This window comes from Erythranthe guttata, chromosome 2, assembly GCF_056151865.1.
Source record: "Erythranthe guttata isolate IM_541 chromosome 2, IM_541, whole genome shotgun sequence".
Taxonomy (NCBI): Eukaryota; Viridiplantae; Streptophyta; class Magnoliopsida; order Lamiales; family Phrymaceae; genus Erythranthe; species Erythranthe guttata.
The window spans coordinates 4,372,882-4,500,305 of NC_142534.1; the positions used below are offsets into that span (position 1 = coordinate 4,372,882).

Genomic DNA, 127,424 nt, shown 5'->3' on the forward strand with positions numbered 1-127,424 from the left:
TTATAGTTACAGTTGTCATTAATCACCGCGCTATATCTCTTTGAATTCCTTAAATCAGGAAGAAATACCGTGTCTGTAAATTTGAGCTTATCTTAGTTGACCTGTTGGAAAAACTGTCAATTAACTAAAGCAATTTATTATATTTTCCTTGTCATATAGGTTTACAGAAGCTGACAAAATTACCCTTCTTACTTTGCCCTGACATGCAAATTGTTTGCTTTTTCACATGCATACATCTGTAGTGTTTTCATCAATATTAAGAATAGTGATTGTTTAATTCTTTGACTGAAAATTACGTATGCCTTGCATAGATATAGTCTTTTGACTGGTAATCGAGTGGACCCACTTTTGTGCCCATATTTTCTATACTTATAAAAAAAATGTGACTTCATAATTTGACGATAAGTTTTATCATAACATGACTTTTACTTTTGACAGAATCTGAAAGAAAGAAATTCCGGGATAAATGCTTCAATGCTGAGCAAGAACTGTCTGCTGCTAAAGGACGTGAACAAAATTTGCAAGAGCAGCTTAGGAAGGAGATTGATTTTTCTCAAGAACATCTTAGAAAACAAATACAATCCTTTAGCGAGCTTGAGGTGTGGTGATTTGTCTTGGTTTAAGTTTCATTTAACACTAATAAAACTTATGGGTTTTTGTCATGTTTTGATGCACTGTGCTTAGTATTACATGCATTCTTTAAATGGATAGCTTTGACAAACATGAAACTTTTGGATCTTCATCTGAGACGAACAGGTTTGGATTCGCTTGTCCAAAATGGTTTTTGAAGAGTTTTTGAGTCAAACTGATTGGTTGTAACACAATTTGATCTGTTTTTAACCCCAATCTATCTTGAACCCCAAAGTTCTAGTTGACCATGTCTAGAAGTAGAACATTTAAGAACGAAGATACTCATAACTTCATAACTCAAGTTTCTGACATCTTAGACAGGAAAACATCCTCGTAGATTTCCCTTTTGTGCCCTAGTCACTGCTCTGTCGAGTAATTTTTTTGTTGGCAAATTCTCTCCCTCAATCACTTTTAGATTGATCTCTTTTTCACCTTTTTCCTCCGGTGAGATTTTTTTGTGGTGATGCTTCCTCCATTCTTTATTGGTTTTCTCATCTTTCTGTCCTTGTTGCTCTAAGGATGACCTCCATAGGTTTGATTCGAGTTCTCGGTGGACAATCACTATAAGAAAACTCTGTCTTTACACCCATCTTTCATCTTCAGGAGGGCCGGTCATTGGTGGGCCAATGTTAGAAAGGCCGGTTTCAAATTGGAGGAACATAATCTATATTAAAGTTTAAATTAGGTCATGGCTCTGTTTCATCATTTGTGCGTATATTAGTACTTAAAGCTCGAAACACCCAGTTCAGGATGTGGTTTCAGTATGTTTAGTTAAGTTCTGGAGACTCATACCTGACATTTCAAGTACCTAACCTTATAACCGTCCCTACCAAAATCTTTCTGCGTGGATGAGTACAAACCTTACCGATATGAGGTTCTGTTAAGCTCGAAAGCATAAAGATGGACTTAGCATCACCTTCTGTTCACACTTCAGTTTTATGTAATTAAAATTAGATTGAGGATTTTTTTTTGGTGATGTACTGTTTTTCCCTTGGGAGCTTTATTTAACTTTTTGGAGTTAAATGCATAACTTCTGCCGTTTTACATCTCTGGAACAATGCGTATGGTCACTGCCGTTTACATGCACTGGTTCAATGATTTTAGTACTTATAACCACGACCATTATTAAGTTCACCTTAACAATTAAAGATTCTAATACCAACTCTTGTATGATCTAAATTTGGTTATTGTCTTCCGTAATTGTTCTTGACAAATTATGTGTTGTATGTCTTCCAGTTAAGAATTCTCCATCTCCAGTTAGTTGGTGACTTCTGTATGGTTCCTTTTTTTGTTTCAGTTATATTCTTCTTCTACAGTTGGTAAAAAAAAAACATTTCATCCTTGTTTCTCCGTTGTGCGTTTTTTCATTTATCTGTCATGTGCACCAAAATATTTTGTCAGGTGAAATTCCAGAAGGAGATGGATCTTCGCAAAAAGGCAGAGTTAACAGCAGCCAAAGCTGAAGACAAAGCAAGCGTTTTAGAGGAAAAGCTAAGTACTGTATCAGAAAGCATTGTTAGGGAAAAGAGTTGTCTTCAAAATGAGCTCGTTCAAATGAGAAGTGAATCAAAGCTGTCACTTTCTAGAATAAGTGCTGATGTCAGTACTTCAAAGTTTATCTGTTGGTAAAGCACTATTAATGGTGATTTTAGTTATCTTAATTTTCCATCATCCTTTTTTTTTCAGCTTGAGAAAATGGAATTTAGGGCTAAAAATGCAGAAAAAGAGTCGGCATTACTGAAAGAGCAGTTGGAAGAAAATAAAAGAAGAATGGATGAGGTAACTTTTTCCTTGTTCAACTTATATAAAGTTTGCAAGCCTTTTGATTTCCTCTAGTTGATTGGCAAAATTGTACTTTATGATAGTTCCATGTCCAATGACCGAGCGTCATTCACTGGTTAGGTCGGTTCAGTTACCTTCTACTATGACCTAGCTGCTCCGATATGCTCATGGTAATAAACAATTCGGTTCTTTTGGACAATTGTGCTCAAGGACATGATTTTTCTCATCGGCACTGTCCATGTTCTAGAACTATTTATAAATGCTATACATAGCAACTTTGGGAAATGACATAAAAGATCAGCATACCCTCATTTCCTAAGTTTATGAATTTATTGGACTAATCGGACAGTTTTTTTTTAAAAAGTGAAAGATATATTGTCATTTAAGCTTCAATAAAACATTACTTCTTTGTACGCATATGTGTAGGTTTCAAATGGTGGGCATGTTTCTCTTTTATCATCTGTGGAAGAAGTACATAAAGTTGGGCTATGAGTTCCTGCTTTAAGAACATTGCATTTATCAATATACAAAATATTTTTAATTTCTTTTGCTACACTTGTACCTCATATAAATTCATGGTTATTATTTGACAATCTATTTTGTAATGCTGTATTCTTTGTTCACTAGTTCATGAAGGAGAAATATGAGATGGATAAAAATGTATCTGTCAAATCTCCGGAAGCTTCTTCAAAGGACGCTAATCTGCTGGTGAAGCATTTGCAAGAAGAACTGAGGAACTATGTAAGCATTTTATTATTCACCTTTAGATTAGATATTGCCTAATACATGTGGCTTAGATTATGTAGAAGCTAGAAAGCAACTTCGTTTTAAAAAAAATCATAGAACAATTATAAAATTGGAAGGAGAACAAAAATTTAGATAGGAGTGAGTAACAACATCCTTGGATCACCCCTAAGCCTTGTATTTTAATTTTTAAAGCTATTATAAATCCACTACGACCCTGTTCGTTGAAGATAGTTTGTTATTAGCCTGCATTTTAGCCGTAATCTGGGTTTCCCCTTGATGAAGTGTCATGTTTTATTAGGTGGTGGCATATTTTATTGTTGGCGTATATACGTTAATTAATATGCTATAAGGAACAACCCAACTCTGTGTTCTCTTGTATTCATATGGTTCATTACTGAGATCTTCATTTTAATATACGTATTTACTGTATGATATGAAAATGTGCATAATGGACATATCTCAACTCTCCATATATCACCAGGAGTCTGAAGTGCGTGAAGCAAGAAAGATAAAAGCTTATCATGAAGACATCGAGTTATTGAAAGAAAAACTATATGAAGAAAAGCGTCGCAGGGAGAGGGCAGAATTGGATCTAGTTAAATTATCTGACCTCCAGTTAAACGTAAATACGTTGAACGATGAGTTGTCTATCTGGAAATCGGTTGTTAAGGAAATTCCTGGTGTTTTATCTGCAGATGACATACCTTCCAAATTTGCAGCTTTACAAAGGTATATATCTCAGTCATATATTGTTTAGGGTTTTATTATCTAGAGTTCCATAATTAAGAAACTGCTACTTTGATCCTGTATAGCTGACATTTACATATTTCATTTGTTATATTGCTGCGAAGTTCTCTTGTGATGATACTATTCAAATGATTGCCAACAAAAGCAGAGTTGCTTCAATTAGTACCTGTATGAGATGAAGTAAAAAATTTCCCATTAAAATGTTTTGAGCTCTCAAATCTAACTGAGTAAAAATCTTAATTGTTATTGTTATTAGTATATATATACATATTCCCTCCCCCCGACCCCCTTTGTAAAGAACCTGATATTACTGTTAAGTTGTATCTTTTCTGGTAGCTCGTTTTGGAATTTGTCAAGTTGTTCCTCTGTCTCTTCCCTGGTGGGGCTCCTGACCTCTTTTCATTGAGCTTGCAGAGAGGTGGCTGATAGCATGAGGAGAGCTGGCGAGGCCCAGGCATGCATGAAAGAAATTCAAGTGGCTCTTGATACAGCAATGCTTGATAAACAAACTGCAGAAACTGAGGCTGCATTAGCAAAAGAGAAAGCAGAGTCATCTGAAGCAGAAATAAAAAGACTGGAATTGATGGTTAGTACTTAAATGGATTTTTGGTTGTCTGATGCTAGGAGTCTAGGACAGTGTATCACCATTTGCTCCTTTGTGTGCTACTTCTACTATGACCCTTTTTACTGTCTAGAAGTTGTGGGTGATGTTGGTGTAAGTATCTTATGCTTTGTTTGATCTGGTTCCTTTCTGTTGTAGTTCGGTTTGATTACAGAGGAAAGAGACCGCTTACAAAATCTTGTTAAGGAATTAAAAGAGCGCAAGAATGTTGAAGGTGGAACTGAATTAGCCGGTGGAACTATTGTTCAGGTTGAGTACCGTTCTTACGTACGTTGTCCTGTAATGTTTTCACATATTTCTGCTTATTTATCTCTCATATTCAGGAACTTGAGTCATCTCTTGCCAAGAAGGAAAACTATGTCAGGGAACTAGAGAACAGTTTATCAGAGCAAAAGGAAATCAATAGCCGTCAACACAACGAGATAAAGTTGCTAAATGAAAGGTTGACAAATGAAGCAAGACGATTGAAGATGTTAGAGCGAGACGGTGATCGCCTCCGTTCTGAGATATCTTTGTTGGAGTCTAAGGTTTGTGAAGCAAATATACTTGTGTCTTATGCTCCTCAGTAGCTATTCCATCATTTTTTATTCTTGTGCTTGTCAAGTTCAATACGGTGAAATAATTCAAAACCTTTTTTAATGCCATTAGGATTTAAATATTGATGAGATGGGATAATAAAGAATTGGATTTTCTTAACCAAAAAGTCCAGAAAACTTTGTTGATGGAGAGGATAGGATCTCATTCATATCCTTGCATATTGAAACTTCAGCCGGAGTCTCATGTGAAAATGTTTTTAGTAAGAAGTTGCAATCTTGTTGTTTCGGTGAAGCCTCTAACTACCCTGAAATTTGATTCCTTCAATTCAACCGAAAGTACTAATAAATAGCAGAAAGCGCCTACATTTTTTCATATGTAAATGCTTCGGTGAAGGAATCACATTTCTAATACAATCAAGCAGTCTAGGACTGCTCATACTTGACCTAAAATTAATTGGCAGTTCTTTTCAATTTCAATTAGTTTTCACCACTTACGAATATGGATGTGTCACATTATAGATAATCATGGAATTAATTTTCCCTTAGTTACGAGAAAGTAAAAGGTTGTCGCTATGGCATCCTTAGACTGCTGATCCTTAATGGTTTTGCTCATAGTGCCTGTCCTGGTAATTTTTCCCATTATGATGGACATGTACTAATTGCTGAAATCATCGGGGTCGTTATTCTGTTATGGGGAAACATAAAGAAACAAGATTTTAACTAGTCAATTACCTAGGCCGGTGGTGAATATGCAATTGTTTCCTACACAAAGTGATTTCGTTACACAGTCACTCTCTTCTAGTATCAATCTTCTCTTCCTTTTCAATGATGGATCATGTTTCTTTTGCAGCTTGGACACGGTGATTTTTCTTCTGCCAATACAAAAGTTCTTCGGATGGTTAACACCCTAGCAGTCGATAATGAGGCAAAACAAACCATAGAAGCTTTGCAAAACGAGTTGCAGAAGACAAAGGAGCAGTTGCAGGCTGTTGATGAACTTAAGAAACAGTCATGTCAGTAAGATAGATTATAGTCAAATTTGTATAATGTGGTTTCTTATTTACACTTCTCGTGTCCTCACCAATAACAGTATACAGTTAGTTCAATTGATGCACTCAAAGCATTTAGCTTATTTTGAACTGCTAAATTCAACTCAGTAGTAACCGAGTTGCGACAAACTGCTATACAATGGCATATAAGATAGTAAAATGCCAGTGCCATTTGTCACCACCTCCTCCTTGCTCCTCTCTTTCATGAAAACTTGGGAAAATAAGATGAAGTAGAAGAAAGATTTCATGAACTTGCCGTTTGTAACTGGCCTAAGTTTTGCACATAGTGATTTGAACATCTATATAAGAAGATTCACTAACAATCTTCCTTTCCCAAATATTGTTTATACGCAATTCGAAGCAATAATGTATTTGATCAGCTGGAATATTGGCCTACAGTCTGTTAAAAGTCATCGTGTATATGATTAATAAATAATCTACACTTAGAGAACTGATTCCTTTTTCCTTGATGATTATTGATTTTCTATTGTTGGTAACATTGTGCCATGTAGCTGATGCTGGTGCACATGTTGATTCTTACATTGCTGGGAAAATTAAGCAGTTGAAAGAACAAATAGCGAAACTTGAAAAGCGTGAGGAGAGGTTAGTAGGGAATACTTCTTCTCTTCATTTCCCGTTGTTTTAGCTTGACACTGAGGTTTCAGAAATATGTGATAAAACAGATACAAGACAGTTTTTGCAGAAAGAATCTCTGTTTTTAGAAGGGCGTGCTGTGAACTATTTGGTTACAAGGTATCACACACCAGTTTTTACTTTTTAGTTCTAAAGCAATAATTGGTTACATTGTTATGTATTGGGTACTTACTTCAGTGCACCTCCTAATGAAATCATAGAAATCATAGAATGGCTCGCAGTTAGAAGTGTCTCCTAGTTAGGGTGTCAAAAGTATTTTGCCGCCTATTTATGGTTTTCGTAAATGTGAAAGTACATTCTTAGTGTTTGTGGAAAGTGCATTATAATTTTGCCGCCAATCTATCCTACTTGTACTATCCCTCAGAGAAGAGCAAGCTTTTCAATTATCTCTCTTTTTTATGCTACAATTCAATAGAATTATTTTCTGGCACGTGACTTCAGCTATTTGGGCATTGTAGAACAATATTTTATTGGCCTCGATTGATGACCATTTATTAAATTGATCAAGAAATTGCAGTGTATGTTACAGATGGCACACAAAAACTTGTAGTTGCAAGAAAATTCATGATTAGTCTCGGTGCAGTATAATAATGTTACTCTCTCCAAAACCACGAGAACTCTGATAATATGGTTAAGAAAATTGTTCAGAGAAAATCAGTCAGACCTTGTAGCTTCCTTGCTTTTTCACATATTCATGAGTTAGAATTCCGTATTACAGTATTAAACCTATAGCTTTCATCCCCAAAAGTTTTTAGGTGGTGTACTTATGAATACAAGTGCTGAAGGTGCCATTTGGACAATGTATTGCTGATCCCATTAGATGGTTAAGTTCAGCAATTATGTTTTTGCAGAAACGAGTTCACTGACATTTTTTGTTATCTTTTCAATATGCTTCAGATTGTAATGGATGACCATCAGCGCTCAGATGGAATCCCGGTCACGCGATTTACTCTCAACTCGATTTATGCCCTCAGCGATGATGAGAAGCTTCAATTTGATTATGAATCTGGGAACACGAATATTGTGGTAAGCTGAGATGCTTAGTTCTCTCTTTTTTTTTTTTTTTTTTTTTTTTTTTAAATCTGGTATTTGTCATGAACTATTTTTTCCCCCACCCAATGTCAGGTGAACGAGTACACTTCACAGCGGGAGATATCTCGACAGGTATGAATTAAACATCTTTCTGAAATTGTTCTTTGTTTCTGTTTTTCTAATCTTTGCGCGTCATTTGCTCCAAGTTATTGCACTGAGTTCTTTGTCAAGTTCGTTAGAAAATGTATAACTTAAGCAATTAACTTATGTTGGATAGTGGTGCTGTTTCAAGAAGAAAAATCTTTTGGTTGATATTCTATTTTCTTCTCTCTTAGGATTATTGAAATAAGGGAAATTTGTGTTATATGTATTATTTGATTAGACTTGAACTTTTTGTTCTCAAAGACTTAGTAGAAAAGCAGAACAATAGGTAGGTGTTGGACTTAGCAAAATAGCATTTAGCCTTTGAGTCATAATTACTGATGTCAAGTTTTTAGAATTTGGTGATTATTCTCCACTCAGTAAAATATGTTTTCATTTCTTTATATCACTATCTATAGTTCATCAAATTGATGAAATATGGATTTTGATTATACTTTGAAAACGACATTCATATGAAAGGGAACGGTGAATATCCCATTTGTCCCCAAGTTTGAAAAGATACAAAGCATGTAAGTGGGAGATGAGTCATTGTTAAAGGCATTTCCCGAAAAAACGAATCAGAGTTCTTGGGAATAAATTTAGACGTCTGAAAGTGTTTCAGTAATTCGAAGTCGCACTCACATTTTAAAATTCCTGGATTCCAAAATAGTCGAAATCGAAGAACATAATTTTCTGAAATCTAAACCACGTCGTCTCTCTAAAAAAATGTTATTACTTGTGTAAACTTTTGAAGTTTCGATTTTTATCTGACTAGGAAGTGTTGTTTGATAATGTAACCACCTTACATGATACTCGTTATTGAACAAATAATATCATTATATTTTTTTAGTGATGCATGCTTCTTTTATTTAAGGCTCCGTCTCGAGACAGAAACAATTATTAAATAACTTCATTGCATGTACGCATTCATTCCCGATTTTTCGATTTTTCTTAAGCTACAAATATTGCAGGTTGATATATTTATCCGGAAGATGAATTCAATACCAGCCTTCACCGCGAATCTGACGGTGGAATCCTTCAATAAGCGTACTCTCTCATGAACTGTATGGCAGTCTTATTTACCCGTAACTACTACGCTCTCAATCTACTTCCATGTATCATATTAACTACACTTCATTTCTGGTAATTGTTTTCCTATACAATATATAAATCCTTATATAAGATATTGATGTTTTAATTCATAAACATAACGATTTGGCTACCCCAAAACCCGAAAACCCTAAACCCGAAACTTGGACAATTTCGCAGAATATTTACTAGTCCGTCTCGTAATTTTATCGATGGTTTGGCACAAGCGTGCATATATGACTAGTGGAATAATTACTGGATGATGACAACAGGCATTTATTTGGTTAGAATAATATAGATACACAGTAGAGAGCATATATGTATGTATATGTTTTGACACGAGTATTATGATTTATGACAATGACCCTAATGCCATAAATTTCGGCATTACTCTCACTCACCTCAAAGTCAGCCTCAATTGATTCTTATTAGGATGGAATATTTTTGACCTTAGGGTTCAATTATATGAACAGAGAGCTCAAAAAGCATTTGACAGTGGGAAAATAAAGCCATTAGAGAAGGCTCCTATGTCGGGGCTTAACAATAGTATCGGTTAGGGTTGGGCATGGATCGATTTTATCGGTCAACCGATCCACTTTCGACCCGCTTTTCTTGACCGATAGCCGATAGTTAAGCGACCCATATAGCTGGACCCGTAATTTTAACTGACTCGTAGATAAATGGATTGGTCGGTGGTTTTCAGTATATTCAAAAGTTGGTTGGTGGGGAAATATTGGCCAACCAACATTTTTTTAATAAAAAATTATTGTAACTTTTATCTTTTTAATGCTAAAATAATATATAAAAGAAGTCAAAACTCGAAAACTCAAATTTAGAAACCACAACTTACTATTTCATATTCTTCATTATATATTTTCAATATAGATGGCCGGTAATACCAGCCAACTGACCTATACTGGTTGGGGTGGTAATGATTTTCAATATTCAAGAAAATTGGGTGGTTGGATCGGTAGATAATTGACCGATGATTGTCCAACCCGACTCATGCCCAACCCTAGTATCAGTACACAAAACATGATAAAAAACATAAGTTGTATATTTGGTTTTGCTTGTAAGTTCATAGAGTCTTCTAGCCCCTTCGATTTTTTTGTTAACTTTAGTGATAGAAATGGAGATACCGATAGTAAAACTCGAATAATTTTTTCAATTTATATTGCATTTAAAGTTTAAAAAGAAGCATATGTTAGTAGTATGGAGGAATTTTTGTTGATTTAGATAGATAGGTAGATAGATACAGTGGACTAAATCTTCAAACTATGCTGACTTCTCCAATATATACATATGCATTGCATTTGGCTGTTGCTGGCGAAAAAAATGTTCATTTTTTCGTTCACACAAATAGTGCTTTCAGCAAAAAAAGAAAAATAAAAACTATTGCAGATTTAAATGGGATTCTGGTGTAAATTCTAAAATTACTTTCCTATCCACCCTTTCTATTTCATAATCATTTTAAATGAATTTTTGGACATTGGTATAAATGTAAATTCTAGAATGGGGAGATAATAGTAATAGTATTAAGGGTAAATTACAAACACCCCCCTGAGGTATGGTCAAATTACAAAAACCCCCCTCTTGTTTGGATAATTACATCTACCCCTCAATTATGATTTTTTCTTACACATCCACCCTTATGGTGCCAAATTCAACATAATCATCTAGATTCCGTGAAATTTGCTCTAGTTTGTACTCGTTTTGTGTAAAAATACAGTTTCCGATGCACCAAAAACTGATATATACAAGCTAAAAATCACATATTATGATCATCTTGCTTCATAATGTAGAGTTTGAATGAGATAAAACAGGTACAAAAGTGATAATATTCCATATAATCTTGAAGATTTCACTAAATTTGAGGAGTTGAGGGGGTGGTTGTAATTATCCAAACAAGAGGGGTGTTTTTGTAATTTGACCATACCTCAGGGGGTGTTTGTAATTTACCCTAGTATTAATTATCATTATCAGAAAATTCTGTTTCACCTAGAGAGCCTATAGAGGCTGCCATTATTATGTGAAGGAAAGTTGATCATTAAAAGAAAGAAAGAAAGAAAGAAACAAGTGAGGTTAAGAGAACACGTCATTTTTTTGGTAACGAAGAAACTCAAGTGCATTGAGTAAACCTACACTCTCGTATAATAGTTTGCAAATTATTCGAGAGATGTAAACTTATAGCGGCTGCCATTATTGTGTGAAGGAAAGTTGATCATTACAAGATGTAAAGAAAGAAAGAAAGAAAGAATTCTTATATGTGAGTTCACATTTACAACACTTATTATCCAGCTTGTTTATTTGGTTATGATGACTCGAATAATTTTTCATTTTTCATTTTTCGTTTTTTTTCGTTTTTGATATGTAATTGAAGCTTCTTTACAATTTATTTTTTTGAATTATTAAGTAGGATAAGTTACGGCCTCCCACGAGATAAGGTTAAATTACGAAAAAAAATCTTCTTATTTGGATAAAATTCTAACCATCCCTCAACTATGAATCTTCTTACACGACCACTCTTATGGTGTCGAATTTAACATAATCATCTAGATTCTGTGGAATGTTCTCTAATTTGCACTCGTTTTGTGCAAAAATGCAGTTTCTAATGCACCCACAATCTGATATTTACAATCAAAGAGATACATCTTATTATCATCTTGCTTCAAAACGTGGAGCTCGAATAGAATAAAACGATTACGAACTGGAGAAAATTCCACATAATCTAGAAGATTCCACTAAATTTGACACCACAAAAATGGACATGTAAGAAAATTCATAGTTGAGGAGAATAGTTGTAAATTTCCAAACATATTTTCTTTTTTTTCGTAATTTAACTTCACCTCAGCTGGGTGACCTTATTAAGTATATGTAGTATGTTCATCTTCTACCCTATGAAAACTACGTGCAATATCCACAAGTGCCTTAATTCATGTCACTACAGTATTACGTAATTTTAGAATATTAGGTTGCTGTTTTCTTGCTACATGGATTTTTTTTTTAATATTTTTATTTGAGTAAAAAGCAGTTTGCCCCCTAAACTATGGGCCGATTTGCACTTTACCCCCCAAACAAAAAAAATTTGCACGTTTTTACCTGAACTTGTTATTTCGTTGCACGGTGCCCCCTAAACTCAATTTTCCGGCAATTTTGACCGGAATATTAAAACATGTGCTTTGCACGTGAGATTTACGGGGGTAAATTCGTCAATCCACTTAACTGTTATATATTAAATATAAATAAATCATTAAAAAAAAAAGATAAAACAAAAAAAAGGAGAAAAGGGAAATTATCATCGTCTTCTTAGAGTCAGTAGGCATTCTCAACTGGAGAAGAAATGCTTCCTTAGTTGAAACCCACTTTCCACCTTCAACGTCCAAATATAAGTTTTCAAGATTTATCAATTGGATGAAATTGGGGTGAATTTGCAGCAGGGATTTCACCGGCGTGAGAAGTATTAGTGGAGGAATTCACCGGCGGTGAGGGTATTGATGCCGGCGTGAGGAGCCCATTGGGAAATGAAGGGGCCGCGTTTTAAAGGTAACAATCGGCTTCCTTTTGGGTGAAGATTCCGGTGACATTATGGAAGCACCGGCAATCGCCAATGCGGCGGCTGAGGCTTGGGAAAGATGATAGCTGTTGAGCGGTGGGTTGTTGTGCTTAGCGGCAGAAATTGATTTCAAATTTTGGGAGAAACCTTCAATTCGAGAGAGGAAGAGAGAGAAAGAAAGAAAGAAGGGGCCAAATTCCATATTCAATTTTTTTGATTTGGGATTTAGTATGTATAAACGTTTTCTCCATTAATGAACATTTGGAGAAAATTTGTTCAGAAAAATAAAAGAAGGGAAGAAGACGAAGAGAGGAGAGACGAGAGAGAAGAGATGATGATGGTCTGGGCTTTTTTTTTTGGTTTTTTTAATGATTTATTTATATTTAATATATAGCAGTTAAGTGGATTGACAATTCGAGCCTGGATTCGAGCCCGTCGAAGGCTTTCTTGAGATAGTCCATGTGTCCGCCATTGATGTCCATTGTTGCCTCTGCGTTTTCGGGGATTTCGTCGAGTTTCGGGAGTGGGATTTTGACGAAATTAATGGAGGAAGCGAAAAATTGGAGGCAATTTGGGGAGGCGGTCGATGTTTCTTGGGGTTGAAATGAAGGAGATTTTGTGGCCCTTTAGAGCAATGAGTTTGGAGAATTCGAGGTATGGGATTATGTGTCCGAAAGCTAGCCATGGAAACATTACTATGTGCAGGCTGCGCTTCTGTTCTTTGGCGGCCACCATTGATGGGTTTGGAGGAAAAGCTTGAACGAGACGAACAACTTCTTTTTCCTTTATTTATTTATTCTTTTTCTATTTTTTTTCTTTTTTTTAATATTTATTTGTATTGAATATGAAAGATGCAAGAGAAGGGACGAATTTACCCCTCAAAATCTCACGTGCAAAGCCCATGTTTTAATATTCCGGTCAAAATTGCCGGAAAATTGAGTTTAGGGGGCACCGTGCAACGAAATAACAAGTTCAGGTAAAAACGTGCAAATTTTTTTTGTTTGGGGGGTAAAGTGCAAATCGGCCCATAGTTTAGGGGGCAAACTGCTTTTTACTCTTTTTATTTTGTGTCATAAATCATAATGACCTGCAATTTTCAACGAGATTCTACACTAAGCTAGCTCTCTCTCGTGCGCGCGTACACACACAGACAGAAATAAATTACAATAGAACCTCGATAAATTAATAACCACAATTAAATAATAGTTTCTCCCGGTTCCGACTCGGTAAAAATGTGTTAAATTAGTAACTCAATAATTTAATAATCCGCTAAATTAATAGAATTTCCTGATCTCGACTATATTAATTTATAGTAGGATCAATATTAATTATAGAGGTTTAACTGTACTGATATTTGAAAATGACACCACCATAAAATTTTGATGTAAATCAATGAGTTTTTTTTTTTTTTTTTTTTTTTTTTTTTTTTTTTTTATTTTATATATAAGTATGTAAATGAATGGGTCACTTATAATATAGGCGCATATAGTGATAGAAGTTTGACAATTTGAATTTCAAGAACTGAGATTAAAAAAAGAAAAAAAGAATTAAGTTTTTCTTGTCAAAAAGTTCTAATTTAACCTCTTTATACCTCGTTTGCTTGTCTACAGTGGATTAGAATGAATTACATTAGATTGAATTAATTTTTAATTAATTATTTAGTTAGTAATATGTTTTGTTCTTTGAATTACATATTGCATATAATTAATTAGAGGGAAAATACAGTTTTTGTCCCTCAAGATTGGACAATTTTCACAAAAAATACATTCGGTCTCTCATGTTTCAACAATTTGACAATTTTGGTCATTTCCATAAATTTATCGTTAGTCCGTCAGTTAAGAGTGTGGTGGATACATGCTTGATTCCGTCAGTACTAACAAAAAATTGACGAAGATGACCAAAAGTGTTAAATTAGTCGTACATGAGGGACTAAATCTGTTTTCTGTGAACATGGAGGATCAAATGTGAAACTGAGGTAAACTTGATGGATGGATAATTTAGAGGGTGTTTGGCTAAACTTATAAGATGTTAAAAAAGAGCTTATAAGATGTTTTAGAGCTTATAAGCTCTTCAAAGTGTTTAGTAAATTAAAAAAAAAAAAGATATTAATTTAAAAAAAAATAAGTTGTTGGAGAGCAAATAAGATCTTTTTTAAAAAGTACCCCTACCTCACCTTTTTTTTAAGATCTTATAATGAGTAAAAATAGGATATAAACTCATTATCCAAACACATTAAAAATCAATCCTAATAATAAGATGTAACAACTTATCAGCTCTTAAAATATCTTATCAAAAGTAATAACTTATCAACTATTTAAAATAAGCTTAGCCAAACACCCTCTTAATTTCACTAATTAATTAGATTTTGGTGTTACTATTGCGTATGAACCGTCTATAAAGTCTCTTAGTTAACAAAATTTAGTTATTGCTTTAAGAATAAAATTATTATTGTACGTTTCAGTCATTCTTACAAAATCAATCGCATGAGAAATGGTGTTACTAATTTCATAAAATAGTAGCATTTAATTACGGACTTCCATTTATATACGCTTTAAGATTTATATTAAAATTCTACCCCTAATTGGTCACGATGATAAAAAAAGAACACATACCAAAAATGAGTCCTAAATCATTTATAGCGTGCACGATTTAAGAACAACAATTTCAAATAGATGGATTCTCATCGAATTTTATTTAATCCATCCCATATTCGATGTACATTTACTTAATATTGAGAATTTCAGGTTTAATATTATACTGAAATAAAACAAAAAATATAACGATAAATCAATATATTTAGCACATATTTAATATTAGACCCGATCAAACAACTTTAATATGAAGATTGAGTATCTTACCAAAAAAAATTTAATTAAAATAAAGAGTAAATTACAACCACCCCTGAGGTATGGTCAAATTACGAAAATCCCTCTCTTATTTGAATAATTATAACCATCCCCTCAACTTCTCAAATTTAGTGGAATCTTCGAGATTATATGGAATATTATCACTTTTGTACCCGTTTTATCCCATTCGAACTCTACATTTTGAAGCAAGATGATCATAATATGTGTTTTTTGGCTTGTATATATCAGATTGTGGTGCATCATAAACTGTATTTTTACACAAAACGAGTACAAACTAGAGCGCATTCCACGAAATGTAGAAGATTATGTTGAATTTGACACCTTAAGGGTGGAGGTGTAAGAAAAAAACATAATTGATGGGGTAGATGTAATTATCCAAACAAGAGGTTTTTTTTTAATAAATTGGCCATACCTCAGGGGGTGTTTGTAATTTACCCTAAAATAAATGATATTTCAAAATGCACGACGTTTTTTCATGTCACAAATATCATACTTGATATTTTAATAATTTCTCTCGATACATAAAAAATAGGTATGAAACAACCTCATCTTCCATTTGATTCAAAATCTTGATTTTAACTTTATTCGTTGCTGAAAATGCGTGCTCTCTCTCTGTTGTCACAATAAATATTGAAATAGTTAGTATAAATTTGATCGATCTAAAAAATAAATATATACCTCCTCAGCCGTATACTGGCTCCGTCACTTATTACACAATTTTAAAACTCCTCTTAGTGCATGATGTAAATGTCTACATTGATAAAAAAGGAAAAATAAAAAGGGGATTTGGAGAATAGTGGGGAGGACCCTAAAAGTATGGGTAAAGGGTGATACATTTTTAAGTGCTTCCAAACCTACTTATTTTTTTGGACATTAATTTTCAATGAAACATTACGTGTAATACATATTAACATATGCAATAAAATTTTATTGCAACTTTTTGAATTTTGCCTTTTCAAATCTACCAAGGTTGACTTTTCAATGGAACCCAAAGGAAGACTATTTTGATATTTTCCCAAGTATTTGACATTATTTTTTTGTTGATAGGTATATTCGTCACGCAACTGTAATGAAAATGATTTATAGATAGTCGATATCTATTCTGACCCACAAGGTGTTCACAATTTTTCATCGTAAGTATCTAAACCCTTACGATCGATTCTTATTCGAGTATCGATAAATTGAGATGGTGACGAATAATTATGTGAATATGAAAATGCACAAAAACTATATACTAATGCAATGTAAATTTCGTGACGACCGGTAACAAATTTCAAAGAGAAATTAAAACAAGGAATTATCCAAAACAAAAAAAAAAAGCTCTTAAAAAGTAGGGTAAATTACAATCACTCCGAGGTACGGTCAAATTACAAAAATCACTTTCTGGTTGGGTAATTACAATCGCCCCTCAACTATAAATCTTCTTACACGTCCACCTTTGCGGTTTCAAATTTAATGGAATCTTCTAGATTGTATGGAATATTCTCAATTTTGGACCCGTTTTATCCCATTCGAGCTCCACTTTTTGAAGCTACATGATCATAAGATGTGTTTTTGGGCTTGTATATATATATATATCAAATTGTGGTGCATCAGAAACTGTATTTTTGCACAAAACGAGTACAAACTAGAGAACATTCGACGGAATCTAATTGATTTTGTTGAATTTGACACCATAAGGGTGGAGATATAAGAAGATTCATAGTTGAGGGGTAGATGTAATTATCCAAACATCAAGGATTTTTTCATAATTTAACCATACCTATAGGGGTTGTTGTAGTTTACCCTAAAAAGTAAAACAAGTAAAAAATATATTTTTTAAACCTCCAAACTTCAATATATATATTTTGAATCTTCAAATAAATAAACTAAAAAAAAAATAGAATTGACCAAAAATAGAAGGGCAAATTAGGGCCATGGCTAAATTATGAAAAACAAACTCTCTTGTTTGGTTAATTACGGCCAGGCTCCTTCTTTTAAATATTTTTCCATAAAATTTATATAATTCGGTTATTGTCAAACCAAATCGTATATTCAGTTCGATAAACGGTATGAAATGTTGGTGTATCGAAATTTTGATTCGGTTTTATCGATTTAACATCCTTAAATTTACCTCTGAAGGGGTATTTTCATAATATTATATATAGGTGAGAGGTTGTTGTAATTATTCAAACATGAGGAATGTTTTCATAATTTGACCATAACTCAGGGGTGACCGTAGTTTAACCAAAATAGAAAGTTGGAGAATTATAAGAGGAGAGAGAGTGGATATGAACAAGTAAAAGGTCAAACAGTAGAGAAGGGGCTCACGGCTGGGGACTGCAGCATGCGAGCAAGGAGTGGGGGTGGAGAAAGTGGATACTTTAATATGGAAAGATCAAATTAGGGTTATTCACTCACCGAATCGAATCGTACTGAATCAAAAATTTGGTACGTGCCAAATATCGAATCGAAAATTTGGTTCGGTATTCGGTATTGTTTTTGAATTCCGATATTCAGTTCGGTATTCGATATTGATATATGGGCGGTATACCGCCTGTACTGAATACCGAAATATTTAATGTATATTTATTTTTTTTCTTTTACTTTAAATCCTTCAAGATTACAATAAATTATAAAATACTTATAAATAGATATTTTTTCCATTATTTACAATTAGCCTCTATTGATTATCACTTTTTGTTTTTTAGGGTCGATTGTTGAAATTTGCATGTCAAATTCAAGAAGGGTAAATTACAACCACCCTCTGAGATATGGTCAAATTACGAAACCCCCCCTTTCGTTTGGGTAATTACAACCACCCCTAAACTATAAATCTTCTTACATGACCACTCTTGCAGTTTCAAATTTAGTGGAATCTTTGAGATTATATGGAATATTATTACTTTTGTACCCGTTTATCCCTTTCTAACTCCATATTTTGAAACAAGATGATCATAATATGCGTTTTTTGGCTTGTATATAACAGATTGTGGTGTATCAGAAACTGTATTTTACACAAAAAAGTATAAACTAGAGCACATTCCACGAAATCTAGATGATTATGTTGAATTTGACACCATAAGGGTGGAGGTGTAAGAAAAAAAATCATAATTGAGGGGGTTAGATGTAATTATCCAAACAAGAGGGGTTTGTTCATTAATTGACCATACCTTAGGGTGGTGGTTGTAATTTACCATTCGAGAATTAACTAGTTTAAATATTTTTACTACATTTTGTAAAATAAGAAAATATTTTTCGATTTTACTGATATCAAACCGAAAAAATCAAATTAATTCAGTAAAGAAGGTTACCGAACCGAATAGTATGATTCGATAAACAGTACAAATTTTTGAAGTACCGAAATTCCGATACGGTTTAGTACGATTTTACCGAATGAATACCCGTACTCAAGAGATAATCACTGAGTTGAAATAATATTAGGGACTAATAGTGGTGGGTAAGGTGGAGATGGGGTTATATGTTTTGATGTCTTTTAAAAAAAATGCCATCACTAAGAGTGCATGTTCAAATTGTCTTTTTTTTTTTTTACTCACATCATCAAATTTGTTCAAAATCCTAGCCTATAGTTAATGATGTAAACTTTATAAAGTCAAAAGAAATTTACAAAAGGTAGACTTGGTTGTAATTACTAATTAGCCCTAAATAGTTTTGGGATTCACACATATACTCTAACACGCGGAAACTCCAATTTCATACCGTTTCCGCATTTTTGACACATTTTGTTACCGACACTCAAGGACGTACACCCGTCAGATACATTATGGGTCATTTTGCAATTTTTAAAAAGTTAGAAACATGTTTGACTAGAAAATTTCATATGTTTTTATTGCTTCACTGATTATTCACATCGTTTATAGTTGATAGTAAAATTTATTTTGAATATGTTTGTATAAAAATATATAAAAAGAAATCTATATATAAATAAAAAATTATATATGTTTAGATAGCATATTTATAAATATACCCCTATACTTCTAATATTTACACGTTTCCCCTAAGCTCACGTATCCTCATTTGGGACATGCCGTTTCTCCGTGTCCGTTTCCCCATTTTCCCGTATCGCCATTTTCGTGTCCGCGCTAAGCAACTAGTAACTAAATCATATGTTGATGGCCAAGAGCTCTTGAGAAAACTTGAGACAATTTGTTGACACTATAAGCATTAAAATGAACATGAAAAGTAAAAATTCAATATTCATAAATCTTTGGGTACAAACTTATTTTTACAACAACTAATTAGTAAATTTAATTTTCACACCCAACAATTATGTAACAAATTGTTACTATCCCATCTCTTTAGACTTATAGTCCACAATGAATTCAAAAGCATTGTCTCCACTTTGTCTCCCACAAACAAACCCCCCCCCCCCCCCACCCCCACCCCCCATAATCTACGATGAATGATGTAAGAAAAGATTATAAGAGTTTTAGGTTGTCATGCACTTGGTCTCTACTTCTCTGCCGACCATCCAATGTTTGAGTTCCACGTGTCCAACTCACTACTTCAAAGTATTTATCAACCCACAAAACACACATTTACCTACGCACATAGATATAATATATAGTTTTATTCCACCTTAGGAGAAAGTTGAGAGGGAACAAAGTTGAAGGGGTTAGCTTAGAGAAAAGGTGAATTTGTTCCATTGCAAGCCTACAACACCTATTATAATAAGAGTTGGTTTAATTAGGTGGATTGTATTCCAAATATGGGTAATTTACGGCCACCCCTGAGGTTAGGTCAAATTACGAAAAAAAAACCCTTATGTTTGGGTAATTACGTACAACCACCTATCAACTATGAATCTTCTTACACGTCCACCGTACCCTTGCGGTGTCAAATTTAGTGGAATCTTTTAGATTATATGAAATGTTCTCAAATTTGTACCGTTTTATCCCATTCGAGCTCCACATATTGAAGCAAGATGATCATAAAATGTGTTTTTTGGCTTGTATTAATCAGATTGTGGTGCATCATAAATTGCATTTTTGCACGAAAAGAGTACAAACTAGAGAATATGCCACATAATCTAGAAGATTATGTTGAATTTGATACCATAAGGGTGTACGTGTAAAAAGATTCATAGTTAAGAGGTAATTGTAATTATCCAAAAATGAAGGGTTTTTTTTCTTAATTTGACATTACCTAAGGAGTGGTTGTAATTTACCCTTCCAAATATTTGATCTTTAGTGAACTTATTAGCTTCATGTATTTATAATTTGCCTTTGGATCAAGAAGAAGTGAGAAACTAGTCATTTAGGGGTGCATATTGGAAAGGAACTTCCAATTTCTATCGGTTTTTTGATTCGAAAAGTTTCAATTTTGGAACAATTTTTTTCATTTTGATTCCCAACATTCTGATTTTCGATATTTTCCATTTTTTTGAATTGTAGTTGGAGTTTTATAAAAAAAATATTTGGAATTTTCGATATGCGGTTGTCCGATTTAATTTTCGTAATTAATTCCGAACATTCCAAAATTTTCCCGAAATATACACCAATAATGTATATATTTTGTGTGAAACAAATTATATATTTGCATATTTTTACCTTGTAGGCCATGCTGGAGAGCCGAAGTATTTTCTTTGTTATTTCTCACGTAAAAAAAAAAAATAAAAATAAACTAATTTCTTCCCCAGTTTTCACTTTTATCATTTCGAGGGTTTATAATTTTGTGGTATTTGAAACAGTTGCTTACAGACAAAAGAAAATAGGTATCATATGCAATTGGAATCATGATAGTCATTTTTTAAATATTAGTAGTTTTAGTTTTATGATTTTATAAAAACATGTGTTCTTATTTTTTAAAAATTATGGAAGTTTTCGAAACTTTTTAAAAATGTTAAAACTAATCATGTGATTCCCGAAATTTTTAAAATTCCGAAATTTCCATAGATTTTGGAATTGAAATGAATTTCTAGATTCCGAAAAATTTGAAATTGCATTTGGAATTAATTGCGAATTTTCCCAATTATTCATCCATTAATCTTTCTACAAAATACTAAGAATACCAAATTGCCATGAACATAATAAAAACACAAGCAAAAATGAAAATTTAAAACTATTGAAATGGAATGCAAATGATGCACGTACGTAATAATCATTTAAATTGAGGAATACATGCATGTATAGTTAGCTTGACGACACCATTTCAATATCTAAAATAATAAATACACGACGCCTTTTACTAAATGCATGATGCTTTTTTAAATTCCATTTAAATTTGAATTTTTTCGTCACATATAATTGATGAAATAGAGGCTTATCTTAGCACAAACAGTTTTTTAGATGATTTTGTTGGATTTAACCACAAAAATTTACAGATCCTCCAAATCTGATAAATTCATTTAATTTTTGTATGATTTATAAAATGATATCGTTAAAAACTTACACGAAAACTTTTTGAAAGAATTATGTTTTTGAAATAAAATATCACATGTTTACCAACAATTGTCATGTGATATAATTGTCAAATCCCTTAGAATATATATTGACAAAATGCAAGTAAAAATATGATAGAAATGAATTAATTAATATATATCACATGGTAGCAAATTGGCCAAGGAATGATAATTTGTTGGATAAGAATGGAAAGTCCCTCTTGTTTAAAAAAGAACATAAATATTCAAGTTTGAATATCCCTACTAAAGTTTGTCTTCTTTTTTCTGCACTTTTTAGAGAATACACGTAATCAAAACAATGTTCATGTGCAGTTGACTATTTACACTATGCATAATAATTTAGCCCAATAATAAATTAAATAGTTGCAATATAATAATACCTTTTGGCTGTGGATGCATCAACTTTGCATGAAAATATGGGACAATTATTCACCCTTCCCACTGTCAACCAATCAAAATTCAAAACATATATACATAAACTTCATCCAAACATTATATTAGTGGACACCATTCAAAAATATTATGATACACCGGATTATTTATACTAGACAATTATTAATTGTAGATCTGTATATAATCACACATATTCATGTATATGTGTGCTTACTGAGAGATTATTTAACACCATTCACGGTAAATAATCACCCACTGTAGCATAAAACTTTCCGTGCAAGGACATATATCGTCTATCTTGACCAAATAATGTATAATGATTTCGGAGTTTATTCATTTGTATACCTTCCATTAGAAATATTTTCATGAACAAGAAATTAAAAGAAAATACTATATCCATTATCCACCATTCAAGCAACTTATTCACAAATTTCTTATATATATTGATGCACTAGTGGAGCCAGAATTTTAAGTTTGAGGACCGAATGCATTAAAGAAATTCTTAAAGGGCCGTTAATACTATTGTACACAATTTTTTTTTCTTCATATTTCTATATAAATTATAGGGATTTCAGAACTGTTGTGGGACCCATGCATGGCTCCCCTCTAACCCTATGCTCCACCATTGTGTTGATGTTACCAAAATATCAATTGGACAATAAAAAAAGTCTAGAATTGTCATCCACTCAAGTTAGAAACCAATACGAAAATATAAGAAAAAAGCTTTTAACTAGAAAATTAAATCAGCATCGACAACTTGAAATATTAAAATAAATTAAAAAAATAAATAAATGCATTTTAATAATGTATTTATTTAAATTTGTTTGGTTTATTAGTTTTCTTGAAACTTAGTTCAAAGACAACGTGATGAAAATGGTGCGGCCACGAGATAAAATAATGCTACAGGTACAAGTCAATGATATAATCATTGTAGAGATATATTATATGCATCCATTGCGGCAAAGGTAGATTAGAGCAATTTTATAGAATATTAATTTTCTTTAAGTTTAGTTTAATTAAAGAAAAGAAATGGAAAATAAGGCCAAATATCAGTAATAGTCCTCAGTCTTATTATTTAGTTCCACTTTACTCCCTCATAATTTTATTATCTCATTTCATCCCTCAACGGCCAACGCTATAGTTCATCCCACTATAGTCCTTTGATTTATAATTTGATTAACTTTAACTAAATCTTTTATTTCGTGGATGAAATATTCTATTCTTGTAATTATTTTTTAATAAACCATAAACAAAATAAGAAGAATAAAAGAACATAAATAATCGAATTAATTTTCAGATATTAACATAAAATCTTCAAAAAACTCCGGTTCAGTTCGACACGGTTTTACCGAATAAACACCCATATTTAAGAGATAATTAGTGAGTTGAAATAACGTTAGAGACTAATAGTGAAGTCATATGGACAAAATGAATCTAAATAACTATTTGTATATTCATATAAATTAAAATGTTGTATCTTGAAGTTATATTTTTATAAATTATACCATTCTTGGTTGTAAATATTATTTTTAAATTAAAAAAATAATTATTTAGTATTTAATTTCATAATTTATCAAAAATAATTAACAATGCAATATCCCATCCAATCTTGATGAGATTTCATTAAAGATAACAAATTTATACACCAAGGGACCATACTAAGATGAATTTTAACATTGAGGGATGAAAATAAAACAATAAAGATACGGAGGACTAAAATGAGACTAAATAATAAAATGAAGGACTATTAGTGAGATTTGACCAAAACAAAAAGTCTTCTATTGGTATAGAAAGATAAGGAGATGAGGCAACTATGTCAAACAAATACACTCACATATGACGATGAAACCACTTTGCATTTGGCTGCCCTTTTTGCAGGTTGACTTTTGACTATTGAGGATGCGTACATATATATGTATGTATATATATAATGCTAATATACATATAATATTAATATAAAATAAAATAAATGAAATGGCCAGACTGCTTTTTCCTAAGTCCAAGTCCAAGTCCACTATGGGTGTTTCTGGTAAAAGAAATTTCATTTCATGGGCTAAATCATTTTTTTATTGGACTCCATGTTTACATCATCATCATTTTCCAATTCCAATTAGGAATATGCTTTTTTTTCTTCCCACAAGATACAACTAGTAACTCACCCGTGCGATGCATGGGGATTAATTCGAAAAATCAAATTGAATTAATGTAGAAAACCAACGAAGAAAAAATATGTCGAGAATGTAAAGAATACAATTGAACAAAAAAATAAAAATTCGTATATTAATTTATCAATAAAAAGTCTGTATAAAAAATAAATTGACAATGTTCTAAACACCATCAACATTGAAATGTAGTAAATAACTCCAAGACTGAAATCAAAGTAATGCACCAGTCTTGCACATGAATCTGAATGTGGTTAAAGAAAACTACGAAAGTACAATCAGATATTCGATACTCCATTCATGATAGTTTGGTAAATTGTTTTATGGTCAGGTGTTATCGATGATAAGAACTTTTCAAGTTCGGCATGCATTTAAGAGTTCTTTATACCGTTACCGTTAATGTACTCTCTGTCATACTACAACAAAGCCAATGCGTAGCATGCGTCCCTAAAGTTATTGTAGACCTTCGTATTCACAGTTCTGAGTTCTTTATAGCTACTGCAACCAACTTGAATATTAAGCAATAACCTTAGATAGTAGTCTTCTCACTTCCCTGGGAGAACGTTATTAATTCTTCAGATCGAAAATCCTTTTTTTTTTTGGCTCCCAGGACATAGACTCATCATAGTAAACGAAGTGTTGTGGAAAATCTGCGTACATGATTGATCTGGCTTCCGGAAACCGCTTATTTGCCTCAAACCATGCTAAGAACATACTTTGTTTGGTAGACGGTCTATTGATTACATTATGCAAATGTTGATTTTCGTGATATACAACCAATTGACAATCAGGTAGGCGGATACTCAAATGAATCATAGGTAAAAGAGAAAATCATATTACACGATCTTATATTATCTTGAAAGTTCCAACTATGTCTATCCTACCGAATAAAAGACTCGACAATATATTTGGAGGTTCCTTAAATCTGGACAACTGGATTTTACAGTTCATGCAAAAAAGTAAAAAAATTGGCGATTATTTTTCACAGTGTCCGGCAAATCTCTCGCCATACCACATTACCGCACCGCATGATTGACAAAGGCAATTTTGTTCACGAAGGTCTTCGTAATCTAGTACTTCACCTGTCCGATGCACGGGATCAATTTTATGATCAAATGAATTAATCTAAAAACTCAATGAACTAAAAAATACTAATACTAATACTGTAATAATAGTAATACCAACACTAATATTGATATTGATACTAATACTATAATAATAGTAATACTAACACTAATACTGATACTGATACTGATAGTGATACTACTACTGATATTTATACTCATACTAAAATTTATATTAATTTTGAACTAATATTAATACTAATACTAATACTAATACTAATACTAATACTAATACTAATACTAATACTAATATTAATATTAATACTAATCAAATAAGTAAATGTTTGTTCAATAATTCCTTCTATGTGGAATCTTTGAAAAAGTAGCAAATAGTTAATACTAATACAAATACTAATACTAATATCAATACTAATATACTAATATTAATGCTAATACACTAATACTAATGCTAATGTTAATACTAATACACTAAGACCTCGTTTGGTTGCCAAGATAAGATTAACCTAGATAAGATAGTTCTCCTTGGAAAATAATAGGCCTATTATTTTAAAAGATGTTTGTTATCAAATTTTGAATTTTTTATCTCCCCATTATTTAATAGTATTTGATGTTTGGTTTCATTAATATCAATCCAATTACATAAAAATGACCGAATTACCCTTTCTCATTGTACATAGTTTTTTTTTTCTTCTTTTTTTTAATATTTATATTTTGTTATTTTGTTATTTTTTTCGTTATTAAATATTCTTACTAATGATATTGATACTCATATTGATATTCATACTAATATTCATTACTAATACTCATATTAATACTCATACCCATACACATATTCATACTCATACTCATACACATACTCATACTCATACTAATACCGATACTAATACTGATACTAACACTTATAGTAATACATATACTAACACTTATAATAATACTGATACTCATACAAATATATTGATAATCATACTGATACTGATAGTCATACTGATACCCATACTAATCCTGATACTTATATTGATATTAATACTATACTTATATTGATACTTATATTGATACTCATACTCATGCTAATACTCATATTGATACTGATATTGATACTAATACTGACACTGATACTGATACTAATACTGATATCCATACTCATACTGATTTTGATATTGTTAATTACCAAGGCTTATACTAATATCTATATTAATACTGATACTTATATAGCTACTGATATTGATATTGATATTGATATTGATACCGCTACTAATACTAATATTAATATTAATACTGATACTAATTAATATTTATAATCATACATATACTAATATTGATACTCATACTGATAGCTGATAGTCATACTGATATTGATACTCATATTGATACTGATAATAATAATATTGATATTGCTATTAATACTAATATTGAGAATCACAATAATACTCGTATTGATACTAATGTTCATGCTCACATTGATACTCATACTAATACAGATACTAATATTGATACTCATATTGATACCAATAATTTAATGATACTAAGACTCATATTGATACTGATATTGTACTGAAAAATATACTGATACTAATATTGATACTAATAATGATATTGATACTGATATTGATATTGATATTAATATCGATACTATTACCGATACTAATACTGATAATCCTATGGATACTCATACTGTTGAGACTCATACTGAAATATTGATACTTATATGGATATATAAATACTCACTCATACTAATACTGATACTGATACTAATATTGATACATATAAAATTATTAAAATGAAAAACTATTTCCGGCCGTATGAGCACCAAATGGTTTTTTCTTTTTCATTGTTAATGGTGTTACTTAAATTGTTTTAATAATTGCATGTGATATTACTCATTGATTTCCATTTTATTTTTCCATTTTATCAGTAATTATAACGTAGATAACCCAAAATAACATAATATTAATAACCAAATTATTTTTTTCTTAATAATAAACAACTCATATTATGTACATGCATTCTAATTATATTTTATTGATTATTATCATGCTTGTGTTTTAATAAAAATAAAGTATATCGTCAATATTAAAAATACTATTAAACTAATTAAAAAGTTACAACAACCAACATAAAGTATAAGAATTTTACTTACCCTATAATGTACATACTGATATAATAAATGATAAATAACAAAATATATGTTCAATAGAAGGTCTTAAAGTCAAAACTGAAAATGGGTTATTTATGCATAAAAAACGAAGTCTAACAACCGAAAAACAAATATACTTGTTTTAATCGAACTTCCTAATATTACAAAAAAAAAAAAAAGACAACACTGTAGAAATTCTAACTTCCTAATTGTATATTCGTTTGGAGATGGACAATAAACAAAAATGAGAGGATTGAACAATGGCGTAGTTTTGTGGTATTATGGTAAATTGACAATTGCCTTTTTATCTAATTATATATTAATTATAAATATGTGAATTTCATAATTTAAGTAATAAAGAATGAAAAAACATAAAATTTTGTATTTATAAATTGTAGTTCGGTAAATTAGTGATTACCTTACCTATCAATTTATAATTATAATTACGTAATTTAATGTTGTAAACAATGTAGTGAAGAGTAGAAAAGAAAGAATGATGCATTTATAGATGGCAGTTTGTGAATGAGTGAACTGAATATAAAATTTTGAAATTGCATAAATCGTTATTATTATATAAAATTTAGTGAATGCCAAAAGTTGAAAAGTGCAGTTTGTGCATTTAAACAAAATACTACGCTTAAAAGGAGGTGTTTGAATTTGAAGAATGTGATTCTACAACTACAATCCCATAATTTTCGATTAAATGCTTAAAATTTAAGGTAATTAAAATGAGGATGACAATGGTATGAACCGGCAATTATATGTAATAAAATTCGACAGTATAACAATTGCATAATCGTATAAATTATGACTACTCATTATTTTAGGAAACAAAATCCAAATTATATATAAAAACCGATCTATACAAAGACAATTAAAATAAATATAAAATAGCCTAGATATCCCACCCTATATATTAGGGGTGGAAATCGGACGGAATGGATCGGAAATGTCTTTTTCGGAAGTTAAAAATAGGTTCCAATTTCCGTTCCAAAAAAATCGGAATTTCAAAATCCATTCCAATTTCGGAACACCTCGGAATCGGCGGAATTTCGGAATTTTCGGAAATTGCATTAAGCCTTAATTTTTTGTTCCAAAATCGGAAATAATGGTAATTTTTAGCATTTTTTTCTTCTAATATTTTCATAATTTCCGGCAAAAGGCAAGAATCCAAAACAAAGGTCAATAAAAGGAAATGTAAAACACTTGTAAAAACAACATAATCATTTTATCAAAACAAACATAGTTCTTGAAAATTTTGCAAAAAAAAAGAAAAAATAAATATAGTTCTTGCAAAACATGAATAGAAAAACAATTCAAAAATAATATATATATATATATATATATATATATATATATATATATATATATATATATATATATATATAATTTTATATTTCGGAAATAAAATTGGATCGGAAATCGGAATTTCCAATAATTTTATATGTAATTCCAATTCCGTTCCAAAAATAATCGGAAAAATTTGAAATCGGAATATCAGAAATCGGAATGAAAAAAAGTGTTCCAAATTCGGATATTTTCGGATCGGAATCGGCGGAATTCGGAAATTCCGTTCCAATTTCCACCCCTACTATATATACTTTACCTTCAAAGTATAAACAAAGTTAGTACTAAAATGGTAAAATACTTCATGAAATAAAATTTGGTGGTTATATGTTAACATACAAAGATGAATAAATGTGAAAAAAATACAACAGTTGATGAGACTATAGACATCCGTGCAATCATAATGTCCATCACTGCAAAATAACAACGAAAGTTAAAGTGATAAATATGTAAAGGATACATAAAATATTACTAAACAATATTACAATGGTTGATAAAATATATTTAGGATAAAATGCGAATTGAATTTTAAGTAGTAAAAGGATTGCTACGGAAAAAAATAGATAATTATTAAACACTCGCCCTGTGGGATCTATTTTTTGACATAATTTAAATTGTTATATTGATACTAATTCTGCAAAACATAAATAAAAGAAATATTGTTACAACTATATGCCCTGAAATTAAAATGTAAAATTAACAGATTCGTCAGGTTAACAACATCGACAAAATACAGTAAAACATAGACATTGCGAACATGAAAATATCATTTTTGAAAATAAATACAATAACGATTTAAATAAGATATTAAGTATTTTCTACTTATATAGAGCGCTCTTCGATAAAGAAAAGTCGACAAAATGACATGGGTTACTTGTGCATCACGGTCAGATTCTCCTGTCAATATTGATTTTGACAACCCTTTGTAAACTGAATCGCTTAAATCCTCCGAAATCATGAACTAATGAACATATACATTAATTTTCATGGTATAGTCTAAAACGAATGGAATGGCCGAGTTAAAAAATGAATATAAAAAAACTTAAATGCGAAACCTAAAGAATACCATTAACCAAAAAAAATAAAAAATTGTTACATATACACATACATTTTAACGAATAACACAATAAATTAAAAAGAAATTTAAAACATATAACGTGGTCCGAACAAACACATCGAAAAAGTAAGAAACGTTATGCAAAATAGAAAGACGAGAAAAAAAAAATTAGGGTGACCCTGGTGTGGTGTAATTATAACAAAAGGTTGGCAGGAAGAATGAGATGAATAGGTTAAAGTTGATGGTTTATATATTTAAGTTTCACTTGCTAAATAAGTTAATAAAATCAAATGAAGGAAATTATAATTAATTGAATTAGTTGGTGGAATTAAATCATGAAATTGAGGCAATTAATAATGGAATTATTTAGTCCTACATTACTCATTGTGTAGATAATTACTATATGCAAATCGAAATTTATACATGGAAATGATCTCCATAAAATCTATATAATATAATTGATTTGTAATAGATATTGATTGATATTTGACATAAAAATGAAGAAACTATTCCAGCATACATAAATGGACGTTTTCATGGATCAAATCACACATGTGCAATAAATCCGGAAAATGGTTTGCAATAAATACATATGTTTAATTATGTTAATATGCCTCGAATTATTCAACTATACATAATTATATTACCAATATATATACATATATACATATATATATATATATATATATATATATATATATATATATATATATATATATATATATATATATATATATATATATATATATATATATATATATATATATATATATATTAATAAAATATAATTTTTTTTATATTTCATTTTATTAACTGTTTATTACGAATCAGATAAAATGGACAACATATAATTATTCATTAATAAAATATATTAATATATTTTTATAATACAAATATAAATGTAAATTTTAAAAATATTTTGAATATTATTATAAGAAAGAATACGAAGTTCGAAAATAGGTATATAATAAAAAAATTGAGTGTTATTATTTTTTTAAAAAGGACATGCGAAAAATATATTTCAGAAAATTAAATATATAAAAATATATTTAGAATTTAGGATATTGTATGCATGAAATAATATATATACATGTGTTAATTTCTAAATGAATGTGCAAATATTAAATAGGAAAGAACTTAAACACATACCAAAATAAAAATGCCAACTAATCAATTTGAGATGCCACATAATTCAATTGAACTCCAACTAAGCAATTTGGAGGTATGACATCAACATTTGCCACATGTCATTCATATAGGGCATAGATCCTCTTTTTATTTATATATAGATAATAAAAGTTTTTTAAAGAAATTACAAAGCATACCCTAAACATAATTTATTCTATCTAGATAACCCCAAAAACTGCGGGATGATCGCGAAACGTTCGTGCACAGATTTCGGATGAACCCATCGGAAATTCGTTTTTACTTTTTTTTATATATTCAAATTTTACATGATACGTACAATGTAAAGATATAAAATTTACCTCAAATCCGTTGTAATACGTTTCAAAATGAATTGGAGAATATATTATTTTTTTGAGAAAGTTTAAAGTAGTAAGAAGGATATTATAAAGGCTGCGGCTATATGCAAGACTAATTCCACTTGTGCAAGACCAAATTAAAAATTTCAATGTATAAATACTATAATACCCTTATTTATTAAAAAAATAAAAAATTCCAAATATGCAAGGCCAAAAATTCAAAAACAAAAAAAACCCTATCACAAGACCACAAAACCACAAGACCAACTATCATCTTCTCCATCTTCCAAAACTCACAAGACCTTTCTCCTTCCTCCTCCATTAACCCACAAAACCTAGAAATTCAAAATCATCAACACTCAACAAATCTTACAAAGATGGCAAGTATGGAGTCAGAAGACATCAAAATAGAAGATTCTACGATGGAAGAACCCAAGAATGTATGCATTTATGGGTTTTTTTTAGCTAGAATATCGATTTTCCAAAAAAATCCCGCGCAAACGAATTCGACATGTACAGGTCGAATTTTACAGGTAAAAATCGACATTTAGATGTCGAATTTGAGGTATAAAATTCGACATTTAGATGTCGATTTTTAGGTATAAAATTCGACATTTGAATTTGTGCTACAAATTCGACATGTCAATGTCGATTTTTACCTATGAAATTCGACGCTTAAGTGTCGATTTGTAGCATAGTTTTTCGACACCTTGGTGTCGATTTTTGTTTTTTTCTCATTATTTGTATTTGGTCTTACATGAGAAAAAAAAGCCAATTTAATTATGGGCATACTTGTCATTCCATCTTAATAAAATAGAATCTTTTGGAATCTTTCTTTAATTTGGTCTTGCACAAGTGGAATAAGTATTGCATATAGCCGCAGCCTATTATAAATCATAAACCCTTTATATATTTGTGACAATCCATTCGTTAAAAAATAATGAAATTTGAACACGACATTACTCCATGTATAAAATATCCAGTTAAAATGGTTTTACGCTATAATTATAATTTGATTAAAAATTATAAATAAAAATGTACACTTCATATAGTAAAAATAATAAAAAGTTCGTTGTATTTACTTGAAAACTTAATTGCTCTTAAATCGTTCATCAAATATAATACCGTGACAAGAATAATACGTCAAATGTCATTGTAGCGCGAATAATGGAATAAAGAAAAAAGAAACATATAATAAAGGAATCAACTATGCTATATATCAAAAACTCCAAATTCGCCCAAACATCTCGAAAATAGTTGTCATAGTCACTAGCGGAACTACGATTTGAAGGGGATCGAATGTATTAAAAAAAAAAAAAAGGGAAAGGCTGTTAATACTATTATGCATCATTGTTTTTATATATATAAACAATAAGGATCTCGGAAATGTTAGGGGGCCTGCCCCCACTCTTATCCTATGCTGATTCCACCACTGATTATACGGTAAATAACAATTCAAGATTCCTCTTTACAATCTCATGACTTTTGCACACATCCCAAATAAATAGAGTTCAATCTTTTTAAAACTAATAATAATACCTCAAACAACTCATATATATATATATATATATATATATATATATATATATATATATATATATATATATATATGAAAAGGGTGCAAACTAAAAAAAAAAAAAGCCTGTTCACCTTTTTCTCTATTATTTATAATATTCCATTTTTAAAGCAATGGTGAGGTTTAAAAATCCCATGAGAAAAATATTAGACACCATATAATATATTCTTCAACACATGCAAATGTCAACTCTTGTTCAGAATAAAATTAAAAATCCAATTTCCAGTGCACATATTCACACACAAACCACATATTATAAACAACTGTTGTCATAGATAAAGCTGGCACTTGGATATTTGGCAGCTTGCCACTACAACCTACCCAAATAATTAATATTAAATAATAATAATAATAAATAAATAATAAATAAAACAGAAAGAAAAAAAAAAACCAAGAGGAAGCAAATATAGACCATCAAACGAGGTGGCATATAATCTCAATAAGATAAGATTTTCTTCTTTTCTTTTTTGTTGAAAAAGCAATCCACATCAATGAATAAATTTGCTTATCGTACAATAACCTGCAAATCATAAGATACGATAATCGCGCCGACTTTTTAACGTACAAATCTTAAAAAAACTTTGATTTGTTTTTGTATTTTGTATTTTGTCAGTATTCCAAGATAATTAAATTATTATACTTAAACCACTATAAATTAATACAATTAGGATCAATGAAACTAATAATTAAATATGTTTACACCTGAGTTGTGACCGAGATATATTATTATTTGAACGAAGTTAATAATATATCTGAACCCACAATAATACTCCAATTTATACACTAATTATATATATTGTTTTCGAGTCATTGTTGATGGTAGTGACTAGTGAGCGATTATATCATTAGAGAAAGTGGCATCCACGCGCGATGGTGAAGTGCATGCGTGCGTGTGTGTGTGTGTGTGAGAGAGAAAGATAGAGATATATTGTTGTGTTTGGAATTTAGATATATGGGGTGGTGAGTGTTTTAATTTGGTCACAAATATCCAACAGGGACCTCTTTGAAAGTGAAAGCCCTGTATGCCCTTTTTCTTACTATATATAAATTGGTATCTTCATCACCTGCACAACATATAATTATCAAAAAAAACATATAACTATAGTTATAAGTTTCTCTCACTAGAAATACATACACACACCAATTGTGTGTGTGTTTCTGTGAAAGAAGAAAAAAATGGAGTTGAAGGGAGAAAACCAAAAGCATAACTCTGATCAAGAAGAAGATCAGATCACTACCGTTGATTGGAGAGGCCGTCCCTCCAACCCTCTCAAGCATGGCGGAATGAGAGCTTCTTCTTTTGTTCTTGGTTTCTCTCTCTCTAGATCTCTCTCTCTCTCTCTCTATAGATTTCTCTCTCTCTCTCTCTCTCTAGATTATCTCTCATACTATATATATAATATGGTTGCAGGGCTGCAAGGATTTGAGATAATGGGGATAGCAGCGGTTGGGAACAATCTGATAACATACGTAATAAACGAGATGCATTTTTCTTTACCGAAATCCGCAAACACCGTCACCAACTTCATCGGAACTGTTTTCATCCTCGCACTCCTCGGCGGCCACCTCTCCGACTCGTATCTCGGCTGCTTCTGGACCATGCTCATATTCGGCTTCATCGAACTCTCCGTACACCCCCCTCTCTACTTTCTCACTCCTCTTTGATCAGTTTTCATCGCCTTAAACTTTTAGTTGAGATAGTCATTCAATATAATATCAGCCAGCCTCAATATTCCCAAGTGCAAAAGGCTTGAAATGTAAATTTACATTGAAGCCCACTTGAAGCTGGCGGTCGTATTAGAAATATTAATATTAAATGATTTATCTCACTGACTCAACTTAATCTTTTGGTTGAGTTGGTGGTTCATTCACACATGCGTGTAGTACTGGAGATAATTAATATTGATACATTTTAGTTCACTGACAGCTTAAACTTTTGATTGTTATACATAAATATTAATACAGGGTTTCATCCTGCTATCGGTGCAAGCGCATCTTCCACAACTGAAACCGCCGCCGTGCGGCGAGAACGAGTTGTGCGTGGAGGCGAAGGGTTTAAAGGCGCTGATATTCTTCGTGGCGCTCTATTTGGTGGCGTTGGGGAGCGGGTGCGTGAAACCGAACATGATAGCGCACGGCGCGGATCAGTTCAGACAGGACGATCCGAAAGAGTCGAAGAAGCTGTCGAAATACTTCAACGCCGCGTATTTTGCGTTTTCGATGGGCGAACTTATTGCGCTGACGGTTCTTGTTTACGTGCAAACGCACTCCGGTATGGACGTTGGTTTCGGCGTGTCGGCTGCCGCCATGGCCGTAGGGTTGATAAGCTTGATCTGTGGTACGGTTCTATACAGGAATAAGCCTCCTCGAGGAAGTATTTTGACCCCTATTGCACAAGTAAGAAACAATTTTTATTTTTTTATTTTTCAATTTTTAATTTTTTTAATTTTTTAATTTTTTAATTTTTTTCCTTTTTTCAATAAAATAAGGTTTTTTTGTGTACATGTTGATGCAAGTAGTGGTGCCTTTGTGACTCATGTTCTTGAAAAAAGTTTGTTTTCTTTTACAATTAAATGTGCCCAGATTATATTACAAGATTCAAGATTATGTCGGAAGATTTTGCATCTTTTGCTAATCACTCATATTTAATTTTCATTTTTTTTTTATTACTTTTAATTAATTAATTAATTTTTTATTTTTTTCTTTTATATGTCAGGTGTTTGTGGCTGCAACTTTAAATAGAAAGCAAATTTGTCCTTCTGATCCCTCCAAAGAGCAGCAACTGCATGCTAATACAGACAACCCCATTTCTGACAATTTTGTCAATCCTCAACTCTCTCAAAGATTCAGGTAATTAAAAAAAAAATGGTAAATTGCAAATAGCACCCCAACTTAGGGTAAATTACAAAAAACACCCTCAGCTATTCGTAATTACCAAAATCCCTCCAACGTTTGTTCCAATATTACAAAACCCTCTTACGATGTGATTTTTCACCAAAATATTTTGTACCACAGGGAATATTCCCCAAAAAATATCGATTTTACCCTTGCGGACGTGCCATTTTTTTATGTTGTTTTTGAGAGAAAAAATTAACTTCTAGGGGCCTTTAAACGGAATATTTATTTTTCTTACAATGATACACTCACAGCTTTTTAGTATCACCATTACCCCTTTGAGAGTATTTGTTTTACCTTTAAAAAGTAACATAAAAGAAATTCTACGTCTGCAGGGGTATAATTGGTATTTTTAGGAAAATATTCTCTAGACTCAAAAAGATTCAGTGAAAAATCACACAGTAGGGGGTAAGACGAAAACAAACGTCGGAGGGATTTTAATAATTGGGTCTTTTTCGTAATTTGGTCTAAGTTCAGGGTTTTTTTTCCCCTAAATTACCCTAAAAAACACATTTATGTTCTAATAATTTATTTTTGCATACATAATCAACACAATTTTTTTTTTTAAATTTCAGATTCTTGAACAAGGCTTGCATCAAGATTGATCCAATTCAAGAAAATGGAAGAAACAAAAGGCAAAGCCCATGGAGATTGTGCACACCAAACCAAGTGGAACAAGTCAAAACCCTAATCTCAATAATCCCAATATTTGCATGCACAATAATATTCAACACAATATTAGCACAACTCCAAACATTCTCAGTCCAACAAGGCAGCTCAATGAACACACACTTAACCAAAAACTTCCACATACCACCAGCCTCCCTCCAATCAATCCCTTACATCATGCTCATATTCATCGTACCGCTCTACGACACTTTCTTCGTCCCCTTCGCCCGTAAATTCACCGGCCATACTTCTGGGATCGCCCCTCTCCACCGCATAGGCGCCGGCCTTTTCCTCGCCACTTTCTCCATGGTGTCCGCAGCCATTATGGAGAAAAAGAGACGGGACGCGTATTTGGACTCGGGCGAGATAGTTTCGATATTTTGGATCACGCCTCAATTCTTGATATTCGGGGTGTCAGAGATGTTCACTGCGGTCGGATTGATCGAGTTTTTCTACAAGCAAGATTTGAAGGGCATGCAGTCGTTTCTGACGGCGATTACTTATTGCTCGTACTCGTTCGGATTCTTTTTTAGCTCGGTTCTCGTTTCGCTCGTGAATAAGGTTACGTCGTCGTCGTCCGGTGGTCGAGGGTGGTTGGGGGATAATGATTTGAATAAAGATAGGTTGGATTTGTTTTATTGGCTCTTGGCGGTTTTGAGCTTCGTCAACTTCTTCAATTATTTGTTTTGGGCGAGGTGGTGTTCGAGAAATAATAATCGATCCCCGGCGGCGGCGGCACCACCACCGGGAAAAGTCGACGGTGGTGACATTGTATGATTAATGTTTTCTTTTGTTTTGAGAAAAAAAAAGGAGGGAAATGATGTAGGGATAATTAATTAAATATGGTGTTTTATATGAATGTACATAAAATTAAATGGATGTGATTAATTAATTTGCTATTATAATCTACTTATTTAATTCCCTTTTTTTTTTGGTCCTTGATGTATGAAGATCCATTGTATTTAATTATTCTTATTAGTACTGCATCAAAGTCAATAATAATAGCTTTACCACAGAACATGTGCAAGCAGTACTACTATATGACTATAGCCAGTAGATATGTAGATAGTGCCTTAACTTTTTATGTAGCTTTTATATATATATATATATATATATATATATATATATATATATATATATATATATTAAACTACGACCGGTCCTGAGACAAGGTTAAATTACAAAAAAAAATTCTCTTGTTTGCGTAATTACAACTACTCCTCAACTACGAATTTTCTTGCACGTAGACCTTTGTGGTGTCAAGTTTAGTGGAATCTTCTACGTTATGTGGAATATTCTCCAGTTTGTACCCGTTTCACCACATTTGAGCTCTGCATTCTGAAACAAACAAGATGATCATTATAAGATGTGTCTCTTGCCTTGTAAATGTAATATCAGATTGTGGTGCATTAGAAACTGCATTTTTGCACAAAACGAGAACAAACTAAAGAATACTCAACGGAATCTAGAAAATTCTGTTGAATTTGACACCATAATGGTGGACGTAAAAGATGATTAATAGTTGAGGGCTGGTTGTAATTACCCAAACAATTTGGGCTTTTCTGTAATATATACATATACATATATAGTAGTGACCGGTAGTGCAGCTACTGTGAGAGTTGATGCATAATCAATCACAGAACATAATGAAAAGCAGAGCTACTGAACAAAAGGCAATAGAAGAAGAAGAAGAAACTCTCTTTTACAAACAGAGTCATCCATTATTTTTCTCCTTTAATTTTCATTTTCTTTTTCTTTTTTTTTTCAATCTAGGCCCCCCGCCCCCCATTCTCTTAGGCTGACACCCAACCTCTATGTAATATTTTCATACAAAGTGACAACGGCCCAAAAGTTGTCTAGTCGAGAAAAAGGGAAAAATATAATTTTCGTTTATGAAGATTACCTCGATTGTTTTACCAATTTAACACTTTTGGTTATTTTCGTCAATTTAACGTTAGGCCGTCAGTTAAGATTGATTCCGTTAGTACTAACAGAAAATTGACAGAAATGACCAAAAGTGTTGAAACACGAGGGACTAAATATGTCATCTGTGAATAATGAAGACCAAAAATGTATTTTTCACTCAGAGAAAAATATAAAGACTGAAAAGCCATCCATTATTTAAGCTCAAGAGGAGTGTAACCAAACGGATCTGATCGGAATTAGCACTTTCGAAAAAAAATTGAAATTGGAGTAAAAATAACTCCATTCCAAAATTGAAAATTTTCGGATCAGAATCGACGAAACTCAATTAGAAAAGCTAAAAAAGAGGGACATGTCTGAAACATGTCGGAATGAAAGAGGCCCCCCCAATCCCCATAGTAAGAAAAAAACACGAGTGGGATGAATGGTGTTGATTGTGTTGGATAAAACAAGTGCACAAATTAATGGACCCTCCAATCTCCATATATCTCCATGCAAATTTATATATATATATATATATATATATATATATATATATATATATATATATATATATATATATATATATATATATATATATATATATGGGTAAATTACAAACACCCCCTGAGGTACGGCCAAATTACAAAAACACCCCTCTTGTTTGGATAATTACAACCACCCCCTCAACTCATCAAATTTAGTGGAATCTTCGAGATTATATGTAATATTATCACTTTTGTACCCGTTTTATCCCATTCAAACTCTACATTATGAAGCAAGATGACCATAATATGTGATTTTGAGCTTGTATATATCAGTTTGTGGTGTATCGGAAACTGTATTTTTTACACGAAAAGAGTACAAACTAGAGCACATTTCATGGAATCTAGATGATTATGTTGAATTTGGCACCATAAAGGTGGAGGTCTAAGAAAAAATCATAGTTGAGGGGGTAGATGTAATTATCCAAACAAGAGGGGGGGTTTTGTAATTTGACCATACCTCAGGGGGGTGTTTGTAATTTACCCATATATATATATACCATTTTTATTTTATTTAATTTATTTAATTTATTGCTGTTTAGAGAAGAAGCTGCTTTATTACATACATCCTTCAATCGTGGGGGGGGAGATGATGAATTGATGATGATAGCTTAGCCGACAAGTTTAGCTAGGTTAGCTTATTGTAACAGTGCATGCACGTAACTACTTTTTTTTTTTTTCTTTTTTTTTTAATTTGACTATATATACCAAATAATTAAAATTTATTCAAACCCTAGTTTGTGCATGTGATTTGCACTGATGGTACTAGAAAGTAGAACCTCCAACTTTGTTTCTTTTTCTGCATAGTCTCAATTAAATGATATATCAAACGCATTTTATTTTATTGCAATAAATTACACAAAAGTCTAATCTAAAGGATGTGTAATTAATTAAGAGTTACCTACCTACTGATATATGTTGTTTGAAGAAAAACAATGAGAATAGTAAAAATACATGGGTTTAGGAAAGAAGAAGAATAAAAGAGAAACTGCGATGAAGAATCGTCGAATCAGCTTCGTCGTCGTTTGCTCCATCTTCTCGCTCTTGAAAGGCTTGAAACAACACTCCATGGGATTATTTTTTTTTTTGACTTCTTTTAGATATTATTTCAACGTTAACAAAATAAGAATTACAATTAAATATTCGCAATAAATTTTTATCGACCAAACGACTTTTCAGTAAACTAAAAACCACTGACCGACCCATTTATATATGGGTCGGTTAAAATTACCGAACCGACAACTAAATTATCAGCCGATAAAAGCGGGTTGAAAGTGGTTCGGCTGGCCAATAAAGCCGACCTATGTCCAGCCCTAAAAATAATTACGAAGATTAGATGGGAAGGGAGTTTTTCTCATTATATAGACATAAACCAAGTATGAGTTACAATCTCTAACTCTTACAAGTTCATAGTCATTTAACCTAAGGAGATGTTGTAACATATCTTTCACGAAGATGGTTTTCAGGGTACCAATTACCAACAGGGATAGGATACCGTCGTCTATTAGTTGAATTTAAGGGCAAATTACAGTCACCCCTGAGGTATGGCTAAATTACGGGAAAAAAAAACCCACTCTTGTTTGGGTGATTACAGACACCCCTTCTTTTAAATATTTTTACATAAAATTTATGTAATTCAATTATTTACCAAACCAAATCGTATCTTTAGTCCAGTAAGCGGTATGAAACATTGGCGTACCGAAATTTCGGTTCAGTTTTACCGACTTAACATCCCCAAATTTACCTCTGGATGGATCTTTTCGTAATAGTTGAGGGGTGACTGTAATTACCTAAATAGGAGGGATTTTTTTTATAATTTAACCATAACTCAGAGTGGCCGTAATTTGACCTTGAATTTAATCATTCAGAAAAGTGTCGTTTTTCCGAAAATAAATTTTCTTTTTTAAAAACATAGAAGAACATAGATAGAATTACAATGCATCTACAGGACAAGTAACCTTGAAATAACCAATAACATTAATGGAATTCAATTAAAAATCGCATCTTCTCCAAATTTACAACATAGCATAAGCCAATGGAATCGAAAACAGAGCATCTGGAAAAAGGCTATGACGATGCTGTACAAGTTGGTTCGGTTCCACTCACTAGTCCGGCACGGCATTCGGTTCGGTATATTACTCCCATTTAACCCCTTTTTCCCCATCACTATAAAAACATTTCCGGTCCCATTTATAAATATCAAAAACATGTTTAAAAAGTTTCCAGAACATCAAAACAACTCTCACTCGTTTCTGATAGAAGAGTATTTCTCCGATAGTGTGTGGGATTTCGCAATTTCACTCATGAGATTCTTGAACTTGTGACTACAATCTCCTCCACTGCAAATGCCGAGTAGAAAGAGAAAGAAACGAAAGTTATAATATTTTATTTCAAAATTCCCAACAGAATATATATATTCATCTAAAACCTTATTATACATACCTTATACGATTCAAGGATGCAATTGCACGGAGGGCACTCCGGATCATGTCTTCGTTACGGTCAATTTCTTGCTTGACTGCATCTTGCTTGGGCCTAAAATTGATGGTTTTCTGGAGAGGGTCCACCAAAGAATCCAATACTGGAAGTGCAAATATTTGATGAAAATTGCATTAATATCTACGTATAATGTTAAGTTCGGTCGAAATACTAGGATTATCTGCAATAATAAGATTAATGACAAGGAAATACCTGCCAACACAGCGGATGGACACTTGTCGGATAACTTCGAAAGGATAAGATGACATGGCATTTTAACATCATAGTGATCTGGAATTTAAGAAAATCTAAGTGACCGTCCAGCAATAAAACTCTTTACGAAATTTCCAGAAATTATTATAGATGGTGAAAGATGGTAAGAAACTAATGCGCCTCAGATCGACTCACCATCTAAACCAGATAAAAGGAATGGAACAATAAAAGACGATGGGTTCACTTGATCAAGACAGCTGTCCAACAAAGTGTCGACGCATTCGAAAGCGGCTTTCCTCAATTCAAGCCCGTCGTCTACTGTGTGCTTGAACGGACCTAAATCCACTGTCCTGATCAATTCTTTCTGCAAAGAGAAAATTGACAAACGGGTTTAAGTTAGTAAAGGAGACTTTCGGTTAGCATCGTACTAAAGCAGGAACTTTCTTAGTTTCGTAATTAATTGATATGTATGCTAAACCGAGAAGATAGTTACCTTTATAACTGTTTGGTCGTAGAGAAGTGGCAATAGTTCTGGAAGCAGGCCCTTTATCAGGATAGGCTTGTTATGAGCTGCAGTACTCAAGGCCAATACGGAGGCACGCCTCACATGCTGCTCATAAACCAATAAACCATGTTAACTGAATTTAATGTCAAGCAAACAAAAAATAGACATGCAACACTATTTTACTTTTATTTTATTAAGATGTTGCTTAAACTGAATTGATTCTTAAAAGCAATTAGGAAATTATTACCCGATCATGATCCCTGATAAGCATCAAGAAAGATGAAATCTCGGGGTACAAAATCTCATCTATTTTCTCTTGCCGCTCAACAATAGAATATTTCACTGCAATTACAACTGTTGCTCGGGTGAATGCTGCAGGATTTGATATCCTCTCCTACAATTGTGTTAAAACATTTAATCCTGTCCGTAAAAATAAACATAACATGTTCAAATAAAAACTGCACATATCACATTCTAAAAAGATACCTTGAGTGCAGGAACAAGTTTTCCAGGTTCAATAAGGGCAATTTTTCCTAAACACTCGGCCACCACATTGCGAACTCCTTCCTCCTCACTTTCACAGTGATTAAAGAGCAAACTAGTGATCTTTTCGACACTAGAGTTGTCAAATTCTGCTTTCTCAACAGATTGTCTTACGATGACCTGTAAGAAGAGTGAGTATCCAGAAAGTAAGGTCGAGTTATCAGGCAATGCTGATCAAACATAATTCTCTAAAACGCGTAACTGTACAAGGAACGCACCTCCTTCAGGGAATGAAGCAACAGGTATTGCTTCTTCTGCTGATTATCAATTTTGTCCAAGATAAATGGCAAATACTTTGGTAAATTGCCAACAGCAATATTTCCTAGTGCATATGATGCAGCAGATTTTATTTCTTCGAAAGGTGATTGGAAGGAGTCGATAACAATATTCTCGATATGGTCATGAGAGCTCAGATCTTTTCTCCTGCCGATCTCCCCCAAGCACAGCAGGGAAAGATGTTGCTTGGCCTATGGGAAAGAAAATGAATAATATAAGAACAATGGAGGTAATAAAACAGAACTGGTTGACCCGATTTACAAAATGCGCAAGATAAAGATTAAAGCGTCTAACATCATTTCCACAATTACTACAAGAATAGATGATTATTGATTAGTGATTCAAAGTGGCATTCAAGAAGCCAAAAACATTTCTGAATCATAATAACTGCAAGTATTTGCTTGAATGCCAATATAATTTATTCCTGGTCAACAAGGGACAAGTAGGAATGTATATGTGTAGTAGCAATTAAATATCGAAGCCAAGTAAGGCATCCACAGACATCAGTTGATGGCATACCGAATTGGTGCTGCTATCAGCTTTCAGGATATCTGTAAGCATAGCTACGGTAGAGGAACACTTTTTATCGCCTGCAGCAAGGCAGAGGACAGCCACACATTGCGCAATGGAGAATAAAGCTTGTTTCGCAACAGCACCGGACTGGGCTGATGGTTTTGCAGTTGAAAGCAGTGAGTCCAGCAGGACGTCAAAGCTCGTGTTTGCTGAATAAACCAGGGCACCAAAGAAGTTCTGCAGTGCCTGTGATTTCCGAAGATGAGGTTATATTAAAGCGAACCATCTCTATAGCATCTATTATTAATCAATTAATCATAATTATAGTACCAGAAGAGCTTGCCCCTGAAGCAGTGAGCTTCCAATTAGAGTCAGTGCTTGGGGCAAAACTTTGTTTCTGACAGTCAAACCAACATTTGGACCAGATCTTTTATCAGCCATTAATGTACAGCATAATTCCAGAGCTAGAGCAGCCATATGCAAGTCCGAGTCACTGAAAAGCAGTACGAATAATTAGTATTAAAAAATAGCCCAAGAGATCACATATATTTATCAATTTCAATGCAAAATTATACGTCTGCCGTAGTTTCATTTAACCTTATCAGAGTTGAAAGTTCAACAACAATGACTTCGTAAGCAGCTGGACCAATTTTATCACCATAGCCAACAATTAGTGTGTTTAGCGTCCCTAGAGTAGCCTGTCTTAATGCTCGATTGGCCTATTATCGAGAAAAAGGTGAAAGCAGTTCAGTAGATTATATCAAGTCATCAGGGTATCAAAAATTATGCAAAGGATGTAGGGAGGACAGCAAGTCATACCTTACGCAGGAATGCAGTCAGCTCCGAAATTACATGTTCTAAAATGCAAGATAGATCGAGGTGCAGGGGAGAAGCGGCAATAACAGCAAAAGCCTGGAAGAAGCAATAGTTAAAAGCTTGAACATCAGACTGTAAATAATTGAACTGTTTTATGAAACTACAAGATACATATATGTCCTTATTTTTCCATCAGGAATAGTACACAAACAAACTCAAGAAAATGGATTCCTGATATAAGAGTTAGAGCTGCATAAAATTTGTTCTAAATACAAGTTTTGATCTTATCTCACAAGTCCCTCATAAGATTAAGTTACAAAGAAATTATGACCATATGCAAGCTACTTCTAGTGCTCCAAACAACAGATAGCCTTAATCATTTCTTCAATCATTTAATTAACTGAAATTAGTTGATACTCTATCTCTCTGAAGCCCTGATAAACGCAGGCTAAGAAGAACAGAAAACAAATAAATTCAACTTGATCATCAACACTACAAAGAATTTGGTCATCACGAATAAATTCATCATACTCTTCATGTGGGGTCTTTATGATCAATGCTTAATAACACTAACATCATCCTTTTAACAACTGCGTCCTTTTAACAAACGTGTGTGCTGGAGATAAAAGCAGAAATTCCAGCATTTATTTGTTTTTTGACATTGCAAAATGTGAAACAAGAACCACGAATGAACTAAGAAGAAAACTCCCAAGGAAAAAAAACTTTACAAACCTTCACAGCTGTAAGACGAGTTATCTCATTCCCCATTCGATCCACAAGCACAGGAAGGCATGCAGGTAGTTCCCCCACAAGATGATCACCAAATGTAGAAACCACAAGCCCCATACAAGAAATGGCGCATTCTTTCACTTCCTGCGAGTGTGAAGATCAGTAAGGCATGAAAGTAAAAAGAGAACAAGATTTCAACACAAACAATTTGCTAACCTGATCTTGATCTTGGTTTGTCAAGCGTGACATGATGGCTTTGTATATAGGACGGACATAGGGTTTGAAGTCAAAACCATGATCCTGGACAACAAAATCGTATTTAACTTTGCACAAAGGGGACTCACAATACTAGAAACCATATAAAATTTAGACATATGGCAGCAGACCTCAATATTTGGTCGAACAACACGAACAAGTTCTCCACAGACTCTTAATGCCTCTGCAGTAACTTTGTAATACCTTTCACCGACAGAAGATATAACTGGGGCTGAAATCGCCTAAGATAAACAGGAGTAACCATCAGTAAAGAACCAAGAGAATCTTTTGACATGGATTAGCAAATGTGTTTTAATGATGGACCTTCATTTGTACAAGATTTATAAAAGCTGAATGTTGTAGGACAGTAGACAATCACTAGCAACTAATCCATAATCAACAGATAATCTAACTCACAATCAAATGCATCAGACAAAGATTAAGTAATACTTTTCCTTCTTCCAATCATTGGTCTATGAGCATGAATATTTTTGAAGTATTCTAGTGCGTGTTTATACGAATGTTCATTGAACTGAATAACAGCATTGACTAGCTTCTGGGAAAGAATTATGAGCCCACCATCTTGGATTGGACAGGAAATACAATGCAATCCTAAAATTCAAGCAAACTAGAAAAAGCTTTTGCGCACTACAGTCTACCAGTGTACCCTGATGACAATAACTGTAGATTTTGTAACAAATTTTGAATTAAGAAACTTCTCGGCACACGAGCAAATATTCAATAGCAGTTATACATAATTCTCAAGCTTGATTGACCTGGAACTAAGCTAATTATTAATCTTTTGCCTGTTATCTCATTTCTTGATAGCAGTATTCTCCATTTGCAGATTGAATAAACTTTCTATGAAATTAAAACACCACGGGTCCTGGAAACTACTCCACCAGGTCTATTAGTTACAAGAAATAGTCTACCTTACAGTAGAGTGCAGCAAAATCCTCTCACGTGTCTATTAACAAACAAGATATACAAATGTGAACACCCTAAATGGTCAAATGTTTACAATCAATAAACCTATGGGGAATCCTTCTAACACTGATCTTCCCAGGATAACAGATTGAACAAGGAAAGAAGTTAATTTAGTAATGACTAATGACATGTCCTCTACAAAAATTTCCAGAACATACAGACTTGCAAAAAGTGGATAACCTATATAAATAGGAAAAAAAAATGACTAGCCAATACCTTGATGTAGGGATGGAAAACAGAAGGAGCATGTGAGACTAACACTAATCTCGTAAAAACAAGCGCCTCAATCTTTAAATTTGAGGTAGACGATTTGTCCTGTATAGAGGTAAATTGAAAAATATAATACTTCTAAGAACATGGACAATAACAAAAATGACATGGGAAAGAGTAATAGAGCAGAACATACACAAAGTGCTTTCTCGATTCCAGGAGTAAGAGATCCAATGTGGTCCGCAAGGCAATCAGGCAAAACAATTACCAGCTCTTTCAAAACTGAGAAGGCCCCAACCTGTAAGACATGAATAAAACAATAAATTGGAAGCTCGGAAGTTAACATAACAGCATATTTATAACAACTTTCTACCTTTGTCTTGATAGATTTTTCACGTAGCTGCTTATTTACAGCACGAATAATCTTTGGAACCTCTTGCTTCAATAGGTATCTGGGACTGCACAAGTTACATGATAAAAAAATAAGATAAAACAGAAAATTTACAAATCTTGGCAATACTGTGCAAGTAATATTCATATAACTAGATTAAGTACGACCCATACAGAGTTTACAGAAGGTTATGCTAGCCCAATACATCATTTTTTTGGGCCTAACTTTTCAAGTTGACTCATCAGATTAATCAAGAAATGTCGGTTGACAGAAAAGGTGACACGCAACAACATATTAACTGTCTAGAGCCTTGTTATCAAAAGACAACAGCCCAGTTTTAAGTAATTCCAAATAACTTAAATGCTTCTCGATCAGCTCTTTCATTTAATAATGATGCATTCATGGTCATTTTTCGCCTAGAAACTGCCATATTTACATACCAAAGTGCACAACACAAGAAGGGATTATGTAGTATGAGTTTCAAGAGTGACTATTCCTAAAAGAAATAATGGTTTGCAGAAACCTATCAAGTACATATTGTAAAATTATTTAATTTTATGACATGGGCTCCACAACAGCATTCCTCAAATTCAAAGCTTAGAACACCATAAGAATAATAGATAATAGCTACAAGCATATCTCAAAAATCAGGCTGGGAGAATAAAAACTAGCCTTGATTCATCAAAATCAGTCTGGCCTTTTGTAACATTTCCTGTTTGTCTGAGTAGCTCAACAAATGTATTGAAGACGTCCATCTGCAGGACATCAAGTCAGTTAATAAATCGAGGAGAAATCTTACAATTATATAAGGACCAGTTGATTTGTTCCTTCATACCTTGACGTTCTCTTCCCTTTCTTTAAACCTATCAATCAACTTTGGGCAAGCCTGAAAGAGAAAGATTTTATCCTTTGCCTAGTCAGCTTACTCTATTTAGCTTAAAACAAAAGAAAAACTTAATAAAGAACAAAAGGTAATTATTTTCGTAAAACAACTCCTTCTCAATCACGTTCCATGTCTCAGAAATTATCAATAACTAGTTCCAAAACAGAAATAAACAAAGAAGCTCTGAAATCTAGCATTCAATAACTAAGTTCAATATTCGAGAATGAAAGTCTAGTATAAGTAAATGAACTTTTAGTTAAGAAACCTATACGTTGCTTTATAATATATTCCTTCTTGCCACTAAAATTTGTTAATCATTCATATCATAAAACATATATATTGTAAAAAAGTTGTCTTTCTAATTGCTGCTGCATTAACAACATTTTATAGTTAATGCAGATATATTCCCCCACCTATATCGTTGCTATATTATTCAATGAACGCACTCTCTTATATAGAGAGGTAAAAGAGTCAAAACGATTGAATAATTATTTCCAAAGATAGTCACAAACAAACTACTAAAGAAAGACAAATTCGTACCCTAAATATCTTCTAACAGGTGTTTTTTAAAAGCCCTATTTTTTTAAGCAAACTATATGGAGGATTTTATTGGTCCTTGATGGCACTAAAATTAGTATATCATCCATATTATTCGAAAACAATAAAATGCAAAGGGATAAGAAACCAGAGATGTCAAGAATTGGTAATATTAAAAAATTATCATGGTATACCTCTTCATATAGCCTGGAGAGCATCTCAGACCGAGAAACAATTAATGCGGCTAAGCATTTGGCAGCAGCTCTCCGAACTTTCCAACTGACATCTTCATCATCTGTGTACTCGTTAGCGCTCTCACTACAGCCAAACAATAATATGTTACCAAAAAATTCCCCAGTATAAAACCCCATTAACAAATAAATGATGAGTTCACAACATACTCATCTTCCTCTTCTGCATAACTCTCATCATCCGTGTCTTCCTCCATGTTATCAGTGAAATTCGGATCATGGCTAAGAAATTCCAAAGTGAGATGTAAAATTTGGTTGCAGTGGGGAGAAATATCCCTGGGACACCTCAGCAAAAAGCTTTCTAAGGCCTGAAACAGAAAATATATAAACTATAAACCCTGAGGAATAAAATCCAAGAATCAAATAAAATAAAAGTTGAATCCAAAACCAAGGCAGCAATACAATGATCATATCCAAACTGATTTAGAAAAAAATAACAGAGAAATAAATTTACCTGCAAGCTATACTCACGAAGCTCTTCATCATTCTCAGAAGCATTCTTACAGTAGTTGATTAGAATTGGAACTGCATCTCCAAGGTGCGGACCAAAGCGGTAGCCAACAGCACGGCTTAAAAAACAAAAATCAACAGGTCATTTCTTAGAAAATTCTCTTTGATGGATAACATATAGCAAAAGGTCCCATGTTAAAAATATATTGCAGGTCTTGGGCAAGCATATACAGGGATCCTAGTTGACAACAGCAAAAAATCCTTTTAAACTAGCTGGGATTTTTTTTAATCTGTTTCAACTTCCTTGGTGCATTTGGTTGGTGGTCCCAGCTTACAAAACACATTGGTAGGGTCACTCAAGCCCACTAATCTAACGTACAGACATCCTCTAAACTTTTTGAATTTGTCAAGCTAAAGTCGTGAGCAATTAGACTCGAGTATCCATTATCCAGGCATATTTGACAGATTACTTCAGCACTAGTTTATTATAGAGATCGACTGGGTCCATGGACTTCTGAGTTATAACAGTACTTGAAGTGAAAACGTAAGTGATTGGGTAATTACCTCTCTCAAACTTACATAGGATTACATATTGTCAAGAATTCAAAACATTAGAAACCCGCAATATTAAGTAAACTAAGTCAGCAAAACAATCCTAATGGATATACTGCAGACAAATAATAATCAATCCTTAAGCATGAGTGGGTGTAATTAATAAGAGTCTGGAAATCCCAAATTACAAAAGCATTTAATGTATAGAAACCAAAAATGACATCATATACACATATAATCTAGCAGAATACACGGTAAAAATTCTTGAACCAGCAAAGTAAATATAGACACATGTAGCATTCTTTAAAGAAACCTAACTCGAAAAATTACCTTAAAGCCCCTATCATCTGAATGTTTGTTCGTGTAATTTCAGATTTTATCGCAGGATTTCTTAAAAGCCGAACAACTTCAATGGTAGCCTTTGCCAGCAAATCATCTGACAAACTCGACGCGAGAGATGCTGCAGCAGAAATTCTAAATTAAGCCATCTCATAGGATTCATCAGGTCAATTAACACAAAGAAGAAAGGCAAGACAGTCTCCAGAATTTTTTGATTCAGTTAGTCATACCAATACATGAAACGGCCCTCTTTCTGACACTTGCTTGATTAATACTCAACTGGGGCAACAATGCACCTAATAATACCTCATGATCTGATACCAGTAGGTTACCATATTTGTGCAGAACATCACAAAGAATATCAAGAGATTCACATTTGATTTCCGTGCTCATTCCCTAGGTAATGTAAAACAAAATATGAGTTTGACAATACAAGGAGACAAAAAAAACAGATTGTGATATATATATATATATATATATATATATATATATATATATATATATATATATATATATATATATATATATATATATATATATATATATATATATATATAAACTGCTGCGCAAGGACATGAAAAATAAGAATTAATCAATATATTAACACCAAAAACGATAAAGCTATTGAAATTTAATGCATCGTGACGAATAAGAGACAGATGGAAGAGCACAAAAGCTTTCATAATGAAGCTTCCTAAGAATTGAAAAGAAAAATCTTAACATGATTCTGTCTAATGAGCTGCAATCAGCAATATAAAGGCAATCCCCTTTCCAAAATTAATATATTGCATTCGAATTCACAAATGCTAAAACTATAACCCCTAGTTCCAACTTAGAAGCCAGATTATGTAATGTTCGATCCATTTTCCGACGTCAATTAAAACAAACAAGATTTTCTATTGATGCTGTCCTGAACCGAATAGGATTAATCATGTAGCTAATGCCCCAAAACTGATATAGTCTCTTGTTGAGATCTCATTGTTCAACAGTCACTCAAGATACACTTTAAATGAATACTTCATAGAAGACAAACTACAGGCAAATCATGAGCTCGAGAAACAAATATATTCACCAACACTAGTGATGAACTCAATTCTTCGACCCTATGGACTTCAAATATAAGCTCACCAAATGCATCTGATGAAAACACGAGTTGAACAGGACAATTTCACAACCAAGCAAATAACCTTACCAAAGAATGATATAAGTATTCATCAGAAACATAAAAATCAAAAAGACCATTCATATTCAGTTGGTAAAAATAGGTATCGTAACTCATGATGGAATATTACAGAAACCAGGCATTGTGTTATCATTAGTTTCAGGATTCAGGAGGGAAAATAAACTGAAGATACCAGTTATTAAAGTAACTTAGCTTTCTTCGATTATTAAACGAATATCACCTGTAACTACCTAATGAGGACAAAAGGTACACTCGATATATGGCCATCAAGTTACTGGTTTTACTAAACGTACCCACAGTTCAAAATGACGGGATTCGATTTACAAACGTTACAAGGCATTTAACTAATCGACTAGAAGTAAAAAATATAAAAACATACTGGACTCACCTGTGTCGTTATTCCTCGTATCAACTTCGGTGAAATAGATACAAGAACAGACTGTGCAACAGAAGAGGTAGGAACTTCAGCAACAATTGTCTTCAGAGCAATGCTCGCAATGTCCCGGTTCTGCTCTTTCCCGTTAAGCAACTTATCACAAAGCTTGTTAGTCATTTCAAGAACCTGCTGCTCACGAACTTTCTTCACCAATGGAGCGAGACTAGATTACGTCAAAGCAAAACAATATATAATTAGAACACAGTAGTGATATACCGGGGCAACTATCAACTTAAAACATAAAAAAATATTTTTATTGATTGTCAGTTAAGGGTGATATTGTCAAGAGATTGTCATTGTATTCCGATACTCCGAAGACAAAGCAAGAAAGCAACCACTAAGCAGCAAGAATAACCCAGTAATTTCACAAAAATAAGGGCCTCGAATATCAAAAAAACCCGGTAATTTTACGAAGAAAAGAAGAAAGATAAAAAAAAAGTATTGGAGTAAACAATGGAATCAAGGAGCAGACCACTTGACAGCAAGTCCAGAAACATCGCCTGCAGCATCGTCAAGCTGTTGAATGACAATGTTGGACAATTTGGCTTCGAGATCAATATCAATTTTGAATCCCTCTTTGTTCAATTCATTTAGCAAATCGGAGGTGGCCATGTATCTGTAATCTTTGTCCTTTCCCGTCATCTGGTAATTTCATAGCAAAAAAAAAAATCCGATTGAATGCCATTCGATTACAGAGTAGAAGAAAAAAAAAAAAAGCAAAATTAAGGAGTGGCGATTGTTGTTTACCTTCTCGAGGATCCCGGTTAAGGTTAAGTTCGCCATCTTCGCAAGGAGTTCACCAGAGGAATTTTGTGTTTGTGTTGATTGATTATTTTTTTCTTTTTTTTTGGTTCTCTTTTCTGTGTGTTCTTAAACCCTATTTAAGGGCGTAGAGACTGTGATTTAAAGGCGTGTTTGGATTTTGGACTCTGTGATTTATTTGGGCTAGAGCCGTACTCTTTTAATAAGCAAAAGTAGAGACCCCTTTCACAGTTTCACTATTTATGGGATTTGCTTTTTACCGTTTGAAAATTGCTATTTACCGTTCAAAGACTCTCTCTCTTTCTCTCTCTAAAAAAATTCGCTCTCAAGACGATTTCATCACAAATCATACTTATTGGTGTGATATACGAACATAAATGAGTTCATCGGATGAAGATCTGGATAGCGGACACAACGAGGTAAAAATTCCGTCTTTTCGATCGAAAAAAATGGGCTAAATGTTTAAAAGCCCAACTCGGGCGCCCGAAGGTGCAGTGCACGCCCATGTTGGGCGTGCAGTTGGCTCTTGCACGCCCAACATGGGCGTGCACTGCACCTTCGGGCGCCCGAGTTGGGCTTTTGGCTTTGAAACTTTTTTTTTTTTTTTTTTTTTATCAATTTTTTTACGTTTTTTTCAGGACGATACGTCTACAATTGAAGTTGATCATACCGATTATTTTACAACAACTCAGTTGTTTGACTCGAAGGATGAGGTAGTGGTTTGGGCGAGGTTCGTTGCAAGAGGTCTTTTTGTGAAAATGCCAAAAAAAAGTTGTTCTAAAAAAAGGATTTTTCTGACTTGTGACCTATACGGGGAGAAACGAGAATGTCCATCAACTAACCCAAACGCGCGCCCGAGAAGGACTGGTAGCGAAAAAAGAAACTGTGGTTTTCAAATTGTCGGAGAGCTACGGTCGGACGATAGATGGGAGGTCAGAGTAGTATACGGGAAGCATAATCATTTTCCAATATATGGGAGGTCAGAGTAGTCTACCAAAGGCGTTGCGGAGTCGACGTGAAGCGTGAGATATTCTAAATAGTGTTTGATTTAGTTTTGTTTTTTTTATTGGAATGAATGTATTACTATTGACATTGTATGTTATTATTATTATGTTATGATGTTATAATGAATGTTAGTATGTTATTATTATTATTATATTATGTTCTAATAATAATAATAATAATAATAATAATAATAATAATAATAATAATAATAATAATAATAATAATAATAATAATAATAATAATAATAATAATAATAATAATAAGGTTTTGAACAACATATTTTATTAGGGGTCCTTTCCGTTTTTCAGTCCGAATTTTTTCGCCCAATTAGACATCCTGTAAACATAAATTATATTAAATTTACTAACTTATTTTAATTCAGAAAAGAAAATATTTTATTTTAAAACAGAAAAAAAAAAAAAAAAAAAAAAAATTAATCGAACGCCCGGTTTGGGCTTTTCCCGGCCGAACCGACGCCTGGACCGGGCGCCGGTTCGCCCGGGAAAAGCCCAAACCGGGCGTCCAAAAACTGTTTACACGCCCAAGTCGGGCGCCGGTCGCCTGAACGGACGCCCACTTTGGGCGTCTGTTCAGGCGGCGGGCGCCCGACTTGGGCGTTCGTCCATTTTTTTCGAAAATTTTAGGGGTTTTAGAGAGATAAACACTTTTTTGTTTTGAACGGTAAATAGCACTTTTTAAACCGTAAAGAGCATTTTCTCTATTTATTCACACGCGTGAATTTAGGTGGTGTTTGCAAGAGCTTTTCGAAACAGCTTATGAATTTATTTATTTTTGCTTATAATTTATTTTTAGATGTTTGTAAAATTAAATTTTGTTTTTATTTTTCTTGAAATAAGTTGTTTTAAGCTATTTTTCTTAAAAGAGTTGTGCTGTTTTCACCACCAAATCATCTCATTTCACACTCAATTTTAAAAATTTAAAATAATTATGTATTAAATATCCTAAATACCCTTAATTAATATTCTTTTATTTTACATAATTTCTAATCCACCACCATCACTTCGGCTTTCTCCATCTTCATCTTCTTCTGCTTTATTAAAACCCTAGTGCATAAAAAACAAATTTCTTCAACCCAACAAACCTTTACGAGAAACTCACTTTAGGTAGACCGATAATCTATCAAATAAATTATCATGTTTCAATCCAGAAGAAGAAAAAAAAAACCAATCCTATAAACCAATTTTAATAGATAAAGTGAAGAATTAAGTCTTATTAAAGCATTCTTCTATGGCTGCAATAGAGATCGTTATAAGAAAAGTATGCAACCCTAAAAGTGCAATTTATTCATAAATTAATTACATGTATAAGTTATAATTACTGAAAAAAGATGAAAAGTAAAAAAGTTACATTGATATTTAAAAGCCTAAATATTTGAACAAAGATTTTGATAGTATAAAATTATGAAATAAGTTGTTTATGTTGATTTTCGAGTGAAAGAAGGCAACGCAAAGACATGGAAATCTCTCATACACTGTACATAGACTTTTTGTTATAAGTATTTGGGGGAGATGAAATATGTAGAAGATGCAAAATATTGGGACGGTGGTGGATTAATTTTAAAATGGTGATGTAAAAAAATATAAATTATTAAGGGTATTTATGATATTTTGTATACCATTTATTTATATTTTTAAAATAAGGTGGTGAAATGAGAAAATTTAAGGGTGGAAATAGCACAACTCTTCTTAAAAACACCTATAGATTTGTTTTTCTATTTAAGTTTGTTTTTTAATATATTTACAAATACAGCCAACTTTTAGAAATAAGCACTTAAATTCAACTTAAGATGGTGTTTTCAAAAGCTTATTTAAAAGCAGAAGTTAGTGATTGTGAGTTAAGTTGATTTTAAGTGCTTATTTCTAAAAGTTGGGGATGTTTGCAAATATTTCGAAAAATGAACTTAAATAGAAAATGCAGGTTTATGGATGCTTTTAAAAAAATAGCTTAAAGCAGATTATTGTAAGAGAAGCAAAAGCAAAAGCAAAAGTTGATTTTGTAAACACCTAAAACTATATTATGAGCAAAAAAAAGTTCATAATCACTTTCAAAAAGCTTTTGCAAATACCACATAACTCACTATACATAACTTCTGCTTTTAAATAAGTTTTTGCAAACACTTAAAACTATATTATGAGCAAAAAAAGCTCAGAATCACTTTCAAAAAGCTTTGCAAATACCGCCTAACTCACAATACATAACTTCTAAAGTTTTTAAATAAGTTTTTGCAAACACAACCTTGATTAATGTTTTGAGGAATTAGCTTAAAGTACGTCAAATATAATTTTATTCATGACAAGGATAGTTAAAAGATCGGAATTATTTTGCCTTTCAAGAACTAGGGTTTGAATATAAATGGAATTTGAAGGAAAAGTTACTATACTTTACCACTACACTAAATTACTTAGATAGTCGACAAAATGAAGACTGCGGTTGTTTGTCGTTTTATGAGCAAGATCCAACGTCCATAATTGAAAGACTCGGGTGCAACGCGATCATTAGGAGACGTGGGACTCCATCGCATTGTCATCAAAATGGAGCTACCAACTCAAAATCGTGTTTTATTAAATAACACTGAAGCGGTTCTATTAATTGATCGTCGTCGTATTCAATCTTCAAAAGTCAGTTTAATTTGTTACATTACCCTCCCTTCCAAAACACACGCCTCGTGGCTTGAAATTTGGAAACTTCTTTTCCATTTATGCTGCACTTTCCGAAGTTGTTTACTATAGAAAAATTAGTGGAATTGGATAAGTAAAATGGTGGAGCCTATCTAGCCAACCCTGTTCGTCAAATATAAATTTATATATGCAAGCCCATTTTTTTATTAGTTCAAAACCTAAAACATAAAAATATTAATTTACCCTTAATGAAATTCAAAACCAAATAAAATACACAAAACATTAAAAAAAAAAAAAATCGGCGTTACAACACCGATTTTGACTTGTAAAGTCGACGTTGTGTCTCCGATTTGGCTAACAAAAATCGGCATTATGACTCCGATTTTCGTGTACAAAATCGGTCTGAGTAAACTGATTAGGGAAACCAATGAAAACACACAAAAAATTCAATTTCATCTCAATCTTTTTTCCAAAATCGGCTAAAGCATTGCAACCCAACAAGAAGTAAGCATATATTAATGTCCATCCACGCATATTTATCAAGAATTGATGTTCGATTAATGTTTTTGAATTTACAAAAAAAGTTTAGTAAAAAGGACTTGTTGGTGGTGGTGCGGTGGGTGGGTCGTTGGTCGTCGCTAGGGGTGGGCATTCGGGTCGGGTTATTCGGGTATAACCCGACCCGGTCGGGTATTACCCGACCGGATCGGGTAATTTTTTACGTAGCCGGGTTTTTCCCGGGTTCGGGTACCCGGTTATCCCAAACCGGGTCGGGTCCGGGTAATAGAAATTCTACCCGGGTACCCGATCGGGTACCCGGTTTAAAAAAATTTTTTTTTTTTTTTTTTTTTTATATATATATAAAGAGATATATATATATATATATATATATATATATATATATATGTCTGTAATACATACTATATATATGTCTATGTTTGTATGTATATATATGTATATGTCTGTGTGTCTGTGTGTGTGTATATATATATATATATATATATATATATATATATATATATATATGTATATCAGTATATGTCTATATATATATATAAATATATATATGTATATCAGTGTATGTATCTGTCTATATATATATATATATATATATATATATATATATATATATATATATATATATATATATATAATATATATGTATATCAGTATATGTATATGTATATTTCTATATATATATATTTATACCTTAAAAAAAAAAAGAAAAAAAAAAAAAAAAAAGAGGAAAATAGCAAAACCCGAACCCGACCCGAACCCGACCCGAAATAACCGGGTACCCGGTTGCCGGGTACCCGGTTATCTCGGGTCGGGTTCGGGTAATTTTTTTTTTGCAAAAAACCCGAATAACCCGACCCGAATAACCCGAATAACCCGACCCGACCCGAATGCCCACCCCTAGTCGTCGCGACGGTCTGGCGCGGCAGTCGTGAGTTTTTTTTTTTTTTTTTTGATTTTTTGGTCTTGAACAAATTAAAGAATAGAGTTTGTTTGTATTTGGGTATTATTTGTTGATAAGGGCATATTCGTCTTCTTTGGTCTTGATGTGATAAAATTAGATTAATTTATGGGCTTGAACCGCTTTATGTGGCTTTGAACTAATAAAAAAATGGATTTGCATATATCTGCTGCCTAAATTTATTTGTAACAAGAATAGTGATTCCTTCTTTTTATATATATATATATATATATATATATATATATATATATATACTAGTAACAATGCCCGTGCGTTGCACAGGACACCATTACAAACATAAGAAAATAACTATTTAAAGCTTAATATACTGTATATACTGAATTAAATAAATAAGAACAAATCACAACATTAGAACATCATAATAAGATGAATAAATAATTACTGAGAACTTGGTCAATACAATTAGGCATTAGTAACAATTTTCACGATTGAGTAGTCAAACCTGAGGTTGTATAGTTTGTCGAAGGACAATATGTCATCGCTTGCTCAATTGTTTCTCAACATCCTCAAAATTAATATCTGGGGATACCGTGACAAAGTGTACAAAACCATGTAGTAGATCTTAAAAGAGTCACGAAAAGACCTATATTTATCTCAAAATTTTGTTTTGCCAAAATTTATATTTTTTAATTATAAAAATAAATAAATAATAAAGTAGTAGATGGATAGAAATAAGAGGTTCCTCAAACTACACACATTAATGGAATACAACCAATAATTGCTGGTTTCCATCTCCAACCAAGGCACATAATTCATTGCCTTATTTTTCCATTAAAACACAATACATATTTCAAATATGACTCCTTTTTCTTGAAACATATATGTTGTTATATGGTTGATGTGGGTAGGTATTATTGGGGAGTTATTATAATTATTAGGAAAAATATAGATAATTAACTGAAGTAGAAAATGACTAAAATGGCATTAGGTTACCTCTGGAATTATAGGTCAAAAGTTCGTGTTTTTATAGATAAGATACATAATTTTTAATAAATTTATGTTAAAATAAAATTATTTTACTTGCTGAAAAAATAGATATATGAATTGAATTAAGAACGTTTAAAATTTAATGTATGATATACGTATATTAATCTTGTAATTAATTTAAATAATACATGACACCATAAGTTCATAAAATATTTTTTGACATACTAAGAAACATCAAAATATTCTTTAATTCATTTATAGAATAAAACAGGTTGATACAAAATAAAAAAATTCAAACACCTCAGTTTTCACAGATCCATCTATAAGGAAAATCACTCTCGAAATCATCGGACTTCTAGAGCCAAACTCTCACTCCACCTCTCCCTCTGTTTTTTTAATCGAGAAGAAAGAAACTTCTGATAATCAGCAACCTCTGACTTTTCCTAGATGTTCCGAGTCAAATAGTCACCAATATGTAGAATCATGAAGCAAACTATTGTTCCGCTCTTCGTAATGATCATAAAATATAAGATTAATGTTTTGGATAGGAAAACTTCCGTTAGCATGAGACTTATGCTCCGATTAAGCCCTTTCGTTTCTTCTTGTAGTTGTTCTTCATGCTAACCTCAACTCTTTGCCCTCGATGATGTAACTATATCCATACAGACTGGAAAAAAAAAAAAAAACACATCCGGTATAGACAATAGTAAAACAATGGGTAATGTCAACACTATTAGAAAGCTAATAAACTAAATTAACATGAATTAGAAGGGAACTCAAACATATTACATTGATGCCTTTAACTATCCTTACATATTATAGGCCAAACAAATTGAAGTAAATTAAGATTAAATGTCTGTATCAGTACCAAGCTAATATAGGACATGAGAAAACTAAAAACAACAAAATTGAACAAATTAACGTGCAATTTTTTTTTTTTGAATGTCTTAAAGAATGTAACAGGATATTGTTTTCATGATTTCACAAAAAAAGCAACAAAACTCCATAGTAATCCTTTAAACAAAAACATCGAAATCATAAAGACAAAATCAAAAAAGAAGGTTCATGTTTGTGTAGAATAAAAAATACCATGATGAATGCAAGACCAAAAAACAGCGCGCTGAGAATGGATATGGCTTCGTCATTTTTAATTGCTCCTTGTTTCGACAAACCCTGAAGAAAATGAAAGAAATAGTAAATTTAAAATACAATAGAATAAAATAAAAAATATCAAAATCTTTTCTCGAAAAAAAAGAAAAGCAAAATAGCAAACAGAAACAACGCAACATAAACCTACACTAATTTAAAAAAATCAAACTATATGAGAACGAAAACAACAGACACTTTTCGTAAACAAAAATAGCAAACAACAACAAAAACATGAAATATTTTTTGCGAAAATCCAGCAAGAATTCATCGATGTACAATATTTCTGATAATACCCGAAAATATACGGCCAATAATTCATCGAACCCTCTAGAAAAGAACAAAACTTAAAAAAAATGAAGATTTACAAATACAAACAGACGGAGTAATTTAGAAAAGCAAAAAATAAAATCGGCAAACATTTTTATATCTAGTAAGATTTTTCATACGTTAACACAAATATGAGAAGAGTAGTTATGTAAGTTGTAACAAATATTGTGTTGTTTCGATGTTGATCTACCTTCAGGAGTTGCCAGGCCGTACATCCTCAATAAACTTTTGTATCATGGTTTCTTTTTCATTATAGATAAAAAGAAAATAAACAGAATACCTGAGAATCCAAAACAGGAAAAAAAAATCTGAAATTTGAACTTGTGTAAATTTATATATATCATATACACGTAGTAAAATTTCTTCACAAAAGATGAAAATATATGCACAAGTATATTATATGCACTGACAGTACATGTGAACAAAATTTCTTAGTCCTAACTCCTAACTAACTCTATAAATTAATTGTCTTTTCTGCCAAGACACAATAAATATGGGACATTTCACTCTCAAACAAATAAAAAAATATCAACTTTATAATACGACATAAGATTTTAAGGATTTTTAGCAAATAAAATCAGCTTTCATAGGTTTTTTTAGTTTATATGACATGTTCTTCCAAGTTTCAAAAGGGCATATCTACAAACACCATAAAAACCAAGATTTAATAATCACAAACAAAAATAGAAAATGCAGAACGTGCAACGGATAAATAGGAAAATAGAAAATGATCGTGTATTTATCATTAATCATTGTTTATTTATTACTTATAAAAAAGGTGTATTTAATAAAAAAATAAATAATAAATTTAAGATATCGGGTGATATTAAAAACCAATAAAAAGAAGAAAACAAAATTAGAGAAACAAAAATAATGCCGAACTAAAATCGCATATTAATTCATTTAAAGGAAATTTAAAACTGCTAATTTATTAATTGACAAAATTGCCCATAGGTTTAGATTTAGGTTTTAGTTCAAAGTATCTTTCTTTTATATATAACATATATATATGTTATGAATTCAAAATAATTGCATAAATTCAACGAAAAACAAGGATATATAGCTTAAAATATTGGAATTATATTGCATTCAATAACTAGAGTTTGAATATAAATGGGAACCAAACTTGAAAGAAAAGTTGCTCTACTTTACCACTAACTAAACTACTTAGATAATCGACAAAAATGAAGAGTGCACTTGCCACAAAGGAAGACTCCGGTGCAACGCGATCATGCAGGAAGCGGGGGTCCATGCACTGTCATCAAAACAACGTTGCGTTACCTCTTAGCTACCAACTTAAACCCGTGCTTTGTTAAATAACACTAAAGCGACTCTATTCGTTGAATGGCGTCGTATCCCATCTCCAAAATTTAGTTTATTTCGTTACCTTTTTGCTCTCAAGGGATAGTGATTTTTTTCTTTTTTTTTTTTTTTTTTTGTGAGTAGATAAAAATCTCTTATATGTTCGTTTTAGACAAAAGATAATTCGTATATTATTACCCTATTAGTTAAGAATCTCTTAGAGGAACGTTCTGTGAATAGTACGTAATGCTCGTTGCACGTGAAAGTACTGTCGAAGTTCATTGTCATTTTAAAATATTCCAAGTTCACTACCATAGTTTGAAGCAATTTCATAACAAACCAACAAAATTATCTCAATAATTAGATACACACATTCGTTTAAATAAAAATCTCTCAATCATACGACCAACATTCAAACTCGCGTGGGGCAAAATTTCCGCCAAAATATTGTGGAAATTAGTTCTTAAAGTCGTACCATGTTAGTTCCCAAAATTTTCGCCGATTTACAACTATTATCGTTCTGATACAGGTAAGAGGATTTCTCATTTGAATACAACATTTTTATTATAAACACATTCATATCCAGGTTAGTAAAGAAAATCACTTTTCTCTGAGTCCGGTTTCGGTCAAATCAAGTGTAACTAAACACGTAAGAATTTTTTTAAACTTTTTTTTTATGTTAGGAAAGTCAAAATTTATTCAATCGCCATTTATTCGTATGCTTTATGTTCGATGCATCATGTATGTTGTCAACGAAACCACGATTTTTGTGAAGCCTAAAAATAAATAAGCAAAGCAAAGCAACGGTTATGACAAGTCAACAAATTTGGGGTCAAAAGAACTTAAAATTGTTGAATATTTACAAGATTTATTCTGCCTTTTCAGGCTGTTGCATTACAAACTCATAGCAGGCAATGAATCCTCCAAATCTTCATGCAACCTCCCCTTAACCGGAGCGTCTTCTTCCTGAACAGCCGCAAAATGATCACACACACACACACACACACACACACACACACACACACACACACACACACACACACACACACACACACACACACACACACACACACACACACACAGAGTGTCTTTTGAGAGAGAGAGAGAGAGAGAGCATACAGTAGTCTCTTTTGATTTTGTTTGTGGAGGAACTTGTTCCAATCCGCGATTGGACCAAAGCAATTTTGCTCCGCATCCAGGTGTATCTGGTGAACCTACAGCCTCTTCATCAACCAAAACCGTATCTGCATAGTTTACTCCAGATTTGGCATCTGGAACCTGTAATACGAAAATATTACAAAAGTGATTAGTGTTATGTAATATTATTATTATTATGTTACTCTTACTCACGTATTTGATAAGATCAATAACTAGTCAACAGACAAACATCAGGTAATTTGACCGCTTTTCTTATCAGTTACGAGTCTAACCTATGATTCATCTCTACATTGCAAGTGGGCTCGTAGAGAAGGGAATTTGGAAGTAATTGCAATAAAAGAAAAATGATATTAGGTTCTGTATACCTCAAACATTGCCTCGGTTAGAATATTTTCCAAGATGGCTCTCAAACCACGCGCACCAGTATTCCTGGCTGTCGCTTTCTTTGCAATCGATCTCATTGCACTGTCTGTAAATTGTAATTTGACCTGTAATTTTGAATACTCGGTGAAAATGAAACCGTGTGTAAACGTATATATAAATATTATCAATCATAACTTACATTATTCATGCTGAACATCCTCTTGTATTGTTTACAGAGAGCATTTTTTGGCTCCGTGAGAACCTAAAAATCCAATTTCAGATTAATAATCAAATTCATAAAGGAGTAAAATCTTGAGAGCATAAGAAGTTTTTTAATCACATTTAAAGGTAAAGAGACATAAGAAGATTAGTTTATGACGAGGGTAGAACAGTAAACACACCTGAACAAGTTGGTCTTCATCAAGAGCCGATAAGCTCACTACAACAGGAAACCGCCCAACAAACTCAGGTATAAGACCATATGCAGTAAGATCACCACCCTCTACCTGCAATGACAAATGTAATCTTACGAACAATTCCTCAGGTAGTATTTGAGATATCTATTAAAAGGTGTTGTTGGACCATGCTCAGTTCATATAACGAACAATGCAAGACTTAAAGAGGAACTTTTAAATTTTAAAACATGACAAGAGTGGTTACTCACATGTTCCAATAGTGACGAGGCTGAAGCGATATTTAATCCACCAACTCTCATATTAGTACGGACAGGTGCACCAAAACCAATAGAGGAATCTTGTCGTCTGGGCAAAAGAAAAATTAACAAAATTCAAATATTGACATATGTAATAGCTCACGGTAAAAAAAAAACTTAAGACCAAAACCGAACTACCTCTCAGAAATTGTCTTCTCCAAATCAACAAAAGCTCCACCACAGATAAAGAGGATATCTTTTGTATCTATCTGCCAGTTATACCCATCAAATAGAACTATAATTTTTTTTAAAAAAAGATTAATTGATAGCATAGCAATGGAAGTATTTTGATTTGATGAGACCTTACTTTCACAAATATTTATAAAAAAAAGCGGTATGATCTTTTCATGTCTATAAAAAGGAATATGGCCCAATTTGTGTGCCTTGCAATATAAATAAAGAGCCATAGTGGTTAAGACATTAGATAACAAGGACATAAGGTTCAGTATAGTAATCTTTTGAACAGTATCGGTTAGAGATGATTAACATACGTAGATTTGATGATTAAGGTAGTCGAGTTAATACATGTCCTACTGAAGAAGAATTTACAATTTACATCCGCTCAGATAATCCAAAAAAGTCGAAAGTGAAAGTCATCGTTAAGTTTTCTAAAATGCTACCAATTAGAACTTAACAAGTCAGGGTTAATTAGGTATACAAGTGATTGTGCAGTATCTCATTTCACTCAAATCACTATACACTCGAAGGATTTAAAAAAAATAATATCGTTGATACCTTTATTGTGTGACCAAATTACAAAAACTGATTACAGCTCGGCATATTCTAAAATTTAAAATGAGATACTTGTAAGATGACACAATAGGTTTATGTGATCTAATGGTTTATCTTGCCCTAAATTTATGTGATTTAATAGTTTATCGACCACTATGATCAGGAAAATAAAAATTAAAATAAATTCAAACATTAGAGATTTTCATAAGAGATAAATTCCAAGTTATGGATACCTGAATGCTGTCACGGTGTGAATGCTTAGAAGTTCTAAGATCAGGAACACTTAAAATCTAGACAAAACAAACATGGTTATTTAATCAGTACAAGATTAATAAAATAAGTATTTAAAATGATCAAATTAAAATTCATAAGAGTCAATGTACTATACGGAACCTGGGGGAGCAATGCACAAATCACTATGTTCGTACCTCACAATTTAAAAATGAAAAACAGAAGAATGGCCACAAATGAATTACTCACAGTTCCTTCCAGCATTTTCAGTAGTGCTTGCTGAACACCCTCTCCAGATACATCTCGACCAACGTTCAAGCTCTCAGTCTACAAAAGAGCTTCCAAGAAGAAAGTTCATCAAAGAACAACAAAAATTAGCTACTGATTTTGTGACTTACTATCAAATTATTGAAGATCGGCTATACCTTCTTAGTTATCTTGTCAACTTCATCTATGTACACAATTCCTCGTTGAGCTGCTTCAACATCAAAGTCAGCAACCTAGAATGGACATTAGCATCAAGTCATGACTCCTGTGGGACAAGTCACATGCAAGTCCAGAAACATATATAAACAACTAATTTGTAGATTCGTTTTTGTTTTGCTTCTTGTTTTCACTTCTGTTTTCCTATATTTTCGTTTCTCTTCTATTCTGTAAACACAAAATGGAGTAGTCCTTCATATAGCTCAAATGAAGTTTAACGAGGTAATAGAGGAAAATGGATGTATGAATGAAATTTCAACTTTGTGTCAACATGGATTTGAGTCTTTAATTTCTTCCTCAACCCTTTAAGTAAACCATTATGATCCACGAAACACAAACTTTCCAAAATGGTCCAAAGTAAAAGCAAATTATACAATATACAACACATGCTGTAAATGGGAAGACCTCTACTGAGGCAAAAACAGCACTTCACAAAGTGAACTTGCTCAATATATAAACTTCAGTTCTAAAAAAGTACATACATAATCATCCTTTCACATAAAAAACACGAGCATTTTTTGTTTTTTATATAGCATACCTGCGAGTTTTCATTTTTAATTAAATACACAAACATAAGATGATAAGTACATGAACTTTACATACATCTTAAATCTCTCTTGAGTAATTGTTATTAAGTGAAACACATAATAAACTCAATAAAACATACCATGAGCAATTTGTATAGTATGGATTCCACATCTTCCCCTACATAACCAGCCTGGAGCATTCACACAGACAGGATCAATTAGTCGTAAAATTTGGTATTAGTGAGCAAGTACCAAACAAACATAAAAACAAGTACTCAAGAACAGGACATATTACTAAACTATATCAATCCTGCCTGTGTTAGTGAAGTGGCATCAGCAATGACAAAAGGCACATTTACAACTCGAGCTAGTGTTTTTGCAAGCAGCGTCTTCCCTGTCCTTTAGTAAAGGAGAAACGAATAAATCAGAACAGTGCAACATGCATAAATTTTTCCCTATACCCCCTTTCCCATAGGTAATAGGCCTCAACCCAAAAAAAAATATACAATTAACTTCTTTAATGACCAAATCTTTTTTTTCACAGAACTAAAATACGGGAGATCATGCCTGAGCCAGTTGGACCAATTAATAAGACATTGCTCTTCTCCAGCTCAACAACATCGCTGTTGTGACAATCTAGTTCAGGCTCAGTGCAGCCTGCTTCAGCAACTGTCCTGGTAGTGAAATGAAAATGTGGTCAACAACAAAACTTACTATGCATTTCACATAAATCAAGGAAAATCACAATTTGCCATGTGTAATGCTCAAGGGTCAAGTCATTGTGTATTATTATTCACTCATGAAAATCTAGAACCAAATGGTACATATTACATATTTTATCTCTTATAAAATATATCCAAAAAAAATCTAAGACTACATATAATAAGGAAAATGTATGGACATAACTAAGGAAGTTATGCAATCATTTTTTTACCAAGACCAGACACCAGAACAAGGAGCCATGTCTAAAGAAAATGTATTTTGCTAAAGACATGTTTATGAAATCAGTGGCATGGATAACCAAAATCATAATCCTTTTAACAAGTATTTTTACAAATTTTTGGTTTCGAGTAATTAACTAGAAATGTTTCCAGATTAAGATTTCATGTTATCAGAATTTCTTTGGACCCCCAAACTAACGAAGGAAGCCACTGAAATATTTATGTGTAAGATGGCATCCCAGAGACACGGTCCCAAAGTCATCAAATACTCTAGTTAGGATATCACAAATATCCAACGACTCAGTAAGGCTTTAATTTCTTAGATAGATAGATTTGATGAGTATGATAAATAGGCAAACCAATGGAATAATCTCCACAAAATCCGAAAAGGATTTAGATACATAGATACACTACTCACTCTTTCTGAAACATGGAGTGATTTATTCTTTTGTAGTGGTTGTAAACAGCAACAGAAAGCACCTGTTACATGAATAAAGTCATTTAGCTCCAAATTTGGATACATCCGTCAAAAAATAATAAAATAGGACCGAATTTCAGGGGAGGAAGTTGAAAACAAGGATCACCAATTAGCACATCTGTTCAGGATAATTTGGATCATATCACAGTCATCTCCAATTAAATGAATTCAATTGGATAAAGCCCACAACAATTACCCAAACTAAAAACTCCAAACTTCATTTATATTTGTACAGAGAACTAGAGAGAAAATTTCGAATTTTGTATGTTCGGAATGTCAACTTTAATGTAGAAAAGAATCATAGCTAAAATCAGGGTAAAATGTAAAAACACACATATTACAGTTTGATCTCCTAATATTCAGCATTTCCAAGGGGACATTGTCCAAACAAGCTTTAGATATATTATTCACTGAAAGTTGACGGATTCTATAAGAAAACAGGGGAATACATAAAATTTCCAGCGAAAAGTTTTGTACGTTCAGAATGCCAACTTTCATGTAGAAAAGAAGCATAACTAAAATACTATAATTATAATTATAACGAACTCAATTGATCATTCTATGCATGAAATCAGCAATCAGCAATCAGCAATTAATAAAATTCATGCACAGAACTACACCGACATATTTAACTACTTAATGGCACACTTCCATCCTTAGTAGCACTCTCTAGCGGAAACTAATATTGCAGAAATTTGCATTCGAACACGTTTTAAACATATATATTCAGCAAGAACAAGCAAACCTTCTTTGCCTTCTCCTGCCCGATAACGAACTCGTTGAGCACCTTACATATCTCCTTCGGGGTAGGCAAATCTTTCCCCAATTTTTCCACCTCCTCCGAAACCCCCGTAGCCCCTCCCTCCGAAATCTCCTCTTCGTTACAGTTACAATCACGATCAGCAGCATCACTGTTCTTCCGATTATCCTCACCGCCACCACTGTAAGACCTCAGCTTCTCCCAAATCTTAACCCCTTTCTTCCCAATTTCTCCGGCGTGATTCCCCTCCAAATCCCTAAAATTCTCTCTCCCGCCCTTAATCCTCCCAATCTCAATGAAACTCCCCTGCAGCGGCTCCAGCTTGAACGGCCGGAAATAAAAGGCCGTCCGACAATTGTGGCACATGTTCACGGCCTGGTAAATGCCGCTCTCGGCGGCGGTGATGGAGAGTGGCCGGTTCGAGAATAGCACGGTCATCGGTTTGGAGCAGCGCGGGCAATCGACCTCGGCTTTGATTTGATCGTAGTTGTCGGAGATTCCATCCCACTTGTGCCGTACCTGGAGAAATGTGGTCCGGCGGGAATGGAGGAAGGTTGCGGGGCGTAGGGTTTTGACGGCGGAGGAGTGGAAGCTTGAGTGCGGTTTGGAGGTGAGGACCGCGGCTGTGGTAATTACGCGGCGGAGCTTGGAGGTAGAGTATCTCAATATTGCAGACATTATTATCGGCGCCGCCGCTGCTGCCGCCGCTTCATATACACACTGAATGATCGTAGGTTCACTGGTGGCGGCGCAAAGCAAATGTGGCGGAGTGGTGTATGAAATGAGAGTAGCGTTTTTGTCTTCCGATGTTGAAAACGCACTTCCCATTATTTTATTTTATCAATAAATAAAAGAAAATATATAAATAAAAGATGAAGAATAAAATTAATTCAAGTATCAATTGTGAAGAAAAAATAATAATCACATTATTAAAGAAAATATTCTATGTTAAATTTCTTTAATTGTGTTCATGATTTTGACTTTTTGAGAGTGTAACTTTTTATTTGGTCCAACAATTAATTAATGTGATGTAATTATGGTGTTGCTTTAAGCAAATAGTTTATGTAAAAATTATAATTAAATTGTCTTATTAATTTAAAAATTACAAGACAATATGATAGGTAGAGCATTCACAATGCAATAATATTAGAACATATATATCTTTAGTTGAAGACATAGTAATTGTTTTCAATTTTACACTTTTTTTTTTAATTGCAAGTACTTATATAGATCTAAGTTATTAAAGCTCTAAGGTGGTGTTTGTAAATGATTATTTAAAAGTAGAAGTTAGTGATTATGATTTAAGCCAGTTTTAAGTGTTTATTTCTAAAAGTTTGGGGTGTTTGCAATTATTCCGGAAAATTAACTTAAATAGAAAAAACAAGGTTATAGGTGATTTTAAAAAAATAGCTTAAAGCAGATTATTTTAAGAGAAGCAAAAGCAAAAGTTGATTTTGCAAACACCATGAGCAAAAAAAGCTCATAATCACTTTCAAATAGCTTTTGCAAACACCACCTAAATATATTTTATTTTATAAGAGATTCTAATTATGTATTAAAAAAAAAAATATTTGAAAAAGTTAGATATGGATACTTGAATGCCATTCATGCACGCATCAGTCAACCATATATATATATATATATATATAATTATATATATATATATAAGTAGTTTATATATATACTGGGTAATTTATACTCTCGTATAGTAGTTTGCAAAGTATGTGAAAAACGTAAATCATATTTGGCTAAGCTTGTGTAACAAACTATATGTAGCAACCGTTGGCTAGATAATTTGAACTCTAGTCAATTCACACAAACTCGTTTACTCCAATCGTTGAATTATTCCTTGCAAGAACTCACGAATGATACTTGTTTTTAGATAAAATGGATTGGGAAACTTTCGAAAATTGGTTGAAATAGTAAAAAAGTGTGACAATAAACTTCTATCAAAATATATGCTAACTTAAAGAATTTAAATCCAATAAATTCTTTTAGCTTATTGCGTGCTGAGTAGGGGTGTGAACAAGCTGAGTTCGAGCTCGAGTCCAAACTCATTTTGGTTTTTTTTTTTAATTATTATTATATTATTATTATTAAAAATTATTTAGATTAAAATAAAAAAAATTACAAGATAAACAATAAACTGTAATATATATTTTTAATAATTATATGTTCCTTTTATATTATTTTTATAATATTTTATATTATTATACATTACTTAAGTAAAAAAGAATATGTAAAAATAAATAATTTAAAAAAAAAATAAGGCTCGCGAGTCGGCTCGTGAATTTAAAAAAAGCTTGAGTTCGAGTTCAAAAAACTTGAGTTAGAGTTCGAGTTTTTTTCGAATCGACTCATCGAGCTCATAAGTCGGGTTGTTACCGGTTACCACCATATCTTATCTGCACAGCCAGCATAAATAGCTTCTAAAAAATCAAATGTTGACTAGATAGTAGATATAGCTCCAACTCCAAGAGTGGCATTAATTCGTTTATTTATTAGGATTGAGCAATTTGAACTTTCGGTGCCATATTAAATTATTAATTATGCCCAAGTGTAGAATTAAACCATGAACTGAAATTTCGTGCATGCACAAACAAAATTGAGAAAATAGTATAAATAAATAATTTAAAAAAAAAAAAAATCAAGATTTGGGGACCTCAGTTTTTATAACGTGCAGATTTGTTATGGTGGGGCTGATCTCATCCAAATCCTCCTCAGCAAGGGGCAAAGGTCAAATATATATCTATTATATATATATTTGGCCTTACCACCTCACTTTTTATTATTAATTTATATAGGGAAACTTTAAAAAGGATTAAATACATTTTTTATTGAGTGTCCAATGTTCACTTCTCATAGGATTGTTGAAATATATATATATATATATATATATATATATATATATATATATATATATTAAGCAATAAACTCCAGATAATAAATAGTGATATGTCCACCCCTAAATCTTTTTTTGTGACAACCCCTAGAATTTGTATTCCCAATTCTACCCTTATGTCAATTAGCATAATTAGTCTCAATTGTTCATTTTCTCTCTCTTTCCATAACAATAATCTAATTCCTAAAAATTTGCTACCAAATAAAAAAAATTATTATTTTTATTTTTTATTATTTTCGGATTTTTTGCCATTTTTTATTTATTATTTTCGGATTTTTAGCCATTTTTTATTTATTTTTATTTTTTAATATTTTTTTAATAAATTTTTTTTTTGACATAAAAAAAAATGATTTTTTCTCGACAGATTTACAACTCCGAATATGACTATAGTTGAATATGACTATATGTGACTATGTAGACATATTCTTTCTTTATATTGCAATTTTTTACATTTTCAACTTAAAAATTTCGATTATATAGTGTGATATATCATGTTAACCAAATTATATAAAGCAACGAAGATTCCCTATTGTTTACGAAACAATCAATCAAAATCCACACAAAAAATAACAATTTTTAATCTAGTTATTAGAAGTCAACTTGAAAACGAGAAGATAAATCATATTCGAATATGACTACAATCATATTCAACAATAGTCATATTCAAAAAAATACATAAATATGACTATAGTCATATTCGAATATGACTATAGTCATGTTACTACTGTTGTTCAGATCTGCAACTGTATTTTCAGATGTGATAAAAAAAATTGAAAAATACATAAATAAAAATAGAAAAATAACGAAAGAGAGTCATGGGGAGTCGACGACAACGACGATGGTGGCGGTGGTGAAGGAAAGAGAGTGAGAGAGGCCGCGATGGTGGTGGACAAATCTGGAAAAAGAAATAAAAAAAATGAGAAAGATAACGAAAAAGGGAGAAAGAACCTTACGTGGAAACGAAGGAGGATGCGGCGGCAACGAGCGGCGACGGTAATGGTTGTGTATAAATCTATGTGGAGACGATGGTGGTGCAAAGAGAGCGAAATCGAGAGAAACTACGAGCACGAGAAAATATTAAATCACTAATCGAGTGAATCAACAATAGTCATATTCGAACGAGAGTAGTCACGTTGATGCTGTTGTTTCAGATTTGGAGAAAAAAATAAAATAAAAATCGAAAATAACGAAACGGAGGGAGGGGAAGGCGACGACAACGACGGTGAATGACAGAGAGAGGGGGGACGTGGCTACGGTAGCGGTGGTGGGCAAATCTGAAAAAAAAAAAAAAAAAAAAAAAAGAGAAAAAAAAAACCTGAGAAATTGAGAGAAAACGAAAAAAGGGAAATCTCCATGTAACGCATCCGACGAAGGGCCGCGACGAGGTGGGGGAGGCACCGCCGCCACCACTTGTACGGAGGAGGGCCTCCTGCATTAGGTTTCGATCGACCGGAGGTTGAAAGGTATTATTGGCTCCGGCGGTAACGAGTGCACGAACAACGGTGGCTATGGTGAGTGGACTACGGCGGATGAAGGAGGGAACCGGCGGTACACAGATCTGCCAAAAGACGAAAAAAGAAAAAAAAAGAAGAGAAGAGAAGAGATTGAGAACGTGAGAGAGAGAGGGTGAGTGAAAGAGTGAAATAAATTATATCACGTTAAAAACCTAATCACATAAGGGCAATTTAGTCTTATCATGTCTGATTAGGGGGGCCTCACTACTTAAGAATGAAACTTGAGTGTATGCAAAAGTCTCTAATAGTCAATTGAGTTTAGTTCAAAATATTTTCCATTGTATATTTTCCCTTTTTAATATTTCTTATACTTCACTCCATGATGCACACATAAGAAACATACCCCTTGCACTTTTACGTGAAAAAAATACGCGACAGTGGTACATACGTACGCACACTTAATATTGACTAAAATTGAGATCTAAAATAATTTTTGCTGTACTAATTTTACTACCGTTCATTCAAAAGATTGCTCTCTCTCTCTCTCTAAAACTCTCAAACCCCCCACCCCCAAATTTCACAAAAACGCCAAAAGTGGGCGTGAAAAATCATATTCCAGGATCTAATTTGGGGTGAGAGAGACTTCTCATTTTCTTCTTCTTTCTAAATATAAATACATATTAATTAAATTAACAAATAAAAAAATATTCTTCAATTATTCATTAACTATCAACTAATTATTAATCACTTAATGCGATTTCGTCAACAAAATCCAGTTGATAAGTAATTAAATACTAGGTTATAATTGTCTGGCTCATGCTTTCTCATCTATCAACTAGCACCGTTGCCAAAATTCAATCCAACAAACCGAACGTCTAACTGACTAAATAATACATTATCTTAATTCCACTTTGCACCCTTTAAATAGAGCATTTTGACATTTTATACCCATAGAAAAATAATAATAGCACTTTGCACTCTCAAAATACAATAAATCACTCCCTATGCACCATTAATTGAATAATAAATGATAATTCATTTTTATTGGTGTAAAATAACTAATTAAATTGTTATTCTCTTCAACCTCCAACCTAATCTCGAGCGCACAAAGCGCGAAAAAAAATTAAAATCACACCGGATAATTGAAAAACAAATATATTTTCTTACAAAATTAATCAAATTAACTTTTATCACGAAATTATTCGATTGATACATCTTTTATTTTAATTAATGAAAGTATTAGGTAGAGATAGTTGGAAGAAAATATAATTTTCAGATAACTTAATAATGAAATAGCTGAATAATTTTTTTCGTAATTTTTTTTTTTTTTTTGTGATAGAAAATATATTTTTTACCTTTATTAGCTTTAAACACTGATGTGTGTATGACCGCCAATTGAGCCAGGTTTAACCGAAGCCCCATGGCTCGGCCGGATTATATTTGAGTCGAGTCTATTTTTAGTGAGTCGGGCTGAGTTTGAACCATTTTACTAGGTCTGATTTCCTTATGACCTGAGTTTGAGCCTACTATGGCTCAACCCGACTAAAGTTCGACCGATTAGGTTAATAATAAAATATATAATACATTTATTAATTTAATGGTATTACTCAACATACAAGTTACGACCGTATATTTCAAACGTACAAAGTGGGATTAATCCATAATAAATTAGTCAATAAAATTTTTAATTCGGTCTCATCTAACCTGAACTAATGCGAGATAGGTACTAATAATGCGACATAGGTAATAGAACGAATCCTTAATTTTTGAAAAACCAAATATCTACTAACTAATAAATAGTTACTTGGTAGAGATTAATATAGTTTACTTTATAACTCGTGTAAATAATATATACGCAAATTATTTTAAAATTAAAGTTTGTTATATAAAAATAAGAGTAAAAAGCAGTTTGCCCCCTAAACTATGAGTCGATTTGCACTTTACCCCCCAAACAAAAAAAATTTGCACCTTTTTACCTGAACTCGTTAATTCGTTGCACGGTGCCCCCTGAACTCAATTTTCCGGCAATTTTGACCGAAAAGTTAAAACATGTGCCTTGCACGTGACATTTGCAGGGGTATCTTCGTACATTCACTTACATCTTTAATATTAAATATAAATTATTCTTTAAAAAACAAAAAAAATAAAAAATAAAAACAAAACAAAGAAAACAAAAAACAAAAAAAATATTTTGTCTTCTTCCCCCATTCGCCCACCGTGCCACCACCATCCCATACCCATCCCAGCCAAAAATTCCGTCACCCACCGGCCGCCGATCGAGTCTTCGACCACCTTCTCTCTTTCCAAAAAACGCACACTAAAAGCTCGCCATTCTGAAATTTCTGTATATCTAATTTCTCCGATTTATGTGTGTGTGTGATTGCAGGAAGTCGGCGGTAGATTCAGGCCGTATTCGGAAATAACAGGGGTTTATCGCTGTAAAGAACAGATTGATTGGAAACAAAAATACGGCAAATATAAGCTCCTTAATTACTGAACCTGCCAAATGGTAATCTTCTTTTTTTTGGGGGGATTGATTTTGCAGTTAATTATTTTATTTTATTTTATTGATTTTTGCAAAATCAATTGCAGCCAGCGGTGTACTAAGAGGAATGTTCGTCAAGCTTATCACAATGTCTGCCATGGTTAGTTTTAGTTCTAAAACTGTTTACTACACTGTTATTGTATTCCGTAATAGGAAGCGTAGTAGAGATGGCGATTAGGGTGGGGAGCGACGCAAAGATAAGTCCAAACGAAAAAGGGCAAATTTGCCCAATTGCTTAAGAGGGAAACATACGACCAATTCCAACATCTGATCGCTGCTTATTTGCTCCGGCAGACACGCCAGCCGCTGCCACACCGTCGCCGATATCTCCGCCGTTGACGCCACCAGTACACTGTTGAACGGCATCGTTCTCTGTATCTGATCTACAAATCTGATGGTGGACTCTTTTTTTTTTTTTTTTCTAATAATGATTTTGTTTAATTAAGTAGTATCTGTCTTCATTATTAATTATTAATAATTATGTAATTGGTGGTGGAGGCGTTTTTAAGTGATGAGACGTTTTTACCCTTCGAAAAATCACGTGAAAGGCACATGTGTGGGATTCCGGCAAAAATGCCCGGAATATTCCCTTTTTAAGGTACCGTGCAACGAAAACCATAGTTTAGGTAAAAACGTGCAAAAAAAATTTGTTTGGGGGGTAAAGTGCAAAACGGGCTATAGTTTAGAGGGTAAACTGCTTTTTACTCTAAAAATAAAATCCACTATTTATTTTTCATCAAAGACTTACAAAATAAATAATATTTTGAGAGAATTTTATTAAAAATACAATTATGTTGCAATGTGAACTATTTATTACCTTTTGAGGGTATAAAATACTATTACTCGTTATTGGAGGTGCAAAGGCCCAAAATAACGACAATTCGAGGATGTAAAGTGAAATTAAATTAAGCCTCTAATTTGTCAAAAAAGTTGTAAACTTATAAGAAACAATCTAGTACCACTGGCCAAATGGTTCCAAAGTCCAAAATAGGAGTTGCATCTCTATATTGATTATCACAATGAGAGCTAATTTGTATTTCTTTTAAATAAAGAATCGGCAATCAATTATTTAGGTGAATTATGTAAATTTATATTGTTGTATAATAACTTCAGGGCCGTTGCTGAGATTTTTGGAGGCCCTAGGCAATAAAATACATTTTTTTTTTCTTTATAAAAAGGTGATAAAGTCTATATTAACTCGTTTTTGTATAGTATATAACCAATAGTAAGATTACAAATTTGTGATAATTTGCATTAAGTAGCATTAAAACAAGTGAATCTATATAAAAATAATAATTAATATATTTCTAAATTTAATAATTAGGGGACTCATGATTAGATGATTATAGAAACAAGTAACAATCGTTGATTTAATATTTATTTATGAATTAAGGTTCTCAATAATTATATATATAGTATAATTTTTCCGAATAAATGCTATATATAAATGATATAAATGTTTTTTTTGGATCCTAAATTTAAAAAGAAAAATCGGGGGCACTAGGCGACCGTCCATTTCGCCTTCCCTCAGATCCGGTCTGCAAATCATACAAGATACGTAAAACATTAAGTTAACTATGTGAGACAAATTCAATCTAGCGATCGTTGACAATAAAATTCGAATTTGGATCAACTGACATAAACTCACTTTAGTCAACCGATACGACATCTTTTGTTGTACAAGATAACTTAATTATGATTAATAAAGTGATAGGCATTATTATAAAATAAAACCTTTTATTTCTATTGTGGTTTACAATGCAATTTGAGCCTTGTTTCAAGAAAACACAACTCTTATTTGTTAATATTACTTCGTAAGAGACAAAAATGAGAATATTAAAAAAAAAATTGGGTGAAGAAAAATATATTTTTGTGTACCCCACTTTGTTCAAATCTTGCTCACACTCTTGTGATTGATGTGCCTTGCAGGAAAAAAATGTAATCACGCAACTTTTCATAGAATGTAACAATTCCATTTAACAACGACATAGGTTTTTTAAATTTTAATTGTCCAAGAAAATAAAAAGTAAGAAAAATATCTTATTTTATATTGAATATAGTCAAAGAAAATGACATGAACCTATAACACCAATATTTTTTTACAACATATCAATTGGTAAGTTTCGTAGCTATACGATAGCCTGCAAATTACACAAAACGTGTAAATTTCGTACCGAGCAAATGTTGTATGTGTTATCCTTAAAACTCTATCAACTAAACCATTAATTGTATGAGGATAATTTTACTGCTACATTAAAAAAAATGATTTCCATAATAAAAGAAATGTATTCGCTACAAAACAAGCTAACATCCCTTTATTTTTTAATTCTTCATCTAAAATACATTTTTTCCAATATATTTAAACATGATTTTAATGCTATACAATGTAATTATCTCGTTTTAAAATATAAACAAATATTATTTTAATTTTCAAATTGTTCGATCGAAACATATTTTCGCAAAATAAAATAAAAAATATAACTCTCAAAAGGAAGAATCCAAACGTTGTTCTTCTTTTTCAAGCTATTAATTGAGGAGGTGTAGATCAATTACAAGAAAATAATGCAATTCTAGAGTTGGATAACCAACTTTGTTTGATGAAATTGGTGATCAATGTTTTGACTTGTCAAAATCAATTCCAATTATCGTGGGACAATATTTAATTACTTATGCAAATAAATATTTAATTTGATTATTTAATAAAATAAAAATTCCAGCTGACGCAAAAAAAAAATACAGTCACCTTTATTTCTCCTCCCCCACGTGTCCCATCTCACACTTGTTCCGTGCACCCACTCGTCACTCTATCAAAACTCCCTTCCCATCTTCTCCCTCTCACAGCCTGTGGTTCGTTTACACTCTCTCTCTCTCTCCTCTCTCCTCTCTCCTCCCCTAGAGAGAGAAAGAAAGAAGAAGAGCTGAGCAAAACAACAAAATCACAACAAGAGAATCTCTCTCTCTCTCTCCCTGACATATATATATATACACACACACACACGCACTGTATATATACTCATCGGCATTTTCGCTCGTCGTCGTTTTTGGGGCGCAATGAAGCTCAAGCAACCGTCCAATTCGGCCTCGCAGACCCTCACCTCGTCGGAGACGCGCCTCCTCGTTCGCGAGACGTTTCGCATCAGCGCTAACCTTGCCTCGGCGCCTCCGCCGGCGCCCGCGGCGGCGGATCAGGAGCGGATTTCGCTCCGGGATTCTAACTTCGGCGGACTCGTCGAGGATCAATTTTTGAATTCGAGCTTGAAGTTGATCTGCTGCGAGGAGATTGACGGCAGACGGTGGCAATACTTCGCCGACAATGAAATTAGTGTTCGGAGTGGCGGTTCCAAGCAATTGAAGAAGAATTCTATTCGTGCTGTCAGTTTGCAGAGTCCCCAGGCCCCCATTGATGTCAGTATTTTCTACCAATTGTTATATTTTCTCTCTCTCTCTCTAAAATTCTATGAACCGCATTGATTGGATTTGGGAATAGTTTTTTCCCCCAAAATTATTTAGTGGTAAATTATTGAATTTATTTATTTTTTAATTTTTTTTTAATTTTTTTTTTCAATCTTTGGACCAGTAATTAACTAAGAGATCTCTAACGCCACAAGATAGAAAATTAACAACCTCTTAATTTTCTATTTGCTCTAAAAGATCCAGTGTAGCTCTCACATAGAGTTAAATTCTTGTGGTGATAATGACATCATATAAACATACAATAGGTATAATATTTGTTGGGTGCAATTGGTGTTTGATAATGGTAAACTTAGTTAAAGAACTTTGCAGTTAATACTCATTCATAGCTTGTTGAGTAACTTAGTTAGGCTTAACATTATAAAGAGAGGGTCGGTCTTAACACACATCTCTTGTTGTATGAACATGCCGGGCCACATATAATCACACCGTGTAAGAAAATTACATACCGAAATAGACGAGAAAATAGTGGAAGGGGAAACATGACTAACAAGATTATGGCCATGAGTTAACTTCTGTCTAACTTGATTTATGATGTGCACATGTCCCAGGAGTTATTGGCATTTGTAAGGTCCTACGTTGTCCCGGAAGGTTTTCCTGACAGTGTCACACCTTCTTATGTGCCGTACATGAAATGGAGAGCTTTGAAGGTACTCTTCCAATATATCAAATTAAATAGTACCTAGAGTGCAATTCCATTCAGCGTTGAACTTTTCCCTAGTTCTAGTTCCAGAGTGGGATACTGACGTTATTTTGGTTGTAGCACTTTTTTGGCGGAGCAATGGGCGTATTCACAACGCAAACACTCCTTAGTTCACTTGGAGTATCCAGGAACAACGTTATGCCAGGTGCTGTAGCTATCAACTGGATTCTCAAGGTATGCATCAGAATTTACACAAGCTATTTCCTTGTCATGAACTACTTTTGGAGGTATTTGTTGAGTTATCGCAAGATGCAGTTTGTTTTGACATTGTGCAAGTCTATAAAGCGTCTTGACGTCTGGATATTTTGAGTCAAATGTTGTGGTATAAATTGAAGTATCACAACAGGGATGTCAAAAATAGGACTATTTATTTCTGGATTGCATTTCTTCATAATAAAAAACCAGATGCAAGATATCAGGATCGAGCCACTCTTGTACTCGAAGGAATACATGTGCTGCTTAATACAGAAAATGTTTCCTTCTGTGCACCACTTATTTTCTTGTACGGCGTTTAATGCATCTAAAAAAAAAAATCTGACTTTAGACTGTTTCTTATGGCTAATTACAGGATGGCGCTGGACGGGTTGGGAAGATGCTTTTTGCTCGGCAGGGAAAGAAATTTGATTATGATCTAAAGCAGGTATTTAATTATTTAATGCGGTGGAGAAATTAGCAATTCTTAATGTTGTCAAATATGTTGGAGATATAAATATTAAATGATTCACTTCACTATCAGTAAGCTTTTAGATGATGTGGTCATTCAACAAGATACAATTCCTTATCTTCTGATATTTTGAACTTCATTCAGCTACGATTTGCTGGTGATCTCCTAATGGAGTTAGGAGCTGGGGTGGAGTTGGCAACTGCAGCTGTTCCCCATCTATTTCTTCCATTGGCATGTGCTGCCAATGTGGCTAAGGTTTAGTAACCTACTGTTCTGTTCACTTGTCAGTTTCTAAGAATAATGCAGGAATATCAACCTCATACATTAATCTTGAATTTCTTATAGAATGTTGGTGCTGTGACATCAACTTCCACTCGAACTCCAATCTACAAAGCCTTTGCTAGAGGAGAAAATATTGGAGATGTGACTTCCAAGGGAGAATGTGTTGGAAATATTGCTGATCTGGTAAGCTTGTTCAGTCGACATACATTCTTTGCAAAACTCTATCTTCTGCAATTAAATCTAACATCACCAAGCAAAACGATTCATCAAAATCTTTTCACGTTTAACTTTGTAACTTGTCTTACATGTTTTTTAGTGAACTACAATTCCTGAAAGAAGTTTCTTAATGCTCCTTTGTAAGCTTGTTTCTTATATAGCACCATCTTTCGTTGAGTCCGGCATACTTAATTGTCTATATATCTTTGAGTCTACTTTGATTTCTTATTTCAGATTTGGCAAATTTAGGTTGTTTCTTTGCGTGATTTTTCATGTTGAAATTAGTGAAAGGGTATTGTTTAAATGCCTTGCTAGGCAGGGCCTCCAACCCAAGCACATATGAGGCCCTAGACAAAAAACTAAATTTGGGCCCCCTTATATTAAATTTTTAATATGAAAAAAAATTTGTTGGTAATATTTGTTCTTATTTGAAGTACAAGTGTTAATAGTATTAATTATTATATTTTAAGGCTGCTGGCATTAGGCAAAATTTGCACACTGAAGGAGGCATTTCAATCTCACCACCTTCAGATTTAAGGCCAAAAAGTAATTTATTGTAATTTAAAAGGATGTTTTGAGTTCAAGGTTTATCTTAGATAGCGACTTCTAAAATTTCCACACTACAGTATCTTATTTCATATGCATTGTTTACTCATTTCCTAGTCTTTCGAGTTGTTACTAATTGAGGATACTCTTTCCTTGTGAAGCTCGGAACTGGACTGAGCATAATGATTTCTAAGAGAAACCCCTCCTTGTTCACCACATTTGCTCTGCTCTCATGTGGATATGTCATGAGCTCGTATCAAGAGGTTGGATGAAGTGAATATATCATACTCTCCCTCCCTATTCGTTTTCCTTTATAGTTCGATATTCTTCTGTCTGGAAGTATTGATTTGAAAATGTGTGACACGTCTCCTTTCAGGTGAAATCTGTTGTTCTGCATACACTTAATCGTGCACGATTCAAAGTGGCAGTAGAATCATTCCTGAACACAGGTGGATGAGTTTGTCGTTTTATTATTTTTCTCCCCCCCTGCTTATTTCATGTTTGAGAAAATAGATATAATATAGTGCTGATCTAAACCAGATTATATCGTTTTTAAGTACATGACATAGACCTCACGAAGAAAGAGTATTATAAGTTTGGTAGTGGATAAGTGAGGAGAATTGTGTAAGCAAACTTGGGAACAGTAGTGGATACTGTTTAAGAGGCAAAGAAGAAACTACAAAAAAAATTCTGCAGTATCAACCTAAAGAAGAAATAAATGTTTATTTTGTAAGAAAGATTTATAAAATGATACATGGTGAAGATGAGGATTCCGTGTTATTCTTATTGATCCACAAAAGACACGTTGAGTATAGAAGATTCCGTTGAGTGCTGTTCGGGCATGGGTAAGTTACTAGAATTCCTGGGAAATAATTGAAAAAAAACTAAACTCTACATAGAATTAGCAATGTTTTATGGTACACTATTGAATTGCTAAGAAGCAATATCTACATATATGGGGTATAGTTGATATAAGAATTACAAATTGGATTTGCAGTTAAACGTAGAAGACAGAGTAAGAAAAAGCATGCACTATGAGTTGGTTCAGGTAGTGTCTGTTGGATATATATTGTTGAGTAGCCGCGAGGTGGTCTGGGGACATTAAAAAATGGTCTTCGTATGCACCATTTTCTTATACTTGATACAACTAATGTAAAATTCACCCTAGTTTTGAACAATACTACGACAAATGCATGGAGTAAAATGTGAAGAATTTGAGCAGTAGTAGAGTAATTATGAAGGCTGTACCTGATAGAGAACTTATTAGGACTATATATGTTAGGAGGATCAATTGGGATTTGGGAGTTGTAAACTTGCATCTCTCATTTTGAAAATTTTCATTTACCAAAATAACCCACTCTTCAGCGAAGCATGGACTTGCATTGTAGTAAAGTCGGAGACGAATCAGAACATGATTTTGCTTATACTTCAACCAATAAAAAGTGTTAGTATTTCTGACATTGCAATTCGCTATATGCTTCATTTTTCAGGGCGAGTTCCAAGTTTGCAAGAGGGAAATTCAATGGAAAATATTTTCAGTCCCCCATGGCAAAAACACAAACCTATTGTTGTTCTCGGTCTCTCTCTCTCTCTTTCTCTCTCTCTCTCTCACACACACACACACACACACACACACACACACACACACACACACACACACACACACACACACACACACACACACACACACACACACACACTTTTCTTGCACGGACATCCAAATTGCTTTTCATCCGAATATTACGCACAGATTAACCAAGGATAAATTTTAATCTTTTGCAGGGCCAAGATTTAAAGATGCATTCCAAGACCCTAATTCATTTCTTGCTTTAGAGCCCATTTTCGAGGTATGTACTACACGAAAACTTCCCTTTTATATAAATTCATGGACTACTTCTGCATGTGCTACCCTTACTGACTTGCCTTTGTACGTCCGTGCTGATTTATTTATACATGCTCACGATTACCTATAATTTCGTATGCCTTTAATTTTGATTATCAAATCTTCTTGATAACAGAAAGAACAGTACCTCGTGACGTATAATCCTTCTAAGGGAGATATATGTGCCTTGTTCAAGGATCAAGCAAAGTCCGATGATATATTGAAAGCAGCTTTTCATGTAAGATTGCATTCTTGTTAATCTTATACTCGCAATCATCGTTAGGAAATGCATTTCTTGCTAAATCCACATTTTGTATAACAGGCGCATGTGCTTCTTCACATCATTAGTTCATCCAATCAAAACCAACGCTCCTCTATTAAACAAGAGCATGATCTTTCAGCTGCGTTGCCTACGTTGGGTGATCTTCAGTCTCATATTGCGGAGTCATATAAGATGGTATCAGCATTATATGGGCCTTTCAAAAACAAGGCTAAGGAACAGGTAATGTGTAACTACCTATTTTAAAATGCCTAGTTACGTTATCTACCTATTAATTGTTTTGTGGACTAAGGCCTTGTTTGGTTGGCAAGATAAGATTAGCCAAGATAAGATTAAATGATCTAATGAAACCCAATTAGTTTATTGGAGCTTGAAACGTCCTACAAAAAAAACTCATTAGAAAGCAAGCCAAGATAAGGCAAGATAAGCCATGATTATATAATTTTGGTGGGTCGACCCGACAATTTATTGAGGATACCAAACATCAAATTAAGTCCAACTATTTAGTTAATCATGGCTTATCTTGGCAACCAAAGAGGGCCTTAGGATGTAAACTAGTTTAGTGGTCTAAATTCGATGGTTATCTTTGCTCGTTACAAATGGCTAATGGCTTTTCTGTACTAACCAGGGATGGGTTATGTCAGACTCGCTACTTAATCCTGGCAGAGCTAGACTATGTGGATTGGTCTGATAAGAGACATTGCTTAAAGTCGTGAAAATATTTCGGTAAAGATTCCAAAGATAATATATATTACTTGGTCGTCAAATCGACATGGAATATGCTGTGGAAAATGGGGCATGCTTAAGCAATATGTGGCCCGAATCCTTGTAATAATACAATCAGTTTCCTCTGCATGTCGACAAAAATCTGGTATTCGTATTTCAACTGATGCATATGCAGATATGGTGGTAAAGGTTGGATGCCATGTTTTTTTTTTCCAATCGTATAGGTATGTTTTTAACTTATCTAAACGTCTTTTTTTTTTCTTCTTCTAATGCATGAAATTTCATGTGCCTCGAGACGATTCGTATTTATAGTAATGTATAATCAGTTTTGATGATCTGATTTTTCATCTACTTTCTATGTCGTCCTTTCGATACATCAGTTCCCTAGTCTCGCTGTTTTGTTACGTATAGAGTTCTGAGTCAGTTATCGGCAATAATAAACTGGTTATGAACTTATGATCCAACAATATACATTATTAATATGATATTACTTCAACTTCCGATGTTTATCCTCTTTTTAGCACAACACATGACCAAGGGTGGAAATATGGAAGGAAATTTCGATTTCCGCCGATTTTCATCCGTAAAAATCTGAATTGTGTAACATATGTTTTTAGTCGGATTTCCGATTTTGCTAAATATATTTGGATTGGAATTGGAATTATATATAACAATCGTGGTTCAATCCCTTTTGGGTTATGTTCTAAACTATTTATAAGGCTAAAGAAAAAAAAAAACAATCCTGGAAATTGATATATTAACACATACAATATGTGAATGTGTAAAGTGAATAATTAACTCTAAGAACTAGGGTAAATTACAACCACCCCTGATGTATGGTGAAATTACGAAAATTACCTTTATGTCTGGGTAATTATAATCGCCCCCTCAACTATGAATCTTCTTACATGTTCCCTTTGCGGTTTCAAATTTAGTGGAATCTTCTTGATTTTATGAATTATTATCACTTTTGTACCCGTTTATCCCATTCGAGCTCTACATTTTGAAGCAAGATGTTCATAAGATGTGTTTCTTGGCTTATATATATATATATATATATATATATATATATATATATATATATATATATATATATATATATATATATATATATATATATATATATATCAGATTGTGGTGCATCAGAAACTGTATTTTTACACAAAACGAATACAAACTAGAGCACATTTCACGGAATCCAGATGACTATGTTGAATTTGACACCATAAGAGTGGAGATGTAAGAAGATTCATAGTTAAGGGTAGGTGTGATTATCCAAACAAGAGAAGGATTTTCGTAATTTGACCATATATCAGGGGACGGTTGTAATTTACCTCAAGAACTAAGAAATGACTCTTGTTTTTGTACAATCATTTATTCTTCTCCACATATATTCACACACACACACACACATACAGTAAAAAAAATTCGGACTGAAAACCAAGCTACAGATCAAGACAAACGCCGATGGTACGAGACTGTACTTATACAGTTACTACTGGGACACTAGTAGTCTCCAATATTTATATATATTTTATTGAATTCTTTTTAATTACCGGCTTTAATGAGTAACAAAATATGCAAGACACAGTAATAAAAGGTTATTATTTTTAGGTATGGGTAGTTATATACTTGTGCTTAGTGGCGAGTCTAGAAATTGACCATATGGTGGCTTAAATTTTCAGGGGTTCGGGGACAGAGTCCTTGAAAGAAAATTTTGGAATTTTTTTTTTGGATAAATTCGGCAGAGAGAAAAAGTTCAGTGTTTTTTTTGCATAAATTAAGTCTTAGGTGGATTAAATAATAAAAATTGGGTGGACTAAATAGTAATATATACAAATTATAGTAAATAATTTGTAATTGAGGGGGGCTTGAGTCCACCCTAGATAGGGACTGGACTCGCCCCTCGCCCCTACTTGTGCTCGTTTTTGTAGTATTTAGCAAGACCCCCCTCATCTAGAAAATGTAGTTAAGCAAAATCCCTCTTGCAAAAATAATTAGAGAAAACCCCATTGGTTAGTATTTCACCAAGTTTATTTTTGTAATTCCAAATCTACCCTTAATTGTCAATACTATTTTGAAACCCTAATTTCTCTCTCATTTTTCCTCACGATCCACTCACCCACTGATTCATCTCTTTCCCAAATTCATCATCTCTGCCTTTCACCACCACCATCACTGCCTCTCCCCCGCCGTCCACCGCTACCGCCGCCAGATCCTCACCGACCACCACCGTCCCCTCGTCGTTCCACCACTCAACCTCACTTCGTCTTCGCCGCTCAAAACCCTCACAATCACAGTCGCCGACACCACCGCCGCGCCTGCACATGACGTCAACAAGTCGTACACGCTCGACATCCCCTCCACCGCCGTTGCCGCCGTTCTGACCGCAGAAGCGCCATGGGGAACTATGCGGGAACTGGCGAAGTTTTCACAGCTGGTGTGCTTGAAGTCGTCGATGGTGGCCTGCTGGTGGTGGTTTGCTCCGTCGCCGCCACCAAGGAGTTCTTCACTAAGAACATGTAATTCATAAACAAATCTGGATATATGCTCTCCTTTCTCTCTTCCTAACTGTAATTATCGCATTTAAATTTTCAGCCAAGGGGAAAAGAAAACTCCCACCAAGTCCGGCGGTGTGGTGACGATGGGGAGGCTGATTTTGAGTTTTTTTTTGGATCGGATGGAGGACGGCGCGTGTAGAGAATTTCGCGCATGATGAAACCTTAATTGGCTATGTACATATTCAATAGTCGATTAAGCTAATCGACTATGTTCTGGCAGTCGATTAAGGTTGATCGACTCCATTTTTTTATTTTTATTTTGGATTTTTTATTTATTGATTCCAAGTGTATAAATTAATTATAATGTTTGTGTATTTTTTGTTTTTTGTAAAATATAGTTGATTTTGCATTTTTTCGCAATCGAAATTTGTTATGTTTAGTAGCAGATTCTTAATCGACTATGCTTCATCATAGTCGATTAATATACCTGATATAGAAAAAAAAAATTAAAAAAAAAATAAAAATTGAAAAATTAAAGATTTTCCTTAATCGACTATGAAGCATAGTCGATTGAGGCTAATCGACTATGCTTCATAGTCGATTTAGTAAACTGATACAGAAAAGAAGGGGGAAAAAACGAAAAAAAAAAAAAATCGCTGAGCGCGTGACCCAGTGATGATATGGCGGGCGGGGGCAAAGCTGGAAAACATAGTGGCTCAAAATAGGTGTGGACTTTTCTTAAATGAACTAAAATATTTTGGACCTCTCTCCATTAAAAAAAGTAATGATGGGGTTTCCTCAAATAGCCCCTATAAAATTTCCATTGAAATGATAAAATGTATATGACATACTCCCTCGGTTCCTAAATAGGTGTCTTTTTTCACCTTGGCACAAATCTTAAAAATCTCAATAAATATGTCTTGATTTTAGGAAAATAGATATTGATGGACCAAAATATCCTTGTTTATTAATTAATGCAGGAAGAGTGCTATAGAGTTAATAAGGGTAAAATTGAAAAATAAGCAATTAATGAAGCATTGGAATTGTAAAGTGACAGATAATATTGAAGAAAAAAAATTCTCAAAAGAGACAGAAGATATTATAGAACAGAGAAAGTATACATTTTACATAATGACACACATCAACAAGCCCATAAAGACATACAAACCAAATCATTTGACATATATAAAAGTAAAAAATACCGAACCGAAAATCGGTTCGTATTTAAAATCCGGTACGATTCAGTCGGTTTACTGACCGACTAAACACCCCTAAGCAAGCCAAGTGTGTTAGATTGCAATATATGGAGTGACCGGTTGAGCATTAAAGCTGAGACAAGAGCATGCCTTGATGGAACATAATTTGAATTTTGTCCAATAAAAATGGCAATTTTGACATTTCAATATATACTTTAAAGTCAGCGAGTCAAACAAGAATTTCAATGACCACTTGTCTAGTTGTCTTACCTTATGCCTAAAAGTAGGTATATAATTATTAATTCCAATCACGGGTGCAAATCCAACTCAATTTAATTTAAATTAACATCTTTGCAAAAATTCTAATTTTTCTCGAGAAATTTTTTTTTAACCAAAAATCGAAAACTCGTAAGTTCAAACGTAACAACTTGTACATAGATTGGAATTAACGGTAATAAAACTCGTAAATGTAATTTTCACAATTTGTTTCGAAAATTAAAGTTATATCGGACATCAGAATCTCACATAGTTCTGATCCAAAAAAATCGAAAATTCAAAACATAGCCATAACGAAAAATATTCTATAATACATTTTTGTTTGAATCAAAATCAATAAATATACAAAAATCTCCCAATTTTCACCCTAATGTGGACGAAGATTACTGCTAAAATGAGATTTGTTTGATGCTACATCCGGCGGTAAAATACACCAGACGATTATTAATCGATGATCTGCACACAATCACATACACACACACACACATGTATATGTGTACTTAGTGTGAAGTAATTTCACTACATCAATGGTTAATAAATAATTACCCGATGTAATATTTCACCAGACGTAGCATCTCAAAGACCGCAAAAATAATTAAAACAGGAGCAATTTGGTTTAAAAAAAAAGAAAGAAAAAAAAAAGTAGCTCTAAAATCCAGAAACAAGGATGTAATAAAATATTAAAGAAATAAAAAGGCCGGTTCAAATCTAACAGATCCCAAAACATTCTTCCAAAAGCCAAAAAAAAAAAAAAAAAAAAATCTAAATTAAATAACCCAAAAGGTAGTAGTAATAAATAATAACAACTAATAACTAATAATAATAATGTAATCTTCTTCTTAATATAATCATGTCCTAATCATCATAATTAGTGTGTCACTAAACTTGGGTTTGATCATGATTAGTAGTGTTGTCGTTGTTGTTGTTGTTCTTGTTAGCAGTAGAAGAAGCAAGATGAAGATGAGTGTGCTTGTTGTTGTGCATCCAAACTTTCAAAACCCTTCTCTTAACACCAATTTCATGGCAGAAACTCTGCACCACACTCTCCTCTTGCTTCTGTATCCTCCACCCAACTCTCTCCGCAAACCCTAGCATCTTCTCCTTCTGCTCCTGGCTGAACTTCGTCCTGAACCTCTTCTTCATCATCATCTCCGGCCGCCGCCCCGCCGCCCCTCCGCCATCCTGCTCGTCAGACTGATCAGAACGCATGGACCCACCAATGTTGTACGACATTATCATCTGATGACGTGGCGGCGGCGGCACTCCAGAATGGTGATAATGGCCGCCGCCGCCGCCCTGCAGGAAGAGTTTTGGTCTGCTAGGGTTGTTGTAGCAGTTGTTGCACGGTGGTGGTGGGGGGTGGTCGTCGCCGTGGTCGATTTCCTTGCGGTGGAAGTTGCGGTGGCAGGAGCAGGCGGAGCATGTGAGGGCTTCTAGGGTGCCGTCTTCGCCGGCGGGCATGAACTCGCCGCAGCCGTCGTTGGCGGTGCCGCCGATGGAGGCGGCGTGGTTCTTCAAGCACTCTCTGTACCTCACCTGCACCATTGATCTCGATCTCTTCACAACCGGTACACCCACAATACTATTATCATCTTCATCATCATGTATGATGGGTGGTGGGGCATGATGATGTATGGGAGGGATTTGAAGCGGCGGCGGCGGCGGCGATGGTGATGTATGGTGGTGGTGGTGATGACGTGGCATGTGTACATGGTGGCCATGTAGTACATGGCCATGCCCATATGTGCTGTTTAGTGGAATTGGCATTTCTGCTTCTTCTTCTTGATTTGGATCTTCCATTTTATTGATTTTTTTTATTATTTTTTATTTATTTTATAAAAAAAAAAAAGAAATTGTGGGGTGTTGGTTGAATGGAGACCAAAAGGGAGGAAACACTAGCTAGACAAGATGGGATTAGAGGGTCTAAAAAAATGATTAATTAATTATTATTATTATAATAATAATTAAAAGTGGTGATGGCTGACTTAATCAAGACATATATATGTCCTAGATATAGTGAGTGTGTGTGTGTGTTTTTCCCTCAAGAATGTGTGTATACATGTTTCTTGAAAATGGAAAGTAATATTGGAGAGATTACCTGAAACAAAGAAAATAATAGTGTTTAAAGATTAGTAGTAGCTAGGTTATATAATTTTGCAGTTGGCACAATTAAATATAAGTAGTGGAGAAGTGATTTTTAAAAGGGGAAATTAAATTTAAAAAAAAAATATCTTGAAATTGAAAAGATGAGAAATAATGATATATATGTATAACTCACTGAGTGGACAATTTTCTGGAATTTGGTTAGAACTAATAAACTTGGAAGTTATGGTTAAAAACCACCTTCATCATATGGCACAATTGTGGGGGTGATGAAGAAGATGAAGAAGCTAAGAGGGGTTAGAGAGAGAGAGAGAGAGAGAGAGAGAGAGAGTTTTGGAGGCTGGTTTGGGTGGTGAATGAAGCACTAAACACGAGCTTATAGCAGTAGTGAGAGAGCTTAAAAAAAGGGTTGAAATGAGAGAGAGAGAGAGAGAGAGGAAAAAAACAAAAAACAAAAAACAAGAAATAATAAAAATGTAATAAGAGTGGGAAAAACAAAAGTGGGGTGGTTGCTTTGCTTGCACTACTACCAGGCATCAAGTTTACGCCACATACAGAGCAACCAGTGTGTGTGTGTGTGTGTGTCAGAAGAGAGTGGAGAAGCACACAGTGAGAGCAGTGTGTGTGTGAGAGATAAAGTTAGAGAGAGAGAGAGAGTCCCACAGTTAAATTCTTGAAAAGAAATGAGGTTTGAAATTTAATTTAGCAAATATGTATGCATTTTTTTAGTGGGCAAATTTTTAGTTTAAATTATGAAAAAAAATCCTATCTTTCTTGTATGAGTAATTACAATCATCTCTTTTAACTATATATTTTCTTACGCGTCCGTCTTCATAGTAATAAATTTACTTATCCGATAAAGAGTTTTTTGATAAGAAGATACATAATTTAGGGGTGGTTGTAATTATTTAAATATGAAAGATTTTTTCGTAATTATACCTTACCTCAAGGGTGGCTGTAATTTAGTGTGTATTAAAAAAAGGGAATTCAACCAAAGGTGATATATAGTGAATCATACTAATAAACTTTATGTGAACTACATACCAAGTTTGGAGAGGCAAAACATGTTGCTTATCTTGCCTTTCTTCTTACACTTTGCAATTTTCTTTTGTTTTTATATTATTTCCTTTTTCTGAAAATAAAAAATAAGGATTTCTTTTACATAAGCATTTCTTAGGTAAAACAACATAGTATATAATATAATGGTGTCATGTGTTAAGGAAAAAAATTGCACAAAATTTTGGGTTTTGGGTTTTCGGATTTCGGGTTCGGGTTACTGGTTTTTGGATTTTTTAGTTTTTCGTTAATAATTGAAATTGAGGGGAATTTTGTGTAAGTTTTCTCCGAAACAAGAAGGATTTATGCAATGATAATTTACAGTTAAACCTCTATAAATTAATACAATCAGGACTAGCATAATTCTTTTAATTTAACGAAATTGAATTATCGAACTAATATTTAGTAGGTTTTTACCGAGTCGGGACCAGAAGAAACTATTATTTAAGCGATGTTATTAATTTATCGATGTTCTACGGTATTTATAATTTAAAATTCTTTATAACACACACCCATGTGTGTGCCCTTAATAGGTAGTTATTTATATAGATCTACAGTTTTGAACCACCCTTTGTGTTACACCAGATGTACCATCTTATAGACTACTTGCACATTTTGTGCGAAATACACACGCATATATAACGGGCTGAACGAAAAAGGACTTTGTGCAGCAAAAAAATAAAATATGTGGAAAATTCATATAATAAAACATAACATATATAAGATCAAATTTGGTGCAAATTTTCCTTAATACACAAAGTTTCATGATGTTAGCCTTTGCCTTTGTACTCGAAATAAAATCAAAGATTTTTCACAAAGTACTACAGTTGAACATCGATAAATTAATAATTTTGCTCAAATAAAAATTTCTTTCGATCCCAACTTGATAAAAGTGTACTAAATTATTAGTTCGATTAAATATTTTACTAAATTAATAATTTTTTATTGATCTCAACTGTATTAATTTATATACGAATGTTTAAGTGTAATAAAATCTTAGGGTAACCATGCAAAACTTTGTGTTTGTCATAATTATGTGAGTTATGATATTGTTAGAGGCATAGTTAATGCAAAACTACCCACAAAAAGAGTATCATTGACCAAATACCTCGTGCAACTCCTGTGATCATCATTTATTGATTTTATTTATTATTATATCTTCTTTTAAATAATACCTTTGTCATACTTTAATATTTTGAAGACCAATTTCAACCATTTGATTTGGTGTATAACTGCAAAAATTAAATATATCTGTGGTTAATTATGACTATAATGTGTGTGTTAGTGGCCCCAAATATTTTCCAATTTGCATTTTCCAGTAAAAAAAATAAAAAAAAAATAATAGAAAACACACTATATATGTAAATTTTATATTACTATTTGGTTTGCATGTAAATTCAAACGCATCTATGCACATTCGAAGTCGGCATTTGGGTAAAAAAGGGTAAATTACGGTCAGATCACTGAGGTAAGATTAAATTACGAAAAAACTCATTTTGTTTGGGTGATTATAACTACTTCCTTCAACTATGTATTATCTTATACTTACGGTGTCAAATTTACCTATTGAAGGAGGGGGAGTTTTCGTAAGATAATATATAGCTGAGGGAGGTGGTTGTAATTATCCAAACAAGATGGATGTTTTTTCGTAACTTGATCTTGCCTTAGGGGGCTGACCGTAATTTACTCTGAGAAAAAAAAAAAAATTATAAATTACTTTGTTGAACGCATCTTACTAAAATCATCGTGCTTTAGCATAGCACAATTTTCATAATTTACTACACACTATAAACCTCTATAATTTATAGAGTCGGGACTAGTAAAATTCGATTAATTTAGTGAAATATCATATTATCAAATTAAAAATTAAGCACATTGTCACTGTGTTTGGACATGGAGATATTATTATTTAAGCGATGTCATTAATTTATCGAGATGAGATTCGACTGTGTCTTTATAATAGCTGTCTCTAGACTCTAATGGGATCTCAAATTTAGTATAGAGTTTACTAAATTCATCTTTTATAAAATTGAAACAACTAAATATTTTGCATAATAAATCTAACAAGGATGATGTCTAGCATTTGTATCTATTAGTCTAAAACATTGTTCTTAACAAGATCAATGGTTTATATATATATATATACATATATATATATATATATACATATATATATATATATATACATATATATATATATATATACATATATATATATATATATATATATATATATATATATATATAAAATGCAAGGACAGAAGGGCAGCATTGATAAGCAGGTGTTTTAGCTGGAAAAAGAAGGGTAAACCTGTTGGAGTATTTCTTCAGTGTACAGACTTGCTTAACAAGGGCTGGATTCATTTTTGACCAAAAGTACTACTATTCATATTTTCTTCTTGTACTCAATTAAAAAAATTATATATATTCATAATCAATATATATTTAATTTTATTTTATTTAATTTGAATTGGATCTGATTTTTATCATGAAAAAAGATTAGTTTGCATGTGACAATGATGTCCTCTTGGAGTATAAGGTTTGTGCCATTTCACTTCATCACATGAAAGCTCGAATTATAATCATTTTATAATAATAATAATAATAATAATAATAATAATAATAATAATAATAATAATAATAATAATAATAATAATAATAATAATAATAATAATAATAATAATAATAATAATAATAATAATAATTATTATTATTATTATTATTATTATTATTATTATTATTATTATTATTATTATTATTATTATTATTATTATTATTATTATTATTATTATTATTATTATTATTATTATTATTATTATTATTATTATTATTATTATTATTATTATTATTATTATTATTATTTCACAATATTCATAAAATAGTTTATAATCAAAGTGCATTGTGATATTTCTTAACCAAAATTTAAAAGGGGTTATTTTACATACCCCTAGCCACTAAATAAACTAGGGATAAACCCAAGCCCAAATCATCATTTGACATACCCCCTGGATAAGGGAAAGTACTATACTACCCTTATATGCAATTTTCGGCCAAACTGCATTCAGCATTTCTGGTACTGTATTTATCATTTTCGCTGATTTATTTATTATTATTATTATTTTTTTATATAAATAATAATAAACCTGTTTGTTAAATTTATATATATATATTATATATATATATTTTTTAATTTTTTTTAAAAATTAAAAAAATTAATTTTTATTATAATATATATCTACTATTCTTGTGGACTAAGACATGTATAATACGTGTCACTCTTGTGTAGAAAATATCATCCAATTAGCATGACAATGCTACTATTTATTTTGTATAAATACATCTCGGTAATGAATAAAAGATAAGACTTACAAAGCTTTCCTCAATTTTCTTCACAGTAGCAATATACAAAGTTCTTTCCATTGAAATTTCATTTTTCTCAATTCAGCTACAGTAGCAATATACGTATATATACATAGATATGTGTTGCTAATGGGTTTATTCTATAACACGTTATCAGCACGAGATTTTGCTCGATACGGATTTGCTATTTTCGTATTTCTTTTTCTATTTTATTTTACGAAAATCCAGATCCTCAATTTATTGTCGAAATGACAAACGAGAATGATTAGCGAATACTTCGGCATTTTATACGCTATCATTTCTCAAAGGATATGACGGATTCGTGTATATTAATCTATTACTTATTTATTTGTTTAATCGCTGCTGAAATTTATATTTGCAAGCTTGTGGATCCCAAGCAGTGCTATAAGCACGTGCTATATTTCAACAGATCCGTGGGTCGACTTAGAGGCCAAGATATTCACTCCGAGCATGATACTCGTCGAGTAAAAGATATAATAATCTCAAATGAAAGTCGATTTAGAGACTATGAGATTAACTCCGAGCCTGATGCTCGTGGAGTTGGAGAAATAATAATCTCCGTTTAAGGCCGATTTAGAGGCTATCAACTCCGGGCATAGTACCCGTAGAGCTTAACAGAGACCGTATAGAGGTCATACTATATAACTCCGAGTCGAAAAGCTCGTTGAGTCAATACGTTGGAATTCCCGTCAAATAAATAAAATATAGCTCCGAGTCTAAACTCGTTGAAGCAAGAAAGCCGATTTAGAGGCTAAATATTTAATATAGCTCCGAGTCTAAACTCGTTGAAGCAAGAAAGCCGTTTAGAGGCTAAATATTTAATATAGCTCCGAGTGTAAACTCGTTGAAGCAAGAAAGCCGATTTAGAGGCTAAATATTTAATGTAGCTCCGAGTCTAAACTCGTTGAAGCAAGAGAGCCGATTTAGAGGCTAAATCTTTAATATAGCTCCGAGTCTAAACTCGTTGAAGCAAGAAAGCCGATTTAGAGGCTAAATATTTAATACAACTCCGAGTCTAAACTCGTTGAGACAAGAAAGCCGATTTAGAGGCTAAATCACAAATATAACTCCGAGCCTGAAGCTCGTTGAGTCAAGACGTGGTAATATCCATCAAAAGCCGATTCAAAAAGCCAAATATGTGAAAATATCTCCGAGTCTGAAGCTCGTTGAGTTAAGACGTGATAATATCCGTCAAAAGCCGATTTGAAGGCCAAATATCTGCATATATCTCCGAGCATGAAGCTCGTAGAGTCATTAGACGAGGTAAAACACGTCAAGAGCCAACTTAGAGGCTATTAATCACAAGCCCAAATTTAAAGGGTTTTTGGGTTATCTTGTATCGAGTGTATATATATCTCTCTCGGAAGATGTGATTCCCGAGATTGAGTTATTTTGTGTGTATCCATGTTTAACCTCTCTTGGATGGTGTGGTTCCCAAGATCGAGTTGTTTTGAATAAACTCACATGTACATATCTCCCTTGGAGGATAAATACCCGAGGTCGAGCTGATTATGATACGCGTACATGAAAAACATGGACAAATATGACTATTGCCTACTCGATAGTGCAACTACATACTCAATATTCAATAATAAAATATATTTCTCGAGTGTGACTTTGTGCAAGGCACAAGTTAAAATCATATCAGATCCCGTGGAGATAATAGATGACTCCGGGAGTGCAACAATTATGTTGCCTAATGATACTACGTATGCCTATTATATACGCGAAATATAGCATTTGCGCGTTTGCTGACACATATTATTGTGCAGCTTTGGGAATAAATGTCGAGCACCCATTAACATACGTTCACACTCAAAATGGACTGGCGGAATCTTTGATTAAACGCGTCCAAATAATTGCTCGTACTTTGCTGATGAGATCTAAACTCACTAGTGCAACATGGGGCCATGCAGTATTGCATGCATCAGCACTGATTAAATTACGCCCCACTGCGTATCGTATGCATTCCCCAATGCAATTGGCATTAGGCTTTGAGCCCGATATTTCGCACATTCGCACATTTTGTTGCGCTGTGCAAGTGCCAATTCCTCCTCCTCAGAGGACTAAAATGGGTCCCCAACGCCGACTTGGCATATTCGTTGGGTTTGATTCACCGTCGATTATTAGGTTCTTGGAACCAATGACGGGTGATTTATTTACCGCTAGATTTGCGGATTATCATTTTGATGAGACATTATTTATACCGATTGGTAAGGATATTCAGAATATCCGTGATAATGATAAATAAAAACCAATCGAGAATCTCACATGGTGTGAGCAACATTTATCTCATCTAGACCCACGTACCTCTGAATGTGAAAATGAGATCCATAGAATATTCATTTACAAAATATTGCCAATAGACTTCCTGATGCATTTAATGTTGCCAGTAAAGTTACGAAGTCTTATATTCCAGCTGTGAATGTTCCAGTTAGGATCGCTGTTCCTGAAGAACATGCGAAAATGAATGATGATCCCCCACGACAAAAACGGGGTAGACCTATTGAATCAAAGGACGTTGTTTCTAAAAAAAAAGAAAGGGGAAAATCAATGAACCCTCAAATGAGGCGATCCCTAGTGAGAATGCTCCAGATGAATCTGTTGAGCCTGATATCGAAAAAGCGATATCAAATCCCGGAAATACCGAGAATCCCATAAGTTATTGCAATGAAATATGGGATATAAATGAGATAATTATCGATAATATTTTTACATTCTTTAATTGATCAACAGATTGTCTACGATGATTATTAAAGTGAATAATGACTCACTGTTTTGTAATGTTGCAGATAAAAGGCAGATATTGGTATACAACATTACATGAGAAGAATCGAGATGGAGCAAGGTTGATAGATCACCCCAGAGGTTGCTCAATTTCAGGGGGAGCAATAGTGCGCTGCACTCTTTTTCCCTTTTGTCTGGTTTTGTCCCATTGGGTTTTCCAGCAAAGGTTTTTAACGAGGCAGCTTATGCACGCGGCTTGGATTTGAGTTATGCACTCTTTTTCCCTTTTGATCGTTTTTATCCCACTGGGTTTTACGACTTGAGGTTTTTAACGAGGCATATATTTTCACTCATCCACTTTATAGCTGTTACCGATAATACTTAGTCCAAGGGGGAGTATTATAATATATATCTACTATTCTTGTGGACTAAGACATGTATAATACGTGTCACTCTTGTGTAGAAAATATCATCCAATTAGCATGACAATGCTACTATTTATTTTGTATAAATACATCTCGGTAATGAATAAAAGATAAGACTTACAAAGCTTTCCTCAATTTTCTTCACAGTAGCAATATACAAAGTTCTTTCCATTGAAATTTCATTTTTCTCAATTCAGCTACAGTAGCAATATACGTATATATACATAGATATGTGTTGCTAATGGGTTTATTCTATAACAATTTTTTCTATTTTTTTAATTTTTTAATTTTTTTAATTTTTTTAATTTTTTTAATTTTCAAAATAATATATTTGCTGTACTGAAAATAACTACATGTAACTATAGTACCTATAGTAATTCGTAGTTATGTTCGCTTTTTTCCCCATATTTTTAGTCGATCAATTGTATACACACACGAATACTGGCTTATACAAAAGAAATTCATAAACCCCAATAAAAATTTACAAATGTCAATATTTTTATTATAAATCACCTCAGAACAAAAAAAAATAAAAAATTGAAAATACACAAATATATGCATATATAACTACATGTTACTATATATGTATAGTAATGTATACAGTTTGTCAAACACTGCTTCACATGTGCCTTCAACCAAATTTTTGACACCTTCAAGGAGAGGATCAATGGCTTTCATAAGCTGCAACTACAAAATCAAAACAAAAAAAAATTACTTAGTTGCAAATCAACAAAATTTGAAGAAACATCAAAACACTAAAAAATCAACAAACACTAAGAGATCGAGAGATAGAGAGAGAGGTTATTGCTGGGAAATGCTACAAATTTTAAATCAAACATACAGTGAATCCTCACCCCCCCTCGCCTCCTACCAAAACCCTAGGCGCCGCTACTAACCACCCACAGTTTCGCGCACCCACAAATGCAAAAAATTATAGAAATAAATCTGTAAACATAAAAATAAACAAAATTACCATCAAAATATAGATCTCGACGAGAGGAATCCAATGGTGGGTAGCCCGTCAAATTTCGACTGGTGGAACACAAAGAACACTTCCGGCAAGACCATCGTCGTCGAATGAAAAAAAATTACAGAAACAGATCTGCGCTCCAAACTGAATGAAATCACCACCAAAAGAAAGAGCCGGACGAGAGGAATCCAACGGTAGTTAAACTATCGAATTCCGACCACCGGAGATAGAGTTATGGCTTCGGGAAGCAATTTCACCGGTTGGAGGTTTGTGGAGGCGGTATTTTGAATCTGAGAGAAGAAGAGAGCCGAAATGTGAGTGTCTAGGATTTAAAACTGATTTTAAAAGGGTATTATAGGTACTTCAGAGGGGCCCAGGGGGTATGTCAAAATATTTTCGAAATTAGGAGGTTTCCCTTAGAGTGTAATCCACTTAGTAGTTAGTTCTATATAATTTGGGAACGAGGGGGTCTACAAAATAATCTCAATTTAAAAATGGATGACGCATAATTAATTAGTTACACCTACTCTGGTTTTGTGAAAGCATTTAAGAGGAAGTTGTTACAAATTTAATTATAGACTTTACCACATTAATTGTACTTTCTTCTTATATTTTGGACGTTTTGCATTTACTACTACAACCCTCGCAGTATATATTCCATTATTAACACAACCACCAATTATTTCTTTTAATTCAACTAGTATTTTTTCCGATGCACATATCGACAAAAGTAAAAAAATAAAAATTGATTTAATAGATGACAATAACAATTATAATAAAATATGAATAATAAAGGAAAATGGCAAACCTAAAAAAGAAAAAACAATATGTACATATTTTATTTAATGATCTACTAGTTGACTCTGATTCTTTTTATTTCATTTGGTTATATATATATATATATATATATATATATATATATATATATATATATATATATATATATATATATATATATATATATATATATATATATATATATATATATATATATATATAATTTTGTGTATTTGAAAAGAAACAAAGTAAATAATAATAACATTAAACATTGAATTGAAATTAACCTAACAAAATTCTTTTGAAAAAAGTATGTCGTAGGACTTTGTCTTCCTTTTACTTTAACCAAAATTCCAAAACAATTATATATATATACAAATAAAAATTCCCAATTGCCAAATGGCTCATGCATTATTTGACAACAAACTTGAATAATAGACATAATTTCTTAAGCAAAATAATTTTAACTGCTCGACTTATCCCGTAACGGATGACCTAACTGTTGGTGCAAGTGAATATGTGTCAACTGAATCAAATTCGAATATTACTATCAAACGGTCGTTAGGTGGAGTTTGTCACACATGGTTAACATATTGTGATTTACATCTCTCGTATAATTTGCAAATTATTATACGAAAATGTAGCTTTACTCATTGCACCTATATAATTAACTGCGAATTCTTTCATTAGAAAAAACAAACAAAACTACTAATTAAATTTGTTTTGAATATGACTTGGACTCAACCATGAATTTATTTCATTATTTAATTTCCCGCCAACGGTGTCGATTACAATTTACACCTTATATTTATTTGAGTCATTCAATAACCATGAACAATTAATCTTCATGCCTTCCTCGTGGGCCATTAATTTAATTTAATTTGTCCAAAAAAATTAAAAAATCATAATGGTAGATACAACAAATTAATTAAGATACCAAATGCTTTTTAAAAAGAAAAAAAAAGAAAAGGAATAGTATATTCTTGATCCCATTGAACATCTTTATATGTAGATAAAAAAGTAGTAATTCACAGAAATAAGGGTTGTATTAAGTATTAACTTATCCCATCTCACTTTATTCTTCATTATCCATTATTCCATTATTCCACAATCCATAATTTTATTTGTTTTTATTATTATATATTAAATTCAATTTTACTAAATACTACTTCCTCTGTCCCATATTATATGTCTTTTTAGAGAGTTTGTTTTGTCCCAAATTATTTGTCATTTTAGATTTTCAATGCATCATTAATTGCACTATTTTCAATTTTACCCTTTATCACTCATAATTAGTTAGTTGTAAAATAATTAATGTCAAGGATATATTAGTATTTTCCTATGCTTTTCACAATAATCTATACACATTTATTGATTTTCTTAATATGTGTGCAATAACCCAAAACGTCATTTAAATTAGGACGGAGGGAGTATTGAATTATATATTAATACATTGGGTTGATAATATTCAAATAAACTCTTGATCTACTATAAAAGTCGAAGCATGCAGTTAAATACTATTGTTTAGTAAACTTAGGTAGTTATTTGATTTGTATAACATCTACGTACAAAATCGCGAGTGCGATGTCGTATATTTTGGGAATATAAATTTTTTAAATATCTTCCTCACGGAGACATATCGAAATAAAGCCAAAGTTGATAGAATGACAATTGATCGCAAGAGATCTACGAAACACGCACTTAAAACAGAGCCATGTAAAAGAACCTTGAGTTGATTTCACCTACTTATTACCCCTGTGGTAACTTATCAAATGTATATATGGTTCAATTCCACAATTTAGTAACGAAAAACACAAAATTATTCTAATTCATCTTCGAAATCAAAGGAACATACTTACAAATTCCAATATTTCTATTTAAAATATGAAATTAAGAGCACATTAAATTCAAATTCAAATTCAAATTCAAATTGACAGGACTAATGTAACTAGGGTTGAAAATTAGGACATTTTTTTGAAATTTCTCAAAAAAAAAAAAAAGAAAGAAAGAATCGAAATCGTTACTGTTTGAACGAAATTGGAGTATATGGGATTTTGATTACCGATTTGATTTTAATTTTCAAAATATCCAACAATTTCCATTTTTTTTGGAATGGAGTTTGAATTAATTTTTCATTTCTGAAAAAAAACGGAATTTTTCCGAAAATGGAAAATAGTAAATCATACAGACACATAATTTACAATGGGTAAACTTAAAATCTTTGTACAATAACTCACAAACTACATGATCAGACTAACTATCGTGACGAACTCGATCGACCTAAAAGTTTTATCAAGAAGATTCGAATGACACCGCACTGCTTTTGTCCATTAACTAGATCACCTCTTGCTAGACGAACTATTATAGTACTATCACGGTTAGGCATGAGTCAGTTTTATCGGCCAACAGATCCACTTTCGACCCGTTTCTTTTGACCGATAATTTTGTTGTCGGGCCGTTAATTTTAACCGACACATATATAAATGGGTCGGTCGGTGGTTTTCAGTTTACTCAAAAAGTCGGTTGGACGATATTATCGACCAACCAACTTTTTTAATAATTTTTTTTATTATAAATATTTAATTGTAATTCTTATTTTTTTAATATTAAAATAATGTGTACATGATGTTATAACTTAAAATCTCAAAACACAAATTTATAAACCTCTCCGTAATATTTCTATTTTATAATTTTTATTTAATATTACATATTTACTTATTGTAGAAGTTTAATAAAAAAAAATTATTTTAAAGTTCAGATTTTTACAATATAAGTTTTCCCAAAATTTTGAATATCTTTTAAAAAAATCTTATTATTGTAAAAAAAAAAACAATAAATAGATGACCGATAATATCAATCAACCACTCATTGTTTATCCAACAAGGTCAGTTGCCAACCATTATCCGATCCATAATGGTCGGGCTGATAATGGTTCAATTTTCAGCTAAATCGAGTGGTCGGATCGGATTGGTAGTTGGCCGATAATTGTCTGACCCTACCCATGCCCAACCCTAAGTAATATATAGAGAGTCCACACGAATAAATGGCGGTGATGGCACAAATTTGATCACATTTTTTGTGTGTGTGTGTGTTTCTTTTCTTCACAATTTTCAATAATTTAAAAACCCAACATTTTTTTCTCCATTTTAATTTAATTTTCTTCACAATTTTCAATAATTTAAAAACCCAACATCCATCTCAATCAATTGCCAGCCCAAACTGAGTGTCTAATACTGTTTCAATTTAATAACAAACATCATGCAAGGTAAAAAGTTTGGGATCCTATGTTGCCTTAATTATTATTAATACTCCATGCCTATATTTTTAACCTTTTTGAAGTATTTTAAAGTATATAAGGATGTGCTTTAAATTTTAATGGTTAGAGACCACGAGTTTGATATTTTGTTTTATAAGAATTAATATAATTCCTTTGTATATTTTATTTATTTAGTCATATAAGTAGTAAAAAAAAAAAAAAATTAGGAATACGGTAAAGGTTCATGTTCGAATCGAATTCGACTTATTTGTTTTCATTATTTCCATAATTCGCCTTGCATTGTTTTTAGGAACGCTGCCCCGAACATCTGAAACATTTTCACGTCTGAGAAAACATGAATTACATATTGTTTCTTGAAAAATATTTTTAGCCCAATGGAGGGAAAAAAAGAAATCTAAATATGAAATTGGTTTAATTGATTGTGACAATTCATGAGCCATGTTGTGTAACATATGCACTCCATGCTTTCATGTACTTCTTATGCCTCCTTCCCCCAAATAAATAACAAATAAATATACCATTTTTTGTAAGGGTAAATTCCACTTTACTCCCTTATACTTTGGCTCGATATCACTTTACCTTCTTCTACTTTTGATTGCATCAATTTGCTCTCATGTACTTGTCTCAATATGGCCTTCGTCGTTGGTTTTCAGACATTTGACCTTAACACCATTTGATCTAAACTCTGAAATTACAAAAACGCCACCTCTCCCAGTTTAAATAATTAATTAAAAAAACAAAAAAATAATAAAAATTCAAGACAACGACAAGACATAGTCCATGACGCCAGCCACAATTTTTTTAAATAATTATTTAAACTGGGAGGGATGAATATTTTGTAATTTTCAGACTTATATCAACGGTGTTAAGGTCAAATGTCTGAAAACTAACAGCGAGGGCCACATTGACACAAATTTTCCAAATGTATGGGGCAAATCGATGCAATCAAGAGTAGAAGAGGGTAAAGTGATATTAATGCAAAGTAAAGGGGAAAGTGAAATTTACCGGTTTTTTTTTAATTATATAGATTGTGGATCAATTATTTTAGGCCAGTCGTCGGAATTGTTATATCACAATTCTTCAATAAATCGAGATATGAATTTATTTAAATTTTTTACAATTTTTTTGTTTTTGCGGGTCGACCAAACTAAACTCATGTATATAAAAAATATTGTATATTTGTTTTTACTATTTTGCTTTTGGCAGTGCCCCCAATAAGCTAGGTTCGATCCTAGTTATATAACCCCTTCAAAAATCGTTAAAAATATTTTAAATATATGATAAACTCTTATATTCGATAAATTGTTTTAAAAACTAATAAAATGTTATATCTTATATATATGTTTAATTTTTAAAGTGTTTGAATAAATAAATTATAACTATTAACTCATTTTACTCGTATATGATCTTAAATAAAAAGATGTGGGGTTGAGACTTGAGATATATGTATTTTTACAAAAAGAACTTATATGCTCAGCAGCAGCTAGACTTGACCATGGTCCGATTCGAACTGGTCCAGTTCGGAACCGGCAATTCAAATTCAAGGTTTGGAACCTGAACTGGACCCTTCATATGGAGGTCCAGGGCTTGTTCAAAACCACCGGTTCGACTGTTAACCGGAATTTTTCAAATTATTATTTTTAATTGTTCTTACTTATATATAAATCATTTAAAAAATATATACATGATACTTGCAAAATCTTAAAAAAAATATTTGTACTTTTAAAATTTAAAAAAAATATTTTTACTTGTGAAAACTTTAAAAACAATTATTTATATAGTTGTAAAAAGAAAAAAACTTTAAAAAAATATTATATATAAAAAAAAATTATAAATAATTTATACAAGCCGGTTCTGATTCGAAACTGGAACATTGGTCATGTCTAAGCAACAACTTATTCTAAAAAAATTGAAAAATATTACGAAAACACTTTTGAAGAGCTTATAACCTCATCAGCATCTTATAAACTATTTTTAATAACTTATAAGTTTAGCCAGACACCGTCTTAGTATTGTCAATTTAAACACTTTTTTTTGTTAGGCCCTATCATGTAATAGAATAATTTTGATCTCTCATCCATGAAACTTCCTTTAGAAAATATCATGCAAGAGTCATTTGCTGAAAAAAAAAGTATTGATAGAATAGAATATATATATTATTATTAGGTACTTCTTTTATTTTAATTTATTTTGACAAAAAAGAAAAAGCTAAAAGTAGCTGTTGTTGGGAACATTCTCTGTGCTTTAAATTTTGCCTAGGGTTGAGTTTGTGAAAGGGAATGGCGCCAAAGTTAAGGGAGATTCAAAGCTCTACTTATAAGGACAAATACATTAAAAGACTATATTTTCTTTTACCACTATTTATAATATATATTTATGTAATATATATTTATATAATATTATATATATACATTTATTTTAAGAGAATATATAAAACACGTACATGTTAATTGGCTGTTGCTATTATGTTTCATTTTCTATACCCCACCACCACCTCTTCTTATTCATGATTCACATGAGCCAAAAAATAAAAAAAATTAAATAACATAAAAATTAAAAAAGTTGGGAAAAAACTAAAAAGTATAATTGTTGCTTTGAATAACCAATCCCTTAGTATTTTTACTACTTTATTTTATCGTGTGAATATTCTTTATTTTTTTTTAAATTTTGTGGAAGGACTTTTAATTTTTTAAGAAAATAATATTTTTAATAGACTGTAACGAATGCCTAATAATGAGTGAAAACTGATTGTTTTGGAGCAATAACAGTCATATATCATCCTAATTATTAGTTATAATAGATTTTATGAAAAAAATTGGATTCTTAGTTATAATAATTTATTTTAGATTATACCAAAACTTAAAGGAATTAAAGTGTTTAATTTAGAGGAATTATAGTCTTTAAATTAAAGGTGGAAATCGAATGAAATGAATTAGAATTAGCATTCTAAAAAAAATTGATTTTTTCTGAAAGTGGAAAATGGCTTCATTATAAATACATATTTTTCTTTTGACTGAATATATATATATATATATATATATATATATTTTGGAATCTACAAAACTGCAAAATTGAAATGCCTCAGAATTTCTGGTATTTCAGAATTTTCGAAGATCAAATTATCACAATTACTACTTTTAAATATGTGATCACAATTTATAGAGTGGATCAAATAATTTCAGTAGATCGACGTTGACTTTTTTTTTTCCTCCTGATTTTTTCGCCACCGGTTTTCGGCGTTGACTTTTTCGATTTTTTTTCTTTCTTTCTGTAACATCTTTTTTTTCTCGTTTAAACAACAATATTGCTGTGATTGACAGTAATATTTACTATATTACTATTAAACACAATAAAATGAACTATATTACAGTTTAACACAGTAATATTGCTATATTAATATTACTCTAGCACAGTAATATTAACACAACAAAACTCATTATTATTGTATAATAGAGTAATATTACTATGTTGACCGTTCAACAAATGTAAACATAATAAAAATCCAAAAGAATTAATATTACTGTGAGTGACAATAATATTACTATAACAACAGTAATATTACCGTCAACCACAATAATATTAGAATAATAGACAGTAATATCCGTAAATAACTCAAACAAAACAAAAACCCAAAAAAATAATAATATTGATGTGGTAGACAGTAATATTATTGTTTTTACAGTTATTTTACTGTCAACGACAGTAATATCATTACGTTGACTTGTCAACAAATCAAATAAAATTAAAAAAAATAACCAAAAATGTGATAACAATATTACGTTAATTTAGATTCAAAGGCAGAACAATTACATAAATGTATTGTCAACGGCAGTACAATTACGTTAATGTACTGCCATTGACAGTATAATTACGTTAATTTACTGTCAGTGACAGCACAATTACGGTCAACGTTTAGCGGCGGACGTAAAAAAAAAAAAAAAAAAAAAAAAAAATAAATCAACGCCGGAGACCGGCGGCGGAAAAAAATAGACAAAAAAAAAAAAATCAACGCCGGAAACCGGCGAAAAAATCTGGAAGAAAAAAAATAAAAAATAAATAAATAAATAATCGAAAAGTCAATGTTGAAGATCGGCATTGACTGCCGGTCAACGCCGTAATCCGGTGGCAAAAAAAATCAAAATTGGATTTTTATGGTTAAAATTAGATTTTTTTTGTGGATAAATGTGATTAAATTGGGGTTACAATTAAGAATTTGGTATAAATGGTTGGGGGTAATATTGTTATATACATGAATGTTTCTTTATTTATAATAAATATTACGGTTCTTTATAAATAAGCCCATCAATGGTTACTTATTCATAAAGAGATCCAGATAAAAAACCCATTTACAAATAAGTCCACACATGATCCAGATTTTTGTAAAAGACTAAAATAGCCCATCAAACTTTAATGTGCTCTAATTTCATCCTTAATTTAATATAACCTCAATTTGACCATAAATTTCACAAATTATTCAATTTTGACACAAAACTTTTATTTTTCAATTTTTTTTTCTTATTTTCGATCTTTTTTTTTTTTCTTTTTTTTTCTTCTGGATTTTTTCGCCGGTTTCCGGCGTTGACCGGCGGTCAACGCCGGTCTCCAACGTTGACATTTTTTCTTTTCTTTTCCTCCACCGGTTTCCGGCGGTCAACGCTGGTCTCCGGCGTTAACTTTTTCAAATTTTTTTTTCTGTAACACAATTTTTTTCCGTTTAAATAGCAATATTGTTGTGATTGACAGTAATATTAACTATATTACTGTTAAACACAGTAAAATTAACTATACTACAGTTTAACACAGTAATATTGCTATATTAATCTCTAACGCAGTAATATTAACAGAACAAAACTCATTATTATTGTGTAATAGAGTAATATTACTATGTTGATAGTTCAACAAATGTAAACATAATAAAAAATCAAAATAATTAATATTACTGTGAGTGACAGTAATATTACTATAACAACAATAATATTACCGTCAACCACAGTAATATTACAATAATAGACAGTAATATTATTATATTACTCCGTGAATAACTCAAACAAACAAAAAAATCCAAACAAAATAATAATATTGATGTGGTTGACGACAATATTACTATAACAACAGTAATATTACCGTCTCGCGAGCTTTTGAACAACTATAATCGGGCTCAGGCTCAGGCTCGAGCTCAGAATACACAAGCTCGAATTTGAGCTTTTATGGAGTTGCTCATCAAATTCATAAGCCGACTCAGCTCATTTACCACCTCTAATGTGATTACATAATAAACTATAATTTCGGGCTCATATTCAGCCCGCCAAGTGACACCTCCTAGGCCCATCATGAGCTAGTTTTTTTTTTTTTTTTTCTTTTCAATTAATTAATTAATTTATTTTACAATTGAATTACAAATTCCAATCCCTAAAATGAAAACTATGTAAAAGAATAAATTTATTAATGTATTTTGTTTTTTATTTATAAATTATGTTTTCATAATATTCAAATTAAATTGAAACACGTGAATTAAATTCACAATGTGTTTTTAACTTTTCTTAATTTCTAAACTAAATCTTAGTTAGTGGGCTTAGTAGGGCTAAGTAGTGCTTAGTGGATTTAATTATGGGATTTATCTTAACTTCCTAACTAACCCACTAACCCATTATCTTGAGTGCTCTTGTGGTTGGTTTTCTTGCAGATCATGGGCTGAAGAGTGGAAGCTTGGCAAGTCTATAAATACCAAACTCAAGACTCAAGATTATTACAGATTTCGAGAAAACAAAAGAGAGCTGAAGTTTTAATCTCGAGAATTTTAGTGTGTTTTCTAGGATCTGTTGTACGTACTATTTATAAGTACATTCTTTGAAATCTAGAATTTTTGATATCTTTCTTTTAGTATCTAGATTTGGTTGTAAGAGTGATCTTGAAAAAGATTCACTCATAAGGAAGAAGTTTTCGCACTCTTCTGTTTGTATTCTTGGAATACTGATTTTAATATATTTTTCGTCCTGTAAAGGACAAGTTCACAAGTCTTTACTTGTGAACATTTTTAATTCTGAGTTTTGTCCTTTAATCTTTATATTTCCGCTGCATGTTGTCTCAAGTGTCATAACATTTTAGATAACATCTCTGTATAATACGAATTCGGGACCATAAATTCTTTCAATTGGCATCAAGAGCCAACACTTGACGTATACTAAGTGTTTGTTCCTATCTTCTTTACAGAAACGAATTCGTGATGGATACTCAGATGACTGCTTCTATGCGACCTCCTGTACTTGATGGCACAAACTACACCTACTGGAAAGTCAAGATGAGGGCGTACATCAAAGCCATTGATGAGAGAGCATGGAGATCTATTCTCACTGGATGGAAGCCACCAACTATCACAGATGTGGACGGAGATGTTTTTCCAACTCCAGAATTACGGTGGACACCAGACGATCTATCAAATGCTAACCAAAACTCAAAGGCGTTAAATGCAATTTTCAATTCAGTAGATCTAACAATGTTTAAATTAATCTCTGTATGCACTTCTGCAAAGGATGCTTGGGAAATTCTTCAGCTACATTGTGAGGGATCAGATAGTGTCAAAAGAACCAAGCTCAGATTGCTCTCTTCCAAATTTGAGAGACTGAGAATGGAGGAAACTGAAACAATTTCTCAGTACAATGAGAAGCTGATTGACTTGGCTAATGAATTTCAATCCTTAGGTGGTCCTTTGAGCAACGAGACACTAGTGAATAAGGTATTGAGAACTCTTCCAGAAAGGTTCAGCATGACGGTTACTGCTATTGAGGAGGCTAAAGATACATCGTCTCTACGGCTGGACGAATTAATAGGAAGTCTCAAGTCCAGAGAGATGAACTTCGAAGATCAAAGAAAGGAGAAAGGAAAGGCTATCTCAAATGCACTCCAGGCAGAATTAGAGAAGGAAGATGTTGCTCCGGAATATGATGATGATGCAGAAGAATGCCTCAATAATGTGGCATTTCAGATTCAGAAATTCAATAGGGCGTTCAGACGAAATGGAATCAAGCCCAGGCAGTTATTCTCAGAAGGGTCTCCACAAAATCGACAAACTCAGCCCCGGAACAGATCTATTCCACAGAGAACATTTCCTCAAACACCTTCTCAAAACAATTTAAAAAATTCTTCTTTTATTCGTTCAAATTCTGAACCACCTAACTTGGATCATATTAAATGCAGGGCCTGTTCAGGATTTGGACATTATGCTAATGAATGTGCAAATACCTTGAGAAGGAGAGGAATGAGTTTGATTTGTGCTGTCAGTGATGAGGAGGAAGAACAACCTGAACAGACAGAGGAACAGCAATCCTCTAAACAAGCTCTTTCTGTCAGATATCTTACTGGAAGTTCCACTGAAACAGAATCCCAAGGAGTCTCCCTGGATGCTGCAACACTTTCTGAAACACTTTCAATTTGTGAGTTAAATACTGATCAATATACATGTTTAAACTCTATTTCTGTGAATGCAGCAGAATCCAGTAATGAAGCAGTCAGTGATGATGAAGAAATGTGTAAAAAGCTGATCAGAAACTTGGAGAATAAGACTCAAGCTCTAGATGCAGCCAACAAGGAAAATTCCTCCCTCAAAGAAACAATCACACATTTGGAGGTTGGAATCACCAAGAAGGATCTTGAACTGGCAAAAGTGAAAGAAGAACTCAAAAAGGCAACTCTAGCAATCAAGAGGATGAACACTGGCACAACTAAGCTCGAAGAGATTGTGTCAATGGAAAAGCACTACAAACATGAAGGGCTAGGGTTCAAAAAACAAATGAAGCCAGTTAAGAAGAAAGAAATTGTCTTTGTAAAAGAGAAGGGTGCAAACAGAAAGGATTGCAGGAAGTCCACAGTCACCACTCCAGATTCCAGAATAAGAGGTTATGTTTGTCATTACTGTTTCTCACCAGGACACATTCGTCCATTTTGTGAAAAACTCAGCAGTGACAAAATGTTGTATAAAATAAGCCACAACACTTCAAGGAACACTTCAAAGAAAAAGGTAGAATCTACCAAAAAGGAGTGTAAAATATGGACTCCCAAAGGTAAATTTTTGTGCAAAGCAGTATACACCTCTTTAAATGCTAACATTTCAGGTTCATGGTACTTTGATAGTGGATGCTCTAGGCACATGACTGGAACAAAGGAATTTCTATCAAACTACCACACACTTAATGGAGGACGTGTAACCTATGGAGGAGGAGCTAAAGGCAAAGTGGTTGGACGTGGAACACTCAGTATTGAGGGGCTTCCAAAACTCTCAAATGTTTTACATGTTGAAGGATTGGGGTCAAATCTCATTAGTATCAGTCAATTGTGTGATGATGATCTACGTGTAGAATTTGATAAATACTGTTGTTCTGTGTTTGATAATCAAAATCATTGTGTACTTACAGGTTCCAGATCAATGGATAATTGCTATCAAACAGGTGACACCATCTCATGCAAGAGTTCAAGAGTAAGTGAAGTAGAGCTGTGGCACCAGAAACTAGGACATACAAACTTCAAGAATTTGAAGCTACTCAACAAGTACAATGCCATAAGAGGAGTACCAGATCTCAAAATCAAGGATATTCCTATATGTGGAATGTGCCAGAAGGGAAAGCAAACCAGAGTACCACACAAAGTGTTGCAACACGTTGGTACCACTATTTGTTTTGAACTAGTACATATGGATCTTATGGGTCCTATAGAGGTAGAAAGCCTAGGTGGTAAAAAATATGTCTTTGTGTGTGTTGATGATTTTTCAAGATATACTTGGGTGTATTTTTTAAGAGAAAAATCAGACACTTTTGATGTATTCAGAAATTTGTATAGGTTTGTTAAAACTCAATTTCAAGTTTCTATTCGTAGGATAAGGTCTGATCATGGAAAAGAATTTGAGAATACTTTATTTGTTGCATTTTGTAATAAAAAGGGTATAAAGCATGAATTTTCTGCTCCAAAAACTCCTCAGCAAAATGGCATTGCTGAAAGAAAAAACAGAACTATCCAGGAAATGGCTAGGGTGATGATGAGTGCAAAAAATCTGTCTAAAAGGTTTTGGGCTGAGGCTGTCAACACAGCCTGTCACATCTCAAACCGTGTGTACCTAAGATTAGGATCTATGATGACTTCATATGAAATTCTTTATGGTAAGAAACCTAATCTAGAATACATGCATGTGTTTGGATGTGTCTGCTATGTTCTAAATGATAGAGATCATCTAGCTAAGTTTGATTCAAAAAGTGATTTGAGTTTATTTATGGGATACTCTAATAACAGTCATGCTTATAGAGTATATAATCTAAGAACTCGAACCATTATTGAATCTGTAAATGTGGTATTTGATGACTTTGCTGATCTCCGCAGTAAAACAGCTGAAGATGAAGTTGATGACTTAATTGCTGAAAGAGAAACAACAGAGGAAGACACTTCTACGACAGAGAGCTCAGACACAAACAGTTCAGCCTTAAGAGAAGAAGGTGTTGAGCCAAGTGTCACCACATCTGACTCAACACATCCTACAGAGACTGAGTTGCAGCCAACCCTTGATGTCTGCAGAAAGGAACCATCAAGCAGAATCCAGAAAAATCACCCATCAACTCAAGTAGTGGGAGATATCTTTGATGGAATAAGAACCAGAAGAAAAGAGAAAGTGAACTACAGAGATATGGTAAGATTTGCTAATTTATCTTCTGAATGTGCACTAACTGGAACCACTTGTTTTGTGTCTTCAGTAGAACCCAGGAATATTGCAGAAGCTCTGAAGGATGAATTCTGGGTAAATGCAATGCATGAAGAGTTGAATCAATTCATCAGAAATGATGTGTGGTACTTAGTTCCCAGACCAAGCCATGTAAATGTGATAGGGACTAAGTGGATCTTCAAAAACAAAACTGATGAAAAAGGTACAGTTGTTAGAAATAAGGCTAGGTTAGTAGCACAAGGATACACTCAAATTGAGGGTATAGACTTTGATGAGACTTTTGCTCCAGTGGCTAGAATTGAATCTATTAGATTACTTCTTGCTATAGCCTGCTTTCTTAAAATCAAACTGTATCAGATGGATATCAAAAGTGCATTTCTGAATGGGGTTTTAAATGAGGAAGCATATGTTGAACAGCCAAAGGGTTTTGAAGATTCTGCCAAGCCTAATCATGTTTTCAAGCTTAAGAAGGCACTGTATGGTCTTAAACAAGCTCCTAGAGCATGGTATCAAAGACTCACTGACTTCTTACTTGAAATACAGTTCAATAGAGGGGAGGCAGACAGAACCCTATTTGTTAGAAGAACTAATAATCATCTCATTATTGTTCAGATATATGTTGATGACATTGTTTTTGGCTCTACTTGTGCTAACCTTTTACAGTCTTTTGTAGATTCAATGTCTCACACTTTTGAAATGAGTATGGTAGGGGAGTTGAATTACTTCTTAGGACTCCAAATCAAACAGACAGGTGAAGGAATGTTTGTTAATCAGAAGAAGTATGCTCTCAATCTGGTTAAAAGGTTTGAGTTGGAATCAGCCAAGCACATGAAAACTCCAATGGGATCCAGCCAAAAACTGTCCAAGGATGATGTTGCAGAAGATGTGGACAGCACTCTCTACAGAAGCATGATTGGAAGCCTTCTGTATCTAACAGCAAGCAGGCCTGACATTATGTTTAGTGTTTGTGTGTGTGCCAGATATCAAGCAAATCCCAAGGTCACCCATCTTAAAGCTGTGAAGAGGATTATTAGGTATGTTGCAGGTACAGTAGACTTAGGGATTCAGTTTTTCAAAGACACAAATACAAACTTGATAGGCTTTAGTGATTCTGATTGGGCTGGGGATATTAGTGACAGAAAAAGCACATCAGGTGCATGTTTCTTTTTGGGGAATAATCTAGTTTCTTGGTTTAGTAGAAAGCAAAACTGTGTATCTATTTCAACAGCTGAATCAGAATATGTAGCTGCTGGAGGATGTTGTGGTCAACTAATTTGGATGAAACAAATGTTGGGAGATTATGGGTTAACCAGTGATACCCTGACCATATATTGTGATAATTCAAGTGCTATTGACATTTCAAAAAATCCCGTTCAACACTCACGAACTAAACACATAGATATTAAACATCATTTTATTCGTGATATAGTTGAGAAAAATATAGTGTGCTTAAAGTACATTCCTACAGAAGATCAGCTGGCTGACATCTTTACAAAGGCATTAGATTATGAGAGGTTTTCAAAACTCAGAAAATCTCTCGGGATGTGTACTCAATAAACATGTCCTGAAACGTGTTGCAGCACCTCATCAAATATCTTAAGCTGCAACACAATTTACTGAAGCATTAGCTTCATTAAATAATGACTTCACTATGATGCATTATTTTCTAAACCAGTAACTGGAAGTCTTTCACCTTGAAACGTGATCATGCTTCATGTAAACATTTAGACAATAATTGCACTCACATAAGTCAAACTCCTCTATTTTGATAGTCATATCTTAGTAACTGAGGAACCTTCAAACTGAACACTTGATCATGTTCCATGTGAATTGTTTGACTTGAAAATAAGAGTTAATATACAGATATATTATTATAAAAAAAAAAAAAAAAAAAAAAAAAAAAAAAAAAAAAAAAAAAAAATAAATATATATATATATATATATATATATATATATATATGTATATATAAATATACAGATATAATAGTATCTATGCCTGTCAGCAAATTTTTCTCACTATTAATCATTAATAAATGTATTTTTATATTATTTGTGAATATTTCTTGAGTGCTACGGTTTTATTGATTTTTCTCTTTTCATTTTAATTATCCCTATTTATATGGGTCATGGGTACATGGGTTAATTCCTTATTTTCCACTATGTCCACTCCTTATTGTGCCATGTGTCACGTTTTTATTTTAAACTGCCAAGGAAATTATTATTCTCCTTAATCACACTCTCCCCAAGAAAAACGGACACCACTTCTTCACCTTCTCCACTTCAATTTTTCCCTTTCTTCTTCAGCAAAATTAGGGCTTATAAATTTCTTGCTTCTTCTCACAAAATCCACACTCAAAAATCAAAAGCACAAAGAAGCAATTTTACTTTATCTACTGTATCATGGCATCCCCACCTAGAAATCCTCCTCCAGCCGTCGATGGTGATGTCCACAACAATGCTGCAGCACCTGTACCAGCAGACCCAAATCTGGCCATCATCGTTCATCCAATCAACTTTGAAGCTGTTCCTATCAGCTACATTGAGCCCGGCGACGAGATGAACCCGATTGACCCAGACAACTTTGATTTTGTGGGTCCCTCTTCCACCGCCGGAAGATTTCCAACGCGCCGGTCAAAGCGCACGAACCCGTTTCCAGATCTGAACACTGCGGTGCCACAACGCCGAAGAGGAGAAAACTCTCCCCGGAGAGGAAGCAGAGGTGGAAGAAGAGGAAGCAGAGGTGGCCGCACTCCAGTCCAGTCAAACCCACGAAGAGGTCTTCATCTGGTAGATGAAGAAACTGATGACGAAGCAGGGGATCCTACCTTTGCTGCACCACAGGCTCAAGCCTTGTCCTCCAGCTCCTCTGAGTCTTCATCCAACAACTCACCTTCCCCAGCATCAACTCAGGGGGAGACGTCGCAGCCCAGCATGGCAACAGCAGCCTCTCAACATTCTGTTCCTGAAGGTGTTGCTGCACCTGTTTCAGAAGGTGTTGCTGCACCTGTTTCAGAAGGTGTTGCTGCATCTGTCTCTGAAGGTGTTGATGCACATGCTCCAGAAGATGCTGCTGCACCTACTGTTTCAGCAAATGTTCCTCAGAATGCTACTGAGGATGCTGCCCCTTATCAGGATGAAGAAATGCCTGATTTCTCTGGAATGTCATCAGCAGAGCATGTAGACATTCCATTTGTCGATGCTCAGGAGTTCACCACTACAGAAGAAACTCCATCAGCACCTCAGGGAGATCCTCTGGAAACCCTGGCAGAAGCAGCAGCTCAAGCAGATACAATTCCTCCTCAGGCTGAACAATCAGAGAAAAGTGAAGACAGTTGGGAGGTTCCACTAGCTACTTTTCGCAAAAACTTGTCCTCTTCTGATTCCGACAGTGAATCCTCTGAAGACTCTTCTCAGCAGGAAGAAGGTGTTGCCCCACGTGCTGCATCACCTGAACCAGCATATGTTCCTGATGAGCTTGAAGATTCAGAAGATGATGATTCCTCAGAAGAAGAAGAACCAGACCTAGATGGGAAGAACTTGTCAATCCCATTTGAGGTAACAAATGCTTTCAGTACTAATTTCTATTTTGAGTCTGATTCACTGTTGAGTCCTCAAGTCATGAACTGTCATTTCATTGAGGAGAAGAAAATTTCTAAGGAAGAATTTGATAAGCATAGGATAACAGCTTTTCTTCACCAAAGAAAAATCATTAACCTAGTTGAGATTGCCTGCTCTTATGATCCCTTGGTTGTGAAAGAGTTTTATGCCAATTTGCAAACCTCATTTTTAAAGAAAAACTCTCCAAACTTTGGCAAAGTTTTTGTGCGCAATGTCATTTATTCTTTTTCTCCCAAAGTTATCAACTCTCATTTACAAACTCCTACTGTGATTGATGAGGATAACTATGGTGATTTTACTGAGATTTGCAAAGTTATTTCTGGAAACCGTTTAAGAAATTGGCCTGCACACCCAAGAAAATTTCAAGTCTCTCAACTCACTGCTTTCTACTCTGTCCTGTTTAGACTCACAGTGGCTAATTGGATTCCATCCAAAAATGTCTCTGTGGTAACTAAGCCTCATGCTGTACTCATGTACAAATTGGGGATGGGTTTACCAGTGGATTTTGGCAAACTGTTCTTTGATACTATTGGTCATCTTGCCCAGAAAATTTCACCCTCCACTCACCTCCCCTATCCTTCTCTCATCTATTCCATCTTACTCTCTCAAAACTTGGGCCAAGATGACTCAGAATATCTTCACACCCCACAAGGCATGATCACTGTGTCTCAAAACTTTCTGAGGGCTCCTCATGTTCAAGATCTTCCTTGGAATGGAGATAATTTTCTTTCAAGTGAATCAGGTCAAAATAACCTTGGTACTGAGGGTGTTGCACCTCATGTTGACAACACTTCTAACCTTCTTGTGTCTGTTCCTAGAGATCTTCTATTGCAGCAGCTTACTCATTCTCTAGCTCAGATTACCTATCATCAGTCCATGGTGGAGATGATTCAGAAGGCCCTTTCTGATCAAAAAGGGGGAGAAAAAGATCATGAAACTGAAGCAGGAACATCTCATCCCTTGGATGCTAGAGGCAGAGAGAGAGGAGTAAATGAAGAGGAAGCAAAGGGGGAAGCTCAAGAAGAAAGCAGTGGATCTAGTGATGGAGGTGAAGCAGCAGCTGAAACTGAGGAGACTTTGGATATCTTACTTTAGATTGTTTTCATGAACAATATTTTATTTTGTTTGTGTTTTGTTTATTTTCCCTCTGAACTTTTGTTTAGGACTGCACTTTGATTATTTCTTTTGTTGGACTATCTTGCTGAATTTGGTTTTAATTTATTGTTTCTATTTTTTTCAATGGTATCAAATTCAGGGGGAGTTCAAGCAATATCTCAGGGGGAGTCTTTGACTAAGATTTAGTTTTGATCAGAAAGTTAAAAAGGGGGAGTTTGAAACACGTGAATTAAATTCACAATGTGTTTTTAACTTTTCTTAATTTCTAAACTAAATCTTAGTTAGTGGGCTTAGTAGGGCTAAGTAGTGCTTAGTGGATTTAATTATGGGATTTATCTTAACTTCCTAACTAACCCACTAACCCATTATCTTGAGTGCTCTTGTGGTTGGTTTTCTTGCAGATCATGGGCTGAAGAGTGGAAGCTTGGCAAGTCTATAAATACCAAACTCAAGACTCAAGATTATTACAGATTTCGAGAAAACAAAAGAGAGCTGAAGTTTTAATCTCGAGAATTTTAGTGTGTTTTCTAGGATCTGTTGTACGTACTATTTATAAGTACATTCTTTGAAATCTAGAATTTTTGATATCTTTCTTTTAGTATCTAGATTTGGTTGTAAGAGTGATCTTGAAAAAGATTCACTCATAAGGAAGAAGTTTTCGCACTCTTCTGTTTGTATTCTTGGAATACTGATTTTAATATATTTTTCGTCCTGTAAAGGACAAGTTCACAAGTCTTTACTTGTGAACATTTTTAATTCTGAGTTTTGTCCTTTAATCTTTATATTTCCGCTGCATGTTGTCTCAAGTGTCATAACATTTTAGATAACATCTCTGTATAATACGAATTCGGGACCATAAATTCTTTCATAAATATTTATATAACTTATTCCGGAGTAAAAAGAATATAATTAATTTAAAAATTTGTTCCAGCTTCTTTCTCTACTATTTTGTTTTCATATTGTAACTTAATAAAATATATTTGACTTAATTTAAAGAAAAAATAATTAAATTTTAGATTAATAAATTATTTTTTCATAAATCCCCATCAAATACAATAATGTTACATTGATACTTCTACGCACCGATATATATATATATATATATATATATATATATATATATATATATATATATATATATATATATATATATATATATATATATATATATATATATGTAGAAGCAAGTTTCATAATACAAACCTTAATTAACTAGTAAGTTGATGATATATCATATATGAATGTATTTCGAACTTTAATGAAATTAGTTAGGATGATTAATTACCATTTTGTCCCTCATCATGATCGGGATAAACTCCTGCTCCATTTCTCTCGGTCACACTCGGCGACATAACGAATTCTTGTCTACTCCGAGACATTGTTTTATTCATCGACTCGTCTTCTTTCCGGTCCATAAACGATAGGAACTTCTGGATTCTCACGGACCTAGAGCTGCTGCACCTCTTAGATGAAGACGAGGATATATTCGTAATTTGTTGTTGAGGAAAATAGCGCTTGAATTTGTGGAAAATGGAACAAAAATAGAGTAGAAGAGCAAGCAAGCATGCAATTCCACTTATTAGGAAAAGACCCCAAAAGCTCTTCAATTGAAGCTGCTCTGACTCTAAAGAGTTCGGCAAACTGCAAGCTCTCGTGTTTAGCCACTTGTCGTGTATCTTTTGAAGATCCCCGTTTTCGGATAGTGTTAATATCGCAGTCGACATGTCCATCGCCAGTGGAGAATCTCTTGGAAATGCCTGCAATCAGTTAAAGAAATTCGTTTGGGGGCACAATAATTTGCTTAATTAGGACGTTATTCGTAAGATTTTACGAGGGTATTTTGGTAATTTACTAAGAATGCAATTTAATTTATATCATATATCACGAAAATCGTAAATGATCACCTCATTTTATTAATTACTTGCTTTATAGGGCACGAAATAGCTAGATAGGATTATGATGGCACGGTCTAACGTTTTGATGAATACTAACTATGTCGTAGGAGTGGAAATCGAACAAATCAGATCCAATTTAGCACTCTCCGAAAACTATCATTATTTTGTAAGTGAAAAAATAATTTCAGTTCCGTTCCCAAATAATCGGAAAAATTGACAATCGGAGTTTCCGAAATTGAAATGAAAAAGTTGCATAAAAATTCGATTTTTTTTTATTGGAATCGACGAAATTCAAAAATTCCAAAATTTTTAGTCACTGAAAATATAAAATACATAATAGTATGAATATTATATGTGTAAATTCCAGAAGAAAAAAAAAGAAAAAAAAGAAATTGGAATTTCCTAAATTATTTTCCAAAAATGAAATCGTATCGCAAATCAATCGAAATCTTATATTTATTTTATTTCATATAAAAAAAAACTCAAAAAAGAAAATAGCGAAAATCGGAATGAAAAAGAATAATGCTCATTATAAATCGAAACATTTCGAATCGTAACCGGAAAATCGAAAATATCGAGTTGATGATATAAAAAGAGATACTCACAAATCCCCAACCACCTTTAGTGAACTCTCGTCCGACAACCTGGTACATGCAATATTTCGACAGAAACAAATCGACGTACGGGCGCTCGTCCACAATTGCAGCAACTCTCCCTTCATTAAACGCGTCCGCGTATTCTTCGGGGGATCCTAAAGGAATGAGCCTAGATTGTGCTATGTTGAGTTCCTCCGTTAGATAACTCTCGGAGAACGATCCAACTTGGAATCCGATGCGTTCGTTGCTCGTGATCATCGACTCGATTCCTCTAATGGATGGTGCTAATTGTTGGACGGTCAAGATTGAAGTCAAGCTGGCTGTGTAGCTTGATGTGATTATTAGAACCACAAATAGCCATATGAGTAGCACCATACGGCCCAATGGGCTCACTGTGTTTTCTCCTGAAAAATATTTATAATTAATTAATTAAAAGGAAATTGCATGTCACCCCCTATGATGTTTTTTATTTTCGCACTACACCCCTCAAAATTTAAAAAAATGAATGCCTCCTTCAAAATGTTATACTTGTTAAACACTACCCTGATAGTAAAATTTCAATGGATTATTAACCGGAATCGAGTGTTTTTTTCTTTTTTGCATGTTGCCCCTTCAAATGTTATTTTTTTTGCATGTTGCCCCTGAAAAATATTATTTTTCTACATATTGCCCCTTTAAAGTGTTATTTTTGTTGCACGATGCCCACCAAAATTAGCTTTTGGGACAAAGTGCAACCAAAACAATATTTCGAGTGGTGATTATCTCTTTTCTGAATTTTTAGGGGGGTAAAGTGCAAAAATGGGAAATTCGTAGTGGGTGAAGTGCATTTTATCCTTAATTAAATGTAGTAAACCCAAATAAATGAATATATAAATATGTTGCTTACTGTGTGCAAAAAACATAGTTGAGAATCCAAACCTGCAAGATGAAAGAAAAATGAACAAGGTGGGATTATTGCATAAAATATGATGTCTTAAAAAAAATTTAGTGCATTGAAACTAATATATGATGCAATGACTGACCATAAAATTGTGATGAACTGTTTCTTCGGCGGACCGCGAAACTCGTCGTTTATTCTGTGTTCGAGAATCCAAATAACAAATCCAACGATGAGGAAAAAAACACTCGTGACGGCCCACATCGATAGAGTAAAAGGACGCATAAATGCCCAAGGACTCGAGTTCAACTTCTTCACCGGTGCTACCACGACTAGCCCCGACTCTGTATACGGTTGCGTAAAGTCCACAATCTTCGTCCGGTTTGTCACAATCGCTATATCACCAACAGCAGCATCAAACACCTAAAACATACATACATAAATATATAATGTAATAATAGAGACATTTTGTTAATTATATGACACAAAATTTATTTGCATTTATTCAATTTTAATAGTAAGAATAATTTTATTGCATTCAGTACCACTGTGTTATATCGAATTGCTAAAAAAATGTGTTATAAATATTAGCAAAAAAACCCTGAACGGTGAGTTTTTAGGTCGTAGTTTAATTCGTATAGGGATGTTTACTAATATTTATAACCGGAAAATTTCGTAGCAATTAGACAAAACACAGGGGTGCTGCATGCAATAAACCCGAATAAGAATACTCACATCGGAGTTGATCATGCTCACGAGCTCCGTATAGCTAGGGTTCTTCTGTTTATCTCCAAACAATATAAACTCATGAGGAACCGCGTACGGGAGTAGGTTTTTAGCTGCGAGGAATACATCGATGCAGAATCCATTGATATCGTTCGTCTTCTCGTTCTTCGAGACAAAAGCTTTGTAGCTCACCCTATCCGGAATCCCGATCCTCAACGGCCTTCCGTTCCTAGGAAACTCCCATCCACGTGGCTTCACTGTCGTCCGTCCCGGCCAGACAACATCGTACAACCGTTGGTTAGAACTCGAACGGTTAGGAGCTCTCGTGTAGAGAATCTCCGGGCCCACAACGGAAAGGCCGGAATAATTAGTCCAATACCCTATTCGCTTGTAGCCCTTTCCTATCACGTTGAGGATATCGAAAGACGGGCGTACAACGGATTTATCAGGATTGAATGCAATTTTTCCCGTTAAACCCGTTGTGTTGGTCTTTAATATCGTCGCAAGAAGTTCTTTACCGCCGTCGAATCTACTTAAAGAACCAAGATTCAAAGCCCCTCCTAAGCCATTCAAACTCGAGTCGTTGGAGAAGGAGATCACACCGCCACTATCCATAAATTTCTTGATTGCATTAGCAATCGTCCAAACGGTGTCGTAAGCGTATAATCCATAAGGGTTCAATCCAATCGAACCGTTACTCAATTTGTTCCATCGAGACAAGAATTCTCTCTTCCTCGCAGAATCCTCGATATGAGGCTTGAACGTAATAACACCTTGGATCGAGTCGGCTTTTTCAGCAGAAACCGGAGTCGAATCCAATACCGTGGAAAGCCAAGCGGTGGCAATCCAAACGTAGCCTTTATCCATCATCCCAAGCCTATGCGCGATATCGAAAACCCTGAGGCCAACAGCTGCAAAGGCATGGACGATAATCACGCGCGATTCCATGAGAGCAACTTGGACTAACACGTCCATGATTTCTTCGCTCGTGGCTAAAGACTCGGGCGAGAGAAGCGCCTTGTAAGAGATCCTGCAGCGCCTCTCGGCGAGTTTTTCGCCGAGAGCTATGATACTGCCCCGACTCTGCTCGTCGTCGGGGCAGACCACAACGACCTCTCTGTATCCGAAGTAACTTATCATGTCGGCTACTGCGATCATTTGGAAGAGGTCGTTAGGGGCCGTTTGGATGAAGAAGGGGTATTGTAGAGATTGTAGGCCCGGATCGAGTGCGGTGAAGGACAACATCGGGACGTGGAGTTGATTGGCGAGGTGCGATAGAATTTGGGCCATACCGGAGACTTGTGGACCTATGATGGCGACCGTCTTCGTCTCCATGTACTGCAATCCTATTCGATCCAAACAAGTCATAAGAATATTATGCATGGTAACATAGGTGAACTTGTGTTAAGAATTAAGACAAGAAATGATCACAATAATTTAATAATCTCGCTTAAATAATAGTTTCTTATGGTCTCGACTTAGTAAAAACCTACTAAATTATTAGTTCGATAATTTAATATTTCGCATAATTATTATAGAATTTTGCTACTCCCGACTGTATTAATTTATAGAGGTTTAACTGTATATATAATTAATATACCTCCAATAATGCCACGAAAGCCGCTATAGTTCGAATCGTATATGGAGAGGCTTATTTTGGTGCCGCCGAGGATGGCGGGATCGGAGTTTACGTCTTCCACGGCGGCGTTCATTGCGATTTTCGACACCCTGCCGTTGATGGTGCCGAGCGAGAAAATTGAACCGATTCTCACATAAGTTGGTCTTGAAATTTGGTGTGCAAATGCACTTGGAAAGAGGGAAGAGAAAAGTAGTGATAGAAACACCAATAACTTCATGCTTGTATTTTGAGAAATGGAAAAGGCATGGCAATTGGCAAATTTAATGAGGGTGTATATCATATATGAACGAATACAAAGAAGAAGTTATATTGGGAAGAAGATAACAAAAAAAAAAAAAAAGGAAATAGAGCAAATATTCTGAGTGCGTTGGATTTGAAATAGAGCAATTTGGTTGGTTGTGATTCAAAATGTATGCATCAACATTCAACATTATGAAAGTGGGGTAGTTACATCTACATCTGGTTATTTACACTAAGGTGTTGTTTGTAAAAACTTATTTAAAAGTAGAAGTTATGGATTGTGGGTTAAGGTGGTTTTAAGGTGGTGTTTGCAAAAGCTTATTTAAAAGCATAAATTAGTGATTATGAGTTTAGATGATATTAAATGCTTAATTTTAAAAGTTGGGGGTGTTTGTAAAAAATCTGAAAAATCAATTTAATTAGAAAAGGCAGGTACATGTGTGCTTTTAAAATTCTAGTTTAAAGCAGCTTATTTTAAGAGAAACAAAAGCAAAAGTCGATTTAGCAAACACCTAAAAACAGATTATGTAGAAAAAAAAAAAACTCATAATCTATTTTTAAAAGTTTTTGCAAACACCACCTAAGTGTTTATTTCTAAAAGTTGGTGGTGTTTGCAAATTTACAGAAAAAATAAACTTGAATAGAAAAAACAGGGTCATGGGTGTTTAATAAATTATGGGTTAAAGTCGCTTATTTTAAGAGAAGCAAAAGCAAAAAAAATCATTTTGCAAACACTTAAAAGTAGATTATGAGCAAAAAAAACTTATAATCTATTTATATCAGCTTTTGCAAACACCACCTGAGTGTATTTCAACCATAGATCTGAGTAAATAACCACTCATTAAGCATACATACGGGCGTGTTTATAAGAGTAAACTGCAAATACTACCCCTGTGTTATCTCAAAATAGCAAAAACCCCCCTGTGATAAATAAACTAGCAAAAACCCCCCTGTGAAATTTAGTCAAAGGCAGAATCCCCCCTAGCTGATTTTTTAGACTTGAAATGACAAAATTGTCCCTCAAAATGTATTTATATATATACATATTATATGTATATTTATTCTTTTTAATTTATTTGTTTAGAAATTTAAAAAAATAATAAACAACTAAATTGATTATTTTTTAAATAAAATAATTAAAATATTTATAAAATATAAGAATTTATTAATTGCAAGACTCCAGGGGTATTTGTGTCTTTTTATATCAAGTCAACCCTCAAATAGTTCCATAGGGGGGTTTTTGCTATTTAAATAATTTCACAGGGGAGGTTTTTGCTAGTTTATTTATCACAGGGGGGTTTTTGCTATTTCGAGATTACACAGGGGTAGTTTTTGCAGTTTACTCGTGTTTATAATTATGTGTAGATCTATGGTTAAAATCCACCAAATATAAATAACCATGTGTAGCATCTATCACTTTAAAAAAATAAAAAACTAACAATCATTTTATTAAAAGGAAAAAAATTATTCCATATTATCTGCAAATTTAGAAATTGGATCAAATGAAATAAATTGAGAAAATTAATTATTTAATTATGGAGACATATGTATGTAGAGTAGAGCAATAAATTAAAGATAACATAGGCAGTGTGATATGGACGTGACATCATAAGTTGTGGTATTTGTCCATTACAACGTTAGTGGCTGGAGCACCATTATTTTATTAGACAAAATAGAAATGTACAAACTTGTTTCTTTCAATTTCTTATGTTGCTACAAATTATTAATATTGGATGGATGTAATATAATAACGGATAACTAATCATTTTGCGTCCATATATTTTACAATTTATTATTTTACTTCCAAATATCATTATAAAAATATATAGGAATTTTTTTTAATAAGGGATATAATATAGAAGCAAAACTATTATTATTTTTATAAAAATAATTGAAATATACATTAAAAAAAAAGATAATGAAAGAAAAAGGAAATATCAATATATCAAAGAATGAGTTTGATAGGGCAACCGTACCGAATCACTTGAATCGTTACCAATACTTATAGGGCATGAAATAATGTAGCAGATAGTTTACTAAATTGGCCGATGAGCACAAAGAAATGAAGCATTATTTCACTATATATTTCAGCAAAGAATTGATATGGTTCGAGAGGGCGCCGGTTAGTAGGATTTGTTCGACCCTACACCCGGTGAAAAATACCAGGTGGGTCTTCTGCTGCCACGTGTCTTTTTTTTGTATTTTATAATAGATTCCGCGCTAGGGTTTACCTTTAGGGGTTTTAGAAAAATAAAAAAAGGAACACGTGGCAGCAGAAGACACACCCGGTGTTTATCACCGGGTGTAAGGAACCGGTTAGTAGGGCAATATGGTACTCCATCTGTTCTACAATAACTGTCTCTTTTTTAAATTATTTTTGTTCCATATTATCTGTCACTTTACATTTTCAATACTGCATTAATTGTGTAATTATCAATTTTACTCTTATTAACTATCTCGAACACTCTTTCACATTAATTATTGGCAAGGACATTTTAGTATAAGAACATATAGTTTTCTAAAATTAAGCAACATTTATTGAAATCCTTAATTCTTGTGCACAGGCTAAAAACGACAATTATAAAAAAACGGAGGGAGTATTTATTATTAGAAAAAAAAAAAGCCACCCAGAATTATATACGTATGAAGCAAATTAATTAGCATTGGAACATGTACTAATTACTATATATAGTTGTATCACATAATTTAAAATTGTTCGTTGACAATCTATAATGTGAAATACTTAGTGGGACCCTTGTTTTCAGTGGGTTTTGATTTGGTGTATCTTCGCTAGAGACTAGAGACTTGAACAAAAATCGTTTGTGAAGAAACCAGATTTTTTTTTTGAAACAATCTAAAGAAAATCATATAATATTAATTTGAAAAATATAAAAGAATTACTGTTTATCATTCCAATATAATACTTTATATAAAAAAAAAAAAATTATGTAAATTTTTTACATCAATTATTTTTAAAATACATCATATGAATATCAATATGTTATGATATTAACATTTTAAATATATTTGTAGGAAGAAAAAAAAAATCGGAATACTTTAGAAATTATAATCGAATCAAAAATTAAAAATTTCAGTTATTTTATATATATACTTACGATCATCCAAAAAAAATCGAAAAAAATTGGGAATCACAATGAAGAAAAGTTATTCCAAAATTAGAATTTTCAGATAAAAAAATTGATGCAATTCGGAATTCTATTCTAGTTACCACCCTTGAATATGACATATATTTTACTTTTGTTTCACTCTGATAAATTACACATCAAGTGTTCAAATATTGAATGGTTATTTGACATTCATATATAATAGAGTTAAACCACTATAAATTAATATAGTTTAGACTAACAGAATTCTATTTATCAAGCAAAATATTAAATTATTTAACTAGTATTTTGTACATTTTTTTTTCCGACTCGGGACCGGAAGAAGTTATTATATTTAAACGATGTTATTAATTTATCGAGTACGGAGGTTATATTGTAATATAGGTTTAGAAAGTGAAATAGAGGACAACAAAAGAAAGGAAGTAAAGAATTTGATTAGGCAGTATCTGAAAATGGGAGAAGCAATGGGTATTGGGTTGGTTTTTTTCTGGCACATTTTCTCTTTGGGCTGTCAGATATGTTTTTTCTCCATAATCACTTTCTTTTTTTAAGTGGGGATTTATACTCATTTTTAATTCTTTATATTCTTCTTTTTTTTTTTCTTTTTTCCTTTGGTTTCCTTTAGTTAATTAAGCTTATTTTAAACAACTGATAAGTTCTAACATTCAATAAATAATTTTAAGAGCTGGTAAATTATTAGAATTAATTTTTAAAGTGATTAAATAATTAGTTTATAAGCTATTTCTACTCATTGTAAAATCTTAAATAAAAATGTGGTTTTTATGTACTTTCTAGAAAGTAAAAAAAAAAAAAAGCTCTCCGCAGCTTATCTTTTTAAATCTTAAGATCCGTTTTCAAAATTTTACCAAACACTTTGAAAGTACGTATAAACTCTTAAACAACTTATAAGCTCTTAAACAACTTATAAGCTTAGCTAAATACCATCTATGCCATGATTTAACTAACTTTTGATCTTTTCTTAGAGGAGTTGGTTCATAGTCTAATGATGAAATCGTATCCCGCCCCAACTTTATAATTTGTAACATGATTCGAATTTTATCTTAACTTATTGGTATTTGTGTCGGACCTCCCCTAATCTTATCTCGGAACGTAACGTGTTAATGATGCAAGCTTAATTCATTATGGGGTCGTTAATAACTTTTTTGTATTAGGTCAAATAATTCTTGGTACATCCAATCTAATACAATGTTTTCATTATAAGGAGAGATGGGCAATAACTTTTTAATTGGGAGTTTGTAGAAGAAATTGTAATAATTAATAGCTTAAAATAATAAAGGTTGAGATGTCGTTTTATTGTCATTTGTACAAGAAAAATAGACAAAAAGACAAGCCCCTAAGTAGGCCAGTTGTATTAGGTAGTTTGGAACTTGTCATCAAGTTATAAAGATTTCTAAGAGCTTTCTAAACAAACCTATGGATTACACTTACATTCTAAAATGTAATCCTCAACCGTAGTATTACTTACATCAATCCCACCAACAATTAGGGAGATAAAATACTATATATAAAGAACACAATCAATGTTGAAACATAGATGAACCCAACTGATTTTTTATGTCTCGAAATCGGCCATCGGCTCATTGCAATCTCTGTATTCCAATCGTACCGTCACGCCTTAAAATAAAATTGGAGTTTCCCAAAAAAGTAGTTGATCGGTCGGATTTTTTTTTAGATATAGAAATTAGAATAAACAATTTATTAAGATTTCTACTAATGAGCCTTTGAGTGAAGACGGTTTCGCACGGAGATGAAATCTGGAGGCAGGGGTAGGTAGATATTTTTCTTAAACAATTATGATCTTTCTTTGAGCGGTGATGAAAACGATCTTTCTTTGAGCGGTGATGAAAACTGGAGGCAGGGGTAGATAATCTT

The 127,424-nt window shown here is 33.0% G+C and overlaps 7 protein-coding genes and 2 long non-coding RNA genes across 10 annotated transcripts in view; 3 read left to right on the forward strand and 6 right to left on the reverse strand.

Moving 5' to 3' along the window:
- Positions 1 to 9,205, forward strand: part of MAD1 (mitotic checkpoint family protein) — an 11,009-nt gene extending 1,804 nt beyond the window's left edge. The window contains exons 3-16 of the mRNA XM_012984797.2: positions 439 to 599; positions 2,032 to 2,229; positions 2,317 to 2,409; positions 3,040 to 3,153; positions 3,641 to 3,888; positions 4,321 to 4,492; positions 4,667 to 4,777; positions 4,852 to 5,055; positions 5,915 to 6,077; positions 6,626 to 6,716; positions 6,797 to 6,866; positions 7,665 to 7,793; positions 7,893 to 7,931; positions 8,912 to 9,205. Of these exons, the coding sequence (XP_012840251.2) occupies positions 439 to 599; positions 2,032 to 2,229; positions 2,317 to 2,409; positions 3,040 to 3,153; positions 3,641 to 3,888; positions 4,321 to 4,492; positions 4,667 to 4,777; positions 4,852 to 5,055; positions 5,915 to 6,077; positions 6,626 to 6,716; positions 6,797 to 6,866; positions 7,665 to 7,793; positions 7,893 to 7,931; positions 8,912 to 9,001 (1,883 nt within the window). The 3' untranslated portion in view covers positions 9,002 to 9,205. The remainder of the gene's footprint in view (positions 1 to 438; positions 600 to 2,031; positions 2,230 to 2,316; positions 2,410 to 3,039; positions 3,154 to 3,640; positions 3,889 to 4,320; positions 4,493 to 4,666; positions 4,778 to 4,851; positions 5,056 to 5,914; positions 6,078 to 6,625; positions 6,717 to 6,796; positions 6,867 to 7,664; positions 7,794 to 7,892; positions 7,932 to 8,911) is intronic.
- Positions 9,206 to 33,771: 24,566 nt separating this feature from the next.
- Positions 33,772 to 37,569, forward strand: LOC105960607 (protein NRT1/ PTR FAMILY 4.3). The gene is made up of 5 exons (XM_012984798.2): positions 33,772 to 34,396; positions 34,499 to 34,716; positions 35,053 to 35,484; positions 35,804 to 35,937; positions 36,558 to 37,569. Exons 1-5 carry the CDS (start codon positions 34,264 to 34,266, stop codon positions 37,426 to 37,428), a joined length of 1,788 nt encoding a protein of 595 aa, XP_012840252.2. The 5' UTR covers positions 33,772 to 34,263; the 3' UTR covers positions 37,429 to 37,569.
- A 3,483-nt stretch (positions 37,570 to 41,052) lies between these two features.
- Positions 41,053 to 52,621, reverse strand: CAND1 (cullin-associated and neddylation dissociated). The gene is made up of 28 exons (XM_012984799.2): positions 52,393 to 52,621; positions 52,118 to 52,287; positions 51,598 to 51,808; positions 50,257 to 50,422; positions 50,018 to 50,147; positions 49,140 to 49,254; positions 48,836 to 48,993; positions 48,629 to 48,752; positions 47,850 to 47,900; positions 47,687 to 47,769; positions 46,997 to 47,081; positions 46,820 to 46,921; positions 46,630 to 46,728; positions 45,558 to 45,668; positions 45,388 to 45,471; positions 45,175 to 45,315; positions 44,446 to 44,538; positions 44,224 to 44,345; positions 43,957 to 44,119; positions 43,633 to 43,872; positions 43,056 to 43,304; positions 42,781 to 42,957; positions 42,542 to 42,688; positions 42,283 to 42,399; positions 41,985 to 42,153; positions 41,790 to 41,867; positions 41,541 to 41,679; positions 41,053 to 41,437 (listed from the first exon to the last, which is right to left on the reverse strand). The coding sequence occupies exons 1-28, from the start codon at positions 52,426 to 52,428 to the stop codon at positions 41,341 to 41,343; spliced, it is 3,657 nt and encodes a 1,218-aa protein (XP_012840253.2). The 5' UTR covers positions 52,429 to 52,621; the 3' UTR covers positions 41,053 to 41,340.
- A 6,097-nt stretch (positions 52,622 to 58,718) lies between these two features.
- LOC105976184 (uncharacterized) lies at positions 58,719 to 60,630 on the reverse strand. The gene is made up of 3 exons (XR_016034398.1): positions 60,143 to 60,630; positions 59,566 to 59,649; positions 58,719 to 59,143 (listed from the first exon to the last, which is right to left on the reverse strand). It is a non-coding gene; the product is annotated as an uncharacterized LOC105976184 (long non-coding RNA).
- Positions 60,631 to 62,018: 1,388 nt separating this feature from the next.
- Positions 62,019 to 68,466, reverse strand: LOC105960610 (ATP-dependent Clp protease). The gene is made up of 15 exons (XM_088825657.1): positions 67,625 to 68,466; positions 66,820 to 66,881; positions 66,028 to 66,134; positions 65,775 to 65,854; positions 65,601 to 65,651; positions 64,876 to 64,950; positions 64,700 to 64,777; positions 64,453 to 64,509; positions 63,626 to 63,696; positions 63,440 to 63,536; positions 63,177 to 63,281; positions 62,975 to 63,037; positions 62,778 to 62,900; positions 62,374 to 62,532; positions 62,019 to 62,220 (listed from the first exon to the last, which is right to left on the reverse strand). Exons 1-15 carry the CDS (start codon positions 68,315 to 68,317, stop codon positions 62,149 to 62,151), a joined length of 1,893 nt encoding a protein of 630 aa, XP_088681783.1. The 5' UTR covers positions 68,318 to 68,466; the 3' UTR covers positions 62,019 to 62,148.
- Positions 68,467 to 77,268: 8,802 nt separating this feature from the next.
- Positions 77,269 to 83,647, forward strand: RUS6 (root UVB sensitive protein (Protein of unknown function, DUF647)). Its single transcript, XM_012984801.2, has 13 exons — positions 77,269 to 77,945; positions 78,563 to 78,661; positions 78,775 to 78,888; positions 79,283 to 79,354; positions 79,523 to 79,633; positions 79,724 to 79,843; positions 80,584 to 80,685; positions 80,799 to 80,871; positions 81,913 to 81,999; positions 82,205 to 82,269; positions 82,441 to 82,542; positions 82,627 to 82,806; positions 83,213 to 83,647. Exons 1-13 carry the CDS (start codon positions 77,592 to 77,594, stop codon positions 83,273 to 83,275), a joined length of 1,542 nt encoding a protein of 513 aa, XP_012840255.1. The 5' UTR covers positions 77,269 to 77,591; the 3' UTR covers positions 83,276 to 83,647.
- Positions 83,648 to 87,926: 4,279 nt separating this feature from the next.
- Positions 87,927 to 89,758, reverse strand: HB21 (homeobox protein 21). Its single transcript, XM_088825662.1, has 2 exons — positions 89,562 to 89,758; positions 87,927 to 89,381 (listed from the first exon to the last, which is right to left on the reverse strand). Exon 2 carries the CDS (start codon positions 89,081 to 89,083, stop codon positions 88,163 to 88,165), a length of 921 nt encoding a protein of 306 aa, XP_088681788.1. The 5' UTR covers positions 89,084 to 89,381; positions 89,562 to 89,758; the 3' UTR covers positions 87,927 to 88,162.
- A 7,697-nt stretch (positions 89,759 to 97,455) lies between these two features.
- On the reverse strand, positions 97,456 to 98,269 carry LOC148772161 (uncharacterized). Its single transcript, XR_016030056.1, has 2 exons — positions 97,949 to 98,269; positions 97,456 to 97,662 (listed from the first exon to the last, which is right to left on the reverse strand). It is a non-coding gene; the product is annotated as an uncharacterized LOC148772161 (long non-coding RNA).
- A 19,352-nt stretch (positions 98,270 to 117,621) lies between these two features.
- On the reverse strand, positions 117,622 to 122,672 carry LOC105960613 (glutamate receptor 3.2). Of its 2 annotated transcripts, none has more exons than XM_012984804.2 (6): positions 122,128 to 122,672; positions 120,537 to 121,873; positions 119,947 to 120,224; positions 119,811 to 119,842; positions 118,934 to 119,328; positions 117,622 to 118,190 (listed from the first exon to the last, which is right to left on the reverse strand). In XM_012984804.2, the coding sequence occupies exons 1-6, from the start codon at positions 122,444 to 122,446 to the stop codon at positions 117,711 to 117,713; spliced, it is 2,841 nt and encodes a 946-aa protein (XP_012840258.2). In that variant the 5' UTR covers positions 122,447 to 122,672; the 3' UTR covers positions 117,622 to 117,710. The 2 variants fall into 2 exon arrangements, with proteins under 2 accessions (XP_012840258.2, XP_088681793.1); XM_088825667.1 differs by having other exon boundaries at positions 118,948 to 119,328; positions 122,128 to 122,606.
- Positions 122,673 to 127,424: the final 4,752 nt, after the last annotated feature.

Bases quoted from the DNA above. Each gene is read 5' to 3' on its own strand.
- LOC105960607 (XM_012984798.2), top strand. From the start codon at position 34,264: ATGGAGTTGAAGGGAGAAAACCAAAAGCATAACTCTGATCAAGAAGAA. The intron at 34,397-34,498 runs GTTTCTCTCTCT...ATATGGTTGCAG, and splicing joins AGCTTCTTCTTTTGTTCTTG to GGCTGCAAGGATTTGAGATA. The intron at 35,485-35,803 runs GTAAGAAACAAT...TTTATATGTCAG, and splicing joins TTTTGACCCCTATTGCACAA to GTGTTTGTGGCTGCAACTTT.
- CAND1 (XM_012984799.2), bottom strand. From the start codon at position 52,428: ATGGCGAACTTAACCTTAACCGGGATCCTCGAGAAG. The intron at 52,288-52,392 runs GTAAACAACAAT...TGAAATTACCAG, and splicing joins TAACCGGGATCCTCGAGAAG to ATGACGGGAAAGGACAAAGA. The intron at 45,669-46,629 runs GTATTGGCTAGT...TGTTTATCTTAG, and splicing joins TTTTCCATCCCTACATCAAG to GCGATTTCAGCCCCAGTTAT.
- LOC105960610 (XM_088825657.1), bottom strand. From the start codon at position 68,317: ATGTCTGCAATATTGAGATACTCTACCTCCAAGCTCCGCCGCGTAATT. The intron at 64,951-65,600 runs GTATGTTTTATT...TGTCCATTCTAG, and splicing joins TACTATACAAATTGCTCATG to GTTGCTGACTTTGATGTTGA. The intron at 63,697-64,452 runs GTATCCATAACT...TATAACTGGCAG, and splicing joins CACACCGTGACAGCATTCAG to ATAGATACAAAAGATATCCT.
- RUS6 (XM_012984801.2), top strand. From the start codon at position 77,592: ATGAAGCTCAAGCAACCGTCCAATTCGGCCTCGCAGACCCTCACCTCG. The intron at 78,662-78,774 runs GTACTCTTCCAA...TTTTGGTTGTAG, and splicing joins TGAAATGGAGAGCTTTGAAG to CACTTTTTTGGCGGAGCAAT. The intron at 79,634-79,723 runs GTTTAGTAACCT...AATTTCTTATAG, and splicing joins GTGCTGCCAATGTGGCTAAG to AATGTTGGTGCTGTGACATC.
- HB21 (XM_088825662.1), bottom strand. From the start codon at position 89,083: ATGGAAGATCCAAATCAAGAAGAAGAAGCAGAAATGCCAATTCCACTA.
- LOC105960613 (XM_012984804.2), bottom strand. From the start codon at position 122,446: ATGATATACACCCTCATTAAATTTGCCAATTGCCATGCCTTTTCCATT. The intron at 121,874-122,127 runs GTATATTAATTA...TGGATCGAATAG, and splicing joins CTTTCGTGGCATTATTGGAG to GATTGCAGTACATGGAGACG. The intron at 119,329-119,810 runs GTAAGCAACATA...AATATTTTTCAG, and splicing joins AACTATGTTTTTTGCACACA to GAGAAAACACAGTGAGCCCA.